A 112,807-nucleotide genomic window follows, 5' to 3' on the forward strand; every position below is an offset into this window, starting at 1 on the left:
GCCTACTAAAGTCACATTCATCTTGTGTTTATAACTTGCCTGCTAAAGTCATTAAAGTAAATTCAAGTAGTATTGATCAAATATCTTGTGAAGTGATTCGAATCACGAGTTTAGAAAAGAGTAAAAAATCACGAGTTTAAAAATGAGCTTTCAAGAATCACGAGTTTAAAAATGAGCTTTCTTTACTCTTGATATTTCTATATCTAACTTTTGAGATCATTTTTGTTAAATTATATATAATATAATATAATATAATATACCATGAATTATATGATATTTGGTAAAATAATTATTATATTACTGTTTAAATATAAAATATGTCCGTAAATTAATTAGTTATATTCACCCTAATATCCATTGGGTAGCTAAAACTAGTTTTATAAATCATAAATATATTATATCAAAAATATATCTGAAAATATAAAATACAAACTTTATTTAGGGTTTAGGTAAAGTATATTATAGGTAAGTGATTTAAAATCAAAATGAAAATAGTATAATTTAAAACTAAATAAAATAATTAAAAGATCCAATCTAGAACAAAAATGAATCAACAATTTAACTGGGCTTGGAGGGGTGCGCCAGGCCCATGCAGTAGTGCAACGCAAGAGCGACGCTCGAAGGCCCAGATAGCAAGCTACCTTGGTGGGCCATCCCCCATAAAAAATTAATTTAATATCATGTGGGCCGATGGCCCACGTATCAGATATTAAACTGATAAGAACAGATACTACACTTGATCTTAGCCAAAAGGCCGAGAAAGATATGAATTGTTAAGACATCTTCGGCGTCTTTTATAGTAGCGTATGGTGTAGGCATTCAAGTCATTTCCGATGTGGGAGGATCTCTCTCTCTTTCAAGTCATTTTCTTTTAATTCGTTTTTTTCTTCATTTTCTCTCCAAATTTTATCCACCGTTAGATCATAAAACTAGATCCAATGGCCTCAATTCGTCTCACTTGATATATCAATAGTATACCAAATCATGTATACCCTTGATATACCAATATTCATATAATGTATGTTAGACCAACATTTAAACTATAAATGACAAAAAAAAAAAAAAACATATAAAATCGATAAATAACATAATTGAATAAGAGAAATTAAAAACGGTAAAAAAAGTAATGTATCATGTATAACATTATTATATCAATATTCACATAAAGCATATCGTATAAATTCTAAATAAAATTATGGCCTAAAACAACATGGCAATGATTTAAAATATGTGATAATTTAATTTTTTTTTTTTTTAGGTCCATTGAGGATTGTTGGAGTTCTATATTAACTAATTAAAAAGAAATTATGGATATATAAGTAAGAGACACTATCTTCATTGATACGAAATGTTTTGGAGAACAGAAAGCAAATCTACATAGGTTTATTCTCAAATTGGCTAATATTGTAACCATTGTGGAGGTTCATTGTTCCTATTCTAGTTAGTGATTTTGTAAATTCTATGTCAAAAAAGCTTTTGAACAAGCATCGATATGCTATTATTATACACTTTGCTATTGATACAACCGTAGATATACATGTAAATATCAGAAACATGACTATTAGGGGTGTACATTCAACCCGACAACCCAGACCAACCCAACCGGAACTAAGGGTTGGATTGGATTAACATTTTGGGCAGGGTTGGGTTCATTTTTCTGAACCCGAACTGAATCGGTTCGGTTTCGGGTTCGTTGGCAAAACCTTCAAATTGACTCGAACAAAAAACAAATATATTACATATATTAATAATTTTTTCTATTTTTTCGTATTAATAGATTTGTGTGAGTGGCATTGAGTTTAGGTTAAGATACTCATGCCTGAGTTTGATAGGCAAATATATGTTTTTTTTTATATTATTGGATTATTTTTAATTTATTTAATTTCTTTTATATTATTTTGTTATTTTATTTTTACCATTTGAATTTATTTTTTTATATTATTTTTTAATTTTTAATTTCTTTTATATTATTTAGTTATTTTATTTTTACCATTTTCACTCCTAATTTTTTATTGAATATATTTATTTATTTAGTTTTGTAAATAATTATAAAAAATTAGTTTGTGAACTTTTAATATATTTTAACTTAAAAAAAAAATATGACAATCGAACCCGGACCCAACTCGAAGAGGGTTGGGTTGTGAAAAGTTTCGGGTTGGGTTGGGTTACCAATCCAACCAACCTTAACTTCTTCTTCGGTTGGGTCAAAAAAATCCCGATTGTGAAAAGTTTTGGGTTGGATTGAACCCGATCCAACCGACCTTAATTTATGGGTTGGGTCAAAAAAATCCCTCAACCCAACTCCAGACCATGTACCCTCATTGCTATATTTGTATTTTTTTTTTTTTTGGTATATATTTATTATAATTTTTTTGTTTGGTAATGATTTGTTAACTTTATGCCTTTGTACGGAAGAACACAGCCCGCCAAAACACAAAGGTTTGAAAAGAATTTAAATATGTGTAACGTTTATTTAAAGGACAAGTAATTATCCGTTTATATGAGTTCAAATGAAAGTCGAGTCATATAAAAACCGTCCAAACGTGCTCCCGTTAAATCGTGCAACATTTGCTCCCACAACGCTGATTCCAGAATCTTCGAACTTCAATTCTATTCCAAACACGCAAAAATACCTCTCCTTATGTTCTTCGACGTCTTCTCCTTCTTCACTCTGATCATACTCACTTTGCTCTCGGTGATCGTCTCCCATGCTTCGAATTCGAGCTCTTCTTCTACTTGTGTAGTGCAAGATACAGAGGAGGACGCTGAACTCCGCGAAATGGCTACCATGGAGAGCTTGATCGGCCTCGTTAACCGTATACAGAGGGCTTGTACTGTTCTTGGTGATTATGGCGGTGATTCTGCCTTGCCTACTCTTTGGGAGGCTCTTCCATCCGTCGTCGTCGTTGGCGGCCAGGTAAATTGTGCTGTGACTTTTATTGATCTGTAGATTGTTTAATGCTTGTCTTTGTATGGTACTGTTTTTGGATGCATGTGCATGTGTGGTTTTTTTCAGGTGGTTTTTCTTGCATGCGAGGTTAATTTGTTGTGCTCGGTTTGAAATGTAGAGCTCCGGAAAATCATCAGTATTGGAGAGCATCGTTGGTCGTGATTTTCTTCCCAGGGGATCAGGTAAGTCACTGTTGGTTCTAGTTTTGTTTTCTTTCAGAAAGAGGTAAAATGATCAAAGTTTAGTTTCGAGGCGTGGAGCTATGGAAGAAACAATTGCATGAAATTTTCTGCTAATTTTTTTGGTTATTATTCTCTATAATTAGTCAGATTGAGTCGCGCGGTCATACCACAAGAACAATCAACAGAGTATGTAATGGAAAAGGAAAAACAATAAAACTATAAGAGCAAGAAGAACTCATGTAAACGATTTTAATGATTCGGTCATGAGATCTTTGTTCCATGTTAAAGTTAGTCGAAGAACTTTTTCTATCAGTGACTAGAAGAATACAGATTCTGAAGGGAACAGTGAACCTCTATCCGGGGAGTTATATTCAATTAAATTGGAATTTACTACTATTATCGAAAAGATAGAAATACCTTACTGGTTTCTGAACTGAAAGAAACCTCTATAATAAATCATATTCAAATTTCTGCTGCCATAGCAGGCTTTTGATCCAAAGATTAACGATGTCCCTAATACACAATAAGGAAATAATTAGATAAACTCACCAACTGATAATTTTATTTTCCAGGAATTGTTACGCGGAGGCCTCTAGTTTTGCAGCTCCAGAAGACAGAACCAGGAAGAGAGGAGTATGCAGAATTTCTTCATCTGCCCAAGAAAAAATTCTCAGACTTCTGTACGTCATTTTGTTTTTTTAATATTATAAATGGTACTCATTCTGTATTTTAGACTATAAAATATCGTCAGGTTGGTTGATGAATAAGTTAATTTTATGTTCCTTAGAAAAGTTTCAGTCAGAAAAGTTATCTTGCTGTCAATTTCATATTTAGTTTCAGAGTACTTCCTGTTATGCTAATTTCATTACCCGAGGGGAAATAAGTACTCTAATTTTGTAGTTTTTCAAGGAAATTTTCAGTTTTAAATAACCTTTAGCAGCTTTTCATAAAAAGAGAAAAGAAATAATGTTTCAAAAAACGAAGTATGTATTGATTTTTTTGTGAACTGTTTGTTGTATACTACTGCTTAGTACAAGTTCTTTCCCTGAAATTTTTACCTTCTCTAAAAAAACCATAAGTTTTAGCGTTTCTATAAATGTTAGATGAAAACATCTGTAAAACAAATTAATGGAGATATATTAGGATTCAAATTCACGTACACTTAGTCATGGAAGTTCAAAAGTTTAGGAACTCCTAAATTCCATAGTATCTCCACTTATCTCTCACTGTCTTGCACCACAAACAAAGTTGAACGAGAGCAAGCTGCTTTAAAATTTTAACAGGTGTTGGGATGTCTCTGTAGATACATACACATCGTGCTGCTTGAAATGTCTGCAATATATTTGAAATGTAAGATGTAGTAGTTCCTAAGTTTACAAAGCCGTATGCTATGATGTATATCTTATCACGTTTTCCACTATCGAATCAAAACCAATGAAATGAAAATTTAAAGCCTTACCCTAAAGGGATCCATATCAGTAAAATTATCTAGATATCTTCTCTGATATCATTGTTAACTTCTCTTAGTTTTTTGCAGCAATGGTTAGGAAGGAAATTGAAGATGAAACTAATAGTTTGACTGGGAGATTAAAACAGATTTCTCCTGTTCCAATTCATCTTAGTATCTACTCTCCAAATGGTAACAAATCTAGATTTCTAGTGTGGTTCTCATTATTCAGTGACATCTGTTTTCTGTATGGTCAATGAGTCATTAGTTTTTGTATTCATTGTAGCTAGTACATTATACATCGAGATGTGTTCTTTTTATTATGCCACATTTTAAAATTTGATTAGGTGAGAAATGTTACTACATTATTAAGTGATAAATCATAATTTTACATTGGATAGATGTATCATTTCTGTTTCCTTTGACCCTATATCTAAAAGACTTAGTGCCACGTTTCTAGAATGATTACAATTTCAAAGCACGCTTCTGCTTGGTTTGCCTATTTGTTTCATAGGATATAATTGTGGAATTCTTCCTCTTAATGAATTTCATCCATATTATTACACTTCACATCAGATGCTGTTTTTTCACATTCTTTTGGTTTGATAAGACAAGTATTCAAAATAATATTGCCTAGTTTGATGAAGAACTGAACTATATATAGGATAGATATTCTGTTTCTGATGACTTTGACATTCATCTCCAAGAATCAGCTATCGCATTTCTAGGATAGTCATTATTTCTTAATATGGTATTATGATACTGCTTTCTTTGCCCATTTGTATCATCAATTGGATAATTCATGCATTATTTTCATGAATGAAGTTAATTCATATTATTATGTATTCTTCTCTGTGTTAACTGATGATGAAAATCTTTTTGGTTTCTTAATGTTAATCTGATCGCAGTGGTCAATTTGACACTGATAGATTTGCCTGGTTTAACAAAGGTTGCTGTAGGTAAACTTCCACCATTTCATTATAAACCATTATAAAATAACATCAGAAGTTCCAACCTTATTTTGAGAGGTTAATAAATTTATTTGCTGCAGAAGGACAGCCTGAGAGCATCGTTCAGGATATTGAGACAATGGTCCGTACTTATGTCGAAAAGGTAAGGAAGTATCTTTTGCTATAAACTTTTTGTTGCCAGTTTTACTGGAGTTACTTCTTTGAAATTGTTTTCATTGGAGATAAAATAAAGTAGATTCGCCTGAAAATTGTGTGTGCTGGACTGTGAAGAGACAATCAAACTCATATGGAAAAATAGAAAATGGAGTTAATTAAACAAAGATTTATGATTTTTCCGGCAATTTTTGCTCCATTTCCTCCCTTAATTGTACTATAGAATATTGAAATACTGCCTTGGATAAAATCAATGAAGTATGGACATCCCAGTTCAGTAATTCTTCCTCAAACTTAGGATACGAGTTGCAGTTCTTAAGACATTAATGGAATTTGCATTTTACTAATAAAAATACAATCTGGAGAAAAGCTGGGAGAGTGTTTATTTTGAAATTTCCAGCAAGCTGAAGTTTCCTGATCTGATTAAGGATAAATTGAAATCTTGAATGCAGCCAAACTGCATTATTTTGGCCATAACTTCAGCTAATCAAGATATTGCAACGTCTGATGCTATTAAACTTTCTCGAGAGGTTGACCCCACAGGCATGTTTTTTTTTTTTTTTTGCCGATGTCTCCAGTTATGAATGAATTATGCAGTCTTATATGCATGTGTTTTTGTAATGCATGCTTATATCTGTCTTTCTCTCTCTGTTATTTCCTAGGTGAAAGGACATTTGGGGTGCTGACAAAGCTTGATTTGATGGATAAAGGAACAAATGCTTTGGAAGTAAGGACCTAGTTTTTTTTACGTGTTCAACTCTATATTTTAGTGATCACTTGCCCATTGAATGATGCAACTTTATTTATTGGGTTCTAAAATTACGTGATTCATTGAGATTGCTCTATTGATGTTATTTCATAAAAATTTACAATAATATCAAGCACCACGTGTTGTAGCCAGAAATGTTGTAAATGTAATTAATTCCTTGAAAAATTAATTCTAGAATGAGTTTAAGCCCATTCAAATAGGTTTTAGGCAGATACCCCTTCAAAACTGATTCCTAATTTAATGCACGGTAAATTAGACCCAAAACCCACCGAGGCCAAAATCAGTTGAAAACAATTGAAATATTAAACATAGAGTGCAAGGAAGATACCTGGTTACACCATTATGGGAACGAAAAAGCATATTGAGAAAGCAGGGCATTGCGTGAGATGCATATAGTTATGTTACTAACCGGACAGAGAGTTGTTTATAATTGATATTTTAAAATGTTTTAAAATTGACATGATATATAGCAAGCACGTATTATATGGTAAATATGTGCAGTGTGCTTAAGTTTGTTCTATTTCAATCATTGAAATGATGGTATTGCAATAATCTTATCATTGCATATGCCTTTTTAACCATACTCTTCAACTAAACTAATTCTAGCTAAGTAGGAAAAATGATTTGGGCGTTTTTATTGTTTCGTTTAGGTGATCAATTAATCATGGTTCACAAAACCATCCCTTATAATGTCCACAAACTTCAATCATTTTGCTAATATCCATCGGCATTATTCTATTCCTTATCCAATAGCCATATATAATATAGCATTGATTTACAAATGCTAGAGGAGATTCTGGTGGATGCCTGATGGCCAGCTTTGAAGATTTTTTCACATCTTCTGTGAAAGTGAACTTGTTGAATAACTAAGTTCTGAGTTCTCTCCATTCCACATCATTTCTATTTAGGAAGAGATTGATATTGTATCAGGATCAGAATACTTCTTAATAATTGATAGATGATGCCACAAACCCTTGGGTTGACCATTCATATGTGTTGATAGATAACTTTGTGATCCTCCATTTCTCTATTCCTGCATCCCTTATCATTCCTGCATCTGCCTCAAAATTGCTCTTTGAAGGTTCTTGAAGGAAGGTCCTATCGACTTCATCACCCTTGGGTTGGAGTTGTCAATCGTTCTCAAGCTGATATCAATAAGAATATTGACATGATTACTGCTCGGCGAAGGGAACGTGGATTTTTTGCTTCTAGTGTTGACTACAGACACTTGGCTGACAAAATGGGGTCAGAGTATCTAGCAAAACTTCTCTCAAAGGTTGAGCTGAGATGCATTTACATGCTGACTCGGTCATTAATTCATTATTCTCTTTATTCCTATCGGCATCATAAATAACAATCTCAAATTGACATGATTTCAGCACCTAGAGTCTCTGATAAAAACACGTATGCCAGGCATTGCATGCTTGATTAACAAAAGCATAGACGAAATTGAAGCTGAGCTTCATCAGCTTGGGAAGCCTGTTGCAATTGATTCTGGGGTAATCTTTTATTTCTTGTTCAATAACTCAGATCTAATTTTCTTTGCTATTAACTAATTCATTTGTCTGACACATAACAGGCTCATTTACATATTATCCTTGAGCTTTGCCGTGCTTTTGACCTGGTGTTCAAGGATCATCTCCATGGGGGGTATACAATATATGCTCTCTATTAAATTTTTATCAGCAAAAGCGTTTTGATCAAGTTCTGTTTGATAATCAATATGTATGTATTTACCAATTCATTGTTCATTGCTGTGCAGGCTTGTCAAGGCAATTATATATGTGTTTTTTGTTGTGCATGTTTCTGTTATCTTCTGCACGACGTACTATTTACTTTTCTAGTAAACTTAATGTTACTTATGAAAGGTTCACTTTATATGTGATGTTATCTTCTTCAACTACATAGCTGGACTAGGATTATGGTTAGTTGTGTTTTTCTCATAACCATTTTTCTTTAAATCTTAGGCGACCTGGTGGTGATCGGATATATAGTGTTTTTGATAATCAGCTCCCTCATGCTCTGAGAAGGCTTCCCTTTGATCGCTACCTTTCACTGCAAAATGTGAGGAAGGTGATATCGGAGGCTGATGGATACCAACCTCATCTGATTGCGCCGGAGCATGGTTATCGACGCCTTATTGAAGTTGCAGTCAATTATTTTAGAGGTCCAGCTGAAGCTTCAGTAGATGCTGTAAGTGCCACATGTTTTTCCCATGCTGTGTTTTCCTATTGATGTGAGCGGTTATTATTATTGTTATTATTATTGTTATTATTATTATTATTATCATTATTATTATCAATATTATTTTTTTTGCATTTGGTAGATTCAGTTGATACATTTTATTGATTGATGGTGGGAGAATTTCATTGGAATGATTTTATGTGTTAGGGATCACGAATCTCCACAATGGTATGATATTGTCCACTTTGAGCATAAACTCTCATAGTTTTGCTTTGGCTTCCCCAAAATGCCTCGTACCAATACTAATGGAGATATAATCGTTACTTATAAATCCATGATTATTCCCTTAATTAGCCAACATGGACTCTCTCCCAACAATCCTCAACAAACAAGAGATATAATCCTTACTTATAAATCCATGATTATTCCCTTAATTAGCCAAGGACTCTCTCCCAACAATCCTCAACAAACAAATATATCTCTACCGAATGTTTACAAAATATCTATCATATATATATCTATCCGATTTTTTACTATAAATAGTCATCAGTTCCTTATCCCAACAATGTGAATATGGCATGAGAAAATACGTGCTTTTAATTTAATGGTAAACTACGTAATTGACTATCAAATAGTAAAAATAGAATGCCTATTTGTTGTATTCTATCGGATTATGCCTTGTGATTGTGTGCATGTAAAGCAGTGGATTATTTTAAGCTTATCAAACATGCGTTGGTTTTTAGTCCTGTTCTCAAACTTGTCCCTCGGGTACTTTCAGGTTCATTCCATTTTGAAGGAACTTGTTAGAAGATCACTGGCAGAAACTCAGGTCCAAGTCAACAATGTTACATTCTGGTAATGCTAAATGAATAACCATAGAATCATCTGAGCTAATATCTTGAAATGGAACAGGAGCTGAAGCGCTTTCCCACTCTCCAAGCTGAAGTTTCAAGAGCTGCAAACGAAGCGTTAGAGAGATTTCGAGAAGATAGTAAAATGACAACCTTGCGATTGGTTGACATGGAATCCTCCTACATAACAGTCGATTTCTTTCGAAGGCTCCCACAGGATGATGAAAAGGGAGGAATCCCACCAGCTGCAGCTTCCATAGATAGGTATACGGAGACACATTTCCACCAGATAGCATCAAATATTACCTCTTATATCAGGATGGTGTCTGAGACACTGAGGAACAGTATTCCAAAGTCTGTTGTTCATTGTCAAGTCAGGGAGGCAAAGCGATCGATATTAGATTACTTTTATGTGCAATTGGGACAAATGAAGGTATTGAACTTATAGCTGAAAGCCCATTTTTGATCACTTGGAAATACGTTTTATGCTACTGCTTGATTGTTTTGTAGGGTAATCAACTTGCCGCTCTTCTTAACGAAGATCCTGCTTTGAGGGAAAGGCGACAGCAATGTATCAAAAGGCTTGAACTACATAAATCTGCAAGGGATGAGATTGACTCAGTCTCATGGTCCTGATAAGGACAGGTAAAAACTGCACCAGCAAATCTTTCTAATGCAATGGTAAGCATTATATGATCAAATTTTGGTGTATATAAGCTTGTTTTTCTTAGATTAGGTCCCTTCCTCTTTCTTGCAAGTCTCCGATTTTTGCTTGATTTGTGCCTTTTGTCCTTCCTTGTTTCCCAAGTCTTTTGTCTTTCCCTTGAAACTTTTGATCCATTCAAGTAATTCATTGGGTAAGAAAGGAAATGATTAATTCCGGAACTTATGTCACCTCTCCTTCTAGTTGTTGTGGTGGCTTTGTTTTTCCTTAGGTTTAGATGGGGAATGTTAACACAAGGAAAATAATTTGGTTTCCTAACAAGTCTTCGATACGAATTTGAGAAACATTTATACTATGGGCTTTAAGGTTATATTATTATATTTTGGCCAAGTTTGGTGAAATATCTCGGACTTTAGTGAGGAGTACTGTTAAGATTTACCCAAATTGGGATTTTAACCCAATTATAGGGCCTAAATATTATTTTAATATAGATTTGAACTTTGATCAACGGCACATGCTTTATAACCCATTGAATTATATATCTACAATAGTTTGGTTTACCACGACTCTTCACAGTTGTATGATATTGTCAACTTTGAGAATAAAGCTCTCGTGATTTTGTTTTTGGTTTCTCCAAAAGACCTCGTACGAATGAAGATGTATTCCTTACTTATAAATTCATGACCAACTCCTTTAATTAGTCAATGTGGGACTCCCTTCCACCGATTCTCCTCTCGAACAAAGTACACCATATAGCCTCTTCTGAGGAATATGGAGCCTTCAAAGTACACCATAGAGTCTCTTCTGAGGCATATGGAGCATTCAAACAGCCTCCCTTTAATTGAGGCTTGACTTCTTTTTCTAGAGCCTTTGGGCAAAGTACACTATTTATTCGACACTTGAGTCACTTTTGACTACACCTTTGAGCTCACAACTTTTGTTCGACATTTGAGGATTCTATTCACATGGTTAAGTTAGGAGCATGGCTCTAATACTATATTAGAAACCACTGCTCTCTGCAATGGTATGATATTATCCACCTTGAGCATAAATTTTCATGATTTTACTTTTGGTTTTTCCAAAAAGCCTCTTACCAATGAGATGCATATGATTTTGGGACTCTTCCTCTACGATCTTCAAGAGTCAAACATTAGGGATCGGAACCTGCTTGGATAAGGGAGAGGAATTTTCTTTTTGGATCTCATTTTCCACTTAAACAGGTAAGAGACGCAAGGAATCTATGATAGGGTGGAATAAAATACTCCATAATGGATTCCATGTCATGAATGATGATGGATTTCTTCTCTCCAGTCTTAGCCTCCCTTCGATTGCAAATCTCTGTCGGCGCCAAAAAGTTCTTTGCCGTCCTTTTCTAGCCCTTTGTTAATTGTCAACCAGCATAATTCCATATGCCTAAAAAAAGGTCAATCTTGGCCTTCTTCAAATGCCCCTATAATTTCTTTCCATTAGTAGTAGGCTGCTAATTTCTACCCCCATTGAAACCTAGATGTGCTCAAGATTCAATGAATCCCGAAAATTATTGAGGGGTCGTTTCTTCTTTCTTTCATTAACATTTTTTCGTGTGCTTGCATTGACGTAGTTAATCATGAACTCTCCCTAAATAAGTCGTTAGGATTGTCGAGTCTAATCATTCTATAGGCGGCTTTGTTTGATATCAAGTTATAGGACATATTGGTACTAGAGAGACAGTGTTGGGGCACGAGGGCATTTATATTAATAATATCAAACTCGAGTATTGACATGTCGATAAAATACGAAGATATTGCATTTGATCTGAATTTGATCTAGTGGAAACCAAACAGACTCTCAATGCAGGATGTGAAAAGTAAGACATTTGACAACACCTTTTCAGTGCAAAACCGCCAAACTTTTTTCTGATATTAGGCAAACCAATTCAATTGGGTATTTTCTTACTAAAAAACCCTTTGAAGTTCTTTAGGTGAGTCAATGGCTTCGTGGTTTGGTTCAATTTTGTCTGTCTTGATCAAATAATTGCAATTCTAGGCTATAACTTATCCTAAAGTCTTAACTTCTCACGCTCTTGACATGAACAACTTCGAAGATGTTGCCCAAAAGGATTTTTACAATATATCTAGATATATATATATATATACATGTTTTTAATGGGAGAAAGGCAGCTGAAAGAGATAGATCTTAATCGTAATTACTTTATATTATAATCAATCTGAATGGCCCAATTATTTGACTTATGTTGAACTTAAATTATGTCTAATACATGCTTAATCTTTCTATTTCTAATGTATTCTTTTACAGGACATTGTTTTTTATATATTATTAATACTCACCCTGGTTTAAAATATTAAGACTCGACTGGTTAGATATTACGAGGTTTAGTGAACACCATGTTGAATCTCTCTACCATTTCCTTCTCTTTCACTTTGGCCAATATGAGTTTACCAAGTACTAGCAGCTTTATGAGGGAATTTTCCATCTGAGGAGGAGCTTTCCAAAGAAATAGGTTAAGTTGCAAATGCTGATTTTGTAAAAACTTTTCAAAATTAAGAAATTCATTAGAATGTTGGATGAAAAGTTGACGAGGTAAGAGGAGTGAGTAGATGGCTTACTAGTTTAAGTTTGAAAGAGTCTAACTATTGTTTGTCAAACATTTTAATAGGGTTTTAATAAATTTGAGAGTAATTTTGGAACGTTTAACAAGACCTTGAAACAAGTCTTTTCAAGTATTAGTAGTGGGACATTTTGTCTATCGGGGAAGGTTTTTGGTGACAACACTTGGAGATATTATAAGAAAATTCCGACATGAGTAATGAGAAATTCTATGAAAAACACGAGCGTCCACTTTCTGTATACAATCAATCTACACAGAATGAATCAATCCATAATAAACTCTGAAAGGACGGTAACTTTTGAATTAGTTTACCTTTTTTTTACAATTCAAGCTTAAAAATATGCTCTATTAAACCACATTTAAGATTGAAAATACAACAAACGTGTCATAATGTCAATATACGATATATATTATAAGCTAACTTTTGTCTTTTGATGATTATAATCACTAACAAAAGAAGTAATACTTTATGGTGGGAAAGTGGTCTTTGTTTCTTGTCCACCAACACCCAAAAAGGAATTCAAATGGACCAAAAAAGGCTAAGACCAACACAATTCCACTAACCATTTTTAAAATTACATTCAAATTCTTCGGCATAAAAAAAATATATACAACGAAAGCCGAAGGAAATCGGATAGGAATAACCCAAATTTCACTATAAATACTCCAAAAACACTGCCCATTTCAATTCATCACCACATCTTCAAATTCCTTTCTCATTCTTAAAGCTTCTGCTACTCATTTCATTATGCCTCTCTCTTCTCTCTCTTCGGTTTCTGTTTTTGTAATAACTTTGCTTCTCATGCAAAGGGTCTCGGAGAGTGCCACGTGTAATGACTGTTTCACTCGTTCTCGAGCTGCCCATTACCCTAATTCAGAAGAACAAGGAACGGACCGTAAGTACTCGCTCTTAATCTCATATTGGTTAATTTCAAGTTTGTCTCTCTTCGGTTTATGAACTTTATATTATGTTTAGTATACTCGTAAATTCTGTAAAATATTGAATAAATTGACTTATTAGACACAAAAAAAAAAAATTAAAATTAAAATTAAAATTATTATACAATAAATTAAAATTTCAAAAACGTATATTACAATTAGAAATTTTTAAGTTAGAAAATTTGTTGCTTTTTTGGCAGATGGAGCGTGTGGGTATGGAACGTTTGGAGCAACGATCAACGGTGGAGATGTTGCAACTGCCTCTGAACTTTACAGAGATGGCCTCGGTTGTGGAGCTTGCTACCAGGTGACATAAAATGGTGTTTAAAATCTTTTCTAATATACTCTTTTTTTTTTCTTAATCTATGACGAATTAAAAGTTAGTCGGGTTCATATAAATAAAAACTTTATAGGTACCATAATTCTTTTAAAAAATAATTCAAATTTATTATTATTCTTCAAACTAATTTTTAAAACTAAAATTTTCTTTATTGTAAAAAATTGAGTCAATAATATAAATGACTGAAGCCAACCCGACTGAATATTTTATACTTAAGTATGATTCATTAATTATTTAGTAAGAATAGCTTAAGTTGAAAAAAATTATAACCCGAACAATTTAATTTGGTCTAAACATGTGTGGTTGAATTGTTGATACGATATAATATTTTGTTAAAAGAGGTAAATTGCGTGAACAGATAAGGTGCGTAGACAGTGAGTTGTGCTCGGAGGAAGGAGCCATGGTGGTGATAACCGATCAAGGGTCAGGCCCAGGCGACTTTATAATGACCCGAAGAGCCTACGCTCGCTTGGCTCAAACCGCTGATGCTGCTGCTTCTTTGTTAGCCCTCGGTGTTATTGACATTGAATACAAAAGGTCAGTTTCCCTTTTTTTCTTCTCTATGTCCAAATAACAATAATTTTAATTTTCGTCTACGAAATTTATCAAAAGAAAATTAAAAAGATACCCCGCTTTTCTTTCTAAAAAATTATTTAAAGAGATCGTCACAACGTGATCAACAGTTTTCATCGTTGAAAATATTTTGAAATCCAGTGGTTATTAGAGAATTTGTGAATCCACACCATCCATAGTTATTAGGAGACAATCACGAGTCGTGGGATAATTTTTTCTCTAGTCGATGATTTCTCTCTTTGTGGAAGAAATTAGCTCAAAAGTGAATGAACGAGCCCTCGAGGAGAGTTTTTTTTTTTTTTTTTTTTTTTTGAGAAAGTACACAAATCGACACTTTGAGAGAAGACTGTTTCCCTCACTTTGTGAGATCTCACATCGGTTGGAGAGAAGGACGGGTGAATTATGAGATTCCACATTGGACCGGAAACCTCTCCTTAACAAAAACATTAAGAGGAAGTCCGAAAAGAAAAGTCGGAAGAGCGACAATATTTGCTAGTAGTGGGCTTTGAGTTATTACATTAACAAAAAAAAAAAAAAAAAAAAAAAAAAAAAAAAAAAAAAAAAAAAAAAAAAAATTATATCATTCTTGAATCTAAAATATTTTTTTAGGAGATATTTATTCACAAATATTCTACATAAATTTTGAGAGGTCTAATATATACATTTAAGTACCGTAAATACTCATGAAAAGTTTCTCGAGAATTAGGGTTACGGTTTATTTTAACCTTATTTTCTCGTGGTTGAACAGAGTAGCTTGTAGCTATCCGTACAAAAACATAACAATTAAGATTGATGAGGCGAGCGATGCTCCTCATTACTTGGCCTTTGTCATAAGGTTTCAACAAGGCAAAAATGATATCACTGCCGTTCAGCTTTGCGAGGTAACCATTTCAACCTTATCAAATAAGGCCTAAACTATTTAATCTTCAACTTAACTTGTTAAAATTTTGAGCTATTTTGTAAAATTTGCAGACGAAGAACTTCGTGTGCAAGCTACTAGATCGGAGCTACGGTACCGTGTGGACGACGGCGTCGCCGCCGAGGGGACCGTTGTCGTTGCGAATGTTGCTAACGAACGAGGACGGAGACGAGCAGTGGATCGTCCCCATTAACGATATTCCTCGTGACTGGAAGGCTGGAGATATCTATGATACTGGAGTTCAAGTTAATTAAATTCATCGTCTAAATATTTCTTATTATTCTTCTTCATAGTTTAATTTTTAAATTTCTAAAAGTTTTTTTTTTTTTTTTGTTTGAATTATGTATAATCATAGTATTATTTAATTGGGTGTATGTAATTTTTGAAGTGTATAATAAATTAAATATTTGCGTTCTTCGAGTATAAGTGTATAATGAATCGTCAATTATATCATATTCAATTATTCACACGTAAAATTGATAATATTATTCTTTTTATTTTTTTTTATTCAATTTTTCACGTAAACACAAGATAAAAGGAACATTAAAAATGTTTATATAAAAATTAAAGTTAAGGAATTTATTAAATATTTTTAAACTTTTATGTTAGCCACGAAATTGAAAGTTTAGAGACTTATTAAACACTTCTTAAAATTCATAGACCAAATAGATATGAACTTTTATGTTTATCTGTTGGTTAATTGATTTTTTCCTAATTTTTTTTAAACTAAAAATAAGAGTAGTTTATGTGTGAGATTTCACTATCGACCGAAACTAAACCTTTCTTATAATAGTGTGGAAACCTCCCCTAACAAACACGTTTTAAAATTGTGAAGCTGATGTCAACAAGTAATAAGTCAAAGCGGATAATATCTGATTGTGAAGCTGATGTCAACAAGTAATAGGTCAAAGCGGATAATATCTGATAGTGATAGATTTCGGCTAACGAAGACGTTGAGAATAAGAGTGATTAAGATAGGATTAAAAGAATCTAATTAATAATTTACATTTAAACCTAATTAAATTAAATTAAAGTCCATTATGGTGAAAATTTAAGTTGGGGTTTTTTATCTAAAAAAAAAAAAAAAAAAAAAAAAAAAAAAAAAAAAAAAGTCAGATTTTGAAAGGAAATATAAGTGAGAAAATAACAAAATTTGACTTTTGACTTTTGACTTTGGTGTGGCATAAAACCGGATCTAGAAGAAAATTTGATATATATATATATATATTTTTTACCCGAGATATTAAGACTTATCCATCTAAAGGCTTGGTTCAATTGAAAAGGAGAAGAAAGTTGACTCGTAGAAAACAGGATATGACAGATAACCTATAGACTCAACGATCAGCTCAGTAAAAACTCACTTCTCCTTCAGACGTGTCCTTGTCAATCTAATTGTTGTTTGGTTATCGTTTTTTGGCTAGGATTTCATTTTTCCTAACCAAAACAAAAAGAAACTCGATCGGATACTAGAGACAAGCGTAAGCTAGGAACACATTCGACCGGGGGATGAAAAAAGTTTTTTTTTTTTAATAAATAAAATGGATTTCTTATAATTATTATTGAAAATGCTCAGAATATGTAGTAAATAAAACGAATTTAGTATAATAATGTTGGAAAAAAATGTAAAATATAATTATTGTATTGAAATTATATTTTAAAGCAATTGCAGCCATTTTCCTATTTCCTATTTCCTATTTTTTAATTAAATAAAATTATGTTTTTTTAAATTATAAAAAAAAAAAAAAAAAAAAAAAATCACCTGTAATATAGGAAACTACGTCGTTTTGTAAAAGCGCAGACCTATATAAATTCCCATGGTCAAACTTTCTCTTCATTGGCTCTGAACCGAAAATGGAGTTTCTAGACGAGGATGCGAAACCCAGGTTCCTTTTCCAATCTCGCGCCATTCCATCTCCGGCGACTGAGCTCCAAAACGAATCACAATCCAGCAAGATCTTTGTCTCAATCACCGTCGTAATATCTTCCATTTTTCTTATTCTCTCGATTTTATTCGTCCAATTCGAACCATTCAGATCTCTTCTCATCTGGATTTCTCTCTCGCTTCTTCTCGGTCCATTTGCCCCAATTTCCCTCACCGGCGGCGATATTCGAGTCGGTCGTGGTCCGATTGTTGAAATTCCCGACGAAGAACACGAACTAGAAGACGATGCGAAGAAGAAACCTGTTCAAAAGCGCTCAAAACTGCGTAGATCCGAGGAAATCACCGCTGGTGCAATCGAAATCGCTGAAAAAGTCACTGCGAAAATGGAGAACAGAAATGGAGCTCTTCAGAGTCGCAATAATGGAGTAAATTTTGCGATTGAGGAGGCGGAATGGGACGAAGGGGAATTAGGGCTTTTAAAGAAGCAATTGGCGAAGCATCCTGTGGGGAAGCCGAGGCGGTGGGAGATAATTTCAGAGGCGTTTGGCGGAAGGCATAAAGTGGAAAGTGTGATTAAGATGGCTAAGGAAATGGGAGAGAAGAAATTAGGCGATGAGGATTCTTATGCTCAATTTCTGAAGAACAGGAAGCCGATGGATAAGAGAATTGAAAATGTCGATGAAGAACGGCCCGGTGGCGCCGTCGACGCTCAGGTCGCTGGTTGGAGTTCTGGTGAAGACATTGCATTACTCAATGCTTTGAAGACGTTTCCGAAGGATGTGCCTATGAGATGGGAGAAAATCACAGCTGCTCTTCCGGGGAAGACGAAGGCAGCTTGTATGAAGAGAGTTGGGGAATTGAAGAGAGATTTTCGGAATTCCAAAGCTGCTAATGACATCTGAGAGAACAGAAATGGAGTAATTTGAGATCAAATTCTTCAACTTTTGTGTCAAAGAGGTAATACAAAATCTTGAAATGTCTTATTTTTTTCATCATTTTTCCCCTGTTACACATTTTATTGGTTATATCAAGTTTACAAGTTACCATTTCATTTCTCCACTGGTTAATTGTGATACATCTGCTAGCATTTTGATGCAATGAAATTCCATACTCATTTTTTCTTTAGAATATTGCATCGTGAATACTACTGGTTAAAGGTTTGTGACAAATTGAGGGTAGTTTCTGTGAGATCCCATGTCGGTGGAAGCGGGGAATGAAACATTCCTTGTAAGGGTGTGAAAATCTCTCCTTGATAGACAACCTTGTAAAATTGTGAGGTTGACGGTGATACGTTGTGGGTCATAGCGGACAATATTTGATAGCTGTTACAAATAGTATTAGAGACAGACACTAGGTGGTGTGTCAACCGATGTGGGATCTCACAATCCACTCCACTCCCTCCTAGCGTCCTCGCTGATACTCGTTCCCTTCTCCAATCGACGTGGGACACCCCAATCCACCCCCCTTTGGGGCCCAACTGCCCTGCTCGCACACTACCTCGTGTCCACTCCCTTCGGGGCTCAGCCTCCCTCGCTAGCACATCGCCTGGTGTTTAGCTCTGATATCATCTGTAACAGCTCAAGTCCACTTCTAGCAGATATTGTCTTCTTTGGGCTTTCCCTTTCGGACTTTCCCTCAAGGTTTTTAAAACGTCTCTGCTAGGGAGAGGTTTTCACACCCTTATAAAGAATGTTTCGTTCTCCTCTCTAACCGATGTGGGATCTCGGACTATCACTCCACGCTAAAGTTTCTATTTCATGCCATAGTTAGAATTATGGACATTAGTTTAGTTCCTTGTTTAAATCTGGTTGCAACCATTAGGTTAACAATGATGATCTTGGGATTTGATTGTGTTTGGATGATGGCTGGTGAAGAATAGAGATGACATTTTGGAGTATAGATTACAGAACATGTCTGGTTATTTATGCCATTAGGTAGCTGGAAATGTTTGCGATCGTTTAGAAAACAATTCACAATTCACGACTCTACAAAAGGGTAAATGAACGTAAACTAGATTTGATTGAACCGAATTATTCCGTTCATTGATTTTAGCAGCAACGACATTCCAGCTCGATGTCATTGACGTTTCTTTAAGCCTTTTTACAAAAGATTGATCATCAATCCTCAGGCCCTTGTTTAGGGACTGTAGTTGATTACTACTACTAGTCTTCATATAGGGTTTCGATCTCTGGCTGTCGAAAACCTTTGTCTTTGCAGGTTTTTCAGATTTATCAAATGTTCGATAAATTTTGTCTCTCAACTTTCGAGCGTGTCTAAATGAAACCATGACTTGTGTAGCATTAGGTTTCGAAGCTTACAGCTTCGATTTCCAGAGCGTGCCCCCTCTTGGCCATTAACCTTACAAGGAATGAAAATATTAGAGCAGGCCTCCTCTAGTTCGGTTTTGACCCAACTCAAATCGAACCGGGTCCTTTATTATCGGTTCAAGCTGGTCTACAGAGGATTCAACTTGATCCAACTTGTTTCATAGTTTTTTTTTCTCAGTCTTTTATCTATATTTTACAAATAAATGTTATCAAAATCTAATTCGAGTTCTTTTAAAACTAAAATAATTAGTTTTAAACAACTTCAAATGTTTTCACAATGAAAATTATTGTGAGAAAATTAATACAATTTACTATCATTCAAATAGTTATGAAACAATAAAAGATATTAATAAATAAGATCGATTATGCTCATTTTCATTTATGTCTGTCTAAGCCATTTTGACATTAACATGTTTTATTTTTACTCACATGCTTAATATGAAAATTTCAAAGAGATTATTCAATATAGAATTGCTCAAAGCAAAATTGGCGTCGCAGGTCCATTCATCCTATCCTCTAGAGATTCTTGGTCCATTTATATACTTCCCATTGACTCAGATCACAGGTCCATTCATCCTATCTTCGAGAGATTCTCGGTCCATTCATATACTTCTCGTTTACTTAGGTGTCACAGGTCTATTCATCCTATCCTCTAGGAAATTTGTCACAGCTCCATTCATCCTATCCTCTAGAGATTCTCGATCCATTCATATGCTTCTTATTTACCTAGGTGTCACAAGTCTATTCATCCTAGCCTCTAGAAAATTATAAAACAACTATCGAGCATAAGCTCTCATGGCTTTGCTTTAGACTTTTCCAAATAGCCTAATGCTCTTATGGCTTTGCTTTAAGCTGTCACAAAAGTAATGCTCTGATGGAGATACTATTCTTCAATTATAAATTCATGAGCATTTCCAAAATTAGCCAAAGTGGGACCCACTTCCAATAATCCTTAACAAAATCTACCGTCAAAATTTAAAAAAATATTTATCTTAAATAAATTGATGAAAGATATATAAACCAAATAAAGTTTAGGAGGCGGTTGGAATGTTTTGGATAAAAGACAGCGCCATCGAAAATCAGACGTAACGCAACGTTTCGGCGTCACCTCCAAAGCCTTTATCCGTTTCTACACTATTCCAGTTCCAAAACCCTAACCCACTTTTCACTCCTCATCTCCGGCGAATTCTTCCGATGGGTCTTCTCTCATGGTGGAAAGGTGGTTCTGCGCCATCGGAGTCCAATTCGAAGCCGCAGCCTCCTCCGAAGAACGTCTCTCAGCCGCCCGAAGTCCCTGGCCTTAACGGTGCCGTCGAAGTCCCCCGACCGGCCGCCACTGTGACCGTCTTCGAGTTCGGCTCCGTTTCCGCTTCATCCGATAGTGTCACCCTAACCGGTTACTGCCCTGTCTCCGACGACCTCGAGCCCTGCCGCTGGGAGATTCTGCCTGCAAGCGGCTCCGACGCGCCTCTTTTTCGCGTCGTCTTCTGAGGTGCTTGAGATGTAAGTAAAATTAAAATCTATAAACGATTATTCTAGTAGAACGAAGCCTGCTAATTACCATTTTTTGTTTGGGAGATTTGATTTTTTTCTTTCGCATATCGTGATTTATCTTCGTAAATTGCTGAATCTTGTTCTTCGTTGATTGGTTTTCCATTTGCTTCTTCTCACAATCTGTGCAATCCGTAATCATATATTTGATCATACAAAAAGAAAATTACTGCATTTGCATTTGCATTTCCATTTTTGTTCCAAGTCGAAATTGTTTAGTTCATCTTTTGAATCATAGATTTGGGGCTTAGGAGTCGATTTCTTCACTTCTGAATCTATGCAGGTTAGGGTTTAGAAATCATCTTAATTAAATCACTTTTATCCATCCAGAATCACTCCAAAAACATGTTTAAAATTGCTATCAAACATGTTTGTTTTTGTGTTCGAGAAAATTTGTTTCAAAATCAATACCATTTTGTGCTTTGATTTGTTTTGGCCAAGTTGTGAATGTACTTGAAACTACAGGTTTATGGAAGCCACAAGAATATGCCTCAATGATTATTGGTTTTGTTGGCCAGAAGCTTCTTGGAATCATTCAAGAGAGTTGCAGTAATTTGCGGCGTTTCACATAATGTATGAATAATTTGAATACTTCTGCATATTGAAATTCAAAAAAAAAAAAAGTATGCAAGTTATTTAGAATTGATGAAATTTCAATCTTAGCTTGCTAATTTCATAATTGTCTGCTTTTGTGATGAATTTTTTTGTTCCTTTACTCATTCTGTGAGAAGAATCTTCCATTTTTCTTTCATGATATCATGTTGGTGAAGTTCATTGTTGTTGTTGATCATCTGAGGTTTAGAATTCAAGAACAGTCGATATGATTCTAGACATCCCTTTTTTATTTCAATCTAGAAAAAGGATACAAAAGGGGGAGGAAGAGGAATTCTCATGCAAAGCCTCGAAAGCACATGTTTGGGAGTAATTTTGAACGATTAAAGTATGTTTAGGAGTCATTTTGAATGATTAAAGAATGTTCGGGAATGATTTTAAACGTGACAAAAGTGAGAAAGGATACAAAAGGGGGAATGAAGAGAGTTGGTTTTCAGATGGAATACTAGACTCGGATCTATGGATTTCGTCTTCTTTAAACATAGTTATGTTAAGCATATCGATTTGTTATGAGAGTTGGTTTTTCCTTATCCACATGCTTTATCAGTAAATAACAATATAATCTAGAATCTTTAGTCTCTCGTGCCCGTGAGGAGACACTAAACCTAGCTTCCTCCCAAACCTCCTCAATGAACCGTCTGTCTTACAACATATAAAATTATTATTAGATAGATACCAGACTCGGATCCATGGATCTCGTCTTCTTTAAACATAGTTATGTTAAGCATATCGATTTGTTATGAGAGTTGGTTTTTCCTTATCCACGTGTTTTATCCGTAAACAACAATATACTCTAGAATCTTTAGTCTCTCGTGCCCGTGAGGAGACATTAAACCTAGCTTCCTCCCAAACCTCCTCAATGAACTGTTTGTCTTACAACATATAAAATCATTATCAAATGAGACGGTTCACATGATCTTTTTGAAGAAATTTGACCGTGAAACGAAATTGATTCGATTTTTAGATTCAACCCTCGACTTGATTGGGCTTTTGGGCTCAACCCTTTGAATTTGGGCTTTACTAGATATGGGCCAAATTATTATTTAATCAACTTCTTTTGGGCTCATTTGAACCTAGACCTATGAGTTTGATAACGTGTTATTATACCTATAAAAGCTATTAGATTCATGATGTAAGGTATTACTATAAAAAGCGGAAGAAGCCGAGCGACAAGAAAAATTATCGCTGCTACCATGGTAGCAACATGTATAAGAGACGAAATCGGGGTAGGACCCTCCATAGCTTCAGGTAACCATACATGAAGACGAAATTGAGCAGATTTAGCAACTGCACCTGCAAATAATAGGATCGCACAAAGTAACAAATAATAAATTAACCCGGAGTTATCATTTTGCATCTTCAAATGGTGATTTATAATTGCTCTCAAATATAATTTTTTTTCATTAATTAAATAAATAATGACGTGCTAATTTGTGATTGGTCAAATTTTTTTTAAAGAAGTTTGATTTTTTTTTAAAAAAAAAAAGATTAGAAAAAAGGTTGCGTTTGGTGGGGGGAAATTTGAATGTTTGAGCATTTTGGCACGTGTAGAAGAGTATGAGAAGAAAAATGACAAATAATTTCATAACCGGACACTGTGGACAAAGATATGCTTACCTGCCTGTGATCTTTTCTCGGCCCCATTTCTTCCTCCTCGTGGCAGACAACTTTACGGACCGCCACTCTGGACCAATAAACACAAGCCTTCATGTACCTCACGGTCATCATATCCCAATAATGCTCTTTTTTTTCTTTTTTCTTTTTTTTTTTTGTTTTTTGAGAAATTGGATCAGTGTATAATTTTCATTTTAAAAAAGTATTTCGATTTTTTTTAATACTATTATTAATTGAAAATGGAAAAATGTTGCCTTTTATTTTTATTTTTAAAAATTTCTCAAATTTAATCAAAGCTATGTTTCCTAATAAATACCATATTTATTAGGAAACCGAGAAATGACAAAATATAGTTATTCTACTCAAGTAGCATACTCGAGACTAATCGGTTTATACTTGAGTCTTATAAATTCAAATAATTTTACTAATAATTATTTTTCAATACATACCGCACATACTCGATATACACTATTTTTGTCACAACCATCAAAATTTGAAAAAAAAAAAATACCATCGATTCCCGTACAACCTTCGACCAAATTATTTAAGATTTCATTCTCTAATCCTAACCTAATTTTAAAAAATTAGATCGAAAATATAGTAATTTAGCTTATAGATTAAATAACTAATATTCAAAATCATCAGAGAAAGCATAGAAATTAAACGAGTAACAACATTTACTAAAAGCCAATTCCCCACCCATCAAACTATACAACTTTTCATTAATTTCAATGAGTGGATTTGCTTTAATGATGAGTACATTTTGGAGCGTTCTTAACTAACGAGACAATCTTTAACTTAATTTTAATCACTAATTTTTAAAATCTTGTCGGGAATTGACACATATTTATAATATTTTAACTCTTCGATTCTCAAATCATAAAATGTAATGGGTGTCTGTCTATCTCAAATAATTTTTTTTACTTATATTAAAATTTGAATTGAGCGTTTTTTTTAAATTTATTTATTAATATTTCTAATTGCCCAAATTCAACTTAACCCTTATAATTGAAGGGGCAATTTAAGTTTTTTTTTTTTTTTTCAGGAAAATAAATAAATATATTATTAAATACGAAAATGGTAAGATTTATAACATTCCTTCTTGTCTTGCAACCTTCCAATTTTTTTTTAAATATTATATTATATTGGAATGTTTATGAGAGCTTTAAAGGCCCACGTGGTGCCACGTGGAAAGACATTTGCACTTTTTGTTTCCCACTGTCGGACCCACATCAACTTTTTTTTTTTTTTTTTTTTTTTTTTTTTTTTAATTTTCTAATTATTGTATTTTAGCACTAAAAAATATTTTAAAATATTTTATTATTAATATTTATTTTCCCCCTTATTTTAGAAATAGTGATTTAATATAGTATTAAAGCAACCGGGTCTTACTAATCATAGTTCGATTGTGTTACATATGATTAGTAAGACACTGCAATGACTAATAGAGGATGTTCCCTATTACACGATGGGTTAATGAAGCCTCGAGTCGACTAATTGGTTGCCAGACATGCCTCGACATCTCTTCCATTGACACTCCAAACCGTCTACACATGTTCCAAAGACGTGTCAAATGAGATCAATATACATAGAGAGACATCTTTATCTTGAAAAGTATGCGATTTTTCTGTGTTCGGCTCGATACCACTTTGCCTAGGTACTAACATAAACAATGGATCAAGTTGAATCTTCTACTTATTTGTATCGTCAACTCCTAAAAAAGTTTTAACTCGTTGTGTATGTGTGTATTTATGTATATAACGTTACGATGCTCGGTTTGTCACCATTTGAGCTCGGTATTAATTAAAACATCATACTATCTTCTAAATATATAGTAAATAAATGGAAAAAAATTGACCATGCACAAAGGAGGCTATTGTAGTTCACCATATATATACACACATATATATATATACATATATATATATATATACATACATATATATATATATTTAATAAAAATATTTTTAAATTAAAAAAAAAAATTCTAAAAATATCTTTACGATTAATTTTGAAAATATCCTCAAGTTTTTAATAGGGTTTAAAAAATACCCTTAAACTTTAAAAAATTTCATTAATATCCTTAATTTCGTTAAAAAAATTTTAAAATACATTTAGCGTTAGTATTTTTAATTTTTTTAAAAAATTAAAGAATTTGTTGAAAAGGTGACAATGACTATTTTGACGATGCAAAAAAAAAAAAAAAAACTTATATTTATCGATTTTCTTGAATTATAAATATTATTTTGTCGTTTCAAGACAACTCTTGTGCTCGACATAGTACTATTTCTTTAGATGGATAAGATAAGTCCTTGATTGATGTAAAGTCAAAACATTTTTAGATTCTTTTTCGTTATTCATTTATTATTGCTAAATATAAAGTCATTTTATGAAGAAAAATTGTATAAGGACCTACCCCGATCACCAAACTCAAGGAGTATGCGAGACCGTCTAGTGGGTCCACGCTCACACGTGTTGGTCGTGTATAGAAAGATACTACACATCCAATTTGTCCGGACTAGATCACCTAAGAGAATACAGATTTAAATTATAGATCTTATTTATATTGCATGTGTTTGCATTCTCGAACTCCAATAGTTCAGATTTAAATGAAAGGATGGTATTTGAACTTCAATCAAGATAATTTTGAATTTAAATCGGGTTTCTTTTATTTGATTGATACACTGATATTTAAAGTTGATGTGTTAAATATGTGATACGATGTTCAAACTAACAATTTAAAATTTACACTGCATGAACTATTAATTTCAATTTTAATTTGAAATTCTTCAACATTTATGTCAATACATATAAGAGATATTATATGAATTTGTGATTTTTTTTAAAAAAAAATATGGAAAGGTTCACTGTGGGAAAGAAAAATAAATTAGATAATTTAAATAGAAATTATTTTATATATAAATGAAAAATATAAATATTGTTAATTGAATAGAGTGGTTTATTATTAAATGAGTATATTGATTTATTTTAATTCTATAAAATATATATATATATATATCAAAAATTCAAGTTCAGTCTCCTCCCCAACCAATGTGGGACATCATAATGCACTCCCCTTCGGGTCCAGCGTCCTCACGGACACTCTTTCCTTCCTCCAATCGATGGGGCCCAGCGTCCTTACGGGCACACTGCCTCGTGTCTACTCCCTTTGAGAAACAGCGAGAAAGTTGACACATCGTCCGGTGTCTGGCTCTGATACCATTTGTAACGATCCAATTGTAACGATCCAAATCCACCTCTAGCAGATATTGTCTTCTTTGGGCTTTCCCTTTCGGGTTTCTCTTCAAAGCTTTAAAACGCGTCTGCTAGAGGAAGGTTTCCACACTCTTATAAAGGGTGATTTGTTCTCCTCCCCAAATTGTTGTGATACGTGGAAATCACTACAAGGGAAGTAAGATTTGGATTATCTTGTTGATCGAATATCTTAAGGCAAGAACATTGTTTGAGATTCGAATCACTCCACAAGCAAGATCGATCATGTCTAGCTTGAAGGATTCTTGTTGATCAAATATCTCAACGCAAGAACACTTGTTTGAGATTCGAATCACTCCACAAGCAAGATTGATCATGTCGAACTTGAATGATTCTACATGCAATCTAAACTACATAGAATTGCAAAGAAACTTAGTCATTAGCTAAAGAAAGCACAAATGCTCCTTCTACTATATTTTATATAGCCTCAAAATCAAACTATTAAAGGCATTTCAAGAGGTGTAACATTCATACTTAATTATCATAATTAACCATTATATAATTGTAACAGAAAGTAAATAAAAAGTTTTAAAATACATTAATGAAATAACTCTAAATTATTCTAAATTGTAATTCACCCAAAATTTATAACATGAAACTTCATTCTTCTTCAATGTGACATGAATTATCTTTTGATAATTTTAACAATATTTTCTTCACATCTTTATTGAAGTATATTGTATGATTGATCTCTTGGTTCATATCATGTTGGGTTACCAACTCGGCCCTTTCAAAATTGTAAGTTCGTCTAATTCCCAAAAATTAGTATCAAATGAGACCATAATAATCTATTTTAAAAACGTCTTTTCATTAACAAAAGTTAAAGCCAGCACAACAAATTTCGTACTTGATAATACGAAAAATTGGTCTAATGTAGATTTCCCGAACTTTTTTTCCTCTTGGAAAAAGAAAAAAGGAAGACAACATAAATAAATCAAATGAAAAGAAAGGTGAAGAAATTAATGGAAGAGAAAAAAAAATTTAAAGAAGGAAACTAATTACTTTTATTATGACTAATCCAATTCAAGATGAAAGAATATAATTTAGGAGATACAAATACACGTGTAAAGTTTCTATTGGTTCGTTTTTCAGACAAAGATATGATGGATAGAATTTTTAAAGCAAAGAATATTTCCATTTTCCTTTTTTTATAAAAAAATATAAAATTATTTAAATTTTAAATATTTTATAGATTATATTATTTCAAAATATATTTAATACCACCAACTTTCACCGCCTCTTGTTTATTATTATTATTTTTAAAAAAAATGTTTAAAAATCTCATAAAATTTAATATAAAACATTTCTTCACTAATATCGATTAATAAATGTCAAATATTCTTAATTTTCAGAGCAATTTTAAAACTAGAGTGAGATGAACTAGGTTGGATTAGATTATGAACTTTCTTTTCGAGTTGGTCAGGTTGTCTGATGTGGAATCACTACAACGTGAGTAAGATTCGGATGACCTTATTAATCGAATATCTCATCTCAAGGCAAGAACACTTGTTAGAGATTCAAACCACTCCACAAGCAAGATCGATCATGTCTAGCTTGAATGATTCTACATGCAACCTAAACTACATAAAATTGCAAAGAAACTTAGTCATTGGTCAGAGAAATCACAAATACAGCATGCATGGCTTTATATAGCATCAAAATCAAACTATTAATTGACCATTATGTAAATGTAACTGAAAGAAAATAAAAAGTCTTAAAATATATTAATGAAATACAATAACTCTAAATTATTCTAAATTGGAAATATCTTTTGATAATTTCAATCGCATTTTCTTCGCATGTTCATTAAAATATATTGTATGATTGATGTTTCTTGGTTCATATCATCGTCACTAATTTTTTTTTTTTTTTTAAATACTCGAACTCGTAGAGATTCCGTTCCAATCAACTATTTATTTGCATATGATAGGTTAGTCTTTATTTCTTTTTTTCCCCGAACTCTAATTGTCAAATCTATCGACGTAGTTATTTTATTGTTTTCTCTTGGCTATTATTTTGTCACGCAACGTCTAATATTAACTAATTTATTGAATGATGAGATGTTTCCATAAATTAAAATTTTAGGGTTATATTAAATATAAAATTCAAATTTATACTCATTATAGTAATTATTTTTTATAAATTTGAGTTTATCATAGATTTATTAGACACAAAACTTGTTAGATCCTACATTGGTTCGAGATGGGAACAAACTATTTCTTATAAGAATGTGAAAATCTCTCTCTAACAGACACGTTTTAAAGTCGTGCGGCTAACAACGATACGTAACGAGAAAAATGGCACAATATCAGAGTCAGACACCAGGTGGTGTGCTAGCGAGGACGTTGGACTCTCAAGAAGGGTGAATTGTGATCCCACGTTGATTGGAGAGGAAATGAAACATTTTTTTTATAAGGATATGGAAACCTCTCCTTAGTAGACGAGAAGAACGCAACATTCCTTCAGTGATATGTTGTCTTAAAACCATGCATCGAGTTTTTCAAATAAATACATGATAACTACGGGGCGGGGAAGTCTTCCCCATTCCCATCCCGTCACCTATTCCATCCCGCCAAATTCTCCATTTTTTTTTTGTGGGGATCGAGTTCCCTACAGGTAATTTTAAAACGCAAAGATATATATAATTCTCTACCACATCCGGTCTATAAATTTTAATTTTAATTTTAATTTTAATATTACAACATAGTTTTTAATCATAAAAAAATTATAACATAGTCTTTAGTTTAAATATTACGATTAAGATCTCAAAATTAACTAATTTATTACAGGGACGAGAAATATAATCACGTCCCCACTTCTTCCCTCATCCCCATCTAAACTGGAAATATTCTCCTTGTGCAGGACCTGTGTGTGTGAGAAATGTTAGATATTTAAAATACTGAGTAAGTAATCAGATTAGAACTGTATACCTTCCGAGCCAAATATTGTAAAATCAAGTAACATAAAACGATTCAAAACGGGTCAATTTCATGCACACAGATAAGCATTTGCCATCAGTAAAATTACAACACAACAGTGGTACAATCTTCATGTACATAATAGCTAATTGTCACAATGTCATATCATGAAGAGATGGGTACGGTTCTCACAGTTCAACGTAATTGACCTTAACGTCGTATCACACAGTTCAACGTAATTCCCTCGTTATAAAATTTTCATGCACACAGATAGGTAAATGTCATATTATATATCTTATTGTAATTCTCATCCACATAAATACATTATCGCTATAATTTTCATGCACACCAACGTAGATGAGCATAACCGACGACTGGTTTGTGCAACGGAGTCGACCTCTAGATTCGAACATAAAACAGAGCCACACCCATGAGACAATGAGCTCTAAGACAAAAGTTGATGATGCACGTTTAAAATTCTCCCCCTTAAGTTGCGCTCGACGAGTGAGTTTGGCTCGACTTTTATAGTCGGAGTTTTTCTTAAATCTTTTTTATTATTTTTTTTTTTAAAAAAAAATTATTTCATTAAAAATCGAAACTTTAAAAATGTCGGGGCAAAACTAAATAAAAAATGCTGAAATTTTTTGTCCCATCAATAATTTAAAAATGGTCTAATAATAAGATTGAAAAAAAAACAGGGAAATAGGGAAAAAAACTTTAAATCAAAGGGAAAAAATGATTCATATATCATCCAAAATTTTTGTGAATAATTTAATGATATTTTTATTTCACTTTTTTTTTTCTCTATTTGTTTTCCCATAATTTTTTTTATTTTTTATTATTGATTATGAATATGCTTTAGGGGACAAAATTAATGCACATATCTCGTTAGCTAACATTTTGATTAATCATCATTTATTGTGAATTATAATTATTGAAATTTGACAAAAATAGTTACGGGATGTTGGAAAAATCTTTTGGACCAATCTGAAATTTTAGTTTGGATTGAGTTAGTGACCCGAGTTGTAATAGCCCAAATAAAATAAAGACTATGATCATGATGATAATCATGTCTCGCATGATATTCAGGGGTTTGTTGACCTCTGGACGTTCAGTTACGGACAACTAGCTCGACTATGATGGGTCTAGAGGGTGTGAACCGCTTGGAGACTCACGCTTGCACGTGTAGGTCGTGTGTAGGAAAATACTACATATTCAATTTGTTTGGATTGGAGGCCACATCTATGCTGGTTTAACGATAGATCCATAATCATGAATTGTATGTGTTTGCATTCCCTGTTCCCAATAGTGAGGTAAGTTATTGAGTATAAGTCATGTACTAGTTCTATTTTTCAGGTAAAGTCAAGACATACATGTACGGCTGACAACATCATCACAAGTAAAGATCATGACACATGACATAAAATAGTTGTATTTAAATTCTTAGACTATAGGTTAGTATAGAGCGTTTTCAATTTTAATATTTACTTTATTTTATTTAATATTTTGCTATTTTGAAGATTTTTTGAAACATTTAAGTCTATGACATTGTTTTACGAAAATGTTCTAAATGTTTATTTCGGCATGAGAAAGTATATTACAATGATGGTAGCAACTTTAAGTTAGCAGAAATCTATGGTTGTTACATGAGTAACTCGAATAAAGTTCACAACTCGATCCAATTCAGGTTGAGTTGAGTTGGGTTGGATTTTTTTTTTTTTTTTTTTAGTTTAAATATTAAACATTTATAAGTCAGAACACATCACTCATATCGATTACAAATATTAAATATTCTTAAGATTAAGTATAAGGTAGAGTTGAGTTAGGTTGACACAACAACATAAAATGACTCGTAACCTGAACCAAATTTTTTATTATTGTAAAATTCATCGCAAACTAATCTGAAAAAAAAAAAAAAAAAAAAATTAACCCAAACCAACCCTTATGATTTAAGTTGGGTAGTTCAAGTTGTTCGTGTTATCGGGTCATATGAACACCTCTAAAAATAAGTGTTAGTAGTCAAAGATCCTATATCTCGAAGATGCAAAGTCGAGGTAAATAATTTTTAGTGCAAATATAATTTTAATTTTAATTTCTTTTTATAAGGGAATGAGATTTAAAGTTATTTCCAATCATAGGCTTTTTGAAGCTAGCATCTAGGTCCTACGAGCCAACCAAGATCGTCCTAAGGTGCTAGCCCCTATAAGCTCATCATTGCTCGTAGTCTAGCCATTTTGGACCTCACTCTTTACCATAACTTGACTCTTTGGTGCTCATCGTCTATTACGTTTTTGGTGCTCATCGTCTATAACTTGACTCTTTGGACCTCACTCTTTACCATAACTTGACTCTTTGGTGCTCGTAGTTTATTACGAAATGTTCAAATTAATATTTAATATTTTACTCCCGTCTTTCTTTTTTAAATTTTTTGGATTTAAAATAATTATGAAGTGGAATTAAATTAGTAAAAAAATTAATTTTTAAATAAATGGATTTGTTGAAATTGAAAGTTTTAAAATTAAAATGGATTTATTTGTTTATAAAAAAATTTTAAAAAAATATAAATATTTTTCCAATTAATTAAAAAAAAAATGCATGGCATTCAATGCATTTCTTTAAGTTGAACCATTTAATGTAAATGGCTCACCGACCTTGGGCTTAGAGATATTAAGAGTACATGTGAATATACACTGTCCAGTCCGAATCACCAACAAAAAACCGTTGAATTATGTAGTTTGTATAGATATAGGTAGGATAAACAAACATAACCATTTTCATTAATTAATTAATTAATTATATATATATATATATATATATATAAGTCGACCGTTCCTAAATTAGTTAAAATACTGTCAACCTGAACATAGCTCAACAAATAAGGTACTGTAACTAAAACATTGTCAATTTTAGCATCGTTTATTGCTTAAAACACTGAGAACTTAAATATAACTCAGTAAATAAGGTACTGTATATACACGTGTATGGTAGTTTATGTTGTCAATTTTAGCATCGTTCATGTGAGATCTCACATCGGTTTGGATGGAGAACGAAACATTCTTTATAGGATATGAAAACTTCTCCCTAGCAAACACGTTTTAAAAACCTTGAGGGAAAGTCCAAAGAGAACAATATCTGCTAGCAGTGAGTTTAGTTTGTTACAGTTCATTGGTCAAAACACTGATAACCTGAATGTACGTGTACAGTTTCAATTAACATCGTTCATTCGTCAAAACACTGTGAACTAGAACACAATTAAAAAAAAACAAGACATTTTTTTTAAATGATTAAAATAATTCTTTTATATTCAAATTATTCTTAGACGTATTTTTAATCATTTAAAATTAATTTAACATTCACTTCACTTAATTAATGTTCTAGACAAATAAGAATTATATTTTAAATCAATAGTCCTTTTAAACTTAATGTGAATATATTAATTAATTAGACTTTATTGTATAATCTTTAAATAATCTAATAACTAAATTAATTATAATTTATTAAATACATAATTAAAAATTTAATAATATATATCAGAATTTATTAGAAAATGTTAAAATATAAATTCCATTTTCATAACCGTTTTCTTTTTTAAAATTATATAATTTTTCTCTCTAATTTATTTACTACCATATTCACTCTCCATAAATAAACAATTGAATTTTATTTTTTTAATCAAATTCTAAAATATTTTATATTTTCTTTTAACTTTAAAATGATTATTTAAATTTGGTAACTAAATTTATAATTTTATCAATATTTAAATAAATCAAGTGAAGTATAGAAATTAAAATTAAAAAAAAAAAACTTTCAATTTTTTTTTTATTATTATTATTTATTTATTTTTTATTTTTTTTGAAGAAAACATCACATGTGTGTATTTGACTGCCAATGTACAAAAAAGTTAAGATGAAGCTTTATTTTTTAAGAAAGAGGAGTCCTTCCTATAAATAGATGATGTTGAGCGGGCAAAACAATTTCAACTACGTAGAATGTTCGCTGCGCATTGCTAATTCCTGCATTTTCCACTGTAAGATTTCATCTTCCATTTCCTCTCTTCAAATTCTTGTAATCTTTGAACTGAACAAGGATTCAACAGTTTTCTTCATTGCCATGGATGCAGAGGTGTGGTCCGCAAATCGCAAGGATCCGTACTGTCTTATGTGTTTAGTCTCTTTCTACGATCTATATCTCCGTTTATTGTTGCTTGTTTTATGTAGATGCTAAAGGTACGGTTCCTTCAGAGGAAGAGACGAAAGCATGATTGAGGTAATCTCCACTGTGTCTTCTTCGTCAAGAATAGTTATTTTGGCCTTTCAAATCGCCAGTGTTCGAGCGTTTGTTTTGAAATGTGTTGTTTGATTGTGATTATGATTACGATGAGTTTGATTTTTGTCGCGTTTGTTTCGGTTGGAATGATTTTGATATGATTTATCTCTTTCTCTATGCTTTGGTTGTTTCCGGAGGCGTTCCGATTGGGAAAATAAGTTTTTCGGAGGATTTAGTCTTCGAAACACTTCATTAACCGAAGTTCAGGATGCTTATGATTACTGTAGGTTCCATTTTAATCAGAGGTGTACTGTGTGTTCCATGTATTATCGTTTTCTCGAGTAATCTCTTGAGCTGTCGTATTAAATTTGCAGCGAGACATCTGTATACATTTATTTCTTTTTCCTCGAACGTTTCGCTCTTGCACATTTGTGAAATTTTGATTTGCTGTTTGTTGTTGTTTTTTTTAAATAAATATGTGGAAATTTTCATATCAATTGAGGATGAGTTGAAAATGTTTGCGTTTTTGCCAATGATCAGTGATCTAAGAAACATGCCAAGCGAACTATGGTTTGCACTGTCGATGATTTACAAGAATGGAAAGACTTTCCTAAGGGTCTTAGGGTTCTTCTCCTTGACCGCGACAGTAGCTCCGCTTCCGAGATAAGATCACAACTAGAGGAAATGGAGTATGTTGGTGAGATAGTTCAAACGCCTCATTTTGGTCTTTTTGTTAGAAATCCTCTTTCTTCTACAGCACTGTTTTTTTTCTATCTTCTTCAACATTCAAATATATTTGCTTTACTCGCGTCCTAAAGAAGGCATTTTAAGCTACTTGATTAATTGAGGAGATCTGCATTCTCTTTTCTATAATCCATCTTTGGAGGATAATTACATATATGCATTTCCATAGAATTTATCCCCCTTTAATTTTTCCTTTTTTTATGATTGTAGGCCTGAACTTTTATACATGTTTCAAGGTCCCTAAACTTTTGAAATCTTGATTTTGGTCCTTAAACTTTTTTAAACCACTCATATATATATATATATATATATATAAAATGTGTGAGATTACATCAGTTCTTCAATACATTAGATAACATATTTATGGTAGGTACTACTTGTGGAATATAATTAAAGTTGAGGACTAAAATTGAGATTCTATAGAGAGAAAAAAGGTCCAAAATGGCAGTAAAAGTTAAAGGGCCAAAATTTGGAGACCAAAATTGAACATTAATGAACATATTGAAAATGCACTTATTTCTACTTTCTACGACTTTAGAGTGTCATCATTTCTTCCACAAAATGTGTATTTCCAAATATTAATTTGTTGTGATCTGTATTCTCACTGTTGTGATCCCATTTTCATGTTCTCTATTCCTTTAAGAAGTTACCCTTTTAGTTTCTTCTATACTTCTATGTTCATAAGTTTCACTTGTCATATTGCAGTTTATTCCTGCACTGATGAGAAGGAAGCTTTGTCAGCAATTTTGAATACACCGGGAAACTTCCATATTGCAATTCTGGAGGTATGACTAATGACTTCCGGAATGGAATTATACATTTAGGCCATAAGTTGAGTCCTCTGGTATGCTTACTTGATAAATTTAGTTCTCGTGATGATTGGACCATTTTCAATAGCAATATTATTGGTTTTGTTTGTCCTTTTAAACTCTTGGATCCATCTCTGGTTGCAGGTGTGTGCAAGAAATTATGATGAGAGTTTTAAGTTGCTTGGAACTTCCATGGACTTGCCAATCATAAGTAAGTTAACAACTCGACCAAAACTAGTTAAGGTATATATCTTCCACCAAGAGGTCAGAGGTTTGAATCCTCCCTCACATGTTGAACTATTAAAAAAGAACAAAAAAAAAAAAGAAAATCTAAAACTGGTTTCCTTTCATAAAAAAAAAAAAGAGGGGTTTGACAGCTTCTTTCAACAAATTTTACGGTTCCTGACCTGACAATGAGATTATGTTGTTCTGTGGCACAGTGACTTCGGATGTTCATTGCCTAAGTACCATGGTGAAGTGCATTGCAGTAAGGGTTCTAGTCTAATATCTTACTAAATGGTCTCTTTGTCTTTGGTAATTCTAGCAGCACTTTTAAGGGTTCCTTAGGGACCCGTTTACTCTGTTTAGATTAACAACAGCAGAAAGTCTTCCACTGGTAGCCATTTGTGTTTTGCAATAACTGTTTTCAGTTTCCAGTTTTCTTGTTGGTCTGAGAAACCACTTTCTAAACAAAGCTAGTATCTATAATTTTCATTTGATTTCCATCAGAAATTGATACTCAGATCATAACTATAGTTTTGCATTATTATCTATGCATCTAGATTTACAGTTTACGTTCAGCTTGGTGCAGTTGAGTTCCTGTTGAAACCACTCTCGGAGGACAAACTCAGGAATATCTGGCAGCATGTCCTTCATAAGGTATTTTTCAGTTCTGGAAAAAAAAAAAAAAAAAAAGAATAAAAAGAAAAAAGGTATATTGACCAACGATATTTTGAGAAGGCATTTTCCAATACTCCAAAGCCTGATGAACACTCCGAAGCATCCTTGATGCAACTCCAATTAGAGAATAAAGACAGGAATGAAGTTCCGGAAGAGATGGAAATGCTTTCTTGGATTCAGGATATTGTATGGGAACCACCAGAAGGAAGTGAGAAGTCTGAACTGAACCTGGGAGAATCTTTGCAAGGTAGCTGGGAAAGCGAACATCAAATGAACTGTTCAATGGAACCTGATAGCAGGGAAAAAGATGTGTACTCTAAATTCGTCGAAACAGCTACACATGATTTGGTTTGTGAAGGTCCCTTTCAGGAGGGCCAACCTCGATTATCTGGCAAGGTAATGGTCAAAGAATACAAGAACTTTCTAGTTGGTTTAGGCTGAGAGTAACGTTTATCATCCATTGCAGAATAAATCTGATGTCAAAAGTTGTGCTTCAGCTGCTGAGCATTCAATCCAAGGCTCTGATGTGAACCATTCTGCTGGATCCAAAGCGAAGAAATCAAAGGTATATTGTCGGACTCAAAAAAAACACAAAATTTTGTGCATCTATATTATAAAATACATTCAAAACTTGGGTTTTCAAATGAACGTGTAATTTCATCGTGTCAAGGATGAGATTTTTGTGTGAAAGTGTAGCAACCCAAGCCCAACGCTAGCAAATATTGTCTTCTTTGAACTTTCCCTTTTGGGCTTTCCCTCAAGATTTTTAAAATACGTCTGATAGAGAAAGGTTTCCACACCCTTATAAAGAATGCTTCGTTCTCCTCTCCAATCGATGTGGGATCTCACAATCCACCCTCTTTCGGGGCTTAGCGTCCTCGCTGGCACTCGTTCCTCTCTCCAATCGATGCAAGGGATCTCACAATCCACCCTCTTTGGTTAAATAGTTGTACTATGAGATCAATTCCTCGAGTATAAACTTGGCCAGTCCCTCACGAACGTAAAAAGAAATAAGCTTTGAACTGTGACTTCTTATTTATGAGATTCTGAATCATACTGTTGTTGGCTAATGTTGTCCGTTAGGTGGACTGGAGCCCAGAGCTACATAAAAAATTCGTTCAGGCAGTGGAACAGTTAGGCATAGATCATGCAATTCCTTCCAAAATACTTGAGCTCATGAAAGTTGAAGGTTTGACAAGGCACAATGTTGCAAGTCATCTCCAGGTGCCCACTTGACTTTGCCTATGTATAAAATAAGTTATAATTATCCTCTCTTATTTATTTATTTTTCTTAGCCTATACTTTGTTTATGTAGAAGTACAGAATGCAAAAGAAACATATAATGCACAGAGAAGAAACTCCATGGCGGTCACATCCAAGCTGTACATTACAAACCAATCACTTGAAACCTATCATGGCTTACCCTTCTTATCATCCTAACTGTGGAATATCACCGTCTGCTGCTTTTCCAACATGGAGACAGACCAATGGCCATCCAGCTAATTCCCTCGTGCGGGGTCCGCCCGGGTTTTGCCATTGGCCACGACCAGGAATTCAGCCCTGGAATTCGTATGCAGCAGGGGTAACGTTTACTGTTCTTAGAGTTCGCTGTATAATAATGAGACTGTCACCATAAAAAGACCCAAATTTGAAACCTCGTACTTCACTGATTGATTTAGGTACAAGCTGATGCATGGGGTTGCCCTGTGACGCTGCCTTCTCATGCTCCATATTTTGCACTTCCTCGGGTAAGAGTTGATTTGATTTGATTTGATTTGATTTTTCTTTTACCGTTAGTTAAAACTGAGAATTTAACCTCCTTATTTGGAGTGGAGTAAGTAATTGTGGGCGTTTTCTTTTGGCCATTTTGCAGCATGTATTATCAGCTTCACACAATATGCATACGGTAAATAAGAGCTACGGCATGCCTCAGAGTTCATTTGATCTTCAACCGGTAATTTAAACCTCCTTTTCTTTTACATTATCAGGGGGCATTTGGTTTATGGGTTTCGATGTGGAGGGAATTTAAGCCTATGTTTGGATAGAGGTATTTAATGTTTTGCCACGGTTAGGAACCACGGCCTTTTAGTATAAGCTTTCATGACTTTACTTTTGGTTTCTCAAAAAACCTCACACCAATAGATATAGTGTTCTATACTTGTAAACTCACGAACTTTCTCTTAATTAGCCAATGTGAAACTTGTAACGGCCCAAGCCCACCGTCAGCTCTTTGGGCTTTACCTTGGAGGACTTTCTCTCAAAGTTTTAAAACGCGTCTAGTAGGAAGAGGTGTGGACTCTTATAAGGCATACTTTCTTCTCCTCCCCAACTAATGTGAGATCTCACAATCCACCTCTTTGGGGGTCAGCGTTGCACACCACCCGATGTCTGGCTTTGATACCATTTGTAATGGCCCAAGTCTACCGCTAGCTGATATTGTCCTCTTTAGGTTTTTCTTCTAATGCTTTCCCTCAAGGTTTTAAAACGCGTTTACTAGAGAGAGGTTTCCACGTCCTCATTAGAAAATGTTTCGTTCCCTTGAACCGAAGTAGGTCTCGTAGAACTACTCTCAATAATCTCAACACAAACATCCAAATTGCCTAACCCACAAATGCATGAGTTTTCCAAAAGCCCCACTTTATTTTTCCCAATAGTTTCCCCATTTTTGTTGTTTTCTTTCTCTTCTTTCTATTTGTTTTGTTGTTTTTTCTTTAAATATGATTCTCTGTTTTCTTTTATTACTATTTCTTCAATTACTTATGTTTCGTATTATTTTCCTTTTCTGTTATAATTTTTTTTTTTAATTATTTGTGTTATGCTTTTATATAATTTGTTTTTATCTATCAATCTTTTTTAAAAGGTTTATAGATGGGTTGGGAGAAGAAAGAGATGAGAAATGATAATAATTAATTCTTCCATTTAATTATTATACTAATTATTTATAAATGGAAGTTGGTATAATTTTATTAAATTCATTTATTTTAAGATAATTATCAATAAGATTGGTGGTCGAATAAACTCAAAATTTTAAATTTTATATCCTAAATTGAACAAAAATTTAATTGGTTAATTTTATTTTAAAATTTTTATTTAATAAAAATAAACTAACCACAATTAATTTTTACAATTATTTTAAAGGTTTTTTTTTATATAATATATATATATACAAAAAATAATAATAATAATTATAGAGAGAATTTAAAAAATTAATTTTAGTTTATTATTGAATTGGGTAGGATGAGGAGGTGGTTGACAAGGTTGTAAAAGAGGTAATGAGGAAGCCATGCTCACCGCTTCCATTAGGGCTTAAACCTGCCACAGAGAGAGTTCTCACAGAGCTTTCTATGCAAGGGATCTGCATCGTCCCTCCTCAAATCAACGGCTCCAGACCTCCCTGATCCCATTTCTATATAATATCTGTATCCTAATTGATTTTAGCCAAGTTTGTTAAATTGCAATACTTATTTTGGAAGGAAAAACATCATTTTAAACAGAATTCTTTAACCTCCTAATAATAACAAAATAATAATAATAATAAAAAAAGAATCCCGGTTAAATGTTCAAACAATACCATATAATTTAAAGTTCCGTCTCCATTACGATGAGTACGGATGCGTACGTTACAAGTATGACTGTGACATTTATGTTTGTTATTATCTTACAAAGGTTGCTATTCCTTTTGAGTGTTCAGCACAACCCATTAGCAAGTGCTAGCAGTAGGCTCAGGAGGGTGCGAGCCCGCCTTGTGAGCCTATGTTCGCATGTGTAGTTTGTGTGTAGAGAAGTATTACACATAACTTGCTCGAACTAGAAAGTCGCCTAAGGAAATGAAACATGTTTTAAATGATAAGTTCCCCCATGTTGTATGTGTTTACATTTCCTGACCTCAGTAGTGTCACTTGTGGAGTATTTCTTAAAATACTCAAGTTATGTACTACTCTTACATTTTAAGTAAAAGCAAGACATCTTTGTGCGGGTGACGGTGGCGATGTGTTGAGGATATGACAGTATGTTATTTTCCTGGTGTAGTTCTTATTTTTATTTTAAATGTTTATGTTGTCTTAAAGGTTTTACCTCAAACATGTAAGTCCATGACATCGTTTATCAAATTATTTTAGATAAATATTTCCACGTTTAACAATCATGTCATCATGCATAACGACTTCATTTTAGAATAAAAATAGGGTGGTTACAATTTGAATACTTCAATATGGCCTCGGATAGTTTAAATATATATATTAAAAAAGTAGTAGGGACAATAATGAAAATGAAAGATGGAAGACATATTTCTCGTCTCTACCTCCTTTTAGGAATGTTCATATGATCCGATGACCTAAATAATTATGACTACCAATACACACCACACGAGTTGAGTTGAGTTTGATAAGTAGGTTAAAACTTGTCTACTGAGGTCAATTTGATGGACCCCGAAATAGGGTTTATAACTCAACTCTACTTTTTAGAATGTTATGAATATTTAACTAATGTTAGTGATGTAATTTTCGCGGTCGCCGGAATTTTTGCAACTTCACCGGCAACCTCGGCAATTTTTTTTTCTTCTGTTCTTTCTGAAATACCGATCCGATCCGATGTTAGTGATGTAGGAGACTTTAAAATGTTTTATATTTAGGTTTGTATTTAATCCAATAATTTTTAAATTTTTAAATTTGTGTTAAATTAATTTGACTCTATTATCTTTTAAAGTTATGATTCTATCCAACAAAATAATAATAATAATCTTATACTGAATATATGACTTGTAATTTTCAAATATGTTAAAAGAGTTATTAAAATAAAATTTAAAATTTAAAATTTAAAAAGCCTATTAATATTTTTTAAATATAATTATTTATTACATACATGAACATATAACATTTTTTTTCCTCTCCTCTCTGTAATATAAATATTATTTCCATTATAGTTTAATTATTTATTTATTTTTGAAGCTTTAAATAAATTTTGAATTTAGTTATAAGAAGGAAAACCATGGCTACCTTAAATTCCCTGTAATGTTTAATAAATGATAGAACTTTTAATTTGGTATTTAATTAATTTAAGCTTAAAATTTATGTTATTTTATTAATTTTGTGTTTGATAAATATATAAATTTAAAAAAATTAAATTTAAAAATTTTAATTTATAATAGAGCATGAGGTTTATGTTTGTCAAGATGTTACAAAGGTCGCTATTACTTCCCGATGTTTGACACAACTCATTAGTGAGTGCTAGCCTGACAATTGGGTTCTAGGGGTGTGCAAGCTAGTCTGGTGAGCCCACATTCGTACCGTGAGTCGTGTGTAGAGAAGTACTACACATGCAATCTTGATTGGACTAGAAAACTGCCTAAGGAAATGAAATGTGGGTGGTGTGTAGAGAAGTACTACGCATTAGCCACTCAAGCACATCAATATTTATTAAAAAAACTATTTTTAATTTTATATATTATGTAAAAGTCAAATGGTCCATTTGACTTATTCTTTTGTGGAGATTAAAGGGGATCGGGAATAAATCTGGTCCACAAATGTCTTTTGTCAGGAGACTATAAATACCCACAATATGTTATGTAAAATTCAGATTCGTGGATGAATGTAATTCAGATCTCACGTTTCCCTTAAAAATTCGAGCATCATATTTGCCATTTCTAAGTTTCAAGCAATTCTTGTGATAGAATTGCACCCGAGCCATTCAATCAAGCCCGGATCAAGTTAGATTATGGAGTGACTCAATTTAGATCAAGGTTCCAAATCTTGCTTGTAGATCTTCGATTGTAAGAGGTAATCTAATTCTAGCTTATCTCTTGGTTGATCTAAATTTCGTATAAGGAGGTGTTAATTACTTTGATTCAGGGTTCTTGCTAAAACAAAAGCTTGGATCGTTAGGTTGAGGATTAGAGTTGCCTTATCACCTGTGTTGGGTCAAACACATTTCATATTTAGTAGTCTTAGATTAGAATAGGGCATTATGTTATTTTCCTTATGTCGTTTCTTATTTTCATTATAAATGATTGTGTTGTCTTAAAAGTTTTACCTCAAACGTTCACGATCACAGGATTTACGATGCTTCCGTCGGTCTCGAAGGGCGCCTCGTCTTTATCTGTAAATGTAGAAGCACGAGGCTTGAGTATTTTAAAAATACTCAGTAAGCTACCCCCTATCGAAGTTATGCAACAAGAACATGCGAATGCAATGACAGGACCTATCATATCAGTCTATTTTCCTACGACACTATCATAAAGGGCAGCTTGACTCATTAGTCAGTTGGCACACTGCTGGGCTCCTTTCCTTGTCTGGCGAGCATGCTCTGGTAGCTCTTTATGCCGGACACCCGTTAGAATTAGTAACACGACAGCATTATGTAAAACATAATGATAGTTCTCCTACCTAGTGGTGTATGTGTCTGTACCCTCATGATGGAATAGGGGTATCCCCCAATGCATGAGCACACATAAAGCATGAGGTCACAATATTTTTCATTTTCAACATTATTAAATATAATTCCGCTATCGTTTTTCATTCATATCATATTATTTCTCATCTTTCCGTTCTCATATCATGCATAATTTTAATGGGATTATATTTCATATCATTTATCGTGACATCATGTTATTCATAACATGTTGTATACATATATTTTATGAGACATAACATAAATTTCCATGCTTTTAATGTAACATTTCATAACATGAGATTCATACAATAATTACCTCAATGGTCACATAAAACAATCTAAACATAACATATCACATCAATTCATTCCAAAACAGCATACGTTCACATTGCATACATTTATGTATTAAATCGCAATAGTTTAAACATACAATTTACGACACGTGCGAAACCACGGGCACGTGCCAACATACAATATTCCACAAACATAAACATAATCCAACTTAAAATTGTGAAATACGACTTTCAAATGACATAATTTACCTTAAACAAGGTCGAAGTCAAGTCTGGGAGGGTCGAAACAGTGTCGAACATGTCAAAAATGGGTCTTCCGAGCCGAAATATACGTGTCAGAGCCAGGGAGGTTTTTGCTTCAGACGTTGACACCTGATGCCACCAAGAGAGGCCACGTGTGCAGAGTGAAGCCAGGTCGAGGTGCAGGTCATAAGGCGAGTCAGGGTTCAGTCACGGATTATTCTTTAAAAATTAATCAAATTTAAATAGCTATGTTTGTTTGGTTAGAGTTCTATATAAAAAAAACATATATTATTTCAATAATACCCTTTTATCTTCCTATAATTATACATAAATTTATTATAATTTGAATCAATATCTATTATTTTTGTATCTTAAATAATTAAAAATCTATTTTATATGAATTTAATAAGTTTGTATTAATTTTATATTTTATTTTATAAAACATGTCAATTTATATTGTATGGTTGATAATATTTGTTTGAGTGGTTTATACAAATTATATGAATTTGTGATTTTCTTTTTTTTAAAAAAATGAATGATTTCACTATGGAAAAGTAAAAGAAATTTAATTAATTAGATAATTTAAATAGAAATTATTTTATATGTAAATGAAAAATATAAATATTATTAAATGAATGTATTGATCTATTTTAATTCTATAAAAATGGAGAAATTTTTTTTCTTAGCTTTTAAAATTATATATATATATATTGTTTTTTAAACATGAAAAATTATAATAAGAAAATTAGGAAGAACCAAAACAAAAATTAAAAAACGAAATTATTAAAGTAAATATATGGTCAAATAATCCGATCAATCTTATCGTTCAACCTAAATTATAAAAAATGGTTTCGATATAATTTTTTTTCTTTTTAAAAAACCAAACTCCAGTCCGATTGATAGGTGGCATTTTTTTTTTCTTTTTTGTTAGATCAATCAGACCAATCATAAAATAGAGTTATAATCTAATTCAACCCTACCCTACTTTAGTTACGCTGTGACTGGTAAATGTTAGATATATAAATTTTTAAAAATTTAGTTGTTAGTGTAACGTGTAACATGGATAAATACGTTTTTTTTTTTTTTTTTTTTTTAAATAATGTGACAGTCCAACACAACCAAACCTAACCAACCCTGAAATTTTCCGTTCTTTTTCCATCCAAGCTGTATACATCACTAAAAAGTTATTATCAAATGAACGTCTTAATAATCTATTTTAAAAAGGTCTGTTTCAGTCGTAATTTTGTTAAGCATGACGACAAAACTTAAAAGTCTAAATTTTGCACAAAATAATATCGAAATTTGGTTTAACTTAGCTTTCCAATCTTAAATAGGAACACACTTCAAATCAAAGAAAAAGAAAGGTGAAGAAATTAATGGAAGAGAAAAATAAAAATATAGAAAAAATCAATATTTCCACTTTCCCCTTTTGGATATATTATTATTATTTTTTTTTTGTCTCTATTTGTTTTTCCAATATATATATATATATATATATATAGTATTGTCAAATAAGTGTTTTCCATTAAATAATTACTTTGAAATTTTAAATAATTTATTATTCTTATTATTATTTGAAAAAATAGATGTTTATTAAATTTTATATTTTATTACCTTTTTAAAAAATCTCATAAAATTTAAATAGTAATAATGGGTTAATAAATATCAATTTTTAGTAATTTATCTATTAATTTAAATGATAAAACAATCTAAATTCATTAATTTCAATCAATTATTTATTTACACTATTGATTTTTAATTTGTGTAATTAGAAAATAAAAATAAAAAATCAATGTCAAACAATGACGTAAATAATTGATGCATAAAAAGAATCAACATATCCGGATAAGCAATAATTTATATATTCTATTTTAGTCATAATAATTCATTACTTATTACTATTTTTTAAATTATTTTTTCCCAACATTAATCATTTTCGAGTTGTCTTAAAATTAAATAAAATGAAAGGTCGGGAATAAATTTTGAAAATAACAACTTATCCAAATAGATACACGATAACCACAAGATTGAGACGGAGAAGTCTTCACATCCCTATCATCTATTTCATTTCCTCATCCCAATAAAATTCAATATCTAATATTGTAATATATATATATATATATATATATATATATTTACATTAAGCAGAGCGAGGACGGAATAGAGAATATAATCTCATCCCCGACCCCATTATCTAATACAAAAAAACGTTTTCCACCTCTCCTCAAACGAGAAATACCCTATCCATTTATGATGGATTTCCGCATGTAAAATTGACATCTCTACCCTTACTGAAAAGGTTAGATGTTTAAAATACTTCTAATTATTAATTAGGTTAAGTGCATACCCTCGTAGTGATATATTGCAAAATCAAGTGACATAAAACTGTTTAAAACTGGACTTCCTTGCAGATAAGTAGTTGTCATCAGTAAAATCACAACACCGTGGTACAATCCCCATATATATAATAGATATAATTTCCACAATATCATATCAGGTAATTGACCTCAATGTCGTATCACACAGTTCAACGTGATTCTCTCGTTAATATAATTTCCATTCACACAGATAGATTATTACTATAATTTTCATCCAGACCTAAAAAGGCGAGCATACAAGACGATTGGTTTGTGCACTGGAGTCGACCTCTAAATTCAAACATAAAACTTGAGCTACGTTGATGATTGCACTCGACGAGTAGTCGAGTTTGGCTCAACTTTCGTAGCTAGAGTACATGTGAATCCACACTGTTCAGTCCAAATCACCAACAAACACCCATTCAATTATGTAATTTGTAGAGATATAGGTAGGATGCACAACCGCAACCCGTTTCATTAATTAAATTATATATACGTTCAACTGTAGATTTTTCTGTCAATTTGAACATAGCTCAATAAGTAAGGTATTGGTCAAAACACTGACAATATGAACATACCTCAAGAAACAAAGTTATGTATATACGCGTGTACCGTAGATTTTTTTTTTTTTTTTTTTTTTTTTTTGTCAATTTTAGTATCGTTCATTTGTCAAAACCCTGACAACCTGAGTAAAGTTCAATAAACATGACTGTGTATATACACATGTACGGTATATTTTTTTTGGTCAATTTTAGCATCGTTTATTGGTCCAAAAACTGACAATCCGATCTGACAACCTGAATATAGTTCAATAAACAAGATTATATATAAAAACGTAAACGGTAGATTTTTTTTTATCAATTTTAACGTCGTTCATTAATCGAAGCACTGTAAACATGAATATAACTTCCTAAATAAGGTAATGTGAACTCAATAAACAGGTATGTTTTTAACGTTGGAAATTTAGATCTCAATATTTTAAGGTGATTTTAAAATGGTTAAAATAATCTCATTTAAAATTAATTTAACATTTAAAAAAAATGGGGAAGAAATACACATTAAATTAATAATCCCTTTAAATTTAATTTGAATATTTTAATAAATTTAATCGGAATGTAATTGGACTTTACTAATATAATCTTTTAAATAATGTAATGCGTAAAATTAATGGTAATTTATTAGATACATATTAAAATTTTAATAATATATTACATATATTTTTAATTTGGCAGATTAAATAATATATTAGAATTTATTATAAAATTTTAAAATATAAACTCCATTTTCATAACCGTTTTCTTTTTTTTTTTCTTGAAAATTATATATTTTTCTCTATAATTTATTTATTACCATAGGTGGAAGATTATTGAGAGTATGTCCCACATTGGATAATTTAGTAGATGGTCATAGTTTTATAAGGGATGAATATTATCTTTGTGAGAAATCCAAAATAAATAATTTAGAGCTTAATTTCAAAGGGTATAATATCTCAGTCATAAACCTACAAAAATCATATTATTATTTAAAATTTTAATTTTATTTATTTATTAGTCCTTCCTTTAAATAGATGATTATTGAGCAATTTCGACTACGTAGAATGTTCGCTGCGCATTGCTAATTCCTGCATTTTCCACCGTAAGATTTCATCTTCCATTTCCTCTCTTCAAATTCTTGTAATCTTTGAACTGAACAAGGATTCAACAGTTTTCTTCATTGCATGGATGCAGAAGTGTGGTCCGCAATCTCAAGGATCCGTACTGTCTTATGCGTTTAGTCTCTTTCTACGATCTCTATCTCCGTTTATTGTTGCTTGTTTTATGTAGATGCTAAAGGTACGGTTCCTTCAGAGGAAGAGACGAAAGCATGATTAAGGTAATCTCCTCTGTGTCTTCTTCATCAGAAAAGTACTTTTGGCCTTTCAAATCGCCAGTGTTCGAGCGTTTGTTTTGAAATGTGTTGTTTGATTGTGATTATGATTGCGATGAGTTTGATCGCTTTTGTTTCGGTTGGAATGATTTTGATATGATTTCTCTCTCTTTCTCTATGTTTTGGTTGTTTCCGGAGGCGTTCCGATTGGGAAAATAAGTTTTTCGGAGGATTTAGTCTTCGAAATCCTTCATTAACCGAAGTTCAGGATGCTTATGATTACTGTATGTTCCATTTTAATCGGAGGAGTACTGTGTGTTCCATGTATTATCGTTTTCTCGAGTAATTTCTTCAGCTGTCGTATTAAATTTGCAGCGAGACATCTGTATACATTTATTTCTTTTTCCTCGAACGTTTCGCTCTTGCACATTTGTGATTTGATTTGCTGTTTGTTGTTTTTTCTTTATAAATAAATATGTTGAAATTTTCATATCAAATGAGGATGAGTTGAAGATGTTTGAGTTTTTGCCAATGATCAGTGATCTAAGAAACATGCCAAGCGAGCTATGGTTTGCACTGTCGATGATTTACAAGAATGGAAAGACTTTCCCAAGGGTCTTAGGGTTCTTCTCCTTGACCACGACAGTAGCTCCGCTTCCGAGATAAGATCAAAACTTGAGGAAATGGAGTATGTTGGTGAGATAGTTCAAACGCCTCATGTTGGTCTTTTTGTTAGAAATCCTCTTTCTGTTACAGCACTGTTTATTTCTATCTTCTTCAACATTCAAATATATTTGCTTTACTCGCGTCCTAAAGAGAGCATTTTAAGCTACTTGATTAACTGAGGAGATCTGCATTCTCTTTTTCTATAATCCATCTTTGGAGGATAATTACATATATGTATTTACATAGAATTCATCCCCCTTTTCATTTTTTGGCTTGGATATGATTGTAGGCCTGAACTTTTATCCATGTTTCAAGGTCCCTAAACTTATGAAATTTTATCTTTGGTCCTTAAACTTTCATTAAATCACTCATTTAGTATCTATTGGAAAAAATGATAATATATATGTATAAATAATGAGAGAGATGACATCAGTTCTTCAATACATTAGATATACATATTTATGGTAGGTACTATTTGTGGAATGTAATTAAGGTTGAGGACTAAAATTGAGATTCTATAAAGAAAAAAAAGGTCCAAAATAAAATGGCAGTAAAAAGTTAAAAGGCCAAAATTTGGTGACCAAAATTGAACATAAATAAACATATTGGAAGTGCCCTTATTTCTACTTACTTTAGAGTGTCATCATTTCTTCCACAAAATGTGTATTTCCAAATATTAATGTGTTGAAGATCTGTATTCTCACTATTGTGTGTTCTCTATTCCTTTAAGAAGTTGCCCTTTTAGTTTCTTTTATACCTCTATGTTGAAAAGTTTCACTTGTCATATTGCAGTTTGTTCCTGCACCGATGAGAAGGAAGCTTTGTCAGCAATTTTGAACACACCGGGAAACTTCCATGTTGCAATTCTGGAGGTATGAGTAATGACTTTCGGAATGGAATTATACATTTGGGCCATAAGTTGAGTCCTCTGGTATGCTTACTTGATAAATCTCGTTCTCTTTTAAACTCTTGGATCGATCTCTGGTTGCAGGTGTGTGCAAGAAATTATGATGAGAGTTTTAAGTTGCTTGGAACTTCCATGGACTTGCCAATCATAAGTAAGTTAACAACTTAACCAAAACTGATATAGGTAGATACTTTCGATCAAGAGGTCAGAAGTTTGTATCCTCTCTCACACATGTTAAACTATTAAAAAAAGAACACAAAGATCTAGAACTGGTTTCTTTTCAGAATTAAAAAAGATGGGTTTGACAGCTTCTTTCAACAAATTTTACGGTTCCTGACCTGACAATGAGATTATGTTGTTCTATGGCACAGTGACTTCGGATGTTCATTGCCTAAGTACCATGATGAAGTGCATTGCAGTAAGGGTTCTTGTCTAATCTCTTACTAAATGGTCTCTTTGTCTTTGGTAATTCTAGCAGCACTTTTAAGGGTTCATTTGGGACCGGTTTACTCTGTTTAGATTGACAACAGCGGAAAGTCTTCAAGTTTTCTTGTTGGTCTGAGAAACCACTTTCTAAACAAATCTAGTTTCTATGATTTTCATTTGATTTCCATCAGAAATTGATGCTCAGATCATAACCATAGCTTTGCATTATTATCTATGCATCTAGATTTACAATTTACGTTCAGCTTGGTGCAGTTGAGTTTCTGTTGAAACCACTCTCGGAGGACAAACTCAGGAATATCTGGCAGCATGTCCTTCATAAGGTATTTTTCAGTTCTGGAAAAAAAAATATTTTGCAAAAAAAAAAGTATATTGACCAACGATATTTTGAGAAGGCATTTTCCAATACTCCAAAGCCTGATGAACACTCCGTAGCATCCTTGATGCAACTCCAATTAGAGAATAAAGACAAGAATGAAGTTCAGGAAGATATGGAAATGCTTTCTTGGATTCAGGATATTGTATGGGAACCACCAGAAGGAAGTGAGAAGTCTCAACTGAACCTGGGAGAATCTTTGCAAGGTAGCTGGGAAAGCGGACATCAAATGAACTGTTCAATGGAAACAGATTGCGGGGAAAAAGATGTGCACTCTAAATTCGTCGAAACTACTACACATGATTTGGTTTGTGAAGGTCCATTTCAGGAGGGCCAACCTCGATTATCTGGCAAGGTAATGGTCAAAAAATACAAGAATTTTCTAGTTGGTTTAGGCAGAGAGTAACGTTTATCATCCCTTGCAGAATAAATCTAATGTCAAAAGTAGTCCTTCAGCTTCTGAGCATTCAATCCAAGGCTCTGATGTGAACCATTCTGCTGGATCCAAAGCGAAAAAATCAAAGGTAAATTATCGGACTCAAAAAAAAAACGCAAATTTTGAGCTGACTTTTGTGTGCATATATCAAGTTTGGGCATCTAGATTATAAAATACATTCAGAGCTTGAGTTTTCAAATGAACGTGTGATTTATTGTGTCAAGGATGGGATTTTTCTGGGGAAGTGTAACTATCCAAGCCCACCGCTAGTAGATATTGTCCTCTTTGGGCTTTCCCTTTCGGGCTTCCCTTTAAGATTTTTAAAACGCGTTTGCTAGGAAGAAGTTTCCATACCCTTATAAAGAATGTTTTGTTTTCCTCTCCAATTAACGTGGGATCTCACAATCCACCCCCTTCAGGGTCCAGCGTCCTCGTTGGCGCTCTTTCCTCCCTCCAATCGATGTGGGGATCTCACAATCCACCCCCTTCGGGGCCCAGCATCCTTGCTGGCACTCGTTCCTCTCTCCAATCGATGTGGGAGATCTCGCAATCCACCCCCTTCGGGGCCCAGCGTCCTCGTTGACACTCGTTCTTCTATCCAATAGATGTGGGGATCTCACAATCCACCCCCTTCGGTTAAATAGTTGAGATCGATCAAATAGTTGTACTATGAGATCAATTGCTCGGAGTATAAACTTGCCCCGTCCCTCACGAACGTAAAAAGAAATAAGCTTTGAACTGTGACTTCTTATTTATGAGATTCTGAATCATACTTTTGTTGGCTAATATTGTCCGTTAGGTGGACTGGAGCCCAGAGCTACATAAAAAATTCGTTCAGGCAGTGGAACAGTTAGGCATAGATCATGCAATTCCTTCCAAAATACTTGAGCTCATGAAAGTTGAAGGTTTGACAAGGCACAATGTTGCAAGTCATCTCCAGGTGCCCACTTGACTTTGCCTATGTATAAAATAAGTTACAATTATCCTCTCTTATTTATTTATTTATTTTAGCCTTTACGTTGTTTATGTAGAAGTACAGAACGCAAAAGAAACATATAATGCACAGAGAAGAAAATCCATGGTGGTCACATCCAAGATGTACAATACAAACCAATCACTTGAAACCTATCATGGCTTACCCTTCTTATCATCCTAACTGTGGAATATCACTGTCTCCTGTTTTTCCAACATGGAGACAGACCAATAGCCATCCAGGTAACGCCCTCGTGTGGGGTCCGCCCGGGTTTTGCCATTGGCCACGACCAGGAATTCAACCCTGGAATTCGTATGCAGGGGTAACGTTTACTGTTCTTAGAGTTCACTGTATAATAATGAGACTGACACCATAAAAAGACCCAAATTTGAAACCTCGTACTTCACTGATTGATTTAGGTACAAGCTGATGCATGGGGTTGCCCTGTGACGCTGCCTTCTCATGCTCCATATTTTGCACATCCTCAGGTAAGAGTTGATTTGATTTGATTTGATTTTTCTTTTACCGTGAGTTAAAACTGAGAATTTAACCTCCTTATTTGGAGTGGAGTAAGTAATTGTGGGCGTTTCCTTTTGGCCATTTTGCAGCATGTATCATCAGCTTCACACAATATGCATACGGTAAATAAGAGCTACGGCATGCCTCAGAGTTCATTTGATCTTCAACCGGTAATATAAACCTCCTTTTCTTTTACTTTAGAGGGCATTTGGAAATGGGTTCCGATAAGGGTTTTATGGCTTTACTTTTAGTTTCCCCAAAAAGTCTCATACCAATGGAGATAGTGTTCTATACGTATAAACTCATGATCTTTCTCCTAGTTAGCCAATGTGGAACTTGTAACGGCTCAAGCCCACCGCTAGCTCTTTGGGCTTTCCCTTCCAAGGCTTCCCTTCAAGGTTTTAAAACGCATCTGTTTGGGAGAGGTGTAGACCGTGATAAGGAATACTTCATTCTCATCTCCAAACGATGTGAGATCTCATAATCCACCTCCCTTAGGGGCCCGACATCCTCACTAGTACACTGTTTATTGTCTAGTTCTAATACCATTTGTAGCAGCCCAAGCCCACCGCTATCTCTTTGGGCTTTCCCATCAAGAGCTTCCTCTCAAAGTTTTAAAACTCGTCTAGTAGGCAGAGGTGTGGACCCTTATAAAGAATATTTTGTTTCCCTCTCTTGCTTATGTGGGATCTCACAATCCACCTCCTTGGGGCCTAGCATCCTTGCTAGCACACCACCCGTTGTCTGGCTCTAATATCATTTGTAACCGTTCAAGCTCACCTTTAGCAGATATTGTTCCTTCTTTGGGTTTCCCCTCAAGGTTTTAAAAACACATTTACTAGCTGATTTTTTTTTTTTTTTTTTTTCCTTTTCTTTAATTATTTGTGTTTTGTTTTTATATAATTTATTTAATTTTATCTATGAATCACTTTCAAATGGTTTATAAATGGGTTGGGAGAAGAAAGAGAGGAGAAATGATAATAAATTGAAATAAATTTATTTTATGTTAATAATTCTTCAAATAGATTATTATACTGATTATTTATGTGTAGAAGTTTATATAGTTTTATTAAATTTATTTATTGTAAGATAATTATTAAGATTGTTGGTTGAATAAACTCAAAAAACTTAAAATTTATGGCATATTATTCCTCATTTACTTTTTAATAAACAAAATTTAATTGGTTAAATTTATTTTAAAAATTTTACTTAATAAAACTAACCACCATTATCTTTATCTTTTGCCATTAAATGTTGAAACAAATAAAAATATTATTTATTTCCTTCCAATTCTAATAGTATTTACGAGCAACACAATACAATTATTTTTACACATCTTATTATGATTTCTTGATACAAAAATTTAATACTATTGATTTTATATCATATTTGTATTATCAGTATAGTTTTATATATACATTTTTTTGTGCAAAATACGTAACGTATTCGTATTTGATGGATTTAATGTAACTATGAGAAAAAGAAAACCTATATTATTTGTTTTCGAGTTTTATTCTTCTTAATTTCTTTGTTTTAAATTTTTAGCCAAATTTCTAATAAACAAATTAAAGGACTTCCATTCCAACCCTTTATTATAGAATGTCTTTGTAAGTGCCAACAATTATTTTAAAGGTTTTTTATATATATATATATATACAAAAAATAATAATTATTATTATAGAGAGAATTTAAAAAACTAATTTTAGTTTATTATTAAATTTGGTAGGATGAGGAGGTGGTTGACAAGGTTGTAAAAGAGGCAATGAGGAAGCCATTCTCACCGCTTCCATTAGGGCTTAAACCTGCCACAGAGAGAGTTCTCACAGAGCTTTCTATGCAAGGGATCTCCATCGTCCCTCCTCAAATCAACGGCTCCAGACCTCCCTGATCCCATTTCCATATAATATCTTTGTCGTAATTGATTTTAGCCAAGTTTGTTAAATTACATTACTTATTTTGGTAGGGAATAATATAATTTACTATTATCTATATCTTCCATTCACATCAAACTCTTAATTAACATAGTTGTAGGAATCATTTACATAGTTATTCGTGTATGATTTATGGCATTTATGTTCGTCATCATGTTATAAAAGTTGCTACTCCTTTTGGGTGTCCGGCACAGTAGGTTAGCGAGTGCTAGCCCGACAAGTAGGCCTGGGGAGGTGCGAGTTTGTTTAGTGGGTCCATGTTCGCATGCGTGATTTGTGTGCGAGTTCGCAATCTTGCCCAGACTGGAAAGCTACATAAAAAAAAGCCACATTCGCACGTGTGGGCTATGTTTAGAGAAGTTTTAGACATTCAACCTCTTCGGAACTAGAAAGCTGCCTAAGGAAATGAAATAATGTTTTAAATGATAAGTTTTTCATGCTGCATGTGTTTGCATTTCCCGACTCCAATAGTGGAGTCACTTGCCGAACATTTCTTAAATTACTCAAATTATGTGTTATTCTTACATTTAAAGTAAAGGCAAGACATCCCTACTCAAATGACGACGCTGACATGTTGAAAACCATAGAACCTATGATAGGGTAGACACGTTTCATCTTTCATAGTCTTAGGTTAGAACGTCGCATTATATTACTTTTCTTATGTTGTTTCTTATTTTTATTTTAAATGTTTGTGTTGTCTTAAAATTTTTATGACATCTTTTATACAATTATTTTAGATAAATGTTTACACGTTTAACATTCATGTCATCATGCATACGATAATAGTTTTATTTTAAAATAAATATTGAGTCGTTACAATTGGAATACTTCAATATAGCCTCAAATAGTTTAAACATATATATTTGTAGATACAACTTACAATGATTTAAATTTTTTTTGTTTAATGTTTAACAAAAATGTCCAAAATTTTTAAAATTTTTAAATTTCACTTATTTATTCCTTAATCTATCCAACATTTTCCAATATTCACACAGAAATTAAATATATTTTAAATTTTATGATTCAATTTAATAAAAAAAGAATTATATGTATCACTGTCAAAATTTTATGTTAGAAATTATTAAAATTAAATTAAAAATTGAAATATTAAAAAGCCTATTAAATATACATATATAAACATATAACATTGTTTTCCCCTAATATAAATACTTTATTTATTTATTTATTTATTTATTAAGTTGTGAACTTAATTATAAAAAGTGGTTTTTAAAAAATGAAAATCATGACTCCCTTAAATTCCCTGTTTAATAAACAATTTAATTAAGCGATTTACGTTAATTCTTAAATTAATAATTATTATTTTTATATTACATAATTATCTCTTCTTCTTTTATTTAAATCATAATTATTAAATCCTTAATTTTCTTGTTTGTTGGCACTGACATTTGTAGGTTCTGTTTGGAAGAGAATCTAAAAAATCAAGATTATTTATGGAAAATTATATTTTTATTTTAAAAATAGAAAAAAAAAAGTCACTAATAACAATTTTTTATTTTAATTAAAATGTTAAATTACTTTAAATTTTATTTAAAATATATTAATTTTGTGTTTGATAAAGATATGAATTAAAAATTTTAACTTATTATTTTAAATACTATTTTTTTTTATAGTTCATTCAAATTTATTTACTTTTAACGTGTGATTAAAATATTTACACCTATTATAAAAATAAAAAATTTGTAATCCTTATCCGAACATTATTAAATTAAGAGAAAAGTCAAAATAATCATTTTCTAAAAATAAATTTGGAATTTCAAACTAAAAAAAGTAGGGTCTGTTTTGTAAATAAATATTAATGAGGGGGCAAATGACAATTATTCTTGTTTGAAGTGCCGTCATCCGAAATTGACAATATTGTCCCCGAAATATCCGGCCATCCAAGCGTAAAGGTAGGGACAGAAATGTCTTCCAATTAAAAGAGCCACTAGGGTGCAATCTCAATTGCCAACTGGCCTTTGGAGAACCGGACCGTCTTTCTAAATCTCTCTCTCTCTCTTCTGATTTCGAGGTCCGAGAAAGCGAGCAATCTGATAATCATCGTCTCTGAATTTGTAAGTTCTCCGATTTCTTCCTTGATCGTGTTAAGTTTTCATTAGATTACGTTCGCTATTGCGGAGTTTTGTATGATTTCATTCTAAAGCCGAGAATATGGATATCGAGACGAATTTGTGATGGTTTTGGTAATAATTCCGCTTTGATGGACGACGTAGGAAGGGAAGTATTCCGTTTGGTTGCTGAGATGCTGCGATGCAACTTGAAGGTTATGAGGATTTTATTAGTTCAGGTGTTTTGGAAATTGGAAGCCGTCGTAGCTAAATTCTAGATTGGGATCCGTGTTTATTTGATATGAATCACATTTAATGCACGAATGTTCTAGCGAAGTTGTAATTTGTCTTACTTCCTTGAAGTTTGGGATATTTTAGCGGTAGAAATGACTAGCTGTATGTATGATGAACTTGTTTGTTTTTTTAATGGATATTAGTTAGCGCTCTAATGCATGTATGGTGCACATTTCAAATGTTGTTTTTAGGGATCGAAAGCGTATAGAGGATGGCCTGCAGAGGGTGCTTTGAGTGCCTGTTGAAGCTTCTGAACTTCTTCTTATCCCTTCTGGGTCTTGCCATGGTGGGGTATGGGATTTACTTGTTGGTTGAGTACTTGCAATCTCCTAGTGATATCCCAAGACCTCCGTTGAGTGGTGATCACGATCTGGTCCAGCTTGGTCGACCAATGCTAATGGCCGTGTCTCTGTCTTCTAACATCTTTGATCATCTTCCAAAGGCCTGGTATGACTTTTCCTTTTAAATATAATATGTATGTTTCTTACTGCATGTAATGACTGACTTTAGGCAGAAACAAATCTTCTGAAAAATAAAGGATATTGAGCTTCATAGGTAACTCATTGATTTGGTGGTCATATTTCCTACCCCTAGGTCAGAAGTTCGATCCCCATCGTGCCCTTCCCCCCAATTCCTGTTGTAAGAATTAGATAACCTCTCAATTTTGTAGAAAAAAAGAAAAGAAAAGAAAAAGAAGGAATGAGAGGTACATGATTAACGTCATGATGTGATTAAGTTTATGAAGCTGCTGAATTATGGATTCACTCGTTGAAGATGAGAAATTTATGAATTTCCCAAACATTCTACAATAGTGCTTTATCACTCAGTGTTTTAGAATCTCATTTACTTTTAAGGTTCTGTTTGTTTGTTTGGAAACAGTTCAGTTTGCTGTCACAATGGATAGTTTCTATTTTTTTCAAGAACATCCCAGATGCTCACAAATATTTTAAAAAATAAAAATAAACATACAAAAGGTTGTCTATTTTATCTTTTAATAACAGAAACGCTTGAAGTGCATCAGTGAATCACAATCGATATTGAATCTATATTGCTAAATGGAAATGTTATCACTTTTCAACTTTTATTCTTATTACATAATTTCATGGAAACTCGAGCCAGTTTATTGAGAGTCTCATCAAGTATAGGAATTGGTGTACATATTGATTTGCTGTACATTGCATAAGTTACGGCCGAGAATATAAGATATTTCGTACTGAAATAATGATATGCCATTTCGAAAGTACTGGATGTGACATCCTTGTCTCTTCTTCTTCATTATTTTTTAAAAAATTTTAATCTGAAAGGGTTCTACTCCGGAATCTTCACATGTAAGCAAATTCATGTCATCGGTTAGTACATTTTAGCAGCTTACAATAGTATGGATATTTCTGGCATCTGCTTAATCTGTTTCTTCTATTTTAATTCTTTTGCAGGTTCATATACTTGTTCATTGCTGTGGGAGTCATTATCTTTGTTGTTTCTTGTTTTGGGTGCATTGGAGCTGCAACACGTAATGGATGCTGTTTAAGTTGTGTATCCTATTTGCCTGCATGGCTTCATTGTTGTTTGATTTATGAATTAGTAATGAAACAATTAGGCCACCAGGGAACAACTTGTTGGCTTCGGGATAACTACACTGTTCATAGAGATAAGATGGTGATCTTAAATATAATACAACATAGTCATGATAATATGTACGGTTTAATCTTAAAAAATTGACAGTGATCTCCCTTTGAGTTTTATGTTACTGTATCCTTAATTAATGATCACAGTATTCAGTTTTGGTGCTTCTACTGATTTTGGTGCAAGTAGGATGTGCAGCCTTCATATTCTTTGACAAACATTGGAGAGATGTGAGTGGTTCACCTCACAAACTAAAATTGAAATTTTAGTTCATTTTCTTATTATTATTACTGTTATTCCATAGGAAATTCCTGGGGACAAAACAGGAAACTTTGATAAGATCTATGAACTCCTCGAAGACAAGTGGGAAATCATCAGATGGGTTGCACTAGGAGCTGTAATTTTTGAGGTACGTGAACCCCTTTTTTGAAGCTTTTGAATCTTAGACTGGCATGGCGGAGGCCTAATACTGCTCTAACCTCTGAATGTCTTGCTTAGCAGAAATGTTACATGCACTGTAATTACTAAATTACTGGGATCTTCGTTATTTCAAATTCATGTGAATATATAACTTAATTTTGCATAAATATTGAATATTGTTGTAATTGTTTTATTATAGAACATAATAGTTATATAATGATTAATAGAATATATCGCTAGAAATCTATTATTTAATTATCAAATGGATTTGTATCAATAATTGATGTGTTAATCCCAATTTGGTCCATTTTTGTTTTTGAATTCAAATGACATTTTAAATTCCTTTTCTTTTCTGATTTTTGGTTAATCTTATTTTAGTCTTTTTAGTTATCCACTCTACTGATTTAATTGTATCTTTTTAGTTATCTACTCTTTACTGATTGAATTGTATACCATTCTTTACTATGTTTGTGTGCATTAAACATTGCACTTCTCAAGAAACAGATTGACCTGTTTCTTGCTGCTGAAAGTCTATCATCAAGAATATGTACTTCTACGCCCCTCATCAAATTTTAGAGATTTTTTTTTTGTTTTTTGTTTTTTTTTTTTTTTTTTGCATCTCTCTTGAATTCTGGTTTAGTGCATTTTTTTCCGCATGAGTTTAACATATGCGGTTGGTAGGTTCTTTAATTCCAATTTGTGATTTGCAATAGAAATTCATTTTACTTTCTCATCAATAATTAAAAATTTGGTTTTGTTGATCTCAGAAGACTTATATGTAATACTTCAATGTTGCCCTAACATGATTTGCTTTACTTTTGTTTTTCCCTTTATTGATTTAACAACTTTGTGCTTTTGCCTAAGCCACTTATCTATAAACTCCCTTTTACCAATTTGGCCATGGATTTATTTGCTTTACACTGATTGTAACTTCTTTTTTTCTCTCATTGAAATCGTGATTTCCACCTTGTAATATTGTGTTTCATTGTATTTGCAGGCTCTCCTTTTCTTGTTGGCTCTTGTGGTTCGTGCAGCAAACAGTCCTGCAGACTACGACAGTGATGATGAGTACATTGCTCCAAGGCAACAAATCCGACAACCTTTGATCAATAGGCCTGTTGCTCCTGCAACTGGTGTACCTGTTGCTGGGGCACTTGATCAACGACCAAGCCGAAATGATGCTTGGAGTACACGAATGAGGGAAAAGGTATAACCCCTTCTAGGTTGAATTTTGCCGCTGAAAATAATTAGAATGTAGAGAGACATGACAAAAACAAAAGGTCCTCCTTTCCTTTTATTCTTTCATTTACTAGAATTAAACGATGCTGATATAAACCCAAGAGCTAAAACATATTGAAAGATAAAATATAGAGGAACTACAATAACTATAAGTAATTCGAGGTGTTTGGACACTACCACTTTAACCCACTACACAATTGCATACCTTATGCTCCTCCCACTTTCTATTATGTTCAACTCCTACTAACAAGCTCCTTATCTACTTACTAATATGCCTTCAATACCCTAATAATATTTCTAACCAGTCAAATAGCGTTCCTAGTGGATACTAGGACTTCAGATGACACTTTATTATGTTCTGTATTTATGTTGGGAGATTCCATTTTTAAATTGTATAAATAGCTCATATGATTGAGTATTCATTGTTAAATAGTCCTTAGGTTCCTCTCAGATACTCATGCGGATCAATCCTTGACATTTTTATTTCAAGTTCCCAACAAAATTTGGATGTCATTATTGGTTGACACTGAGCTGAAGACAACAGAGCTCAACTAATCTGATCAATAATTCTCAATCTCAACAATTGAATTTCGATCGTTTGGAATCTATTTCAGTAGTTAGCGTTGGACACTTTTTTGTTCAGACTTGGTTTTTTTGTATGCTCTTATCTATTCTTTCATGTCTCTCCATAAAAGTGCGGTTTCTTAAAATCTTGATTTCCAGACGTTATGCATCCTATTTGAACATTTGTAAAGCTTCCTGCCTGGGATAGTATTTTCCGTCTCTGCATGTTTGTTTCTTCCCTGCTACTAAAATCAGATCGCGGACTTGAGGACCCAAATTCTTATTTTTACTTCTATAAATTATTATGATTGAATGGTGTCTGATCAACTGCCCACCGTTCTACGTATCGTATATATGTTTGGAACTCTTAATTGGAGATTTGTGTGGTAGCGTTTCCCCCTGACCATGAACTACTTCATGTATGATCTGATGAGCAGTTTCTTTTCACAATGTGCTTCTGATGTAATGTTTATAACCTCTTTTGCATAAATTGCAATTCTGACGTTGGTTCTTTTTCTGTTTGAAACAGTATGGGCTGGATACTTCCGAGTTCACATACAACCCATCTGAGTCTCACAGGTTTCAGCAAGTTGCCCAACAGCCAGCAGAAGAAAAGAGCCGCTGCACCATCATGTGATCAGTATGTCTTGTATTATTTGTTTCTTACTCTACTTTAGCGTTTTAGCGGGTCGAATGCTTGTTCCACTTGTGTATAACCAAGAGGTTGTTCTGGAGGCTGTACTTGTATAACCTAAACTTTTCAGAAAAAGAAATTTGTAACTATTTGTTGTGTGAAACCGTTCCTCTACATTTGGATTTCCTTTTTGTTCTAGACGGATGGGTCAGCACAGGACCAAGGAAAATGATTGTAAGCTCCATCTCACTTGGGAAAAGACTACTTGCTGGAAGTTACTTTTAATTGTGAGTTCAATCCAAGTAAATATGCAATGTTATTCCGTGTCATGCTCAGTCTCCGCCCTCCTCAAGTCCTCTCGACTTCACAAGATGTCCTTAAATTTATTCAATATCTGCTAGCATTTTCATAATCTTTTAGCCCTGGTTTTGGAGCTTTGTTTCTGGTTTATTCTGTGTACAAAGCATGAAGACTTCATGTGAGATCCCACGTCGGTTGGAGAGGGGAACAAAGCATTCCTTATAAGGGTGTGGAAACCTCTCCCAAGCAGACGCGTTTTAAAAATCGTGACACTGATGACAATACATAACAGGCTAAAATGGACAATATCTGCTAGCGGTGGGCTTGACCTGGTATACTTCCAACCACTTTTTTCTTGAGCTATTTACAAGACAGCCATTTGAAGGCGTTTCAGCTAGGATTTTAGGATATGAGTTCGATTATTGATATTATGAATTTGTTTATCTCATACTATTAGTTTTGACTTTTAAAACTTAGGTCGGTTTGATATATGTATATTTTTAAACCATTGGCTTTGACTACTGTTTTGTTGAGAAATTCAGCATTAATTAGTCAATGCAGTTGCTTGAAAACAATTCCCCCTTTTTCTTTTCTTGTTTACAAAAAGCATTAAATCAATGGCTTGATCAAGACCAGCTTACATTCTTCTTATGATACTATGGGATTGCTTGAAAAGAATGATGTATAAAAGCCTCCAAAAGAGGTTGAGTTGGGTAGAGTTGGTTGCATCAACTTTGATCAAAATCTTCAAATGGGAATATCTTGAGGTAAAAAGTGGATTCCATTTGCTATAAAGAAAACTGGTAGGGATTGTTCCTTTGCCTTTCATTCTCTGTCTATACATTCAATATGGAGATACTTAAGATATTGTTGTTTGTAATATTTGGTGTGTTTTTGTTTGGAATTGAAAGCTTAGGGGATGATGGACTTTTGGTTTTTGACTACTACAAAGAAACATGCCCCTTTGTTGAAGATATTATCCGACGACAAGTCGAGATTGCCGTGCTCAAAGATCCTCGAATGGCTGCTTCACTCCTTCGCTTGCATTTCCATGATTGTTTTGTTATGGTACGTCTATTTCTCACTTGCCTTTTGAAAATCTGTAGTCCCTCGATGTGACATTATAATCTAAAATCTTCATTGATATAATAGGGATGTGATGCATCAATTCTTCTAGACAGTAATCACGAGATGGTGAGCGAAAAACAAGCGGCTCCAAATTTAAACTCCCTTCGTGGTTTCGATGTTATCGATGAGATAAAATACATATTGGAAGATGCTTGTCCTTACACTGTGTCTTGTGCTGATATCTTAACCATTGCTGCTCGTGATGCTGTTGAGCTCGTACTAATCTCTCTTTCCAATTAATTTTATATTTTATTTTCTTTCGATATGTCATTTTTTCCCGTGACGTTAATATTTTTTAGTGTTAACGTAATAGGATGCGTTAGAGTATGGAACTAAGTTGAATTATTGTATTGTTGTTTGAGAAGAGAGGAGGACCTGGATGGCAAGTGCTGTTGGGGAGGAAGGACTCTCTGAAAGCGAGCTTTGATGGAGCCAACAAATACATTCCTTCACCCAATTCCTCTCTTGAGACCCTAATTGCCAATTTTCATGAACAGGGCCTTGATGTTTATGATTTAGTTGCCCTATCAGGTCAGTTACTTATATTGCTTCATGATCCTTATTATTGACGTTTAAATGCTACATTAGTGCGTGTATTTTCGATTTTTGTTCATTTTGGTCATTTTAGCGTTAAAGTGTTCAATTTAGTTCACGTCTTTTTAAATTTGGTGCAATTTGATTTCTCTACTATTACGATGTTCATTTTGGTTCTTGTACTTTTTAAACGTGATCATGTTAATCTTTATTTGCAACGTTTTAATATATACTTTTGAAAAAAAGAAAAAAAAAAAGATAAAAATTAAGGGACCAAACAGGTCATTTTTAAAAAATATGGGGACGAAATGGACATTTTGAAAATATATGGACTAAAATGAACCAAAATTTAAAGGACGAGAACCAAAATAGAATTTTCTTTGTGCTTTTCAACTAAAATAGTGTTGTAAAATTTGATTTAAACTTTTTTTTTCTTTTCAAAACAAAAATATCATAACATAAAACTTGTCTCGTCACCGTCATAAATAACTCGCGATAGAAATATTTAACTAAATTATAAAAATACCCTTAAATTTTATGTTTTGTTTCAAACATTTTTAAAGGTTATACATTATGTAATTGAAATATTTGGCTAAATTACAAAAATACCCTTAACCTTTATGTTTTGTTTCAAACGTTTTAAAAAGTTCAAAACTATCTGGCTAGAAATTTGTTAGAATGTAAGATCAAAACTAAATCTGAGAAAGTTTAAGCAGTGACTTGCAATTGTATTTCGAGTTTTACCACCACATCCTTCTAAAAATCAATTCCTGACCAACATTCAAACCGAGTTTTACTAGTCTTGAAAACTTTAATATTACGACTTTCGAAACTTTGGAAACAAAACGTAAAAATCGTGTTTATTTACCCTAAAGTGTCTTTTCGATACACTAATACCTACAATGGTGATTATGGAAAGGAAGCCACACCATAGGGAAAGCAAGATGCTTGAGCTTCAGGCAAAGAGCATACCAAACGAGCCCAGAAGAAGAATACGACAGATACGAGAGATACAACAGTTACCGAAGAGTCCTAAGGTCCATATGCCCTGAAACAGGGCAAGACCAGAGGGTAGCGCCCTTAGATTTTAGGACACCGGCAAGGTTTGACAACCACTATTTCCTCAACATTCTTGAAGGGAAAGCCCTTTTGGGGTCCGACAATGTGCTCATAACCCAAGACCATGAAGGTGAGATCACAAGACAAGTTTGGAGCTATGCCTCTGATCAAACCCTTTTCTTTGCTTCCTTTGTTAAGTCCATTGTCAAGATGGGGAACATCAACGTCCTCACTGCCAATCTCGGTGAAGTCCGAACCAATTGTAGGTTTACCAATCACTAGCTTTTTCTTTATATTTTTTTTTTTTTTTTGGATCGAGTGCTCGTTTAATATAGAATTTTATAGTAAGAGATCTCGTGCTCCGAACCCTGTTATGGTTTTTTAGATTGACAATGATTTAACATGTATCAAAGCTTAAACTTTTAGGTTACAGTGTATCAATACTTTAACAATACGTCAATCTGATCTGTTCATTTTCAATGTACGTACGTTGTGATATTTGTTTCGAAATTTATAGTAGGTTTACCAATCACTAGCTTTTTCTTATATTTTTCTCCGATCAAGTGATCATTTAAAATGGAATCATAGTCAGAGATCTCGTGTTTCGAACTCTGTTATGTTTTTTAGATCGAGTAGTGGTTTAACATGATATCTTAAACTTTTAGGTACAGTAAATTACAAACCGGTTCATCTTTAATGTATGTTTTGATCTTTCTTTCGAAGTTTATGGTAGGCAATATGTGTACCATGACAATCGCAAATTACATCGAGTATTAATATAAAATGTTCAGTATGCATACCTTCAATTTATTTTTTATTTATATTCATGGGGCCGACACAGACAATCATCTCTCATCTCGTCATCCTTCCTATTTCAATTTTCATCGTTATAAGATTTTTTTTTTTAAGTATATTTTTTAAAAATATACGTCGGTTATAAATAATTTTTATTTTCAATACAAAAAGTTCCTAATAAATTTAATAATGAGACTCGGAGAGGTGGGAAGTTGGGCAGGGTCGGGTGCGAGAATGAGTACGAGGAATGTATTTGTTGTCTCTAATCACATTTAGCTAACGGGAAAAAATCTCACTCTATAGTATTATCGGGGAAACTCAGGGGTATAATAGACATTTGACATTTCTAATTGTGACACGTGGCTAAAGTATTTGGAAAATAATAATCATAATAATAATAATAATATGTGTTTTTCAATTATAAAATTTAAAAAATGGCTGAACAAAATTGGGCTTGGGCCCATGCGGTGAGTTTTTCACGGGCCGAGCGATCCAAGAAATAGTGAGTCTGCTTCTGAGGAAAGAAGCTTCAGGCGAGAGAGACGACCAACAATGGCGACCGCTTCCGCATCAGGTCGAAGCAACAGAGACGGTACGGCCAAAGCCATGGTGGCCGACCACATTTCTCAGTCAGTTCGATCCACTTCAAATCTCCTTCATCTTATGCAGCAATCTTCTTCGGCTCAGGCATGTTCTCTCTCTCTCTCTCTCTCTCTCTCTCGTTTATGTTTTCTGAAGCTTTACGAGTTCATTCGAACGGCACTCTTAGGAGTAGGATCGGTAGATCTGATGCCTGAATTTGTTTGATATATGTTTGTTTAGATTTCAGTTTCGTTCTATCTTGCGAGTTCTTAAGGAATATTGATTACGATCTTGAATCATCGTAATAGATGATTGAACTGCCAAACCTTAATTGTTCGTTTTAATAGATGATTGAACTGCCAAACCTTAATTGTTCGTTTTGTATCTTTTCCACTTTCTGGCTTCAGTTAATTGGGAAATCACGTTATGTTTCGAAGAAATTTTGTAATATTGTACAGAAACTTGACGGTGCAAGTGTTGTTTGCATCGAGGTCTCATAATTTCAGAAATCCCTACCATGTACATTGAATTGGAATTTACCACCGATTTTTCTCTTCACATTTTGTCTACGTGAGATGAATTCAACTGTCGGAAGCTTTAATCATATTGCTGACATGCAATTTTGTTTTTAGTTTCTTACGTTTTGCGTTGTTTTCAGTTGAGTTTGTCATATAGTTCATCTTGCCTGCAGGCTCAGTTAGCAAAATTGCCAAAGAACCTTTTGGCGAAAGCATCAACTATAAAAAATACTGAGAAAGTACGTTGAATCAATTAATGAACTGAACATGTTTTTATTCCGTTCATTTAATATTAATTGAACTTCTTAGCAAAAACTTCTAATAGAACTTTCCCTTCTCTTCTTGTGATGCAGATCTTAGAGCAGATGCCGCAAGTGGTTTCATCATTAGATGCATATGTTGAGAAGGGACTAGAAAGGTTATTGTTTTCCTTGAACATGCATTGGTGGAATTAATTCTATTTGCATATTCAAATGTACAAGATCATGCGTTATTTCTTTGTTGAAGAAACCCATAATTTCCCATAAATTTCATAACAATTATTGAAGTACATGATTAAGTTCTTTGTTTTCCAGTGATATATTATAATCAACATCTTTAATATTAAAATTGATAAATTTATCAGGGATGAAGAATGCTCTCATTCTATTCTGTTTTAAGATTTTTCTGATGTACCACAAACTCCTAGAATGCTGAGAATCTCTTATGCAAACTAAACAACTTCGTAGCAACTTTTTTCTTGATATTTCCTCTCCAAACAAATTTTTCTTGATAATGAAGTTGCTGATGTGACCCGAAGAAATCAATATCGATGGATGACATCCTAATATATCCATTAGGCACCTAGTTCACTATATCGTATGATTACTACATTGTTCTTGCTATTTGGTGTATCTAGTAAAAACTGCTTCTACTCTTACTCGACCCCCACTCGACCCCCACAAGAATAAATGTTCTATGTCGAAGTTTAAGATAAACCTCTTCTTTCTAAATATATAGTTTTACGTCTATGATCAATTTGGTTTCTGTCTTGGTTTACTAGACTCCAAATGTTTGCAGCATTCCTCATTTGCAGACTGTTGTGCAATTACTTACAAACATGGAAAGCACCCAACTAAAATCTCTCTCCCAAATCCAACACCCTAAAGAGGTTCGATTCCTCTGACCCTTTTCCCCTTGGGATGAGGGGTTGTCTTGTTCTATAGAAGTTTGTTCACTCAATTTCTAATGTTTATCCTTTACTCTTCCAGGAAATCGAGTCTGTTCATCAACTGAAAGATGTGGACTAACAGTTCTGCCCTTCTAGAACGTGTCACCTACAGTGTAAATATAGGATCATAAGGGTAAGTGCCCTATCCTTTTTCCTTGTTGTCCTGTATGATACTGCATGTCTGTGCCTCAATTTAATTTGTTTAACGCCATTCTCGTCATGTTGCAAAAATAGAGTAAATGAAATTAATGAATGGCACATATCCTTGTAAGAATTAGATCCTTGTAAGAATTTGTTTGTTTGTTTGTTTTTTTTTCTATCTTATCTACTTGTAGGATTTCGTTTTCCCATCTTGGATGCTTTTGTAAGAATTTATTGCCTTTGTGGCAAAACCTTATATGATCAGAACCATAATGATAACAAATTTGAATTATAGTTACTGCGTGTATATTGATGCTCACTGAATGTGAACTGTAACCCATTCTTTCTCACACTTGTTTTGTAAAGAATTCCTATGAATCGATTGATTCAATTCTGCGTGTCTTGTTTGTTAAATTGATGTTGTCATTCATTTACAATGTCTTGATATATCGTAAAGATTCGATATGGGGTTTTGTAATTTTGAAGCGTGTGTGATTATATCTTGGTTTTGGGGACTCGGGTTTCTAATTACATGATGCTTGCTCTGTTTCAAATGAGAATCTGTTTAAGAATTTGCGAATTGATAAAATCAGGTGGGCGAATTTTCCATCTCCAAAGAAAACCAACCTGATCCCCTATCAAAAAACTGTCAAATTCCGTTTATGGGGCTTCGACTCTCACATAAAGTTCTTGTTTTGCCAATTCAAAAGTTGGCGAAGGTTTTTTACTATTGAATCGATATTCAAAGTCGTGGGCTGTGAGGAATGATGAGAATTTGCAGAACAAGCTGTCTGAATTTGGTGGAGAGACCAAATGCTTCAAAATATGATGATTGGATTTTGGGATGGGGAGTTGGATTGTGTAGAGATCCAACTGCGTCATCCTAGTAAATACATAGTGCTACTATAAACAACTTCCAGATACTCGACCATACGAACGTACTCTCTAAGCGGGACACTTAACGCGTTACTGACCATTTTCAGGCATTGCTTTCCTCTCATTCTCAATGTAGAATCAATGAAACTTGTGAAACCCAACTATTCAATCGTGAGCGATTTTAAGAGTTCATTGTTTGCTTAGACCGTGGTTGGACCCACGAAACTTTGTTCCAGTAATGCTCTTAAATTACTCCAATGGGCAAACCCTTTACCGTTGAGAAATATCATTTGTAGTTATTACTAAGTTTTTAGTAGGGCATTTACACCCCTTTCACGTCCTCTAGATATGATTCTAAAACAAACATATTATTATTCATAAGTCTACTTTTCGCGACTATAAATTATATCATGAGCTATATCATAATAAACATAGAACTCCGTTAATAATAATACAATCAATGGTGACAAATTCATTCGATAATGGTCAAGCAACAACAATATATTTAATTAGTGGCATTTACCCTAATCTTTTTCTTATCTTACGCATGACATACCTGATGGTGATAGGGTATCACCGGTGAGACCATGGAGCATGTCAAGGCTACCTTGTAGGCTAGTCTACCGAAATAGGGTGTTTTGTACCGTTTCTTACATTTGATCTCATTGGAGGCGTTTTCTTACGTTCATGTCATGTCTCGATATGATTTCACGGTGACAAGTAAGCCACTCTATTATCGATTTGGTTGGAAAAGGAAGGACTCCAGATTAATTCGATTAGGACTAAATCATTATACTCTTGAACGAGAAGAAACATAAAAGCGAACGTTCATGAGTTTTATGAGCTTCCGGACCAAATAGTTAATCATTGCATTCCAAATAATCTATTTCTCAACAACGAGGAAAAGAAAAGAGAAACGAGAAAGACAATGTGACAACGAAGAAGAATGAACCAAATAGCTCAATTTTGTCACTTCTCACAAAAACGTCTCCCAATTAAGCTTGTTTTCAGTTTTCAACTCTCCCAACAAACCCCATAACGTATGCCCTTCAATTTGAAATCCTTCTTAATTTAAGCTCATTTTTGTTGCCTCCCTCACTTTTATTATTATTATTATTATTATTATTATTATTATTATTTATTTCTTTTTCATTAAAATTATTTATTTAAATCAAATTTGTAACTATATATTTTGTTTTTCACCAAAAGATAAATGAATAAATTAATTTAAATAAAACTAAAATTTCAGTAATATGAAATATTTTAGTGCATATGAATGGTTGACATTTGTCGAATTTACATGAGTTGACTAAGAAATTACAATTTTATGAGTCCAATAATTAATATACTTTATTAAGGTTGGTCATTAATTTGACACGATTGATTAACATATAATTGACTAATTAATCCTCTATGATTAATGTAGAGTACTCTTAATATTCCCTTTTTCCACGTGGAAATGAAGAAAAAAATGGTATGTTTTAATCGAATTAAGATGAACACGAACAATCAACATGTGACGTTATATGAAAAAAAATATTAAAAGAAACTTATTTAAGTTGATCGTAGCTTTAGGAGTCGGCTTCAGTTTTCATTCCCACGGTTTGATGGTGCGACTCTTTGACTCGACTTCTCTCCAGTCTCCCTCAATTTTCCTTTTTTGATTAACATTGTGTTTCAATCACGGGTTTCTACTTCATGCATATTGATGATTTTTTTATGTGAATTTGGTTTAAGTCGTAGTTCAATGGTCGGTTCAAGTATGGGTGTTCGTGAGCTGGCTTAGATAGGGTTGGAACATTTTTTTTAGATCTAACCTAGTTGTTTAGGTTGTAAATTTTTTCAATTTCAAATAATTGTTATTAAATAATGAATCAACTGAATCCAACTATAAATTTTTTAGGATTAGTTGGTTTAGTTTAATAGAGTCATTTATTTAATTTTTATTTTTAATAAAAATAAAATGTTATTTATTTTAAATATTTAATTAAGATTTATAACTTAAAAATTACCCTGTAAATTCTAAAAATAATTATGAAATTAAATAAATATATGTATATATCATTGTAATGTATGAAAAAAAGGTAATTAAATATAAATTAGGATTGATTTGGTTAGCTCAGTCTAATTTTAGGAGAACCAACTGAATCAATGTAGTGAATTTAACCCAACTTAACCCATATCGGTTAGGTTGGGTTGATCGAGTTTTTCAGTCATCAAATTTTTTCTAAATACCTTATTTATTTATTTGATGCCACCTAAGTTTCAAAATAAAATGATTGAATTGACCTCGAGTTGTTTTATGGTTTTAATGAGATCTCAAATTTTGTTTTAATATCACCAAGTTTGAGTCGGTTTATTATGTTCTAAATAATCCCTCTTGTTTCACTTGATATTCCGCTTGATTCCAAAAGCTAATGTCGTGCACATTTTTAGTAACGGTTGTTTAATATCCAATTTATCAGTCAAATTCTTACCCAATTTCAGCATAGTTCAACTAGTATAAAATTAGTATTCTTGATCCCTCCACATATTAAAAATAGATGATCTTTTAATTAAATTACAAGTTTAGTCTCTTAAAAAAAATCTTAAAACTATTTTAATAGGCTTAGATTTTGACGTAATCATACATATCTTTAAAAAAAAAAAAAAAATAATGAACTACTAGAAACAAATTTAAAAATTTAGGATTTTATTAGACATAAAATCTAAATTTATATCTAGTAAATCAATTAATTTTTAAAATTTTTAAATATGTCAAGAATTTATTCTATAAAAAAAAATCGACCCATTAAACAAATTTGAAAATTCAGGAGCTAAAATTCTAATTTTAACAGTGATATAATACAACAGACAGTCGAACCATCAATTTTTTAAATAATAATTGATGTCTTATCTATTGAATTATATTCAAGTTGATAATAACTAAAATAAATCCTCTAATGATAATAATCACATTAAATCCATCATCATATTTATTATCGATAATATTCTTAATATAAATATTAATTTAAAATTTACTTGAGATCAAACTCGGTAAACGTTAATTTAATTATTATATATTTAATTTAAAGATTAGAGGTTTGAATTTGTAGGCTATTTAAAATTTAATTTAATTTATATGGAGTAAAATAAATATGTAAATAGTTAAAAAAATAAATAAATAATAAAACTAATATTTTCTCGACTTTAGGTAAGTTGGGCGTACGTGTCATTTTAAAATGAGGGACTTGAAATTCTGTTGTAAATTTGGTTAAATGCGTAGCCAAACAGCCCCTAAAAAGCGCTAAACGACGGCGTATTGGGTGCTTCACGTGACGTCTTTTTCTTTCCGGAAAAAAAAAATGCCCAAAATTAAAAAAAGTCCAATTTTTTTTTAAGACAAATAAATAAATAAATAAAAATAAATTTTCGCAGTACCGCCATTGATGTATATATAAGAAGCTCACAGAGCTGTTCTTCGTCGTCTTTGAATCTTGAATTCTGCCTTGCGCGGCATAACCCTATCGATGGATTCTATGGCTGCGCTGACTCTACCGTCTTATTCTTTTTCGTCGTTGTCGTCTTTGTTCTCCGTTGCTTCTTTCGACCATGGAGCTTTTGTTTCGAATGATTCTCGCATTCGAATGTGTTCCACTGGCGGAGTTGTATGATTCCTCTTTCTTTGAATACGTGTTTTCTTTGTTTTGGAGATGAGTTTAATTGTTTTTGTTGTTCTGATGGCTCCGACTTTGTGTGTTTGATGATGCAATGACGATGATTCGTTATGTTTCGCTGTTTCTTGTTCTTTTTGAAATTTCGGATTCCGTTGCTGTTCTATTTCGTTTATTTTGCTCGTGAGAGGATTTGATATACTTGAGAGATTTTTGTGTTGATGATAAATGGAAAAAAAAAAAAAAAAAAAAAAACGAGATAGAACAGTTTTTTTAAGTGTTGAATGTACTGTTGCTACAATTTTAGCGTCACGTGAAGCTTTGGGGGTGTTTCCACTTCCCTCGTTGTTTCTAATAATTGTGCTGCTATATTATGTACTTTTCTGACCACACATATAATTTGTTTCTGGTAAAAGGTGTCTCTATCAATGTTCTGTTGCGTTAATTCTTGTGTTTTTTATTTTCTTTTGAAACTAAAATTGAATTCTTCCAGAGATGTGATCTATCCGAGTCTTTGAAGCATGTGAACGGGAAGCCTACAATTCCAATTGTTACTGAACGGACGCTGCCCAAGTTCATGGAGTCAGCTCGCATGGAGAAAATAGTTAATAGGAGTAGTACGCGCTTGAAATTGTTTTCTGGGTCTGCAAATCGTTTACTCTCACAGGTTAAGCTCTTCTGTTGTACTCATGAAACGCTTTTTAGTTTTTACGCTACACTGGAATGAAATTTTTGTTTGTATTTGAACTTTTCAAATGAATGTTTAGAAATCACTATCGAGGTGGCATGATCTGTGTTGGGTTTTTTCTTGATAGTTTATTCTGATTATTTTTTTCCTGCCTTTGTGTGGAGGGGGTTTGAAGGGTTTAAATAATGATTTCTTGGTCAACGGCAGGTCACCCTGCTCATCTTGTTTGCTAATCAAATGATTTTTTTTTCCTAACTTCATTGTAATATTTTGATTTTCATTCTATATTTCAAATAGTTTTTACCTTTACTCTTTATTAGTTTGGATATGCATGATTTTTACACTTATGTTGCTCATTTAGATCTATCAATGCATGTTCATAATGGCGAAAAATATTATGAGTTCAGTTTATGCGCCAACCATTTTTTTTCTTTTCTGGATGATTTGGTCGAACTTGTGGGAAAGTGGATTAATAAATATATTCTTTGTGTTCATCCTTATGGAGGATCGATGGTGACTGAACTTGTCATGTTTAATTAAAGTGACTGACAAGGCTGAATGGTTTTGTACATCAATCTGGCTCAGCATGCAAATATAAATCTTTCTTTCTCTCTTGAGACTTATCTTTGTTTGCTAAATTTGAGTTATTTAGTTCTCAGGAAATTGCCTGTTACATGGGGCTGGAGCTTGGAAAGATTAACATTAAGCGTTTTGCGGATGGCGAAATATATGTTCAATTGCAAGAGAGTGTTAGAGGATGTGATGTATTCCTAGTACAGCCTACCTGTCCCCCAGCTAATGAGAATCTTATGGAGCTTTTAATTATGATAGATGCTTGTAGGAGAGCCTCAGCCAAGAATATTACGGCTGTGATTCCGTATTTTGGATATGCTAGAGCTGATAGAAAGGTAATATTTTCAGCTGCATATTTTCACAACTCATGTTTGTGTACGCTTGAAAGTGCTGATTCTTAAAAGCACGATGAATCCGAGTTTGATGTATTTTGTTGAAGTTTGAGCTGAAGAGATATTATGAGCATATAAGTATTTACATTGAGTTGATTTGATGAAGTGTTCTTGGATGAAAGTGGTTCTATTATTTGCTGTTAACAGTCTGTTTAAAATCTTCCATCAGACTCAAGGGCGTGAATCCATTGCTGCGAAGCTTGTTGCCAACATCATTACTGAAGCGGGTGCGAACCGTGTTCTTGCTTGTGATCTTCATTCTGGACAATCTATGGGTTACTTTGATATTTCTGTGGATCATGTAAATTGCCATGTAGGTTCAATTTTTTTGTCTTCTTTTAGCCAGCATTTGGAAATATTGGATTTTTACTGAATTTTGCATTGTTTGTGATTGACTTTATAGCCCGTGATTCTTGACTATCTTGCTAGCAAGAGGATTTGTTCTGGTGATTTGGTTGTGGTTTCTCCTGATGTTGGAGGAGTCGCCAGAGCACGCGCTTTTGCTAAAAAGCTGTCCGATGCACCTTTAGCTATAGTCGATAAGAGGCGTCATGGACACAATGTTGCCGAGGTATTTTCCATTATACTCTATATGGCTGGAATCTCTTTTTGGTGTAAGGTTTAATCGAAACCAGGACTTTCCCTATGTTTTCAGCAGTCAACTCCTCAACCAAAGAAATTAGAGGGTAAATAATCTGATTAGTGATGATTAGTGATGCATTTGAGGATAAACATTGTCTAGGCCATATTGGAGTTCATTAACAAATCAATTTATTGACATGCTCATTAATAAATTATATCAGCCTTGTCCAATAGGTAAGAAGTTGTCGAATGTAAATTCCTCACATCGAGTCTGCCAAAAACGGGATCACTGAGCTGCGAGTACTGTATAGCATCACACCGATATGAAATGTTCGATGCCATGGCGTTTTCCCTCTCTTATAAAATTATAGGAAAAGCTATTCTGGACTAGAGCATTGGATTAAATTGCTGAAGGCTTAAAAACTCGATGTAATGTGTTTGCAGGTAATGAACCTGATTGGTGATGTAAAAGGGAAGGTTGCAGTTATGGTTGATGACATGATTGACACAGCTGGTGAGTTTAGAATCTGAATTGATATCAACTTTGCTGAATGGTTCTTTTGAACACATATCTTATAAGCTATTGTGGGTTTGTAGGAACTATTACTAAAGGGGCTGAACTGTTACATCAAGAGGGAGCTAGAGAAGTTTATGCTTGTTGCAGTCATGCTGTTTTCAGGTTTATTACTTCTTCCTTTGGATTCAAAACATTCTCTACTATAACGCGTTGAATTCAAATTGGTGCACTGTCAAGAATTTAGACTAAGAACTCAACTTACTTCTCCGTGTTCTATATCGTCTTCCCTTCATTCTTATAGGGACGAGGCAAAACTAAAACTTCTCATAACAGCCCAAGCCCACCGCTAGCAGATATTGTCTTCTTTGAGTTTTTCCTCAAGATTTTTAAAACTTTCCCTTTTAGGCTGCCCCTCAAAGTTTCTAAAATGCGTCTGTTAGAGAGAGGTTTCCACACCTTTATAAAGAATGTTTCGTTCTCCTCCCTAACCAATGTGGGATCTCACAATCCCACCCCCCTTTCGGGGCCCAGCGTCCTTGTTGGCACACCGCCTCGTATCCACTCCCTTTGGGGCTCAGTCTCCTCGCTAGCACATCACCAGGTGTCTAGGTTTGATACCATTTGTAACAGCTCAATCTCACCACTAGCAGATGTTGTCCTCTTTGGCCTTTCCCTCAAGGTTTCTAAAACGCGTATGCTAGGGAGAGGTTTCCACACCCTTATAACAATGCTTCGTTTTCCTCCTTAACCGACGTGGGATCTCGTTTTCCTCCCTATGTCCATTAATATCAATAAAGATCCTGTTGCCCGTTGCTTCTAATCTTAATGGCATCACCACTTAAATTCAAATCTCTTCATTGTGATGTTATTATTAACTGCCCTCAAAAGTTTCCAATATTCAGTATCAAATATCATCTAACAAAGTTCTCCATCTACAGCCCCCCTGCCATTGAGAGGCTCTCCAGTGGCATCTTCCAAGAAGTGATCGTTACAAACACAATTCCAGCTCCCAAAACTCACTTCCCTCAGTTGACAGTCCTCTCGATCGCAAACTTGATGGGCGAAACCATTTGGCGTGTTCACGACGATTGTTCGGTGAGTAGCATTTTTCTATGAATACCCTATGGAATTACAGAACTTCAGTTGCCGCTTCTCCCTTATTTATGGAGGTTCTTTGGCCACCTTATTTCATAATTGGCATACAGTTCCCTTATTTATAAGTTTGGGCTAAGCCCCCAACTGAATGATCATGTTTAGCAGAAAAAGAGAGAAAAAAAAAAAAAAAAAACAAGAAAATAGGCTCTGCCAATCTTATGGCAGATTACATATATAATAGATTAGGGTGTGTAGCTAACATAAAGGTTCCTGTTATTCAGTTTCCTTGGAATGTATAAATATCTGTTTCTCATTTTCAATCTCTTAAATAAGAAGCCTATACAATTTTGAGTCACTAAGTTCTATCTAGCTGCCCGACATACCGAGCGGTGATTGATATATATATACTATTTGCTTTGGAGTTCGGGGTTTTAGTTGTCAATGTGAGCATCTTACTCAATGGTAATTGATATATACTATTTTCTTTTAAGTTTGGAAGTTCGTATTTTCGTATTTTCTCGTGGTTTCTATTACGGAGTGTTTCGTTTATCTGTTTTAGTTCGAACTTAGCATCCTTTTATTCGTGTGAAGAGTTTTTTAATTAAATCATTTGGGACTTATTGGCTGTTTTGATTACTTTTTTTACCTTCTTGGCTCGTAGGTGTCAAAACATAATAGGGGTGGGGAAAATTAGTCGCTTCCAACCAATTAGGAAGTAATATTATTCATTACACGAAGGGATATGAGAGCATTCGAAATTTATACGAGGATTTGCAGGTAGTTCGAGATAATAGAATATACTGATGTTCTGAATTCTCGAAGGACATACAATAATGGATCAGTTATCTATTGAATCTAGTAGAATTAGGTTATATCGGATTTAAACGCTATAAATTTAATAGAATTATGTATCAGTTGTCAAATTTATACGAGGATTTGCTTGTTTGTCATATAACATGGTTTTCAATCTCTCAACTTTGCTTTCAAACTCTTTCAAAATTTCTCTGCCCTCGTTTTCTAAAATCTTATGCCCAAATCGGGTCAGTGGTTTGAGCATACGTTGCCTAAATCGGGCCAGAGGTTTGAGCATACGTTGCCTAAATTGGGCCAGAGGTTTGAGCATACGTTGCCTAAATCGGGCCAGAGGTTTGAGCATATGTTGCCCAAATCGGGACAGTGATTTGAGCATAGGTCGCCCAAATCTGACGAGCATACGTCGCCCCAATAGGTTGAGCATACGTTGCCCAAATCAGGGCAATGGTTTGAGCATACGTCGCCTAAATCAGGCCAACCGTTTGAACATATGTTGCTTGACTGTAGGCAACACAAATCCAAATGGTTTGAGCATACGTCGCCTAAATCAGGCCAACCGTTTGAACATATGTTGCTTGACTGTAGGCAACACAAATCCAAATGGTTTGAGCATACGTCGCCTAAATCAGGCCAACCGTTTGAACATATGTTGCTTGACTGTAGGCAACACAAATCCAAATGGTTTGAGCATACGTCGCCTAAATCAGGCCAACCGTTTGAACATATGTTGCTTGACTGCTCAGTGTTGAGAGTTGCAAATTCGCTGTCAAGCAAGATAGTTTGCATTTAAGTAAGGATATCACGTTTACTTATATTTATACCATGAGATTGGATTCACAAAATCCATTTATTTTGATATTAAAGTAAAATGAAACCACAAATAGAGCCAAAACGTGTGGATTCATCGAAGAAAACCGGATTCCATGCGAACAACAGTGGACTCTAAGCCCTCAATTTTCTCCTACTTTATCCTCCGTCTAGAGCACCGGCGGCGTAATTCCCATTCCGTCGCAATATTCCTTCACTGCGCCGCTAATCTCCGACGAAGACTCTCCACCAGACGAAAAAACCACGGCGGCGCATTTTTCCGGCAGTCCATGTAATATCACCCTGCAGCAGTTGTAACTCACCTCGATCTCATTGCTCTTTATCGCCATGTCGATCTCCCCCTGGCATCCTTCCACCGCGTTTAACGCATCCAAACAGGCCGCCGTGGACCAATCGGCTGAATCAATCGCCTTCGGAAACTTTCTAAGAGCGAAGGCCGATTGAATCAACGATGAAATCGCTAGGGCTAAGAGGAAGAACCCGAAAAACCGAACCGATTTCGACATCTTCAGGTTCGTTCGAGCTTCTTCTCTTATTTTCACCCTTGGATGATTCTCGATTGGACTTTTACGTCTTCGATTTGCTGTTTATATATGTCTAGTGAGAGAGAAAGAGAGAGATGGAAATCTGGAATTCATTTTGATTTCTGTTTCATTTGTGCACTTCAACGCAGTTTTAATTGAATTCAACAAGCAGATTACGAATCGATTCATTTTGTGCCGATGAATTTGCTTCCTACAAGTTTTAAATGTCTTTCAACTCATTCGGTTCGATTTCAGTTTCGTTTTGGCTGCATTTATTGCGTTTGGAGTTTCACACAAATCACATCCAACACTCTTTCACGATCTCACGCTTAGTTCTTCGGTTGATTGATGATTGATATTGCTTGCCTCTATCCTGACGAAATCTTCCGTATTCTTTGATTTAGTTTTTTCTGTGATGCATTCTTCTATTTAGTTCTCTAACTATTGAATTTATCTATAAACAAATCCTTGGAGTTTTCCATTTCGATGTCTTGTGTTCTTCGTGTTTATCTAAATTGAGTCTATAAATTGTACGATCTAACATGATCGTGTCGACGAAGTGATGAGAGTTTTGTAAATCAAGAAGAACAGGGGGCTGATACTTACATTATTACATAGTTCTGTGATTCAATGGAAGTCTTGGCTGTTTAGAGACAGAATTTGAGCTCCATACTTGCTAGACTCAGTTTAGAGTTTAGAGTACCCCAATTTACGGGTAGAAAGTGCGATCATCAGATAAACCGTAGAGAGTAAGTAGGGTAGTACCCCAATTTACGGGTAGAAAGAGCGATCATCGAATAAACCGTAGAGAGTAAGTAGGGTAGTACCCCAATTTACGGGCAGAAAGCGCGATCATCGGATAAACCGTAGAGAGTAAGTAGGGTAGTACCCCAATTTACGGGCAGAAAGCGCGATCATCGGATAAACCGTAGAGAGTAAGTAGGGTAGTACCCCAATTTACGGGCAGAAAGCGCGATCATCGAATAAACCGTAGAGAGTAAGTAGGGTAGTACCCCAATTTACGGGCAGAAAGCGCGATCATCGAATAAACCGTAGAGAGTAAGTAGGGTAGTACCCCAATTTACGGGCAGAAAGCGCGATCATCGGATAAACCGTAGAGAGTAAGTAGGGTAGTACCCCAATTTACGGGCAGAAAGCGCGATCATCAAATAAACCGTAGAGAGTAAGTAGGGTAGTACCCCAATTTACGGGAAGAAAGCGCGATCATCGAATAAACCGTAGAGAGTAACTAGGGTAATAGTGATCGTTATAAAAGAGTAAAATTTGATCTCAAGATCGAAAAAAAAAATGTCAAAGTTAATTAAGTTATATAATAAGTCCAAATAACTTTTGAAAATTTGTATATTTTAAAAACTATTTACTATTTCTTGAAGCTCGATCTCTTTTCTCGATGAACCATATAGCCATAGAATCGAAGAAACTACTGCATGACAAGAATAACCTTAAATCTCGAGAATGAGAATCTCAAGAATGAGAATGTAGGGTTGTTGTTATCTAATTTGGACATGAAAGCACTACAAAAAAAAGGAAATCTTGTTAAAACATCAAGTAACACACAACAACGACATATTATTTTTAAAAAATAATGCTATTAATTAAATTAGACTAAATTCATTGAATTATTAATGTTTTTTTTTTTTTTTTTTTTTAGTTTCAGCTGTCACTGTCAACTGTCAGAATTCTGACAGGCTCAGAAATGGCAGGTTATTTTTAACCAGTCACACAGTAAAGTCATCGGAACATAGTTTTGTATAACCACGTACCGTTATTAGATTTGGCCCATAGAATTATCATTTATTTATTTCCTCTCAAATTAATTTCCACGTCAGCTTACATTTAAATTTATGGCTGAAAGACTCATATGACTTGAGTTTCCACGTCAGTTTTTTATTTTATTTTTTTCTTTTATATGAGTTTCCACGTCAGCTCACGTTTTAATTTATTGAAAAAAGAGTTATATATGACACATATCACACATTCAATGTATTTTCAAATAAAGACATCTGAACGTAATTTCACATAACTAGACACGTTCAAATTGTTAGCGTTTTTTTTTTCTTCTTCTCTGAGACGAGTTTCATTATTTTTTTGTCAATATTTTGACACGTTCAAATTTATGAATCAAATAATCATATTGTTGGATGATGAAAGTCACACATCGACTAATTTAGGGAATAATCATGGATTTATAAGTGAGGAATACTAACTCCATTGGTGTAAGACCTTTGGGGAAGCCCAAAGCAATGCCACGAGAGCTTATGCTCAAGGTGAACAATATCATACCATTGTGGAGAGTTGTGTTCATCTAACACATATGATTCATGTCTCACACGTTCATCTTTTTTTTTTTTTTTTTTTTTTTTTTTTTTTTTTTTTTTGCGTGTAACATAATAAGTAAAGACATTAAACTAAATTTTATTTATTTTTAATAATTATTAAGAGGAAGGTAAAACGTTTACATGCCTTAAATGGATTAGGAATTAGAGCTTTGAAAATTGGGCTATAATTTAAAAAATAATTTAAAGAAATAAAAGACAAAAAATTTAAAAACCTCATTAAAATAACTTCTATAAAATTAGGAAATTGTTATAAATTTAGAAAAATAAAATTACAATTTAACCCTCTATCATTAAATATTTGTTTCTCTTAATTAAATTAATAAAAAAAAAAAAAAAACAAAAATAAAGTAATTTTTCCAATTAAGAAGTTATTTATTTAAGTTTAAAGATGAATTTGATAAAATAAAAAATTTAATTAAATATTAAATAAATATTGCCAAATGTCTGGTAGAAATTTTGGATGTGAGAGAGAGAGAATACACATTTCTGGCCGTTGGATGAGTTCTATTGACACGTGGCAACAGTGAAGCCAGATCAGAAAAATATCCCGTGGAATCTTTGATTTTAATTTCGAAAGAATCTTCGGAAATGTACGATATGCCAGTCACTAATAAAAAAAGATATTTTTTTCTTTGGCGGCACACTCGCTCCTTGGCGCGTACATTTCACGCAGAATATGGACCATTGGTTTTTTCATTTCTAGAAAAATAAATAAATAAATAAATAATTGCAAACTCCCCCTCGTGGCCTTGTGTTGGTTAATTATTTTCATTTAATTTTATTTAAAATTAACTCAATATTATCAAAAATAAAATTATTTTTTCAAATTTTTTTATAGAAACTTATTGGTTATTATCTATTTGGTTATCATATTTTTTTCCTCTAATTTATATACATTATATTTAAATAATTTTAAGTGAAAACTATCCATAAATAATTTTAAATATATGGTTTAAATTATTAGTATAATAATTAATTGAATGTTTTAATCGATACTCTAAAATTTTTAAGTTAAAAATATGTTTTACTACTTAAATATGATTCTTTTAATTAATTGAATTATACACGTACATTGGTATTAATATAATATTTATTAACGTAGCTACATATACTATTACAAAAATGAGTAAATAATTCATTAAAATTACTCTCGGGAATATTTCATAATTTGTATGGTTTTTAATTTTTAATTTTGAAAATTATTTTTTTTTCTCACAAATTTTTAACAATAATCTTAATTTTTAGTCCATTCCCAAAAAAGAAAAAAAAATTATATTACAAAGGTTTAATATATATAATAATATTATAAATTCAATTAAATTATATGTATAATATAATACATATTGAAAATAAAATTAGATAATTTTTTATAAATAAAATAGGTTTATAAATTAATTAATAATACGACTAGTTTATAAATATATTTTGAATTATTATTTAAAATAAGATAAAAAAAAGAAAAAAAAAAGAAAAAAAAAGGGGGAAAGTGTTAAACACTCGAGAGTTTAAGCGCGTGAGGGAGAAGGGAAGAGTATAAAATATGAAAGAATGAGAGGGAAAAGAGATACAGAGTAAGACCCCTAACTGTCCTCAAAACCTCTGGCCTATTGTCTTTGCATAACAAGACTCCACCGCCCACCGCCCACCGCCCACCGCCCACCGCCGCCGTACTCGCTGGCCGGCGGAAGTGAGACCACCACCGTTTCGCTTCTTCCACTGCATTTGTAGCTGGAGATTATCCTTCTCTTCAGGATTCTCGAACTTCTCCGGGCAAATACTCTCTCTCTCTGCCATTCGTTCTGTTAGAGGTTTCTTTCAATGGCTACGTTTTATCTCTCTACGGGAGTGCCGCTACTGAAATCTGATTCTACCAGAGTTGCTGACCGCCTTGCATCGTGTAGAAACGTTTCTGATGCGTTTGGTATTGAAGCGAAGAGTGGAAGGATGTATGTGCAATCGAAACAAATCGCTTTGATTAGATGCTCGAGAATAGCCGAGAAGCAGGATGTTGCGTCGTATAAAGGCTCTCTGGACACTGTGAGTTTAATTTCTTTATGTTCTGTTCTGTTTGTTTTTTCTGATGCTTATTTGAGGCTTGTTTTTGGCTGATGTTGATACTTTTCGCTGTTTTGTTCTGGAGATTTACTGGCTCTTGTACATGCATCGAGTTTTATGGATATTATGAGATTGATGTGTTTTCCTCAGTTTCATTTCGTGAAATATTTTTGGACTGCGCTGGAAAAATAAATGAATCTTAGATTCTGGAGTCTGATGCTGTTTATTCTCATATTTCTTTTTTCCAGTAAAACTAAAATGTGATGTTGTGTTCTTTCTGATTGTGATGTTTGATGCATCACGGTTCTAAGAGTGAGATTTTTATTTGGTTCAGGATCAGGACATTTCGAACTCTACCTTTGATCATCAATCCAATGGATTCCCTCTTAGTAGGATGAAGTTAACCACGAAATCTAGAAGGAAAACTAAGATAGTCTGCACCATTGGTCCTTCCACAAGTTCACGTGAAATGATATGGAAATTGGCAGAGATGGGTATGAATGTGGCACGTTTAAACATGTCCCATGGTGATCATTCTACCCACCAGAAAACCATTGATTTGGTCAAGGAATATAACGCACAATTTAAAGACAAAGTTATAGCCATTATGCTTGACACAAAGGTATGTTTTCTAACTTCTATATGTTTATTGAACGCTGGATTATAACTAGTACAGACGGGACCGATGTTAAAACTTCATATCGGTTTTAAACTCTTAACCATACGATATTTGAATTAAATGGTTGTGCAAGTTTCTTGAACTTGTTATTCATACGTGCGCTCTCATATATTAGTGAGATTTCTTTGTTAAAGTTTAATCTCAAACTTGATCTTTTATAGAAATGATCACCATTGTTGAATCCATTTGCGCACTGGTACAAAAGATTTAGTTGTATCTCAATCTTCAGTTTATATCTCTCTATTCTACCTTTTGAATTAATGATCTATGCTCTTGGTATTGTAATTACTGCATCATACTTCTATTTGTTTCATTCAGGGCCCTGAGGTTCGAAGTGGAGATGTACCTAAACCAATCTTGCTCAAAGATGGACAAGAATTTAACTTCACAATCAAAAGAGGAGTCAGCACAGAAGACACTGTTAGTGTTAACTATGACGACTTTATAAATGATGTAGAAGTTGGCGATAGTGTGCTTGTTGATGGTGAGTATATTTCTCCTGTTTGTTTCACATTGGTGCTGACAATGTATGATACAACCTTTCTCAATCAGTGACTTGTTTTATGTTATTGTTAGCTCATGTAGCGTAGATTAATTCTTGAATAAGATTCTTGGTGACAATTTTTATTAATACTGAGCCTCAATACAGCCAATGGTCTAATTTATATAGGCTATTAGGCAGCTTATTAAACACAACAGTAAATGAATACTAAACTTACAGTAACGCAACTTACGAACAGTGGCAAAACTCTTAAAACAGAGTTTAATCTTCCTAAATTAACTTTTAAAAGACAACAGGGCCGAAGGTATTAAAGATCTGGACATCTTTTATTCATGCAGTTTTCTGCTTATCAAATGCATAAACCAATTTAGACCTTTACTTTTGAATAGACGAATAAAATCTTCATTCTGTGTACAATTTAACGTGCCATTCAATTGCATTGAAAGTTGATATATGAGGCTCCAAGATTAAGATGAGGGCATGCGCTTGTGCACGCTCAAACGGATATGCTTAAATATCTTGAAGTTTTGATCGAATGTTATATATGGTTGACTAGTTGAAATAAAGTCTAGTTATTTATGGTTTTTAGCTGATGAGTTATAGAATTACAGTTGCCTATTCTAGTGTCTCAAAACTAAATTTCTTTTTCATACTCTAGGTGGAATGATGTCATTGACTGTTAAGTCGAAGACAAATGATTTGGTTAATTGTGTAGTCATTGATGGCGGCGAACTCAAATCAAGGCGCCATTTGAATGTTCGTGGAAAAAGTGCGACATTGCCTTCTATAACAGGTATGTTCAGTATTTAACATCAATGTTGCATTTATAGAATTTAGGTTAAATTGCAATTCTAGTCTTTTTACTTAGACACCTTTAATGCCTGTATTCCTTTATTTTCATTTTAGTCTTCATACTTTTATAAACATATCAGCTTTAGTCCCTAACATTATTATCTTGTTAAAGAGTTACATAGATTGGCATGTTACAGTGTAGTTGTAGTGATAACTTGGTATGTTGTATGGTTGTATATGCACAAAAAGTGGACGTGGCAACATCTCAGTATTCACGTGATGCTATATCAGCATTTTGTTAATATTTAAATGGATATTGACTCGAGGGACTGAATTGGTACGTCCATAGAACATGTACCAAAATGCAACAAATAAAAGGATAGATACCAAAATGTTAAAAGTGGTAAAGTACGAGGACCATATGTATAATATAGCCTAGAATTTAGTATCATCTATACACATTTATATGTATTGTCAACTTTAATCTTTGAAATCTTTCGTGGTGCAGACAAGGACTGGGATGATATAAAGTTTGGGGTGGATAATCAGGTTGATTTTTATGCTGTTTCTTTTGTAAAGGATGCTAGAGTGGTCCATGAGCTGAAAGACTATCTGAAAAGTACATATTTGTATATATTAATGTTCATTGCCTATTCCCATTTGAGGACATCTATGCTTCATCTCATGCTCATAAGAAATAAATGTATATTTTTTGCAGGCTGTAATGCAGATATTCATGTGATTGTAAAAATTGAAAGTGCAGACTCAATACCTAATCTTCATTCAATACTTTCAGCATCAGATGGGGTTAGCTTTCTACTTCCTTGGTTCAATAATTCTAATAAAATATTTCAATATACATCACCATTAGAACACCAATGAGATTTCGTGTGGGTTATAATTGATTGGTGGCTATCACCATATTGTTTACAAACACCATCTCATAGTAAATGAACCAAAGTTCATTTTAATTTTTTGTTTATCATGAACATTTTCGACTATGTGACTGTGAAATTGATAAAATTGTTTAAATGACCAAAAATATTTTATCAAATGTTAATACGCTATTAAAAGGAAAGAAATGGATGATGGTCAACCTGTGGCACACCACCAACAATGTTTTTAAAGGCTATAAGTGGCGTCAAAGCTTTCTCTTAGTAGATTAAGTCGAGAAATTACCTTGAGCAATATGAGAAACAAGGCTTAATTTAAATAGAAATCATATAATTTAAAGGCTTGTTTAGGAACTATTTTCCTAAGCGTGCTTTCATGAATGGTTTCCTTTTTAGATTAATCAAAGTTACTATTCCCTATGGTTTTGATGAAATTTTCTGTTTCTTATTTAAAAAAAAAAAAAAAAAAAAAGAGGAAAGAACAAAGAAGAAATAACACTGAAGATATTAAAAAGAAAAGGACTCACGACGCACTCCCACAATGAAAATGAGCGGAGCTTTCTTTTTGGAAAGGATCAAGTCTACTGAAAACGATGAAACATGGATTGACATTTTTATTAACTTAGACTACTTAAGAGTGTTATATGTGACTATGTTTACATACACTATAGAATTGTAATTGTATTACTCTTGCCAACTATTTTCAAGTGATATAGATTTGAACTTATGCATGATGATTTCTGGCTACAAGTTAGGCTTTCTATTACATTCTCGAGGAACATTTATCTATTCATTTACGTTAATATGTTCTTGGCTCGCTTTTGTTTCGCATGTTACTGTTCACGCTCATCGTCGGGTTCTGAGTTGAAACTAATTAGGTGATTTGACTTTTTAGGCAATGGTAGCTCGTGGAGACCTTGGGGCTGAACTTCCAATCGAGGAAGTTCCTTTATTGCAGGTAAAACTCTATGGTTACTAGTACTCTATCAACCATCACCCTTCCATTTTGCAACATTAGTTACAGTTCCAGATTAACCTTTTTGGTTACATGATTTGTGTCTCGACATAGAAAAGACTAGAATTGGCATTGATCATAAATCAATTATAATTTTACAGAATTTTGAAAAGAATACACCAGTTAGAAGCCAAAGCTAGCTTCCAAACATCCTTGAGATCTTTTGCATTATAGCTTCTATGTCTGATTTTCTCTGCCCCATCTCACAAAAACACCTTTGACAGCTGGACCAGAGAGTAAATTATTTTTTTTTGAATATCTATGTTCGCAAAGTCATTGGAGTTATGGTTCTCCACTATTATGTCAAAAACACTAATGCAAACTGAAGAAACCTAGCTGGGGCATAATCGGTTTGGTTCGGCTAGGTTTGAGTGTCAAACTGTGAACCACCAAGTATTTGAAAAAATCGAAGAATAGAACTGCTAAATGAATCTAAACAAACCGCCCTGAACCAATCGCCAACTGTTTAGTTAGTTTGGTCTGGCGGTTCCCCATTTACTTAAATCCCAGGTGTTAGGGTTGGGTCAGGTCGGATTGAAGGTGGGTGGGGGTTATTTGGGATGACTTTGCGTTGTTGGGTGGGAGGCAGCCATAAACAGGTTATTTTGGCTGGACTTTGCACTATTGGGTTGTTGGGATTGGCTGGGCCACCTGTCATGTGTAAATAACTGAAATGGAAATAGTTAACTGTGTTTCACGAAACTTGAATGCATGTCACCAGCGATGCTGGAGAGATTTCGAAGCCACTGGGTTGCTAATACAAAGTATGAATTTTTATGTAGATAGTACTGGTAGGCTCGGATACATTTGGTTGGTTTTTTTCAAAAGGAGAAACCAACAGAATATATTAGGTTTATTTATAACTGCCAAACCAAACTAATGGCAGTTTCGGTCGGTTTGCGTGGTTTTTTCAATTTTTTGGTTTTCACTTCCACCCCTAAACCTAGCAGCTTAATCCAAACATGACAGATAAATTGGGGGGGGGGGGGGGGGGGGGATTATCTGCTTGCAATGGCGACTGTTTGCCTTTAATTAGAAGTAGAAGGGCTCCGTTTACCCGACAAGAATTGGGCACAAAACGCGGAGGTAGAAAGTAGAAAGTGAGCCTTTTTTTGTGTATACGCAATTTGAGTTCCAATTAGCTCATGGACTGCCTCTTCAACCCTGGCGAGTATGAGAGTTTGGCAAGAGAGAATGACGAATGAGAAATACATCTGATTACGACCCATTTATTGACGAATTTTTCTTCGGAAGAGAGATAAAAAGAAAATTCTTATGATTAATATGCTAGTTGGGGAAACGTGATCTATAGGAAGATTAATGTTGAATTCAACTAACGAATTGATGGAACGAGCAAAAAATGAACCCAAGAGTGTTTTGAACTATTTTTAAAATATAGGAGTAAATTTCGTAAATTTTGGAAATACTTGTTTGTAGCTTATGTATCCTTCCTTTATATTTATTTAAACTTTTTGAGGAGAGAAATTGCATCGTCTTGTAGTCCAATGGAAATTGCAATTTTTGAGTTAAGTTTATGTAATTTCTAGAGGGTTGGAATTGGACAATAGTCTTAAAAGTTTTTCATGGAAACCAAGAGGATTTCGTAGGAAAGGATAATTGTTTTGTGCACCAACGAAGGAAGGATGAGGCTCTTATAATGCACCTCATTGGAGAATTTAGCGAAATAGTCATATCTTCATCGATGAAGTGCATCCTTTTGATATTTTCTTAGATCATGTTATTTTCAGTACGATATCTTGGTGTAAATTGCCTATTTCTTCTTACAGCTTTGACTCTCTTTTGTCCAATTGGAGGTCTTTTTTTAACTCACTTGGATTGGGATTTATTTTCCTTCTGGTGTAATTTCTTTCATCAATGAAGTTGTTTAGAAAAAAAATGTGTCAACAAAACCTTGAATTCACTGCTTGATTCCAAAGTTCAAGATTGTTGGTTTTCATGAAGTGCAATGACTTCTACTTTTTAAATGTTAATACACGAAGATAGGAATTCATCTATTTCCAACTTGTTTAAGTTTCTTTGAAAAGGTATTAGTTCGGAATTAAATAAATTGGTGCTAGAGATATGACACTGAGCATTTGATACTCCAAGGAAATAAAGAATCGTCATTTAAGTTTTTCCTGTAAGAAACAAAGCTTCCATTTGTTACCGAAACTAAAAGTAATGTAGGCAAGGACTGTAAAGTTAATAGGATAATAGGACTAACATTCTATCATATTACATCATATAATAGTACTTCACATTGCTTGTCTGTCAGGAAACTATTATCAAAAGGTGTCAGAGCATGCAGAAACCAGTTATTGTAGCAACAAACATGCTGGAAAGCATGATTGATCGTCCCACACCAACTAGAGCCGAGGTTTCTGATATTTCTATTGCAGTACGAGAAGGTGCTGATGCAATCATGCTTTCAGGAGAAACTGCTCATGGAAAGTATGTATCTTAGTCCATTATCTGGGCGGGGTTTTTTTTTTTTTGGCAGTATTTTTGTACATGATTTGAATGAACTCAAAACTAACTTTATTCTGTTGGGACCCATTGGTGGGGAACAAGGTGCTTTGATCTTTCAACAACGTATAAGGATGTTTTTGTTTCTTTTCTTGTTGTAAATGCGTTTTGCAAATATTGAAATATGCCATATCCCGTTTGCATTATTATGCTTATGTTCGTTTTTCTTATTTGATTGGAGTTGATGAAAAATTTCTGTCATTCTTGATGTCGCATCATCATACCAGCTTTTTATGTCTACTAGTTTTGGAATTGAGCTTCAAGTTATTGACTTATTGCTAAACATTGAAGAAGTTGAGGCTGTTTTCTGTTTGTTGATGCCATAAAAATTACCTCCTCTTTTTCCCTTATTGTCTTTATTTTTATATTAAATTGATCTTTTGATTCATAATGGCAAAAATATTAGGTATCCATTGAAGGCTGTGAACGTGATGCACACCGTGGCTTTGAGGATGGAATCTAGTCTTCCAGTTAATTCTACTACTCCAAATCCATTGAGTGTCCACAAGGTTTGTATTATTATCAGTAACATATAAGTTGTCTTATACACTTTTTTTTGCCCTCTCTTTTTTTTCCGTATTTATGTTTTCTTAGTCAGCATATGTTCCTTCTATGATGTTGTTGGGACATGGGATGAAGGCAATTGTTCTGCCTAAATGGGTTAAAAATCTTCTCATAACACCGAATTTGAATCTAGATCATAAGAACTTATCTATTTTTTTCACAAAATCTGATGTATTCGTCATATTCTGACAGAGACATATGGGAGACATGCTTGCTTTCCATACCACCACTATGGCCAACACCCTTAAGACTCCTATCATCGTTTTCACGAGAACTGGCTCCATGGCTATACTCTTGAGTCATTACAGGCCCTGCTCTACTATCTTTGCCTTCACTGACGAGTAAGTTCAGAAGTAGTGTTAAATATTGCAATTTCCTTGAATGTCATGTTTGATCATGATATTTACTTCACTTCAATTTATGCAGTTTGTTGATTCAGGTCAACTTTATATATGTGACGACAAGTATGAATTGTTTGTGTTGAAAATGTAGAGTTTGCTATTGATTTATATGTGAACTTTTTCTTGTAATTTTGATTTGTGGCATATTTTTGCCAATTGGGAGGCCTTTCTGTACTCCTCTGGCTTTGTGGGATACCACGTTCCCCATCTTTTGTGTATGCTTCTTGGATCAATATATCTTCAGTTTGTTATATAAAAAAAAAAAGAAAAAAAAAAGAAAAAAAAAAAGAAGAAATATTAGTTGTAGTTGAATAGTAGCTTTCTGGATCCAGGATAGATATCGTCTATGCATCTGTAACTCCAGATAGGGATAAAACAATGCAAGGTGCATGACTTACCGCCCGGTCTGAATCTTAGATTGCCCTTGAAAATGGCTAGTTATTTAACATGCCATTTATGTGAAGTTCCAGATCTATCTCTCTTAATGGGTTATAGTACACACTTGGATTTGCTGATTGGAGGGCGAAGCATTTGTGTATTTTCTGTCTCCATTTTAACTGTATTTCTAATTTTTTTGACGACTTGAAGAATATCTAGGTTCATTTGATTTTTATCCAATCATTTCTTTAAACGGGAAACTAAATTATGGCCTGATCCAGCGATAGGATCAAACAAAGGCTGGTGCTTTATCATGGGGTCATGCCCATTTACATGCAGTTTTCAAGTGATGCAGAAGAGACGTTCTCCAGAGCACTCGAGTTATTGGTGGTTAGTTTTCTTATTGTGTTACTTTTCTGTCTTTATTTCCTTGTGTTTTCGTTTATAGATCCTCAAGGATATAGTTTTAAATTTCCCACGTTTGCAGGATAAGGGTCACGTGGTAGATGGAGACCACGTTACGCTTGTACAAAGTGGAGCTCAACCAATTTGGCGGAAAGAATCTATTCACCACATTCAAGTACGTAGGATCCTAGGTTGATTTTTCTGGTAAAAAGAGGCTTTTTTGTTTTGTTCTTTCTTTTTGGAGATTATTATGCTTATAAGTGATACTTTTGCAACATCGACTTGATTGATCTATTTATTAGACATTTCTTGTGATTGATAATATCTGGTGATTAGAGCACCGTCTGTTTATATATTTCCCGTGCCATGTTTATTAATCAAAGGCCACACTAGTCCATGGGCATTGAATTGTTACTAGGTAGACTTGCGACAAGATACAAAAACCCGCTCCCATCGTACCAATTTCAAAAGACAGGGAAGAGAGTAATTCATTTCCATGCACAACTTGGTAGATAGAACAAAGATGGCTCAGTGATTGTGCATACTAGCTTTCCCATATAGAAAATGAAAAACAAAAGGGGAAAAGAAAAAGGAAGTCGAAGGCCTTTAATGAATAAAGCGAAGAAATTTACAAGGTGGGAACATGAAGGTCTTGCACAAGAAATCTGCCTGATCATTACACGCCACCCTTGCTCTTACAGTAACATGGCTTCAAATTATTTGGTTAGATGTCGTAAAACGAGGAAAGAATTGGGTACAAAGAGTTGAGCCAAGAATAGCTTTCCGACTCTTCAGGCCCCATTCCTTTTATTCTTACACAAACTGATAAAATATGCATCCAAGAAGCTTGGTTTTGTGTATATTTCTTTAAATCAGACCTTGATGAGCTCCTGATCTTCATTTTCTTCACACTTGCCCTCCAATTTGATAGATTTGTACCATTTAGCACAGAGAATGTACACCCCAAAATCAATTACTGTCAATCCAGCTAAGAGGAAGTAAAATCTATCTAGATGACCTCTGTTCAGGTTTCCTGGAATCCATCCTGGCATGTGATCCTCTGTTGATATTTTCATAACCATAGTGACCAGAAGACTACTGACATAATTCCCCAAAGAGATTGATGTCATACAAAGTGCACTACCAAAGCTTTTTAATCCGTCTGGGGTTTGTGCATTGAAGAACTCCAATTGTCCCACGTACATGAAGACCTCGGAAGCTCCTATTAATGTATACTGTGGAACCTGCCAAAAGATGCTCAAGGAGCTTGAGCCTTCATAATGTGCGCAGTCGCCTTTGGCATACTTTAGCCTATAACACTCTACAATTCCTGCTGAAACCATTGCCATCACTGCTATGATGAGACCAATTCCCATTCTCTGAAGCTCTGTAATCCCTTTAGAATCTGATTTTTTGAGTTTTCCTGCAAGTGGGTCTAGGACTCGTCGGTAAAGGAAGATGAAAAATGCCACACTAAGAATGTCGAAGCTCGACATGCTTGCAGGTGGGATATGGAAGTTTGAAACAACAGTGTTCATGGCTGCGCCTTGCTCGACAAAGAGGGAAGCCATTTGAGTGAAGACCACGGAGTAGATTATGGTGCAGAGCCAGATAGGAAGTAGTCTTAAAATGCACTTGACCTCTTCCACTTGTGTGATGGGACACAGGCGCCATGGATTGTCAATGCCTCGTTCTTGGTTATCCAGATCTCTTGATGAGATATAGGCTGCTCTATCCAGAAACCTACAATATATAGAAGAACAAGCTTGACTGAGATGCAGACTATGATCTTTTTGTTGTGTTTTTAAATAAAAAAAATTCTATGAGCGTAAAAGAAGTTCGCGAGAGAGAGACACAGACTTGTTTAAAGAAATGGAACTGAAATGTAAATGTCCTTACTTGAATCCATGGGTGTGAAGTATCTTTCTACCACGGTTCACTGAACAGTCCTTGGCATCAACATTGTAGAGTTCATCTTCACTTGGTGTCATCTTGACCGTTGATTTCTTAGCTGCAGCAACAATGACTTGGCAGAATCTTGAGAGAGGGTTACCACTTGGTTTGAAGTGCCTGTACCTTGGAGTTCCACAAAGAAACAAAACCAAGGCTGCAAAAGCTGAGCCAGTTGACACCCAGAAGCCCAGAGCCCACAGTCCTCCATCTTCAAAGTACCCTAAAATGGTGTTTGAGAAGAGAGAGCCTAAGTTAAGCGCCAAGTAAAAGTAGCTAAAGAATGCCACTTTTGAGTGCCCCTCTGTGGAGTCCTCTTCATCAAATTGGTCTGCTCCAAATGTGGCAATATTTGGTTGATATCCCCCGTTTCCCAGAGCAATAAGGTAAATGGAGAGGTAAAACAATGCATTCCCCAATTTTGAATTTGACTCGCATGGAGTGTCCTCATCCCCACAGCCTTTTGGTTTGATAAGGAAGAGCTGTGATGTTATGGAAAGTGAAGCCAGGCCCTGCAATAAAGAAAGGTGAGGAAACAGTTAAAGAGAGAGGTTTCTGTTAGTAGCAGGTAAATCTATAAGGGTTTTAGCGTACTGTACTTACAATGACAAAGATGATCTGAAAAACGGCGCAAGTTTTGTACCTTCCCCAGTATGAATCACTGAGGAAAGCCCCTACAAGAGAGAAGATATAGACTGTCCCGGTCCATTTGCTCACACTGTTGGCTGCATCGGCATTGTTTTGCTGCATAACCCTTGTCAGGAACAGCACCAGGTTCACACCAACTCCAAAGAACGCAAGAGTAGCAAGTCCTTGATTCACTGTATTATTGTGAGAAGCAGCAAGTCAGGGTTGAACCAAATATGATGTTAGTTAGGTTCGTTCTTCATTTTATGGTGAATTCATGATAAATTTCTCCGTATAAGTCTGATTTCCCTAATGGTTGGCTTTTCCCATCACATTGTTGTCTACTATAGAGCTGAAAGTGCTTTGAGAAGTGAAGAGGCAAGTTAGACAGACCAGATTTCAGTTCAGACCCATATTAGACTCCATTTTCTTAGTTATCTATGAGGACTAGGATTCAAAATTTTTAAGGTGAGTGGTAGTATTATGTGAATCTCAAGTGGACTCTCTCTTCAAATCATAGATAGTTATGGCCTGGTGTGTGCATGATAGGAAGGGAAGCTTGTTACACTCCTCTCTCCCTCCAATAAGACCAATAAAAATGGTATATGCGGACAGTAAAAGAGCAAGTCCATCGTGAATTTCACTATTAGATGGCTTTTAGACCCTTGCTTTACTTGAAGGAAAAGGTCTTTCCTCTTTGGTAAGTTCCACCAAAAGGAGTCGTGTCTGTTCCCATTACATTAACATCCAGCTTGTGAGACATTTTCCTTGGTTGATAATGGAGGAATGTTAAGCAACATGCAATAAATTTTCTTCCTTTCCATTACTTGTAGAAGAATATTTGTGATGTCAGAGTTTCTTATGAGCTTTAAATTCAAACAAAGTTATGGATGGATGCTATTCTAGTACTCTACCTTCAGTTTTCTGCTATAACCTCTAATGGCTTCTCTGAAAAAAATTCTCTAGAACTTAGTATTATGATATACTTTCAAGTCCTTTTCTGTAGATTTTTAAAAAGCGATTGGTAAAGAGGCAGAAAAAAAGAAAGGGGAAGTAGAAGAAAAATTAAATGTAGAGATGTGGAGCTGAGGGCCATCAACTTATTAGCCTACTTAAATTATTGTGTGATTCTTCTAGGTAATTGAAACAACGCGTGGAATATCCACGTCATGCCATGTCCAAATAGTTAATTACGTGTCTGACACGTCTCTGCTTGATGTATGCATTAATCATGGTCTCTCTTTCTCTCTCTCTCTTTGGCAGACTGGGAGAAGAAAAAATAAAAAATTTAGAGGTGTGGAGTTCTGGGTCATCAACTGAGACTAATTAAATTTCACGTGTAATTCTTCTTGGTAATTGAAACGACACGTGGAAAATCCACGTCATGCCATGTCAAAATAGTTGATTACGTGTCTGACACTTCTATGGTTGATGCATGCATTTACCCCATCTCTCTCAGTAAATACCCCATCTCTCCCTGTAAAAGTGAACGATCTTCGTATGAGGTTTTTTTTGGAAAGTCCAGGGTTTATACTCAAAATAGACCATATTATATTATTGTAGAGATTCGTGACTCCTATCAGTCTTTTTTCTCAGCTATTAAGGTTATTCTTCCCGAACTCGCTCATTTGTCGTCCATCTCCCATGGAGTGAATGAGGCAAGAAAAGCACAGTTCTTAAGAAAACTCTCTCTCTTGTCGTCCAGCTCCCATGGAGTCAATGGGGCAAGAAAGCACAGTCCTTAAGAAATCTCCCTCTCTTGTCGTCCAGCTCCCATGGAGTGAATGCGACAATAAATCATAGTTCTTGATAAATCTCTCTCATCACTTTTGGTTTCTTGCCCCCTCTCTTCTCTCTCTAAGCTAATGTCAATTTGGGCTGGCTTGAATTAGGTGGAGGAGAGAGTAGCATGCAAGGAGGCTCCAACACTTGGCTCGTTGTGTGGTGACAAATGTAAGGCAATAAACCCATCCTTATATCTCTCATTGTCTGTTCTTTTCTGTATTTATTAAATCAGTGAGAAGCTCTTTCACATCTCTAGTATGAACCTCCACTTATCTTTTCCAAATCCAAACAAAACATTAACAACTATTTCTCTTTCCCTCTTAACACCCCACCAAAACTTCTCGATTTTTCTGAAACCACTTCCTACATATCACTATAAGCTCTGCACTTTCTGCTTTCTTCCTCTTCTTCTCTCTCTCACCCATAAGCTAATGAAGAAAACAAGTAGGAGATAGACTCTTGGTTTAAGTGCTCAATGTTGAAAATTTACTAATAGAAGCCTATAGAGAAATAAGTTGGTTTATGGATCATTTTGGGTGTGTAAGAGAGAGAGAGAGAGAGAGAGATGGTAATATGGTCTTACAGAGTATGATGATCCCAGCAACCCATCCACCAGATTTTGATTTGATTGCAGGTTGGCCATGCCAATCAACCGTCCCATCAAGAGTACAAACATCCCTCTCTTTTGTCTCACCATCCTTCAAATTCTGTACCCATAAAACAAAATTCACTGTGAAATGTGCTTCTTCTTCTTCATATTCAAAACTCTAAACACACAGAGAGAGAGAGACAGAGCAAAGAAAAGAAAAGTTGGTTTCATTTGATACTGACCTCATTGCAAATCATCCCCAAGCAAGCCATTGATGAATGATGTTTGATGGAAGTAAGTATAGGAAGAGAGCAAAGCAGAGGGGGAAGTTTGTGAAGTAATGTAATGCTGACGAGAAAAGACACAAAGTCTTGAGACTCTAAACAAAATAGGAAGTGTGTATAAATAGACAAGGGAAGAATGGGTTGAACGGTAGAGATTTAGAGAGAGAGAATTGTGGGGTCATCCAAATGTCCAAAAACCGTTTATTTTTTTCCTCTTCTTTTTCACAGTATTGATCACTCCCTTTGAGATGCAGTGAACTTTGATTAATCTATTGTTTTGGCCTCCTAAGGATTCCAAACAACAAACATTATAGGGATTTTGTTTTTAAATGTTTTATGCTTGATAGAAAGAGATCTGACATAGATTCTTTTGATTAGTATTGTTTTTAATTAATGTTACCCTTTGTACCATTCACTATGCATCACTTAGTGCCCATATATTTTTTGACATTGACAGCATAGAAACTAAGTGATTATTGTTTGATTTGGCTGTAGGCATATAGTTGAAATGTTTTTTAACTTCTTTCTGTAAATATCTCGTAGTTGTGACTAATTACTTGGATTAGATGATCATGTCTCAAAATGTAGTTAGGTTAGATAATCATAGCTCTCTCATAAGCTTGAAGCTTGTAAATTGGCTGGAGAGAGAACACATGGTATTCAGACATTGTGTAGGATGAAACTTGAGATTGCTGTGTTGGGATTTACTAGTTTCTTCAAAGGATATCCTTTGCAATCAAAGATTGGATACACCCTTTATATCTAAGGATATCCTTTGCAATCAAAGATTGGATACACCCTTTAATAAGATATAGGGAATGTGAAACTTTATTATATTCCTATACGAGATCCATCTTGAGCTTCTCCAAACTTAGTACTACTAGCAGATATTGTTCGTTTTGGTACATTACGTATCGATTTTAGTTTTACGATTTTTAAAACACTTGTACTAGGGAGAGGTTTCCACACCCTTGTAAGAAATGTTTCTTTTCCCTCTCCAACCGATGTGTGATCTCACAATCTACCCCTTTTGGGGACTCACCGAGCACTTAGCCTGGTGTCTCTCTCTGATACTATTTGTAATAGTCCAAGTCCATTGCTAGCAGATATTGTCTGCTTTGACTCGTTACGTATCACTGTTAGCCTTATGGTTTTTAGATTTCCACACCCTTCTAAGAAACGTTTAGTTTCCCTCTCCAACTGATGTATGATCTCACAATCCACCCTTCTTGAGGGCCAACAACGAGCACACCACTTGATATCTGGCTCTAATACCATAGCCCAAGTCCACCGCTAGAAAATATTGTCTGCTTTGGCTCGTTACGTATCGCGTCAGCCTCGCGACTTTTAAAATACGTCTACTAGGGAGATATTTCCACACTTTATAAACAATGTTTCGTTCTCCTCACCAATCGATGAAGAATCTCACAAATATGAATGATTGGATGAAAATGTGATACAATTGTTGGAAGAATAAATTCGAACGAAGTACACGAACTTATCATTCGAGGTTATTAAAACAAATGGATTGATATGGTGGTGAACCGATTCACAACTATTTTGCAAGAATAATTAGTTCCATTATTATTAAAAGAGTATTACACACGAGTTACTTGTGAATATTATTGTATCTATTTGCGTTAACCGGTCAAAGTATACCTTCAAATTTAAGGTCCGAGATTTTAATCTTCCACCGGTATGTATATAGTTTGACTAATATATATTAAGTAATTGATGGGATCCTTTTACAGTGTTATTAAAGGTTATAAACCGAGTATATTTTGTTTTATGTTGGTGTGTACAATGTTTGATTGTTGTTTTGGATATGCATCATTTTGATGTCAAGGGAGTTATGAGCCAATTTAGAAGTTGCTTTCACGTTAAGCCCCATGTTTTTGGCAATAATTTATGCCAAATTTTATCCCAAAAAGGAAATAAATACTTAAAAGTTTGCATTTACTCATTTGAGCTGATTACGTCAAATTTCTGTCTCTCATGCTATAGATGCAGCTAGAACATATTTTCTATTGTACATCAATTAATTTGTGCCCTCAAATTTCTTTCGTATGAACACGTTTGTGCCGTCTTCATCTAGTATTACATAAATTGAAAACATATATGTATATCAATTCCCGATAAAGATCTCAAACCTTTAATATAGGAATGAATATATGTCGATTATATTTCAAACCGTGCAAGATAGCGTTGGTCAGTTGTTGCTTGTCTCACGACTTTCTAACTTCATGGAAACCCAACAATAAGTTGAAACGAAAACGATATGTTCTTAGTTTAGTTGTTAGGTGAATAACTTGTTTCCTAATGATATTAGGTTAGATGGCGATACGGTATTAGTTTTTGTCGAGTGAGATCGTTGAAATAGAAAAGAGAAGAGTTAAATGGAAAGACCCAGGTGAGATTAATCGAGTAATAGCTCTAGTGAACCTATAAATGAATTGTACATCGATTTCATTTTCCGAATTACTTGGGTCTATAACTATTTAGTGTATAACGATCCATGTTTTTTTTGCTAGCTAAATGATGCTTTAAAAAGGTTTCATTCATTGCCTTTTTCTTATTAAAATTGATAGATCTCCAATTTTGGCTAAATGTCTACTACAAAGAAAATGACACACTTTGATCGATCGATGTTGGATTAAGCTCATCCCGTTAATAATCAATGACTACATCAATGGTGCACGTATTGGTGTTGCTATATTTGAAAAATGTTATTTAATCATTTGCAAATAAAATCCAATGGTAGAACAAAAGGGGAAAAAAAGTTGATATCTATTACAAAGCGATGTCTATAATAACATAAACTTTCACAAGTTTGTTGAGATATAAAATTTGGAGAATATATTATAATAATATTATTATTTTTAGACGAACACGACTCTCCATAATGGTATGATATTGTCCACTTTGAGCATAAGCTCTCATGGTTTTGCTCTGGACTTCTTCAAAAGGCCTCAGACGGCCTCAGACTAATGGAAAGAGTATTCCTAGATTATAAACGCATGATCATTCCCTAAATTAGCCGATGTGGGACTTTCATCATCCAACACCTCCCCTCGAACAAAGTACGTCTCCCCTTAATCAAGGCTCGACTTCTTTGGAGTCTTAGTCATTATTGATTGCCTTCGAGGAGGCTCGACTCCTTTTCTTGATTAGTAGTATATTTTATTTTATTCTCAATATTTAATTAGTATATATTTTCCTTCTTGGTAGGTATTAGTGGGTAGCTTGTATCCTATTTAAACGTTACGAACATCAATGAAGAATACACCTTGGATCCCAATTCTATTTCTCATTCTTAACAAAGTTACTTAAGGATCGTTCGTAACGACTTCTTAACCGTCTAAAAAATAGGTAATAAAAAACTAAACGAATACTTTATATTATTTTCATATTCATAATATTTTCTTATCCAACTTTTTCTTTTATACTTTAATAGAAACCACAAGAGTGAGATCCAGCCAGCCACACTCACAATCAAACCTAAAAGTTGAAAAAGAAGCAAAATAATAATAATAATAATAAAGAACTGAAATAATTACATATAAATAAATAAATAAAAAAAAAGACCATAAAATTAGGTCAATCCAAACATTTATGACTATCCAGAAAGGAAAAACAAAGTCCAAAAAGAATGTATCTATGCTTCAAAGGGTGTTTTTGTGAGCTGAAGTAGAATCATTGGTGCAAGGTGGCTCATAAATCAATTCAATATATTCTATACGGATTTGACCTAAAATTTTAAAGGTACGTAGGGATCGAAGATTTTACTCAACCAATAGTGAAATCGTACAAATATTGCTCCTTTACAAAGAAGATAGTGGCCGTGTGCAACTATATGATGAGTATTACATAGAACAATTCTTATTATCGAGACTATTCTAGTGACCCCTTCTCACACTGGTGTGCACGTGTGCATGTGTATACCCATACCCATATCTTCACATACGTACTGAAACAGTCAAGACTCATCGTTAGTAGATATTATCATACATACACATGACCGTCAAGTTTAAGCTTAGAGATTAGAGGTTAATTCAGACATAACCCAGTGAATAAACGTTAATGTTTTGCATTAAAGTATTAAACTTGAATGGTTTTAATCCAAAATTGGCTATAAAAGAAAATGGAAGATTGTTATTCCACAAGGGAATACAACTGTAAGCATGATACCAACATGTAACTAAAAAGTGTGGAAAGGCAAAGATCATTGTGTTTATCAATGTTGATATTTAATAAAAGCTCTCCCACTTCAATGCCCTTTCATGTCTTCTTTAGTCATTCATCCACACCATTCCTTTGTATCAAAACAAAAAAGTTTCAATTTTTTCAACGATGTATAAGTGGAGATCGAATTATTGATATTTCAGATAATAATTAATATTTTATCTACGGAACTATACTCGTATCATCCGGTACAAACTTCAATGACCTTTCGGGTCTTGTTTAGACATTCAAGCCCTTCAATTAGATAAAAACAAAAAACCCAATTTTTTTTCAAGGATTAGAGGGGGGAGATCGAACCTAATATTTTATATAGTAATTGATATGTTTATCCATATAACTATAATCGGATTGAGTATCGACTTCATTGACCTTTCACGTCTTGTTTAGACATCAAAGCCATTCATGAATGATCAGAACAAAAAAAATCCCAATATTTTCAATGATTAGTGGGTGGAGATCGAACCTGATATTTCATATGGTAATTGATACTTTATCCATATAACTATACCCGAATTGGGTACCGACTTCATAGGTCTTTCATATCTTGTTTAGACATCCAAGTCATTCATTTAAATCACGACAAAAAATATCAATCTTTTTTTCAAATGGTTAGTGGAGATCAAATTATCGATATCTGAAATAATTACATGGGTAAACTTCATCGAACTTCATTACTTATTTAGACATCCAAGCCATTCATTCAGGTCGAGATAAAAAAGAAAAAAAAAATCAAATTTCTTTAAACGATAAAAGGTGAAGCTCGAACTATCAATATTTCAAATGGTAACAATTTATTCGTGCTCGAGTCCCGTACAAGAGAATAATTGAAAATACTTTATCGATGTCAAATATATTGCTATAAATTGCAACCAAAGCACTTTCATTCACCAAAAATGTTTAAATTCTTGTATGCATGTTTTATTTCACATTATTTCACAAACTTTAAATTTCCACATAGTTTCTTTTCTACAAGCTTCTCTCTTTACATATACATTATTATTTATTTTTAATACTAAAAGTAGTTTTGATAATCCACACATAAACACTTGGATTGGAAACATGTGTCCTAAATGATATCAAAGTAATGTTTTTAGGACATAATCAAGCATTAATTAAGTACTTAGTAAAATTAATAAAGAAAGAATGTTGTCCAAATCACATGAAGAACAAGCCAATTCAAATGGCACTATAAAACGTGCACTTTTGTTTATGTGATTTCCAATCCAAAATTATATCTTTGCCTTATCAACCCAACAAATTAAGTTGGATTAATACAAACCCATTTTTCTAATGGCTAAAAAAGTGGTGGGTTTGATTTGAAATACGAATACGAGCCTAATTTCAAGTCAGATAGGTTAGAGGTAAGCTTTAGAGAAGTAGAAATTAGATCGCAAAAATGGCCTGTAACTAGGATCAAATTATTGTTAGGTAAGTTCAAGGATTAAAATGAAATTAACACGAAAGTTTAGGGATGAAAATAGACATATTTCGAAAGTTTAAGGACTAAAATGAAATAAATTTAAAAGTTTAAGGACCAAAATAGAATTCAAACCTATACATGCACACACTAAGAGGGACTTCGTATTGAAACAAAATTTTAAAATAGAACTTTTTATATATTATCGTCTTTCAATTATGATGTTTTTAGGGTTTAGAATTTAGGGTTTCTATCGGATTTTAAAACATGTTATAGGGTTTAGGGTTAAGGGTTTCTATCGGATTTTAAAAATTGTCTTTAAAGTTTGGGGTTTAGGGTTTCTATTGGGTTTCAAAAATTGTCTTTAGGATTTGGGGTTTAGGGTTTCTATCGGATCTCAAAACTTATCTTTAGGGTTTGGAGTTTAGGGTTTCTATCGGATTTCAAAATTCGTTTTTAGGGTTTGGGGTTTTTATTTGGTTTCAAACCTTGTTTTTAGAATTTGGGATTTAGAGTTTTTATCGAACTTTAAAACTTGTCAAACGATTTTGTTATCGATCTTTCAATTTAGATTCTTAATATAAACCCGAATTATATATATACATAAATATATATATATATATATATATATATGTAATATTGTTGTGGTGAGCATTAGGTGTTGTTTATTGTAAAGAGTCTATTTTGTTTGCATCTTTGAGTCAGATCCAACTAAGAATTTGATGAGATTCAAAAATGTCTCTTTCGATACCAAATTTCATCACCAAATGAACAAAAAAAGTGATGACGTAGTGATCATCATCCACTTCATATATATTCAGACAATCACCACTTTTTATTTTATTATTTTATGATTTTAAGCACAGCCATTCATTCAAGCTCATTGGTTGACTCAAATCATAAGCTTTCTTTTCTTAAAAAACAAAAACAAAAACAAAAATGTTTGTAGTGAATGTTGTGTTTATCTGTCTCTCAATCTTAAGTTTCATTCTTACTTTTACTGTAAAGTCAACAAAACATTGTACCCACCAAACAAACACATGGACAACATTAGCTACACATACACATCTTCACATTCCCCTTTTCTTCTTTCTTACTTTTACCAAAATGGGTCTGAGTAAATTGAAGGCTAAATTGTGAGATCCCACATCAATTGTAGAGAGAAACGAGTGTCAGCGAGGACGCTAGGACATGAAGGGGGATGGATTGTGAGATCCCACATCGGTTAGAGAGGAAAACGAAACATTCTTTATATGGGTGTGGAAACCTCTCCTTAATAGATGTGTTTTAAAAACCTTAAAAGGAAAGTCGGGAAGGAAAAACCTAAAGAGGACAATATCTGCTAGCGATGAGCTAGGGTCGTTACGTAAATACCAACATAAATACTTCTCTACTTCATTATTATTTCTTATGGGAGTTTTCTTAGTGACTAAAATGGATTTCAATAATTAAATAGAACACACCACAACAGAAGCCCGAGACCTTATGAAACTCTTATTAATCAACTGTTTGACCCGTTTTGTTAAAATATGAATGATTAAGTTACAAAACCGTCCTAGTTCTAAAGAAATCTTATAGTAAAGGTTGCTCATATTCCGTAAAATAAGTGTATTTTATATCATATTATGTGTGAGATCTCACATCGATTGAAAAGAGAAACGAGTGTCAGTAATGACATTGGGCCTCGAAGGGAGGTAAATTATGAGATCCCACATTGATTCGGGAGGAGAACGAAACATTCTTGATAATGGTGTGAAAATCTCTCCTAGTAGACGCATTTTAAAAAATCTTAAGAAAAATACCGAAAAGAAAAATCCAAAGAGAACAATATCTATTACCGATAGACTTGAGTTGTTACATTGTGAGTCGAAGGATTTTGGATATAATTATGTTTATAGAATTTAGGACAAAATTGCATTATTAGATGATGAATTAAAGCAATTACATGAATCATGATTACATGCTTCCCCATTGTTTTTTAAGGATACATTTTTTAAAATTTTCTTTTTAAAATTGCTGTTTTTTTTTTATAGTTATATATATATATATATATATAATATCGCAGTAATGGTAGACATTGACCTGACAAGTCACTAAGGTACTGATATAAAGTCTTTACGATCAATTTATTAGGTCATCCCACAAACGATATTAACTTTTTTTTTTCTTTTTAATTTTATTTTATATTTGAAGATAAAATGAAGCCCTAATTTCTATGTCTGACTTTCTTCCAGAAGGCAGCTTTTTATGGTCGGCATCACCATGGTGTAACCATCTTTTAATTTCCCCATTGTTCATAAAGTAAAAAAAAAAAAAAAAAAAAAAAAAAAAAAAAAAAAAAAAAAAAAACCCTAATGATATGACTTTCTAAATCTTAGGCCGAGACTTGTTACTATAAGCATTTTTACGTCATGCGGAAAATGAAAACATGTACGTTACAAACTCATACATTTTGATATAAATCATTCAAGCAAATTACGAAAGGAAGAACCATTTCATGTGTTATAAGTTAATTCGAGTGAGGAAGAACTATTTGGTGTTTTGAAAGTACATTTGCGCACGTTGAAGTAGAGCATAGAGTTACCATAAATAACACTAGTTTGATCCTTTCTTTGAAGACTTTGTTTATTATTTTAATTTCACGCTTTCTTTTAGTGGGCGTTTGAATGATAGTGGAGAAGTTACCAAACTTTCTCGTCATGGTTACAATTTTTGTGACAACGGGACAATGACTGTGTGACACTTATTCTAACCCAGCGAACAAATCAGCTGTGTGAAATTTAGACTTTTCAGACAAGATCAACGTATGCTCAAGCCTCGGGTCATGTTTGAGAGAAAGGTTTTAGAAAACATGAGGAGAAAATATGTTGAAAACCTGAGTTGTTGCATATTAGATTGGTATTGAGCGTGTTAAGATCATGCAACCGTGACAACTAGCACATGCTCACGCTAATAGAACTACTGAGAGAAATGACCCAACATAATATAATGACATACATAAATATCATAAGTTACATGTTCGTACTAATCATCACGAGTAATTATCCCGATGCACATGACATACAAAATGCATGAGGTTCCATAGTATCAAAATATGATATATACTTGTGATGCAAGACAAACCTCTATTCTTTTCATGACAGCATTCCTATGAGACATGCATACGTATATTGAACATATCTTCCATGGTTATCATACATGATTTATCAATGTCTTGTAGGTATAGAGTGAACATGCTAAAAAGGTACGCCGCTCCATGCATTGTACAACATTAAAATCACAATGCAATTTTATAACATAACATAATCATATCATAGTATAATATCATAGCAATAACTCGTCACATCATACAATCATAAAATATGACATGTGGAGGGGCCACATGGCACGCATCATTCATGCAACATGCAATTCATCCAACTATGTGTTCAATAGTAGAATCACTTACTTGATTGGCTTAAACCGAAGTCACCACGCTTCCTTAATGCTAGCTTAAGACTGCTCTTTGAAATCTAATTCTACCTAAGGAGTCCCATAATCATAATTTGGAATTCTACCGTAAAAAAAATGACTCACCTAATTGCATAAGATAATCTAAACTTAGTTCCAAATAACTTAAATTGGTAAATAGTAGTTATATTGACCTCAAACATCTCAAAAAATGTAAAAAATAGCTCACTTAAAAGTTTGAGCATCATCTTTGTGATTTCTAAGAATTCAAACCATTTTTTGCAGTAGATTGGAGATGAGCCATTCAATCAAGCTTTAATCAAGTTTGATTATGATAGATTGAATCATTTGCAGTAGATTAAAGTTAACATATTAAAATTGGACACCGTTATAGTTAAATCTAAGCGAAAGTTAGCTAATGGAAACAAATAATCGTTTGTGCACACACGTTAGCTAATGTATTTTATTTCCATGCTCCTTTCCTATATTGGTTTCACATACGTGTGTGCACGCAAGCTCATAGTCAAGTTTGTAGAATATAATAACAGTGCTCATCTAGTAGATCCATGTGCATGTGCAAGTGTCGTGCGTAGAAAAATAAGGTGCATCAAATTATACCCTGAGACTAAAAGTAAATCTCAAAACTGATCGTAAATTTAGGTCTCATCAGTCATTTTGTATAAATAAAATATGATCTAAGATAACACAAACCATGCGGCTAAATCTTAGCTAGTTCAAAACAAGATCCGATCCAATTCAATTTAATATTAACTCATCCAACCATTGGGGGAAGGTGGAGAAAATCCCATAAATCTTTTGTTCAAAGATTTGGAAACCAAACAAAAACCATTTCCCATTAGAGGAAAGATTTAAGTTTGAAAAGTTGAATAAATTAAAACAAACTTTACCCCCTAACCCTTCATAATATTTCATTTTATTATATGATACGTTCATTCTTAATACATTAAAGATGATTATTGTAACCTAACAACATACTATATAGTATCAAAGTATAGAATATTAAATTAAAAGTATTTGTAATGCTTGTTTGATCAAACAAATTTTTGGGTCACCAACACAACAATAATTAAATTACTAATAAAACAATGTAATAATTTGATAGTGGAAATAATATATACATATATGTATGCTTTGTTTACTTTTAATTATTGGTAGGCTCCAAATACAATCCATCACTATTAAGTTTAAGCAATAATTGTTATGGTAAGTTAAATGAGTATCATATTTAGTGATAAAATCGGTAATTAACATATCAAAAAGATGTGTTCGTGAGGTGGGTTAGATCGAGTTAGGACATTTTTTAAACCCAATCTAATTGTTCGAGTTGTAAATTTTTTTTAACCTAAATAACCTCGGTTAAATACTTACTCAACCCAATTATAAATTTTTTGGATTGGATTGATTCAGGTAAAATTTTACTTTGTAAAGCATCTATTATTTAGTTATTTAACGAGTTCGTTCGGTTTAATTTGACCTAGTTTTAGAAAAAAAATCATGAACCAACTTAATCTATAAAAAAATTTCATTTATTCGAACCGAACTAAACCCAAATAAGTTCATAACCCACCCAAATTGTACGGGTTGAATTGGGTTGATCAAATTTTTTGAACGCCTCTATCTTGACATCGAGAGCTCAAATTTAAATCGAGTATCACATTAAATAAAAAGACTTATGATAGTTATAATACTTTTATAAGAATACAAATTTCTCTTCAAGACAAATGAGGCCTTTCTTAAACTTATTTCACATTGCTTAGCCCATTCTAAAATTATTTCACTAGCCCATCAGTCCATACCATAATTTTTCATTATAAACTAAGGTTTTAAATGTAAATGTCTATATCTTAATTTTATAAAAATATCATAAAAATATTTGATATTTCTACCAATGGCATAAACCTACTTTTTTTTTTTTTTTTTTTTTTTTTTTTTTTTTTTGTTATATTTAAATTTTTTTAAGGATATAATAGAAATTTCAGCTCACGTCTCACAATGGTGGATCCGAAATTTTTGTTCATGGGACTTTATTTATGATCTCGTAAAAATAAATAGAGAACTTTCTCCACCATTGTGGTATGACGGTTTTAGTTCTAAAACCACACGTTCTTATTTATAATATTTGCAAAGTCAAATAAATTATAAGACAAATAGAAATAATAATAATAAAGATATTTTCCTATAATAAAATGCCAAATATAATATTTAGGGGTATACATTCAACCTAATAACCCGGACCAACTCAACCCGAACTATAAGGATTAGGTTGGGTTGGATTAGCATTTCGGGTAAGGTTGGGTTCATTTTTCTGAATTCGAAGTGAATCGGTTCGATTTGGGTTCGTGGGTCAAAACATTCGAATTAACCTAAACCAAATAAAAATATATAAAATATATTAAGAATCTTCCCATATTAATTAGTTTGTCAAAGTGTACTTCGAGGTAAATACATATTTTTTTTTATTATTTTATTTAGTTTTAGTTAAATATGAATAAACTAATATATAACTATTAATACATTTTATTCTATTTTTAAATAGCTATTCACACCTTTTTATACTATTTTTAAATATATTATTTATGATATAAATAAACTAATAAACCATTGTCATTTAATTTAAGAATATGGTTTAAGATAAGTTTATTAATTATAATTTATACACATTTATGGTATTCATAAATTATATATATATATATATATATATATATATAATTGTAAAGCATATTGTGAATTCTAAAAATTCAAATATTTTGACCTTCTAGTGTTATTTAGCTCCTGAATCAACATATAATCCACAAAAAAAATAGATTGATAAAAAAAAAAATAGTTTAAATATATTTAAAATTTTTGTTATTAAACTAAAATAAATAATTCTAAATTCTATTATTATCTATTTGTTGGAATATGTGATAATAATGATTTATATATATTTTTATTTTTCTAATAAGTGTGAGCTCTCATGCGTAGTCATTTCAATTAAAATCTATTGTATTTTTTTTTATTTTTGTTATATACCATATCTTTAAATTAATCATTTTTTATTGATTATATTGGATTTCTCATATATCTTTATATTTTTCTTCTAAGAAAGGTAAATATATTAGCTGTCTTTAGTTTTATGACAATCAGTTAATATATTACCATTTTCGTTACGTATTTATTCATTGATTTTTTTTTTTGAATAATTATAGATTATATTCTGTTTGTTTGTGAACTTTTAATATATTTTATCTTAAGATTGTATTCGAGTAATTATAAATTGTAGATAAATAAAACTTAAAAATAAAAAGTTTGACAATCCGACAACTCAACCCAATCCAACCCGAACCCAACCCGAAAATAGAGGGTTGGGTTGAGTTGGGTTGTGAAAATTTTCGGGTTGGGTTGGGTTACGGTATCCAACCAACCAGAACTTTTGGATTTCGTAAAAAAAAATCCATCAACCCAACCCAACTCGGACCATGTGCACCGCTAATGATATCTATAGTAAACGATAATGGAAATCTAAATATAATATAAGACATTTGAGTCAAATATGATAGATGCCTTTAGCTCTAAAACCACAAGTTCTCTATTTATAATATTTACTAAATCAAATAAACTACAAAATAAATGGGAAGAATAATAAATGGATAGAAGATATTTTTCCTATAATAAAAAGGTCAAATATTATACCATGTTAAATCGTAATAGAAGACTAAATATCATATAAGATATTTGCGTCAAATATGATACATATTAAACCATAATTCATGACTAAATATCTTTAGCACTTCCCCATGAACTGAACTTTAGTTCAAATACGACACTTAGGTGTGAAAGATATTTAGTCCTAAATTATGTTTACCATATATATCATATTTGACCATTTATTATAGATAAGTATGTGTATGATTAAGGAAATTCGGCCTTAAATTACAGTTTAACATAGATACCATATTTGACTCAAATATCTCGAGGATATTTACCCTTTTAACATAAATATCATATTTGACCCTTCATTATAGGCAAATATATTGTATAATATTTAGCATTCTATTACGGTTATGTATCATATTTGACCTTGGCAAATATGTTATATCCATTTTGTTATTTTTATTTCCTTTGTAATTTATATGATTCGGTAAACGATTATAAAGAGAGAACTTTCACTACCATTTAGGTGTGGTAGTTTTAGCAAATATTCTCATATAAAATACCATATCATAACATCACGATGAACATAAATGTCGTAAGGTACATGTCCATACATATCATAACGGGGAAGTATCCAGATGCACGTGAGCATACATTATGCATGAGGTCCCCATAGTTTAAAATCATGGCATGTATTTGTGATGCAATACATACCTTCGTTCATTTAATACATAGCATAATCATTTCATAAGATAGTGTACAATATGCTACCATATTTTCATAACATGTCACATTCATCAACGACGTAGTGTATTTTTCCCATGATTTTTGGTATTTTATTCTAATGCCAAAATTGACCGAACAATCAATGATTGGAGTAGCATGCCAATATTTTGGTATTAAATTTCCTAATCCAAAAACCTAAATTCCTAAGATATTTGATCGTTGATATTTAGTTTCAAATCGTAAATCAACATCATAACAAAACATGTCCAATTCTTGAAATTTTATTTTCTAGTCTAAAATATACGTCCATTCGTTTCAGATCTACAAATTGTATAGAATTTACACTGATGACGAAAAGGAAGGTTAGAGAACAAAACTTACGTTCTTTCCCAACGATATATTCTCAGTTATGTTGAAAACCAACTGCTCATAGACGAATTAGAACCTCACGGCCACTCGATCTATTGAAAATCTAGAAAATTGCTCAACTGAGAGGGATGAGTAAGAGATCAAAGGAAGAGATTTTTGGATAGTTTCTTTTTTAGACCGTTACATTAAAAATGTTTGATTGTAGACCGTGTAAAATTTTCCCGCCTTTAATATTATTTTATTTATTTTTGTTTAATTTTAGTCACAGTGTCTCAGAAATTGAATCGTGACAGATTTTGAAATGGTTGATAAGGACGCCATATTTTTATCTAGTGGACGGCCGCCATCTTCGATCAAATTTTTTATAGCTTAGCCTCTTACAATTTAAGATTTTCTTATTTTTATGACGTTGAGTTGAATTATTTAGTTATTAATCAATAGTTCATAATAGTGGGCGAACAAAGGAAAAAAAATGATATTAATAGTGGGAGGACACTTTCAAGGTTTCATAAGTTGACCAATATAATTATTATTATCGATTATTGTGATGTCCCACATTGGTTGGGGAGGAGAACAAATCACTCTTTATAAGGGTGTGGAAACCTTTCCCTAGCAGACGCGTTTTAAAGCCTTGAGAGGAAGCCCGGACAATATCTGCTAGCGGTGGATCTGGGTCGTTACAATTATGGGTCGTTACAATTATCTTTGCTCAACAAGTGGGATTAAACCTAGGAGAGGAATCCCGAGTTTAAAATTTTCAAAGACTTGTGGTGATTAAGACGGATTTGAAAGTGATTTTAAGGTATTTTTATTGTATTTCAAATTATTTCCCGTTTTTTAAATTTCAATTTTATAATTAATTTAAGAGTTTATTGATTTTTTAAAAAAAAAAATTTAAAGATGAAACATTGAGTACAAGAAGTCGTCATGAATGTTTTTTTTTTTTTTTTTTTTTTTCTTTTTGTGGCAATTTTAAAAATAATGATCAAGTTTGAAGAGGAACAATAGGCGGTGAAACATATCATTTTAACATATGAGAAAGAAAATGAACGTACTTCTCATTCTAGAAAAGTCAATCCAACATCTCATAAACGTTACATCGCGTTACTTGTCCAAGCGTCCTGCGGTATTGTTGGATATGCCATACTCTAATTTTGATGAGGTTGAAACCGTTTGCTGTTACTAGCATTACTCATTTTAGGAAACACATTATCGGTTATCTATTTTCATTATGGTTACCTTAGTTTATCGCTTTAATAATGAATTATATGGAGTCCCTTAATATATATAACACACTTTGATTAATGTCTTCTAAAAGGGTTTGAACCATCTATTTCTATCTGAACTCTTTTCGAATTATTCTTTTCTAAAGAAACTCTTATAAAAAATGTTTCATTCTCCTTCCCAATAGATGTGAGATCTCACAATCCACCTCGCCTCTTTAGGTCTAGCGTCCTCGCTGACACTCGTTCCTTTCTCCAATGATGTGGGATCCCCCAATCTACCCTCCTTCGGGACTCCAACGTCCTTACTGGCATACCGCCTTGTGTCTCCACCCCCTTTCGTGGCTCATCCTCCTCGCTAATACATCGCCCGATGATATCATTTGTAACATCCTAAACTCACCTCTAAAATATATTATCCTTCTTGGGATTTCTCTTCTGGGCTTTTCCTAAAAGTTTTGAAATTTAGTCTTATATAAAGATAAATTCTATGTTCTCCTCCCCAACCGATGTGAGATCTCACCGTTTTCCTCCTAGCGAACAGAAAAAAACTAATCATCTCTCACTCGTGTTCGCCTAATCGAGTAGAACGCTACTCGACGATCATCCTACAACTATTTTGAGAAGATTTTCAAATAGTTAAAATCATTTTTGTCATATTCAAAATCATTTCTAAACCTACTTATTTTAATATTTACCATTTTTTTATACATGAAAATGGACTTCTAATGATTTTGATGGCTCTTTAAAGCTTGTTAGCTGAGGATTAATATTGTATGAAAGAATAATTAAAAATGTTGTTAATTTATGTCCCTAATGATTTAAAGTTTTTAATTTTATAACAATGTTCTAATAAAATAATTGGGTTCATTTTTTTTTTAGAAAAAATGCTGATCGTCGATTATGTAAAAGATAAGAGAAATCAATGGTTGGATTTCCTTGCTCATCGTGTTGGTTATATAAAAGACAAGGGACCAAACCAAACAAATAACAATTGTTTTGTTTCTTAGTACAACCAAATAACAATTGTTGGATAAGGTAAGATGTCCATTTCCCTTGAATGTCATCACCTTTTCATTTTATTTTCCTTTTCTTTTTCTAATGAGCTTCCAACGTTCTTGTTGTCTTTCTCGTTTAATTATTATTATTATTATTTGTATATGTTATGATATTTTTAACAAGTCTAGAGCTAACTAGCACCCGAGCTTCTCGAACAAAATCCAAGGACCAAGTCCTCGAGAATCAAATCTAGGGTTCGGAGAATCAATGACTAGTTCAACTTCTTTGAGTTTGATATGAGAGGAAGACCAAAAACCATATATCTACTCTCATGTAAATACAACATTATAATTCAAAAGGTAGGCAAGTTCAAATTTCTATTAAGTATCTTCTTCTTGAACCCTAAATTTTACTAAGATATTTGACCTAATATGTCAAGCACGATACTAGTTTGCGATGTGCATATTTTCATTTGTTCGCTAATGTTGTATGCATGTATATAGTAACAAGCTTTGATTGATCTATAATGTTAGAAAGTCGAATCGTTACAATTCTTTGTATGTCAACTACATACCGTTCAAGATTATAATAATAAACTTAGACTTTATATTGGGTAGGACATAACCTGAACCTACCCATATACTAAATATAACGAGCTTTAGGACATAAATCAAATAAAAAATCACCTAATTATATTTAGTTGATAGTTGAGTAAGTATTTTTATTTATTAAATTTTGTTTGATTTGTTTATACGTTCGTGTATAAATTTTAAGTTAAACCTATAAAGTTCTATTCAAATTTAGAATTTAAATTTTATTAATATGGAAGTGTAAGGTTTTCATTAATCAACTTAAATATGGGAATACAAGCTAGAATTTAGCAATCTATAAATATATTGGAGTTTTTTTTATTATTTTATTTTTTATTTTTTATTTTTTTGTCGGATCATGATTGTTTTATTTGATGTAATTATTGCCTTTAATTTAGGGAATATAATTGATAATATGTTTCATTATTTTCATCAAACTTTTATAATGAAGACAACCAATAATCATCAAATCGGCTCAATAAGTTAGATGATCGTTTAATGCTTTAATTTCATATAGTTTTATAGTTCATAAATTAGGGGTATTCATATGACACGATGTTTCGATCAACTCGGAGTACCAAACTCAAACGGTAAAAACTGGGTTGGGTTAGATTTTTTTTATAGTTTAAGTTAGGTTGAATTTTTTGGTTTAACCAAAAATTCAGGTTGGTTTCATGAGTTTTTGGTCGAGTCAATCCAACCAACTTGAAAATAGGGTTAGAACCCAACCCAACCTACTTTTACGATTATTATAAAAATTAAATATCTTTAACGTTTGTTATGACTCGTGAATGTTTAATATTTGAGTTTTATATATGTATTATGATTTTTTAAATAATT

General features: G+C 33.3%; 12 protein-coding genes and 1 non-coding gene across 30 annotated transcripts; 11 read left to right on the forward strand and 2 right to left on the reverse strand.

Moving 5' to 3' along the window:
• Positions 1-571: 571 nt before the first annotated feature.
• LOC111776533 (U2 spliceosomal RNA) lies at positions 572-767 on the reverse strand. Its single transcript, XR_002812267.2, has one exon. It is a non-coding gene; the product is annotated as a U2 spliceosomal RNA (small nuclear RNA).
• A 1,745-nt stretch (positions 768-2,512) lies between these two features.
• LOC111811563 (phragmoplastin DRP1E-like) lies at positions 2,513-10,546 on the forward strand. The gene is made up of 15 exons (XM_087118071.1): positions 2,513-2,917; positions 3,069-3,132; positions 3,705-3,812; positions 4,670-4,771; positions 5,488-5,538; positions 5,631-5,692; positions 6,156-6,246; positions 6,366-6,430; positions 7,554-7,748; positions 7,852-7,971; positions 8,052-8,122; positions 8,440-8,665; positions 9,435-9,485; positions 9,569-9,940; positions 10,018-10,546. The coding sequence occupies exons 1-15, from the start codon at positions 2,642-2,644 to the stop codon at positions 10,141-10,143; spliced, it is 1,980 nt and encodes a 659-aa protein (XP_086974197.1). The 5' UTR covers positions 2,513-2,641; the 3' UTR covers positions 10,144-10,546.
• LOC111811565 (expansin-like B1) lies at positions 10,049-15,970 on the forward strand. 2 transcript variants are annotated; one of them, XM_087118072.1, is made up of 6 exons: positions 10,049-10,188; positions 13,590-13,675; positions 13,919-14,025; positions 14,417-14,595; positions 15,380-15,512; positions 15,604-15,970. In XM_087118072.1, exons 1-6 carry the CDS (start codon positions 10,181-10,183, stop codon positions 15,802-15,804), a joined length of 714 nt encoding a protein of 237 aa, XP_086974198.1. In that variant the 5' UTR covers positions 10,049-10,180; the 3' UTR covers positions 15,805-15,970. The 2 variants fall into 2 exon arrangements, with proteins under 2 accessions (XP_086974198.1, XP_023554242.1); XM_023698474.2 differs by lacking the exon at positions 10,049-10,188 and having other exon boundaries at positions 13,431-13,675.
• Positions 15,971-17,374: 1,404 nt separating this feature from the next.
• Positions 17,375-19,988, forward strand: LOC111811566 (transcription factor MAMYB). Its single transcript, XM_087117868.1, has 2 exons — positions 17,375-18,389; positions 19,650-19,988. Exon 1 carries the CDS (start codon positions 17,402-17,404, stop codon positions 18,332-18,334), a length of 933 nt encoding a protein of 310 aa, XP_086973994.1. The 5' UTR covers positions 17,375-17,401; the 3' UTR covers positions 18,335-18,389; positions 19,650-19,988.
• Positions 19,989-20,804: 816 nt separating this feature from the next.
• On the forward strand, positions 20,805-22,061 carry LOC111811567 (allyl alcohol dehydrogenase-like protein). 2 transcript variants are annotated; one of them, XM_087117876.1, is made up of 2 exons: positions 20,805-21,262; positions 21,829-22,061. In XM_087117876.1, the coding sequence occupies exon 1, from the start codon at positions 20,954-20,956 to the stop codon at positions 21,248-21,250; it is 297 nt and encodes a 98-aa protein (XP_086974002.1). In that variant the 5' UTR covers positions 20,805-20,953; the 3' UTR covers positions 21,251-21,262; positions 21,829-22,061. The 2 variants fall into 2 exon arrangements, with proteins under 2 accessions (XP_086974002.1, XP_023554244.1); XM_023698476.2 differs by having other exon boundaries at positions 20,809-21,262; positions 21,776-22,061.
• An 11,582-nt stretch (positions 22,062-33,643) lies between these two features.
• On the forward strand, positions 33,644-53,909 carry LOC111811886 (two-component response regulator-like APRR2). Of its 5 annotated transcripts, none has more exons than XM_087118118.1 (14): positions 33,644-33,754; positions 47,454-47,598; positions 48,132-48,288; positions 49,051-49,130; positions 49,250-49,316; positions 49,537-49,583; positions 49,855-49,932; positions 50,005-50,340; positions 50,411-50,509; positions 51,221-51,361; positions 51,453-51,716; positions 51,814-51,882; positions 52,003-52,083; positions 53,640-53,909. In XM_087118118.1, the coding sequence occupies exons 3-14, from the start codon at positions 48,159-48,161 to the stop codon at positions 53,799-53,801; spliced, it is 1,554 nt and encodes a 517-aa protein (XP_086974244.1). In that variant the 5' UTR covers positions 33,644-33,754; positions 47,454-47,598; positions 48,132-48,158; the 3' UTR covers positions 53,802-53,909. The 5 variants fall into 5 exon arrangements, with proteins under 5 accessions (XP_086974244.1, XP_086974246.1, XP_086974243.1 ...); XM_087118120.1 differs by lacking the exon at positions 33,644-33,754 and adding an exon at positions 47,306-47,361 and having other exon boundaries at positions 47,550-47,598; XM_087118117.1 differs by lacking the exon at positions 33,644-33,754 and adding an exon at positions 47,313-47,361.
• On the forward strand, positions 33,664-40,005 carry LOC147789250 (two-component response regulator-like APRR2). 2 transcript variants are annotated; one of them, XM_087118115.1, is made up of 14 exons: positions 33,664-33,754; positions 33,945-33,993; positions 34,534-34,690; positions 35,443-35,522; positions 35,691-35,757; positions 35,987-36,033; positions 36,348-36,425; positions 36,507-36,842; positions 36,913-37,011; positions 37,530-37,670; positions 37,762-38,028; positions 38,126-38,194; positions 38,320-38,400; positions 39,683-40,004. In XM_087118115.1, the coding sequence occupies exons 3-14, from the start codon at positions 34,561-34,563 to the stop codon at positions 39,842-39,844; spliced, it is 1,557 nt and encodes a 518-aa protein (XP_086974241.1). In that variant the 5' UTR covers positions 33,664-33,754; positions 33,945-33,993; positions 34,534-34,560; the 3' UTR covers positions 39,845-40,004. The 2 variants fall into 2 exon arrangements, with proteins under 2 accessions (XP_086974241.1, XP_086974242.1); XM_087118116.1 differs by lacking the exons at positions 33,664-33,754; positions 33,945-33,993 and adding an exon at positions 34,079-34,276 and having other exon boundaries at positions 39,683-40,005.
• Positions 53,910-55,761: 1,852 nt separating the features above from the next.
• On the forward strand, positions 55,762-60,833 carry LOC111811339 (tobamovirus multiplication protein 2A-like). The gene is made up of 7 exons (XM_023698129.2): positions 55,762-55,916; positions 56,396-56,651; positions 57,638-57,737; positions 57,977-58,057; positions 58,132-58,236; positions 59,245-59,454; positions 60,580-60,833. Exons 2-7 carry the CDS (start codon positions 56,416-56,418, stop codon positions 60,685-60,687), a joined length of 840 nt encoding a protein of 279 aa, XP_023553897.1. The 5' UTR covers positions 55,762-55,916; positions 56,396-56,415; the 3' UTR covers positions 60,688-60,833.
• A 148-nt stretch (positions 60,834-60,981) lies between these two features.
• Positions 60,982-64,189, forward strand: LOC111811341 (Peroxidase superfamily protein). 4 transcript variants are annotated; one of them, XM_023698136.2, is made up of 5 exons: positions 60,982-61,787; positions 61,896-62,052; positions 62,137-62,328; positions 62,478-62,643; positions 63,566-64,189. In XM_023698136.2, exons 2-5 carry the CDS (start codon positions 62,005-62,007, stop codon positions 63,985-63,987), a joined length of 828 nt encoding a protein of 275 aa, XP_023553904.2. In that variant the 5' UTR covers positions 60,982-61,787; positions 61,896-62,004; the 3' UTR covers positions 63,988-64,189. The 4 variants fall into 4 exon arrangements, with proteins under 4 accessions (XP_023553904.2, XP_023553905.2, XP_023553902.2 ...); XM_023698137.2 differs by having other exon boundaries at positions 61,901-62,052; XM_023698134.2 differs by having other exon boundaries at positions 60,982-62,052.
• Positions 64,190-64,968: 779 nt separating this feature from the next.
• On the forward strand, positions 64,969-67,243 carry TOM2B (tobamovirus multiplication 2B). 5 transcript variants are annotated; one of them, XM_023698140.2, is made up of 5 exons: positions 64,969-65,187; positions 65,741-65,839; positions 65,954-66,018; positions 66,643-66,750; positions 66,851-66,951. In XM_023698140.2, the coding sequence occupies exons 1-4, from the start codon at positions 65,053-65,055 to the stop codon at positions 66,716-66,718; spliced, it is 375 nt and encodes a 124-aa protein (XP_023553908.1). In that variant the 5' UTR covers positions 64,969-65,052; the 3' UTR covers positions 66,719-66,750; positions 66,851-66,951. The 5 variants fall into 5 exon arrangements, with proteins under 5 accessions (XP_023553908.1, XP_023553912.1, XP_023553911.1 ...); XM_023698143.2 differs by having other exon boundaries at positions 64,973-65,187; positions 66,676-66,750; positions 66,851-67,243; XM_023698138.2 differs by having other exon boundaries at positions 64,988-65,187; positions 66,660-66,750; positions 66,851-67,243.
• Positions 67,244-71,252: 4,009 nt separating this feature from the next.
• Positions 71,253-77,674, forward strand: LOC111811340 (ribose-phosphate pyrophosphokinase 1). Of its 2 annotated transcripts, XM_023698130.2 has the most exons (8): positions 71,253-71,474; positions 71,974-72,147; positions 72,828-73,076; positions 73,303-73,446; positions 73,537-73,704; positions 74,160-74,229; positions 74,313-74,394; positions 75,171-77,674. In XM_023698130.2, exons 1-8 carry the CDS (start codon positions 71,337-71,339, stop codon positions 75,346-75,348), a joined length of 1,203 nt encoding a protein of 400 aa, XP_023553898.1. In that variant the 5' UTR covers positions 71,253-71,336; the 3' UTR covers positions 75,349-77,674. The 2 variants fall into 2 exon arrangements, with proteins under 2 accessions (XP_023553898.1, XP_023553899.1); XM_023698131.2 differs by lacking the exon at positions 71,253-71,474 and having other exon boundaries at positions 72,006-72,147; positions 72,821-73,076.
• Positions 77,675-81,456: 3,782 nt separating this feature from the next.
• LOC111811460 (pyruvate kinase isozyme G, chloroplastic) lies at positions 81,457-94,730 on the forward strand. 3 transcript variants are annotated; one of them, XM_023698318.2, is made up of 13 exons: positions 81,457-81,889; positions 82,242-82,529; positions 82,905-83,070; positions 83,747-83,881; positions 84,389-84,499; positions 84,599-84,687; positions 85,669-85,731; positions 88,064-88,239; positions 88,721-88,823; positions 89,071-89,219; positions 89,939-90,047; positions 90,145-90,237; positions 94,532-94,730. In XM_023698318.2, the coding sequence occupies exons 1-13, from the start codon at positions 81,671-81,673 to the stop codon at positions 94,649-94,651; spliced, it is 1,821 nt and encodes a 606-aa protein (XP_023554086.2). In that variant the 5' UTR covers positions 81,457-81,670; the 3' UTR covers positions 94,652-94,730. The 3 variants fall into 3 exon arrangements, with proteins under 3 accessions (XP_023554086.2, XP_023554087.2, XP_023554088.2); XM_023698319.2 differs by lacking the exon at positions 94,532-94,730 and adding an exon at positions 94,236-94,307; XM_023698320.2 differs by lacking the exon at positions 94,532-94,730 and having other exon boundaries at positions 81,458-81,889; positions 90,145-90,417.
• LOC111811461 (protein NRT1/ PTR FAMILY 7.3) lies at positions 90,655-95,382 on the reverse strand. The gene is made up of 5 exons (XM_023698321.2): positions 95,256-95,382; positions 95,008-95,131; positions 92,616-92,833; positions 91,962-92,524; positions 90,655-91,805 (listed from the first exon to the last, which is right to left on the reverse strand). Exons 1-5 carry the CDS (start codon positions 95,283-95,285, stop codon positions 90,935-90,937), a joined length of 1,806 nt encoding a protein of 601 aa, XP_023554089.2. The 5' UTR covers positions 95,286-95,382; the 3' UTR covers positions 90,655-90,934.
• Between the last annotated feature and the right edge of the window lie 17,425 nt (positions 95,383-112,807).

This window comes from Cucurbita pepo, chromosome 15, assembly GCF_057944985.1.
Source record: "Cucurbita pepo subsp. pepo isolate OVF chromosome 15, ASM5794498v1, whole genome shotgun sequence".
NCBI lineage: Eukaryota > Viridiplantae > Streptophyta > Magnoliopsida > Cucurbitales > Cucurbitaceae > Cucurbita > Cucurbita pepo.

Coding starts and splice junctions, on each gene's coding strand:
- LOC111811886 (XM_087118118.1), top strand. CDS start 48,159: ATGGTTTGCACTGTCGATGATTTACAAGAATGGAAAGACTTTCCCAAG. Junction 50,341..50,410: donor AACCTCGATTATCTGGCAAG/GTAATGGTCAAA, acceptor CATCCCTTGCAG/AATAAATCTAATGTCAAAAG. Junction 51,717..51,813: donor CCTGGAATTCGTATGCAGGG/GTAACGTTTACT, acceptor TGATTGATTTAG/GTACAAGCTGATGCATGGGG.
- TOM2B (XM_023698138.2), top strand. CDS start 65,053: ATGGCGACCGCTTCCGCATCAGGTCGAAGCAACAGAGACGGTACGGCC. Junction 65,840..65,953: donor CTATAAAAAATACTGAGAAA/GTACGTTGAATC, acceptor CTTGTGATGCAG/ATCTTAGAGCAGATGCCGCA. Junction 66,019..66,659: donor GTTGAGAAGGGACTAGAAAG/GTTATTGTTTTC, acceptor AAATGTTTGCAG/CATTCCTCATTTGCAGACTG.
- LOC111811339 (XM_023698129.2), top strand. CDS start 56,416: ATGGCCTGCAGAGGGTGCTTTGAGTGCCTGTTGAAGCTTCTGAACTTC. Junction 56,652..57,637: donor GATCATCTTCCAAAGGCCTG/GTATGACTTTTC, acceptor ATTCTTTTGCAG/GTTCATATACTTGTTCATTG. Junction 58,237..59,244: donor TAGGAGCTGTAATTTTTGAG/GTACGTGAACCC, acceptor TTGTATTTGCAG/GCTCTCCTTTTCTTGTTGGC.
- LOC111811565 (XM_023698474.2), top strand. CDS start 13,528: ATGCCTCTCTCTTCTCTCTCTTCGGTTTCTGTTTTTGTAATAACTTTG. Junction 13,676..13,918: donor AGAAGAACAAGGAACGGACC/GTAAGTACTCGC, acceptor CTTTTTTGGCAG/ATGGAGCGTGTGGGTATGGA. Junction 14,596..15,379: donor ATTGACATTGAATACAAAAG/GTCAGTTTCCCT, acceptor GTGGTTGAACAG/AGTAGCTTGTAGCTATCCGT.
- LOC111811563 (XM_087118071.1), top strand. CDS start 2,642: ATGTTCTTCGACGTCTTCTCCTTCTTCACTCTGATCATACTCACTTTG. Junction 3,133..3,704: donor TTTTCTTCCCAGGGGATCAG/GTAAGTCACTGT, acceptor TTTATTTTCCAG/GAATTGTTACGCGGAGGCCT. Junction 5,539..5,630: donor TTTAACAAAGGTTGCTGTAG/GTAAACTTCCAC, acceptor TATTTGCTGCAG/AAGGACAGCCTGAGAGCATC.
- LOC147789250 (XM_087118115.1), top strand. CDS start 34,561: ATGGTTTGCACTGTCGATGATTTACAAGAATGGAAAGACTTTCCTAAG. Junction 35,758..35,986: donor CATGGACTTGCCAATCATAA/GTAAGTTAACAA, acceptor TCTGTGGCACAG/TGACTTCGGATGTTCATTGC. Junction 38,195..38,319: donor CATATTTTGCACTTCCTCGG/GTAAGAGTTGAT, acceptor GCCATTTTGCAG/CATGTATTATCAGCTTCACA.
- LOC111811461 (XM_023698321.2), bottom strand. CDS start 95,285: ATGGCTTGCTTGGGGATGATTTGCAATGAG. Junction 92,834..95,007: donor TGCTGGGATCATCATACTCT/GTAAGACCATAT, acceptor ACAATAATACAG/TGAATCAAGGACTTGCTACT. Junction 91,806..91,961: donor CTTCACACCCATGGATTCAA/GTAAGGACATTT, acceptor TATATATTGTAG/GTTTCTGGATAGAGCAGCCT.
- LOC111811567 (XM_087117876.1), top strand. CDS start 20,954: ATGGGTCTTCTCTCATGGTGGAAAGGTGGTTCTGCGCCATCGGAGTCC.
- LOC111811340 (XM_023698130.2), top strand. CDS start 71,337: ATGGATTCTATGGCTGCGCTGACTCTACCGTCTTATTCTTTTTCGTCG. Junction 71,475..71,973: donor TGTGTTCCACTGGCGGAGTT/GTATGATTCCTC, acceptor GAATTCTTCCAG/AGATGTGATCTATCCGAGTC. Junction 74,230..74,312: donor TGACATGATTGACACAGCTG/GTGAGTTTAGAA, acceptor GTGGGTTTGTAG/GAACTATTACTAAAGGGGCT.
- LOC111811341 (XM_023698134.2), top strand. CDS start 61,834: ATGGAGATACTTAAGATATTGTTGTTTGTAATATTTGGTGTGTTTTTG. Junction 62,329..62,477: donor CTCGTGATGCTGTTGAGCTC/GTACTAATCTCT, acceptor TTGTTTGAGAAG/AGAGGAGGACCTGGATGGCA. Junction 62,644..63,565: donor TGATTTAGTTGCCCTATCAG/GTCAGTTACTTA, acceptor GATTATGGAAAG/GAAGCCACACCATAGGGAAA.
- LOC111811566 (XM_087117868.1), top strand. CDS start 17,402: ATGGAGTTTCTAGACGAGGATGCGAAACCCAGGTTCCTTTTCCAATCT.
- LOC111811460 (XM_023698318.2), top strand. CDS start 81,671: ATGGCTACGTTTTATCTCTCTACGGGAGTGCCGCTACTGAAATCTGAT. Junction 81,890..82,241: donor ATAAAGGCTCTCTGGACACT/GTGAGTTTAATT, acceptor TATTTGGTTCAG/GATCAGGACATTTCGAACTC. Junction 90,048..90,144: donor GAGCACTCGAGTTATTGGTG/GTTAGTTTTCTT, acceptor CCACGTTTGCAG/GATAAGGGTCACGTGGTAGA.